This window comes from Mytilus trossulus, chromosome 8 (assembly GCF_036588685.1).
Source record: "Mytilus trossulus isolate FHL-02 chromosome 8, PNRI_Mtr1.1.1.hap1, whole genome shotgun sequence".
In the NCBI taxonomy this organism is placed as follows: Eukaryota; Metazoa; Mollusca; class Bivalvia; order Mytilida; family Mytilidae; genus Mytilus; species Mytilus trossulus.
This window is the reverse complement of record NC_086380.1, coordinates 74,986,027-75,130,205: the sequence shown is the minus strand read 5'-3', so window position 1 is coordinate 75,130,205 and position 144,179 is coordinate 74,986,027. Positions and strand designations below refer to the sequence as shown.

At 33.1% G+C, this 144,179-nt stretch overlaps 5 protein-coding genes across 6 annotated transcripts; 2 read left to right on the top strand and 3 right to left on the bottom strand.

Annotated features, from left to right (window-relative positions):
- Positions 1-54,709: 54,709 nt before the first annotated feature.
- LOC134681407 (histone-lysine N-methyltransferase SETD1B-like) lies at positions 54,710-78,060 on the bottom strand. The gene is made up of 16 exons (XM_063541020.1): positions 77,874-78,060; positions 77,611-77,738; positions 76,845-76,940; positions 75,848-76,018; positions 75,164-75,263; positions 72,105-74,176; positions 70,569-70,784; positions 69,076-69,184; positions 68,115-68,225; positions 67,127-67,328; positions 66,466-66,522; positions 64,952-65,892; positions 58,484-58,587; positions 57,202-57,318; positions 56,105-56,362; positions 54,710-55,099 (listed from the first exon to the last, which is right to left on the bottom strand). Exons 1-16 carry the CDS (start codon positions 77,899-77,901, stop codon positions 54,926-54,928), a joined length of 4,884 nt encoding a protein of 1,627 aa, XP_063397090.1. The 5' UTR covers positions 77,902-78,060; the 3' UTR covers positions 54,710-54,925.
- A 289-nt stretch (positions 78,061-78,349) lies between these two features.
- Positions 78,350-99,590, top strand: LOC134681496 (transcriptional regulator ATRX-like). The gene is made up of 17 exons (XM_063541133.1): positions 78,350-78,458; positions 79,368-79,497; positions 80,048-80,187; positions 81,446-81,504; positions 82,530-82,648; positions 83,621-83,671; positions 85,893-85,965; positions 88,618-88,703; positions 89,579-89,725; positions 90,245-90,359; positions 90,788-90,952; positions 92,730-92,873; positions 93,838-95,127; positions 95,985-96,548; positions 98,004-98,047; positions 98,599-98,675; positions 99,200-99,590. The coding sequence occupies exons 1-17, from the start codon at positions 78,401-78,403 to the stop codon at positions 99,241-99,243; spliced, it is 3,306 nt and encodes a 1,101-aa protein (XP_063397203.1). The 5' UTR covers positions 78,350-78,400; the 3' UTR covers positions 99,244-99,590.
- Positions 99,591-104,666: 5,076 nt separating this feature from the next.
- Positions 104,667-109,746, bottom strand: LOC134681406 (E3 ubiquitin-protein ligase TRIM33-like). Its single transcript, XM_063541019.1, has 2 exons — positions 109,652-109,746; positions 104,667-107,405 (listed from the first exon to the last, which is right to left on the bottom strand). The coding sequence occupies exon 2, from the start codon at positions 107,400-107,402 to the stop codon at positions 104,964-104,966; it is 2,439 nt and encodes an 812-aa protein (XP_063397089.1). The 5' UTR covers positions 107,403-107,405; positions 109,652-109,746; the 3' UTR covers positions 104,667-104,963.
- A 3,978-nt stretch (positions 109,747-113,724) lies between these two features.
- Positions 113,725-119,853, bottom strand: LOC134682128 (BTB/POZ domain-containing protein 6-like). 2 transcript variants are annotated; one of them, XM_063541711.1, is made up of 3 exons: positions 117,478-117,553; positions 116,127-116,385; positions 113,725-114,923 (listed from the first exon to the last, which is right to left on the bottom strand). In XM_063541711.1, exons 2-3 carry the CDS (start codon positions 116,378-116,380, stop codon positions 113,894-113,896), a joined length of 1,284 nt encoding a protein of 427 aa, XP_063397781.1. In that variant the 5' UTR covers positions 116,381-116,385; positions 117,478-117,553; the 3' UTR covers positions 113,725-113,893. The 2 variants fall into 2 exon arrangements, with proteins under 2 accessions (XP_063397781.1, XP_063397780.1); XM_063541710.1 differs by lacking the exon at positions 117,478-117,553 and adding an exon at positions 119,751-119,853 and having other exon boundaries at positions 113,726-114,923.
- A 13,167-nt stretch (positions 119,854-133,020) lies between these two features.
- LOC134681405 (ubiquitin-conjugating enzyme E2 L3-like) lies at positions 133,021-143,821 on the top strand. The gene is made up of 4 exons (XM_063541018.1): positions 133,021-133,125; positions 136,833-136,928; positions 140,232-140,418; positions 142,332-143,821. The coding sequence occupies exons 1-4, from the start codon at positions 133,099-133,101 to the stop codon at positions 142,484-142,486; spliced, it is 465 nt and encodes a 154-aa protein (XP_063397088.1). The 5' UTR covers positions 133,021-133,098; the 3' UTR covers positions 142,487-143,821.
- The last annotated feature ends 358 nt before the right edge of the window (positions 143,822-144,179 follow it).

Genomic DNA, 144,179 nt, shown 5'->3' with positions numbered 1-144,179 from the left:
GATATAATTGACAAACTTTTTTTAATATTTGGCCTTGGTTATACTGACGCAATCAATCGAAACACTCTTACCTCTGCTAGAAAAAGTTTCATAGCTTCATTATTGACAGGTTCTCAAAAATTATTGAAAAATAATAACGAATTTACAAGACTTTTACAGATAGTTTATAATGATACACGTAAAAGATTTTTTAACAAGAAAAATGGGGGTCAATGGACAAATATTGTTTGAGGCATTCAAATTAATAAAACTCAAAGAATCCGAAAATCTGACAAAAAATTCCAACACATCAATCCCAGCCTCGAGAACCACGGTTAATCGGAACTCTTTATGAATTTACATAATGCACCTTATTATCTGTTCGAGAACACAGTTACATGTATGTCGTAGTGTATTTCTTTTAGATAATAAACGAATATAAAAAAATCCAACCTGCCCTTATGCGCTTTCTCAATATATTTTTTTACAGTGTGTAGTACTATTTTTGGACAAATTATATCCAAAATCATAATAACCTTCGTCGGCTCTAACTACAAATATGGTTGAAATCTTTTGACAGCTTCCGATATGTTAATTTTTAACCATTCTTAGCTGGACCAAATCACTTCATAGACATTTAAGATGAAGAAATAAATTTGAAAGTAGTATAAAAAGATTGTCAAGTAACCAGGTAACACATTGTTCACACTATGGTCTATTTTCAAAGGACGATAACTGTGTTCCCAGACCAATAGTCTATGTTCAATTTGCTATTGACTAATTTGTAATGACTGAAATGAGCCCCCCCCCCCTCCCCCCATCTCGAACCCATTACTGGTAGGTTTTATAATCTGGATCCGATTGAGGCCTTCAACCAACTGTCCGAGGTTAGGGCGTACACTTTAAAATAGTCTAGCTACGCCACTGACATGACACGCGAACTTCCTTAAATAAAGCGATGGAAAGTAAGTTTCATTCTGTGAGGTTTGTGCTGATTGACCCACATACGCAAACTCATTAGTAAATCCAAATCGTTTGTTAACGTGTTGTTGTCTTCTTGGATTATAGATTTTTTAAAAGATTTTCTAATTTTTTTTTTAGTTAAATAAATATATGTACTGGAGCTAACAAGAGCTGTGCATTTTGTTAAGATACTTTAATTTTTGTAGACAATGCCTCTAAGATGTATGCTGTTTAAGAGTTCAGGATGGTAGATATCTCATTGACATTAACCCTATTATTAGTGTAATGACTATATAGTCCCTACTGTTTAGAGTGTGTTACTAGTCAATTTTTTTTATACCCCTGTCAAATGTATTTCTCCATGTTTTATGTCTCAAATAGCAAGTCGGAGGATGAAATGACAAATTTGGGTTATAAATTTTAAATAAAGTAGTGATTTGGTCAAGTTGAAAAAGGTTAAAAACTAGCACTTCGGAAGCTTCCAAAAGATTTCAAGACCCCTTAACATAAAATTGTCCATTTTTTTAGTTAGAGCCAACAAAGCTTTCCTTAATTTTGATATAATTTGTCCCGAAAGTAGAACTGATAAAAAAAAATATTTAGATATCGCAGGTGGGATTTTTAATTTTTTTACTGTCTAAAAGAAATGCACTACGAAAGTTTTGTGGTCTCAGACCAACTATATACTTTAACAATCGGTGACCAAAACCAAAAAAATCGTTATGTTGGAATTGACTAATAGATGCACGGCTATGTCAATAAAATAAAATTGAGAATGGAAATGGGGAATGTGTCAAAGAGAAAACAACTTGACCATAGAAAAAAACAACAGCAGAAGGTCACCAACAGGTCTTCAATGTAGCGGGAAATTCCCGCACCCGGAGGCGTCCTTCAGCTTGCCCCTAAACAAATATATACTAGTTCAGTGATAATGAACGCCCATACTAATTTCCAAATTGTATAAACATGTTTTGCAATCAATATACTGGATTCGTTATTATTGATCGGAAGCCAATTTTCGTGGATGTTATGGTTACCTTGGAACCACGAATTTCAACGTCTAATGAATTATTAATGTTATATAGAAATGTACGCACACTGTGGCAAAACCACGAAATCAAATACCGACGTAATTGAAAATGTTATTCAATCTACCAAAAGTGTTACCTATGAAAATAAATGTATCCACTGTGTATAGTATTATGCATATTTCCTGACGCTTCAATGATTTTTTTATACCAGGCATAGATTACCTCAGCCGTATTTGGCACAACTTTTTGGAATTTAGGATCCTCAATGATCTTCAACTTTATAAATATTTTGATATGAGCGTCACTGATGAGTCTTATGTAGACGAAAACGCGCGTATGACGTACTAAATTATAATCCTGGTACCTTTGATAAATATTCAAAGGAAATATCTACCGGTCTTCTTTAAACATATTTAATTGAACATATGCTATGGTACTCTTAACAAACAATCATTAATTGTATAATCCTGTCATGTTATCATCAGCTTTAACAATGTTAAAACATTTCAAAAACAACAACATATTACAATAAATGTCTAAAATACCAAATGCTAAAAACAAAAATCAAAACAGTAAATCTAACAGCCCAATTAATTAAAAAAAACAATAAATAACTGCTAATATCACAAACTAACGGAATGAAAGCTAGTGAGGAGGAATTTATCAAGTCTAAATAATTCAAAGATAAAAGGCTTATACTTTTGTATGCCAGACGCACGTTATGTCTACTATTGTATTCATAAGTGATTCTTGAATAACATGTACTTACATTCAAAAGTCCATATATAAACGGATTATAGCATGCACTGCTCATAGCCAACCAGTAGGAACATAACCAAACGATGTTAATATACTTGAATCTAGAAAAGGAAACGAATAGTTTAATTTTAAGCAATCGAATTACATCAGTAATACGAAACAAATGATGATTTTTAAAAGGCTTAATAAAATAAAGACGTATGTATATTTAGGAATCCGAAACAATATAAAAGCAAAATCTTCGACTTAAAAGGAAATAATAACCGAATATAAAAATTAATTTGAATTGTGATTACGAAATAAATACCGTAGTTTGTTTATAACAGTGATATTATACATTAAAGTGTGTGACAACATTTTGTGAGGTAATTTGATGTTTGCTATACCACTGCTCATTTCAACGCAATTTATGACACGTCCACTGTATCAATCAGAATGAATTTTTGGCAGTGTTTTCAAAAATGAATTTACTTGGAAATCACGTATTATTTGTAAAATATTGAATTTTCTGTATAAAGTCAATAATTGTGTACACTTTTGAAGCCCACACTTTTTTATCGCTTTAAATACGCAAATTAAAGATCCGAAAACTATTCCAATACAGAACGACATTTTTATAAAATTTGAGCAAAACTTTCGGTTGACCAATTTTTATTCGTTATTGCATAAATATTAGTTCAAATATCTTCCACTTTATTCCTATCCAGTTTACCCCTATTACTTATTATTATGATGTGGACTGCGCATTTTTATTGAATCTTACGCAATTTGATTGGTTTAATATTTTATAAGTTTACTTTCAAACTGTTTAGGCTTTTCAAACAAGTATATTTTTCAAATCAGACCGTGCATGAATGTCAACAGTAACTTAAATGACCTTCGAACTGGCCACTGGGCGAGTCCATATTACGTTTTAACAATGAAACTAGTATGAAAGGTAATAATTTCCACATCTTATATTTTCACAAAAATTTCAACATACACATTAGATAAATTATTTCATAATAGCCCATTACCCATTTCCATTCTCAATTTTATTGCGAAAAAAAAAGAAAGTTCACTAATAAGACGTTTTTTTCCATTTAAAAGAAAAAATACGACTTTCATTTAACGCCGGGCTACACAATTTAAAATTATTGTTTATCTTTACAAAAAAATGAAAATGTCAACCTAATTGGAATATTAAAATTATAAGTAATCCCAAACTTATGTAGTCATAAAGTAATGTCAAAATATGTAGGATCTGCCTTTTATTTTTCAACAAATATTTAAAAAGTAAAATCACAAAAATACTGAACTAAGAGGAAAACAATTTGGAAAGTCCATAATCACATGGCAAAATCAAAAAACAAAACGCATCAAAAACGAATGGACAAGAACTGTCATATTCCTGACTTGGTACAGGCATTTTCAAATGTAGAAAATGGTGGATTAAACCTGGTTCTATAGCGCTAACCCTCTCACTTTAATAACAGTCTCATCAAATTCCGTTACATTTACATGATGCCTTAAATAAACAGTCACAATCAATAAAATAGTCAAAATATGGGAACATCAGTCATCATCGTATAACAATTTAACAGGACACAACAACATCTACTATCTACGAACACATGGATTGATTTGAGTGTCTGACGTCAGAAAAATTATATACGTCACATAAATTTGTCGTTCAATGTGCATACAATAGTTATCAAAAGTACCTGGATTATAAACAATTTTAAATTTTACATAGGCAATGAGCGCAGACAGGGTTAAAAAATCAAAAGTATGTAAGAATAAATTACAGAAATCGAACTAGTCCAAAAGTTATACATAGAATTTATGAGAATCCAAAACTTTTAAAAGGAACAATTTAACAGGACACAAAAACCTATCCACGAACACATGGATCTACTTGAGTGTCCGACGTCAGAAAAATTATATACGTCACATAAATTTGTCGTTCAATGTGCATACAAACAATTTTAAAATTTACATAGGCAATGTACGCATACAGGGTTAAAAAATCAAAAGTATGTAAGAATAAATTACAGAAATAGACCGAGATTCAAACTAGTCCAAAAATTATACATAGAATATATGAGAATCCAAAACTTTTTAAAGGGAACAATTTAACAGGACACAATAACATCTACTGTCTAAGAACACATGGATTGATTTGAGTGTCTGACGTTAGCAAAATTATATACGTCACATAAATTTGTTGTTCAATGTGCATACAAACAATTTAAAAAAAAATTCATAGGCAATGTACGTATATAGAGTTAAAAAATCAAAAGTATGTAAGAATAAATTACAGAAATAGACCGAGATTCAAACTAGTTCAAAAGTTATACATAGAATTTATGAGAATCCAAAATTGTCAATTCCACTACGCCATTGATTGATTTTGACGTTTGTGGTTCAACGTATACAAGTAATTCATAATAGAAATATATCATAATGACATATTATAGACAAATATCATACTGACGGGATCTTTTAAAGTACAGAGTCACGTTATAAGCACAAAAGAAATACATTGAGTCACATATACAAAACAAATCACCAAAAAATGAAAGCCAATACAAACACATTGACGAGATGTATAAGTACCGAGCCACGTCAAACGGATATCACATAAAACCATTCAACAGTAAAAGTAATCTTAATAATAGAACAAAAACAAATAAAAGAACAATAAAACATGTTGTTAAGATGATACACAACATCAGTACGCAGAATCTATACATCAAGACCATCGTTTTAGATCGGTTTCGTCTTCCTCAAACAACTTGTTAGACTCTATAAGTAAACCTGTCTTCTTAATTGTTGTTTATTTCATTTGATTACATGTACGTCCGTCTCGATAGTTTATTTATTACATGCATAGTTGGTTTATTTAAGAGGGTACATTACAAAACAGGGAGATAACTCTGTATAATCAGCTAGACGTTTTAGTCACATTGTATTGTTAAGGAAAAATAAAGCTTCTCAATGATCCTAATTAGTGTTGTCAAACTGCTATATTTATATTTAATGCGTTTCCCTCGATTTTAGTTAGTTCCCCCGATTTTGTTTTTTGTCCATGGATTTATGAGTTTTGAACAGCGGTATACTACTGTTGCCTCTCTTAATCTATATATCCAACCAATTTGTTCATAGAAAGTGTTTGGTTCAAGTTTTTTTTAATTTTTTCAAATAATCAAAGTGATAATTTTGTCAAAATTTTATGAAAATTAAAAGAGCCAAATTATTTTAGTCAAGTTATCCGGTATACGAGACAGTTATACAAACTATACATACACTTGTGTATTGTATCTATATCAATGAACAGATATTGATGCCATACGTACCGATTCATCGTGTCAGCCCAGAACACGTACAAAATGTTGTAGGTCTGTAAAGGCAACCAACAAAAGGCAAACAGACAAACAACGATAATTAACATCTTCACAACCTAAAACAGAAAAGCAATTTAACTTTCATTTTTGAATTTAGAAGATTTAAGAAGAAAAATATTTTTAAATAAAAAACAAAAACCTCGTGATGGAGTTTGTAAAATTTACGAAGGGAATGTACAACTTCATCACTGGGAAGTCTTATCCTATGCAAAAAATCGTGCTTTTATAATCACACTGGATATATCATCATGAAGTAACCTTCAAACAAAACCCTGTGTAGGCAAATAATACTATGTTACATATTTGCTTTGTTACGTTTTTGTTTTTGTTCATTATTTGTACATAAATCAGGCCGTTAGTTTTCCAGTTTGAAGTATTTCACATTTGGCATTTATAGCTGACTATGCGGGAATGGCTTTGTCGATTTTTGAAGGCCGTATAGTGACTTATATTTGTTAAATTCTATGTAATTTGGTCTATGTGGATAGTTGTCTCATTGGTAATCATACCTCATCTTCTCATTTATAATAATTATCTAAATACAGGATGAGCAATATTACCAATAGTGGCCCATAAAGTATTACACAATTTATTTAAAGTCAACTCAGCTTGTGTGAGTTAGAACCCTAATTTCTGAGTGGATAAATTATAATGCAAGTACTGTACTGAAACACTAACTAAAAGAAATGAAACACTGATTAAAAATTCCTAAATACTAATATTGATTCCCTCGTGGATTAAGAATCTACATTAAACGAAATAAACATTATTAAGGTTTATTTCGTTAAATGTAGATTCTTAATCAACGAGGGAATCAATATTAGTATTTAGGAATTCTTAGTCAGTGTTTCAAAGTATAAGCTTCAATGGGGTTCTAAAGCTATTCTCGTTAGTCTTGTCTCAATCATGTTCAACTTTAAAAGTTTGTTTCTGGAGCGTAATCTATGATTATAAATTTACAAAAGTGCTTCAGAAACATATAATTTTTGGTTGTTTTTTTTATACAAAAGACATTAAAAGGTATGCAAATGGTTTCGATAATATAAACACAATCGCAACAAGTCGGAAAAAGGTGCTTAAAATCGCAACAAATGTAAAAAAATGTAAAATTGTAAAAACAGTGCTTAAACTTCGAGACTCTCTTACATCATGAAAATTGAAAACAAAGCACATTCAGTTTTGACAATAAACTATCACAAAAGAGGACCCTTACATTGGAAGGATGCGAGCTGCAACATTTTGGAACTGTTTAGCCAATGCATTCCATGCACATAACTCATAAACAGATGTGTTACGAGTGCCAATACTTTCCATCCAAGTAACAATTTATAAAAGTAAACCATTATAGGTCAAGATACGGCCTTCAAGACGGAGCATTGGCTCACACCAAACAGCAAGCTATAAAAGTCACCAAAGATAACAAGTGTAAAACCATTCAAACGGTAAAACCAACGGTCAAATCTACATAAAAACGAGAAATGAGAAACACGTATAAACTATATAAACAGCCTACATCTACTGTACATCCGATACAGCTGATACATACAATTAGTCTTATAAATAGTCCATTGTTAAACAAAAGAAGAAAACATCATATTGTTTACATGAATGCTTTAAGTTAATGGAACAAACTCAGAGTCATTAACGTGAAGGTATGACCTCCCAATCTAATGAAAAATGGATGTGATTGGGCAAAATATTGTATGGAAAACACCAAGGAGTCCGAACATTTGACACAAATGCTAATACTTGACCTAAGTACAGCCTTAAACGATACAGAAATTATCGATAATTACACGATTGTTTACGCAGAACAAAAATAGAATACAAAATATCACTTTAGTTAACTAATCAATATTAATTACTTGATATATATAATGACCCTGAATTAATTATTTAGTTGATAACTTATCTATTTCACTTGTTTCGTTTATATCATGAAGAATTGCGTTCTTATTTCATTAACGCCCATGTATTAACCAAAATGTTTCGCTATTCTATGTAGACGTGAATCATGCGTGTGATTTATAAGACGGTAAGAATTTTGCTTAAGATTTGCATTTCATAAATGTTAAGTAAGAGAATGAGGGATGAAGAGAGCGAATATTTGGCTTACAATCGACAATAATAATCGTTATAATAAGCACATATCAGGTGTTGATTGTGTCAATTCCGCTTATGAAAAAAGTAAAGTACTTCGATGAACATTTACAACAAAAAGTCTATAATCAAATGACAAAATAAAAAGTTCAAACACATCAAACGAATGGATATCAAGACTTTCCTTAGCCCAATTGCGCTAGAGATTTGTTTTACAATTTACTGAATGTTATTTTGTGTCGCAGATACTGCTTGTTAACTTTAATTATTTATGAAAAAAATCACATTCGTCCCAAACATAACTAATGCAACTAAACAACTGCAGGTTCAACCTTTATCAATAACTATAAGAAATAAGAATCAAGGTAGGACAACACCTTAACTGTTAACATCATTTCAATATAATCGTAAAAGGGAGTGCTGCCACTATTTTATATAGTTATCATAGGTACCAGAATTATAATTTAGTACGGCAGACGCGCGTTTCGTCTTCATAAGACTCATCAGTGACGTTCAAATCAAAATATTTATACGGCTACGGTAATCTATACCTGGGATAGGAAAATCCTTAGTTTTTTTGAAAATTCTACGTTTAGTAAACAGGAAATTTATAAAAATGGCCACATTATTGATATTAATGTCAACACAGAAATGTTGACTACTGGGCTGGTGATACCCTCGGGGACGAAACGTCCACCAGCAGTGGCATCGACCCAGTGGTGTAAATAGTTATTAAAAGTACCAGGATTATAATTTATTACGCCAGACGCGTATATACCTGCAGGAGGAATCATAATTCACCAACGGACATGTATATTTGGGGACATTAACATATATCTACAACTGCTGTTAAAATTTTATGTTATTATATATTGGAGTAAAAGACATATGGGAGATGCGTTTGTAGTAAAAATGGAAGATATTCTTCAAACCTACTTATGCAAAAATGAAACCATTGTTTCCTTTCTCATTGTTAATTATTCCTTTTCTAGATTATGATTTTACATAAGATATTTTTTATGCATGGTGCATTTCTTAGTTGTATCTATATACTGTTGTTTGTTATAATCCTGGTACCTTTTAACACTATTGTAGTAGATTCTTATCTTTAAACTCCTACTATAAACACACCTGAAATTTATTTTCTGATAAAAAGTATATAATCAGAGTGTTATCTTTTCAATAAAAAACAAGGTGTGAAAGTTAGCTTACCTTCTTCATATTTTTGCGCCTTCTGTTATCCCTATGAAGTCCGGATTTAATTCCAGGAAATGTGCTTTGCCATAAGCGCTGTGTTATACGAATGTACGAAAATGAAATGACGGATAAAGGGATAACATACTGCATCAAAAGCTGTACAATTGAGTAGGATATATTGAAGTTATGTGTAGGCCAAAATGGCAAGCAAACCTTGCCGTCTGTTAAATCTTCAAGCATAAACCGGTTTTCGATCTCATAATAAATTGCCTCTGGCAACGCAGATCCGATGGAAATTAGCCACACGCTAATTAAAATCAAAATAGCAACCTTTTTTGCAAACCTAGCCTTTAATGGCAACAAAACTGCCACGCACCTGTCAATAGCAATCAGTGTTAATGAACATACACTTACATTTACAGACACACTTTTTACAAATGGCGCGACTTTACACATAAAATCGGCAACAAACCAACGCTGCAACAAAGCTGACTGAAAATGAAATGGCGTCGAAAACATTCCAAGAAGTACATCGGAAAAAGCAAGATTTGCAATAAATATGTTTGTGACAGATTGCATTCGTTTCCTCGATTTAACCACAAACAAAACCAATGAATTGCCAACGACGGCGATGATTGAAACAAGTCCATATGCAACGGCAAATAAAGCAATAACTATAACTGGACATTCATAATGTTGATTTTGTTTATAATATTGCTGTATAACTCTTATCTCTGATGTAGTAATGTTATTTAATTGAACAAATGTTTTAAAACTTTCAGCGTCTTGGAAAAATGCCATTATAAAACATTTGCGTTATATCTTTATGTTGAACATACTGAAAATCTTTCGATAAATGATTCAAATGCTTGCAAAGCGAACTTTATTTCTTAAGTAATTGAAATCAATGCGCAATCAATGCAACGTCATACCATTTCATTATCGATAAATCTTGTTTGTTTTTGTCTTTCATCGCCAGCATTTCTCTTTCTCCTACACTTTTATCTTATTGATGAATTATTTGTCAGGCATAGAAAAATTGTCGTTTAATGACATTTATTTATTATATAATGGTCAAATAGAAAATTATGCATACAAAAAAATGTAACAAATATTACTTCATGTTTTTGTTAAGTCTTTCATTGACAGCATTCCTGTTTCTCCTACACTTTTATCTTATTGATGACTTATTTTTCAGGCATAAGAAAATTGTCTTTTAATGACAATTATATATTATATGAAGGTCAAATAGCAAATTATTACTTGTAATATTTAAAGCTGCATACAAAAATGTAACAAATATTACTTCATGTTTTTGTTAAGTCTTTCATTGACAGCATTCCTATTTCTCCTACACTTTTATCTTATTGATGACTTATTTTTCAGGCATAAAAAAATTGTCTTTTAATGACAATTATATATTATATGAAGGTCAAATAGCAAATTATTACTTGTAATATTTAAAGCTGCATACAAAAATGTAACAAATATTACTTCATGTTTTTGTTAAGTCTTTCATTGACAGCATTCCTGTTTCTCCTACACTTTTATCTTATTGATGACTTATTTTTCAGGCATAAGAAAATTGTCTTTTAATGACAATTATATATTATATGATGGTCAAATAGCAAATAAGTACGTGAGTGATATTTAAAGCTGCATAAAAAAAAATGTAACAAATATTATTTTCTATTCGCTACATGTTTTTGTTAAGTCTTTCATTGACAGCATTCCTGTTTCTCCTACACTTTTATCTTATTGATGACTTATTTTTCAGGCATAAAAAAATGTCTTTTAATGACAATTATATATTATATGATTATATGATGGTCAAATAGCAAATTAGTAGGTAAGTGATATTTAGAGCTGCATACAAAAATGTAACAAATATTATTTTCTATTCGCTGCATGTTTTTGTTAAGTCTGTCATTGACAGCATTCCTGTTTCTCCTACACTTTTATTTTTATTGATGACTAAATGTTCAAGTATAAAAAAATGTCTTTTAATGACAATTATATATTATATTGATGGTCAAATAGTAAACTATTACTTGTAATATTTAAGGCTGCATATAAAAATGTAACAAATATTATTTTCTATTCGCTACATTAATGTTTTCCTTTACCCATATATACATTTTTATTAACAAGATTTTGTCACATTAGGTTATCCTGGGAGTGGGTGGTCATTTACATTTGTATTTTATTTGGCTTTAATAACATATCTTGATTCGAGCGTCACTAATGAGTTTTTTGTAGACGAACCACGTGTCTGACGTAAATATGAAATTTCAATCCTGGTATCTATGATGAGGTCCGTTTCTCTGTGTGTTACATTTCAAAGTTGTGTCGTTGCTCTTCTCTTATATCTAATGCGTTTCCCTCGGTTTTCGTTTGTTACCCCGATTTTGTTTTTTGTCCATGGATTTATGAGTTTTGAACAGCGGTTTACTACTGTTGCCTTAATTTATATAAAATCTCGTATACTTGTGCCGTTGTTATAATTACTGGAAAGGATTTCTGACGTGAAATTTTCTATTGATATTTCGTTGACCTATTCCTTACTGTAACATGGTATTGGTTTATAAAAAAGAAGATGTGGTATGATTGCCAATGAGACAACTATCCAAAAAAGACCAAAATGACACAAAAATTAACAACTATAGGTCACCGGAAGATTGTCATTGCTAAGTCTCGGCAATATGGAAATGCAGCATTTTTTGTTTATACTGATTCAAGTTAATGTAGGGATATTTCAAGAAGATAGAAACTCTTTAGAATAAACTCTTTTTTTTTATTTTTTATTGATCTTTTTGGTGTTCAAGCTACAGTGCATACATACATACATACATTTTTACAATATATAAGTGATTGACATATGGCATAGTCATACTATTGATATTTTACGAATAAGACATAGTAAAAAACAAATACAAGTAAATGATGTGAATAATCGGTATATGATACAAGTAAAAGATACTTTGGAATACATTAAATATACATGATCATATCGAGAATAAAATTTAATTAATTAATAACTTCCATAAATTCCCCCCATCTGTCGACAAATGACTCGTGCTTGTCTTTAGAAAGATATAAATATTCTAATATCTCCAGACGTCTTTTCAAAAATTTGAGAAAAGCTTGCACAGATATAAACAATCTGTCTAATTGTGTGTACTTTACATAATGAATGTAATATTTTGCCTGTAAAATACAATAGTTTAACACTAAGTTATCAGAATTCAATATACCAAAAATGACACTGTCTTTATTTAAAAATATTTTTATTCCAAAAACTAAATGCCACCAATTAGAAAATTCTCTCCAAAATCGTTTTATTTCTATACATTCAAAAAATTTATGCTCTATAGTTTCTATTTCTTTACAACTGGCACACTCATTAGTTAAAGAAAGTTTATATTTTTCAAGGAGATAATTATGTGAGACTATTCTGTGTAACACTTTATATTGAAAAGCTTGTAGTTTGCTTTCAATAGTACATTTAAAAGCTAGTGAATAAATATTGTTCCACTTTTCGTCACTAATTTCTATATTAAAACTTTCTTCCCACCTTTGTTGTGAAATAGGAGAAACACTTACCCGATCGATAAAAAGTGAATATACATCTTTAGTATATAATTTGCTAATAGGCATTTTTTTATTCTCATGCTCAAAAACGAATCCAAAAGAGTTGCTCTTAGGTGACATGTGTTGTTGTAATAACAAATCTTTCCAGTCACGTGGTATAGCAAGTTTAATAGAAAGAATGTCTACAAAAGTAACATTCAAATTATATTTTTTGTTAATAGCGTCATGAGACAAAAAATCGCCTTTATCATCTACAATATCATTAATGAACCTTATGCCTTTCGTGTACCAAGATCTGTAAAAAATACTCGTTCTGTTAACCTTGATAAACGGATTGAACCAAATAAATTCTTTTCTAACATGAAATGCATTTAACGGGATGAAAATACCCTTGAAACGTTTCCAAGCAGATAGTACTTCTATATAAAAAAGAGGTGGTTTTAAATTTAAAAACTCAAATTCACATCTGCTCATAAATAAATCCTCTAAATCAAAAAGGGAGAAGAATGCTTTGGAAACATGTTTCCATTTAGAGTCATGTTCTGACAAAAATCGTTTTACCCACATGATACGAAAGGATAACAGCTGTACTTCAAAATTTGGTGCTTTCAGTCCCCCCTCGCTAGGAGACTTTTGAATAACTTCCGATTTAACTTTCGGAGTACTATCCTTCCATAAAAAGTTATTAATGTCCCTTTGTATTTTAATTACATAAGATCTTGGTACATGTGTAGATGAAATTAGAATTTAGAATAAACTCCTTATAGATAAAAAAAAATAAATAAAAAAGATCAAATAAAGTACATCATGTATACATCATGTTTTTTGTAGATTCTTGCTTGTCTTTACTTAAAATTTGTTAAAAATTTGGCAAACGAGGTATATAAATAAGAACAATATTTATCAAAACAGAAAATAACAGCCAGACATCAAATTATTTGAAAACAAAGACGTTTTGAGAAAGACTTTGTCTGACTTTCATCTGAAAATATTGAGTTTTAAGTATGATATGTATGTTAAGAAAACAAATCTAATATACCCTATGAAGATTAAATCAAATGAAAAGTTCCAAAAATGCATAGATAAACCCTGAATGATAAAATTAGCGTACCGACCCGGAATAAATGTATTTTATCAGTCCTAGCCTCATATTCTAATTACTTATCTGTCGCCAGTTTTGTGTACTTATATTGGATGTGATTTTGCAATAACACTCTGTCTGAACTCCATCTGTTTGGATGCTTTTTAAGATTCTTATTTCGAGTAAATTGAATTGGTAATATACAATCAACACGCATGCTAGTTTCGTTAGTGAAACAACAATACATTATTTCAATGCATCTGAATTTGCAAATCATGTATTGTAGCAAGAATAATACCAGGGAAAAGAAAACAAAGGTCTCATCTGTACTGGGTAGTGATACATTGTAAACAAATATTGGATTTTCAGTGTTGTACTAAACTAGTGTATTGCTGCATTTATTGCGCTTCAAAACATTTGACTTGTTTTATGTAAACGGAATGATATTTCAGATGTTTAGAAAATGCATCATTTCTTTTCTATTTGTTGTTCAAAGACAATTCGTTGCATATGACATTTCCTAATCTTAAGAGTATTTTTGTATGATAAAATCTTAGTGCTATATGTTAGATGAAATTGCATCTAATAAAGAGTTTAGGATTTGTACTAGTTATCTGTCATAACAAGTAAATAAAGGAACCAGACACACAAGGGAAATAATAAAAAGTCAAAGAATGACAGCCACTATAAATAAGAAGATGTGGTATGAGTGTCAATGAGACAAACTCATTGTCATGATATGAAAGCGAAAAAACAAATAAAATAGCAAAGATGATATTATCATGGGAAAACATGAAATTATTGTAATAATATGTAACAGATTATGTTAGAGTCCGTAAAATAGTTAAAACCTTATTAGTAATCTGAAACTCTGTATCTTTGATACCAATAATGCACTGGATTATCGTTTAAGAAAAGTATGAGCCGTACTTATTTAAGATATAAATAGTCATTTCAGCGTTTACTTGTGCAACACAAAGGGAAAAAACAATATATAAGTTTTCCCTCTCAATTATATCATTACTAACTATCCGGGTATTGGCAAAGTTCGGATGGATTTCTAGAGTAGATGGGATTGACATGGTCATATATAACACCGATTATGATTGGATATAGCTTTCCCGCCATTAACACTCGAGAACCTGGGTTGTGGCATGGGCATGGTTCCTAGATATCGACTCGATATCCCGGTTGTTATGACATCGATCATATATAACACATATTATGATTTGATATAGCTTTCCCGCCATAAACACTCGAGAACCTGGGTTGTGGCATGGTTCATAGAGATCGACTCAATATCCCGGATGTTATGACGTCGATCATTTATAACAACGATTATGATTGGATATATTTTTCCCGCCATTAACACTCGAGAACCTTGGTTGTGGCATGGTTCGTAAAGATCCACTCGATATCCCGGATGTAATAACATCGATCCAACCAAATTTGAATGTAAATGTATTTAGAGTAAGGCCTTGTACTCCCGGTAATTTAGAGACCTTACTCTTCAAAATTATTTACCGTTCATATGGAACTCTAGTCAGAACTCGAGTTCCATCCGAACTTGGCCATGGTAAAGTAGGGTGTTCTATAATTTCTTAAAAGGACGGATACACTTAAATCTGCGTGTAAACAAATTTATATACAAAAGTTCAAGTAGACTTATAAAGTTGAAAACTATTTATACTACTATAACAGAATACATCGGAATGCAGATCGTGAAATTATACAGTTAACTTTGATATACTAGTAGAAAAAATGCAAATGTATTTGAATAAACCCATCATAGATACCAGGACTACATTTAGTATATACGCCAGACGCTCGTTTCGTCTACAATAGACTCATCAGTGACGCTCGAATGTAAAAAAAAAAAGAGCATTTATTTGCACCTGTCCTAAGTCAGAAACCTGATGTTCACTGGTTGTCGTTTGTTGGTGTGGTTTATAAGTTTTTCCCCATTTCTCTTTTTTGTATAGATTTGACCGTTGTATTTTATTTGAAAGGTTTAAAACCATTTTGGGTTCCCTGAATAGCTTGATGTTCGTTGTGGGTCAATGGGCCTATGCTTGTTGAAGACCTTACTTTGACCTATAATGGTTTAGCAGTAGTTTGGTACTAACATGATTATCAGTTGTGCATGGTTATTTATTTTTTAATTTGCTGTTTGCAAATTAAAGAATGCATTATTTGAAATACTACATTTTTTTTTTATCCCAGTTATAAATAAACTTAGCCGTATTTGGCACAATGTTTTTGGAATCTTGGGTTCTCAATGCTCCTCAACTTCATATTTATTTATTTTTTTAACTATTTTGAAACGTCACTGATGAGTCTCATATAGACAGAACACGCGTCTGGCATATCAAATTATAAGCCTGGTACCTTTCACAACTATTTCCTTTTATAAATTGTGACTTGGAACTTATACCACATCGTCTGAAATCTATATTTATAGCTATTCAAATCTCATTCATCCAGTACAATCCAAGTAAAAAACAAATAATGATTTATTTTCGATTGATGCGTGTGAGTGTCCCTCTGGTATCTTTCGTCCCTCTTTTACAATTATCTGTGAGAAAAAATAATCTATTTTACATAATATTATTTCAAACATTGAATAAGATAAGATTCTCTATAACCGTTATTACGTTTATTTTGCAGCAGAAAAAGCAAATTGGTCAATTTAATTAAAATTCTATAAAAATCGAGACACAAAATTCAGAAAACTTGGCTATGAAATGAATTAAGATTGAAATTCTTTCCAATTTACATATTTTAAACTAAATGTTCTGGTTTAACATAGTTGGTTAATATAAGGATATTGTTGCAAGCAAAAATAACGTAACCGATATTCATATCTCTTTTATTCCCCTTTAAAAGTGTCCTGTACCAAGTCAGGAAGATGGTCATTGTTATAATATTGTTCGTTTCTGTGTGTGTGTTGCATTTTAACGTTGAGTCGTTTCTGTTTTCTCTTAATTTTGAGATAAGACGTGGCACGGTACTTGTCTATCCCATATTTATGTATTTGGTTTTGATGTTATATTTGTTATTCTCGTGGTGTATTGTCTGTTGCTTGGTCCGTTTCTGTGTGCTGTTGTGTCGTTGTTCTCCTCTTATATTTAATGCGTTTCCCTCGGTTTTGGTTTGTTGCCCCGATTTTGTTTTTTGTCCATGGATTTATGAGTTTTGAACAGCGGTATACTACTGTTGCCTTTATTTTAAACCAATTAATAATACATTTGCAAGATATTGCTTAAACAGGCATGCACAATAGTGAATCGTAAAAATGTTGAATTTGGTAATGATTGTAGAACAATTTGACTGAGAGCACCAAACTTATCCGAAAAAAATAGTTACACAGGATGTCAAGAGAATCTTAAAATGTTAATATATCAGTCTCAATAGTTATCATCAAGGGTACCAGGTTTATAACTTAATACGCCAGACGCGCGTTTCGTAGTTTCGTCTACATAAGATTCATTAGTGACGCTCAGATCAAAATAGATATAAAGCCAAACAAGTACAAAGTTAAAGAGCACTGAGGACCCGAAATTTCAAAAAATTTGTGCCAAATACAGCTAAGGTAATTTATTTCTGCATGTTCTGGGATAAGAAAATCCTTAGTCAAGATTTATAAGTACTTGTTTTAAAATAAGATAGTAGTTGCATTCCAGAAACTAAATATACGCGCAGTAGTTGTAGGTTGTAGAGGGTAAATATTCTATTTTATTTATATTCAAACACCATCTAGTATTGAGTGTATTTATTCAATAACTCTTTTTAATGTAATATATTTTAAAACTTATTTATATTCTTATTTTTTTTCTTATTGTGTCAACAAATTACAAAATAGTAATCAAAGGTACCAGGCTTATATAATTTAATATACAACAAAAGATTCTGCAGTGACGCGCAGATCAAAATAGTTATAAAACCAAACAAGTTCAAAGTGTGAAGAGCATTGAGGAACCAAAATTAAAAAAAAGTTGTACCAAATACGGCTTAGATAATCTATGCCTGGGATGAGAAAACTTTAGTGTTTCGAAAAAACACTACTTTTGTAAAGAGTTTGTAAAATTTATAAAAATGACCATATAATTGATATTCATGTCTAAACCGAAGACAAAACATGGATCACCAGTGACATCGACCAAGTGTTGTAAATAGATATCAAGGTTATCAACTAAATACAAAAATACTCATGATCTTTTCTAATTTAGAAGAAAAATTCATGAAGGTAATATGATGCAGCTACCGAACAAATTTCAATTATTAGTGAATTAACGAGAAACGAGAAACACTGATGTACAACATCAACAAACGACAATTACTGTACATCAGATTTCCGATTTAGGACAGGTGCAAACAATTGCAGTGAATTTAAACGTTTTAATAGGTACCATCATTCGCCCTCTTATCATAGAAATACACACTATTAAATATCAATTAAAATGGCTGAAATCAATCAAAAGACATATTCAAAAGACATACACTGAACAAATAAGTTTGATATATGATACAATGTACATACAGAATTAATAAAATCATGGACGAATTATCAAAGTGATAGCATTATACCTCATTATACCGCTGTGAAATGTTTAACAAACCTTGTACAAAAATACGCCATTTACAATAATATTATACACAAGTAAATAAAAATAGTTTTGTTGTTAGGAATACAGATTGAATGTAGACAGGAAATATTTTCACAAAATAGATAATTAGAATAAAGAATTAATATGACGTATGCTATGTCATGCAATATAACGTTTAGAAGATTCTTTGAAGCTACAATTTATTCTTAAAATTTCTCAAATTCTTAGAGTAACGGAATATCAATTGTCAGATTTAATCATCGTATGGTATTCTTATGTATAATATTAATGAAAAGAAATTTGAGTTATACCTCAAAACGATTGCAACCAAAAGACAAATATGACAACAGAACATCAAGGATCACCACACAGTTTTTTTTAAACATTAGACAAGTGTCCTATATTCCGATATATCAAAATCTAAATCGTCCCTTAATAATAATGTTAAAAATTATATGTGGTTATGATATTTTTTTTCCACACTTTACTTGACAATGAGAAAAGAAGCTTATGAAACATAATATATAGATAATATCATTGTACGACAATTTGATATAAATATTTATCATATGATTAGTAGTAAATACAGTAGTTTTGCATATGTGATAAATAGCCTGCTGTTTAATCCATATCGCGCAACTTTGATGCGCACCCTTTATCGCATACCCTTTATCACACCCCTACCCTTTTATCGCATACCCTTTATTGCACCCCTACCCTTTATCACACCCCTACTTTTTTTTTTTTTTTTTTTTTACATAAAGTCCGTTTTAATTTTTTTTTAGCTCAAGAAAAATTTTCCTCAAAATTTTATTTAATGACGTCATAGTTTGGTGTGTGACGTCACGAACGTTGTTTTCACATTGTATGTGACGTCACGAACGTCAAGTTTTCATAGTTTTGGCACACTAAATGCAACTTTAAAAAACTTACAAAAATAAACAAAATATTTTTAAAACAACAGCACGCAAATTGTAAGGTAACCAAGGTGCTTCGGATTAGTAAATGAGCAGTTCTTTTAAGGCCTTTGAAACAAAACAAAAGTAGAACTGAAGGTAACCCAGTGCTATGGATCAGAAAACAGTTCATATAATACTCTTCTGTTGAAACATATGATAAAGCGTATAATACATGGCAAAATCCGTATCACATGCCGTATCACCCTCGACCAATATCATCCCTCGGGCCTAAAGGCCCTTGGGCTGATATTGATGTCTCGGGATGATACGACATATGATACGGATTTTGCCATGTATTATTCTCTATATAATACAATAAAAACTGTGTGCCTTGCCGATTAACAAAATATATATGTTACATTTAAAAAGAAAGATAATGAAGCCTTACAATTGACTCATTGATTTATATTATCATTAGATGATTAATACTATGCTAGGAAACAGACCAATTAATTGGATTCAATAAATATTCGTATCCTTGTTCTTATTGTGTTTGTCAACTAACTACGAAAAGACGTTATTGATGAAGCTTGTTATCCTTTCTAATTTAGCAGAAAAAAGTCGTGAAGCTACCCACCAGATCTCAAATAAGTAAATGATGGCAATTATAAGTCTGCGTTCGACCTTTAAATAGTTATGAAAAGTACCAGGATTATCATTTAAAACGTCAGACGCGCTTTTACTCTACAGAAGACTCATCAGTGACGCACAAATCGAAATATTTATAATGCCAAACAAGTACAAAGTTGAAGAGCATTGAGGATCCAAAATTCCAAAAAGTTGTGCCATTTACGGTTGAATAACAATGAGTTAAAAATCTCATACCTTATACTAGTAGTTGTATTTAACAGATCAACATGGAAAAGGCGAAACAATTTAAACGAGAGAAATGATGGAGTTATTTATAACAAAACTATGTACAAGGTGATGTAAGAAAAACAAATATTGATGCGTGTGTTTTGGTAAATACGAAATAGACGTCAATTCAATGCTGGACAGTCGGTTATTTCAAATATCAGAATTTTCATAAAAGCCTCCAAGGAAGACATTCAAATGCGCTTAATAACTGTTTCATTGAAATAATGCATTTTTGCCCATGTAAAACCATTTAACCAGAAAAACCAAATGGTATTATCCATATAAATAACGAGAAAGAGAAACACGTATGAACCACACCAACAAACGACACCCACTGAATAACAGGTTCCTGACTACATCCGTACCTGAATCAGTAATATAACATTAATACATAGAAAGACACACCTTAGAATATCATTTGAAACGGCTTAACTCGGTCAAAAAGAATTATTAACAGAATGTAGTCATAATTCAAAAATTCAATTAAAACCACAAGATTTATACGCGTTTTATGATGGAATAACGATTGAGCAGATAATAATTATAATTAACATTGTTCTCAAATTAAATTAAAAATAAAGAATATTAAATATGGAGAACTTTATAAGAAAACTAGCTTTAAAATTCATGTTAACCGATTTTCATCAAATTCTCATATTTGAATTATAACAATGTAATACATTTATCTAAAGTATTAAAAGTCTACAATTAACAATAAAAAGGAACTAGCACGAAAATCCGTAGCTTCGTTTTGTGTATATTTAAGCCTAGAATCCATCTAATTAACCATCGAGTGGACCTCTTTAGTCATCTGATGATGACCATAGAAGCGATGTTAAAATTAATATTATAGATATAAATATATTAAGGTGGTACCTAACACTAAAGGGAGATAATTTTGTAGAAATCGGCTAAACATTTTTATTGGTACTTTTGATAACTATTTACACCACTGGGTCGATGCCTCTGCTGGTGGACGTTTCGTCCCCGAGGGTATCACCAGCCCAGTAGTCAGCACTTCGGTGTTGACATGAATATCAATCATATGGTCATTTTTTAAAAATTTCTGTTTACAAAACTTTGAATTATTCGAAAAACTAAGGATTTTCTTACCCCAGGAGTAGATTACCTTAGCCGTATTTGGCACAACTTTTTGGAATTTTGGGTCCTCAATGCTCTTCAACTTTGTATTTGTTTGGCTTTTTAACTATTTTGATCTGAGCGTCACTGATGAGTCTTATGTAGACGAAACGCGCGTCTGGCGTATAAAATTATAATCCTGGTACTTTTGATAACTATTTACACCACTGGGTCGATGCCACTGCTGGTGGACGTTTCGTCCCCGAGGGTATCACCACCCCAGTAGTCAGCACTTCGGTGTTGACATGAATATCAATCATATGGTCATTTTTAAAAATTTTCTGTTTACAAAACTTTGAATTATTCGAAAAACTAAGGATTTTCTTACCCCAGGAGTAGATTACCTTAGCCGTATTTGGCACAACTTTTTGGAATTTTGGGTCCTCAATGCTCTTCAACTTTGTATTTGTTTGGCTTTTTAACTATTTTGATCTGAGCGTCACTGATGAGTCTTATGTAGACGAAAAAACGCGCGTCTGGCGTATAAAATTATAATCCTGGTACTTTTGATAACTATTTACAACACTGGGTCGATGCCACTGCTGGTGGACGTTTCGTCCCCGAGGGTATCACCAGCCCAGTAGTCAGCACTTCGGTGTTGACATGAATATCAATCATATGGTCATTTTTAAAAAATTTCTGTTTACAAAACTTTGAATTATTCGAAAAACTAAGGATTTTCTTACCCCAGGAGTAGATTACCTTAGCCGTATTTGACACAACTTTTTGGAATTTTGGGTCCTCAATGCTCTTCAACTTTGTATTTGTTTGGCTTTTTAACTATTTTGATCTGAGCGTCACTGATGAGTCTTATGTAGACGAAACGCGCGTCTGGCGTATAAAATTATAATCCTGGTACTTTTGATAACTATTTACACCACTGGGTCGATGCCACTGCTGGTGGACGTTTCGTCCCCGAGGGTATCACCAGCCCAGTAGTCAGCACTTCGGTGTTGACATGAATATCAATCATATGGTCATTTTTAAAAAATTTCTGTTTACAAAACTTTGAATTGTTCGAAAAACTAAGGATTTTCTTACCCCAGGAGTAGATTACCTTAGCCGTATTTGGCACAACTTCTTGGAATTTTGGGTCCTCAATGCTCTTCAACTTTGTATTTGTTTGGCTTTTTAACTATTTTGATCTGAGCGTCACTGATGAGTCTTATGTAGACGAAACGCGCGTCTGGCGTATAAAATTATAATCCTGGTATTTTTGATAACTATTATTACGTTGTATTGTCAAGGAAATATTAAGCTTCTCAATGATCAAAATTAGTCTATGTTAAACTGCTTTATCACCAATGAAATTTTGTAATAAAGTGGTTGGTTCAAATGTTTTGAATATATTTTTGTTTAAGTGTCAAATCAAACATTTTGTCAACATTTTATGAAAATTAAACGAGCCAAATTAATATTAGTCAAGTTTTGAAAATATACACGAAGTAAAGAGGACTATAAAGTCGTGTCTATCGAAAAAACATTTTAAAAGAAAATATCCTAGATACAACGTACACGACTCTGTCCTGATGAGAGATGTCTTCGAAATCAAAATGTGACACTAGCTATACAAATCTTGTGTTAGAGTGTAAACAAGTCAAATATCATTAAATACGATTGATTAACCTCGAGGGCTCCAATTTGCGACGACGTTACTTACTTTGTAGCACGAGACGTATTTTATTAATAGCTCAATGAATAAGCCAGATGCCAAAATATTACATAATAAGAAAAGGTCAAGTCAGTCCAATTCCGGTTATTACGAAGCTCAAAAATATAAATGGCGAAATTTCCTGTTACTAATGAGAACAATTTGATATATTGTTACGACATTTTCCTACTTCAAGGTTAAAAGGGAGACTTACATAAAAAATCATTTTAATGAAACAACGTGTTATGTGTCTTCTTCCTATTCCCACTTTGTTGAAATCACTATTACCAGGTACCAGGATTACAACTAGGCTGGTGATACCCTCGGGGACGAAACATCCACCAGCAGTGGAATCGATCCAGTGGTGTAAATAGTTATCAAAGGCACCAGGATTATAATTTATTACGCCAGATGCGCGTTTCGTCTACATAAGACTCGTCAGTGACGCTCATATCAAAATATTTATAAAGCAAAACAAGGACGAAGTTGAAGAGAATTGAGTACCCCAAATTCCAAAAAGTTGTGCCAAAAACATCTAAGGTAATCTATTCCTTGGATATGAAAATCCTTAGTTTTTTGAAAAATACAAAGTTTAGTAAACAGTAAATTTATAAAAATTATCACATAATTGATATTCATGTCAACACAGAAGTGCTGACTACTGGGCTGGTGATACCCTCGGGGACGAAACGTCCCCTAGCAGTGGAATCGATCCAGTGGTGTAAATAGTTACCAAAGGTACCAGGATTATAATTTAGTACGTCAGACGCGCGTTTAAGGTACGGCCTACAACACAGAGCCTTGGCTCACACCGAACAGCAAGCTATAAAGGGTTCCAAAATTACAAGTGTAAAACCATCCAAACGGAAAAACCAATGGTGTAATCTATATAAAAACGAGCAACGATAAACACTTATGAACCATATAACAGACGACAACAACTGAACATCAGAATCTTGACTAAGTGCAGGTGCAAACAGTTTCAGCGGGATTAAACGTTTTAGTGGTACCAAACTTTCACCCTTTTCTCATTGTAAATATAACGGAATTTGATGAGACTGTCGTACAAAGGGAGAGGTAAAGCGCTATAAAACCAGGTTTATCCACTATCATCTACATTTGAAAATGCCTATACCAAGTGAGGAATATGAAAAAAAATTGTTGTCCATTCGTTTTTTATGTGTTTTGTCATTTGATTTTGCCATGTTATTATGGACTTTCCGATTCGATTTTCCTCTGAGTTCAGTATTTTTGTGATTTTACTTATCTTGAAACAATAGTATAACATCACACAGATACATAGATGTATGATATGGGCGTCAAGTTGGTTACCTATTCCCTATTCCCTATTCGTTACCTATTTCCTATTCCCTATTCGTTGCCTATTCGTTACATATTCCCTATTCCCTATTCGTTACCTATTCCCTATTCCCTATTCGTTACCTATTCGTTACCTATTCCCTATTCCCTACTCGTTACCTATTCGTTACTTATTTGATTTTTAATATCCTTCCCCCTTTTAATTATGGCATTGAAAAGTTTAATATGGCTGCCATGGAAACGGCACAATTGTGAAAAAAAATCTGTTTTTGGTTTATGGTGAACTGTTTGGATATGCTTCAACTCAGAATCATCATATTTTAAAACAATGTAGGTGCCCACTATATACAGGTGTTTGATGACTTTGGCGATCATTGGAACTACAATGTTGCCATGGAAACTACACCAAAATTTTCAAAATTCTCAAAATGCTTAAAACTTCATGAAACTTCACAGTAATGATCAGCAACAATAGTAGATGTGGCATTTGGAGTTGGAATTTCCAAAATAGGCCTTGTTACCATAGAAACAATGCAAAAAGGTCAAAAATTTCAAAAATAAGAATTTTGAGTAAACTGGATGAAACTTTACAGGATGGTAACTGGCATAGATAGGCAGAGTCGGATTTTGAAGTTAGAATTTTCAAAATGGCAGCCGTAACCATGGAAACAGCAAAAATATCAAACATTTCAAAATGTTCAAACTTAATGAAACTTTGCAAAAATGTTACTAGACATCTGTAGATGCTCTCTTTCACTTTGGAATTGTCAAATTCTCACCTGGTAATAGGGGGAAGGGTGCCATCCGTTATTGCTAATCATTACAAATCTAGTTGTTAATACTCTTACATATGGTAATAGTTCTAAATTTGTTGCGGTAAAATGATCTTTTTATGACCTATTTATATGTGTTTGTGCTCAACCGATCCTTTTACACCATGTTCGATACGCATTTGTTCCTTACTTGTTTTTTGTTTATACGTTCTACTTTTTAACTGCTTTATGTCCGTATGTTTGAAGATGGATCTTGGTTCGACGGGATGAAATCACCGTGTTAGCACTTGCATAAAAAAGAAGATGTGGTATGATTGCCAATGAGACAACACTCCACATTAGACCAAAATGACACAGAAATTATCAACTATAGTTTACTGTACGGCCTTCAACAATGAGCATATCCCAAACCGTGTAGTCACCTATAAAAGGCCCAGGCATGACAACCTCATACAATTCAAACAACAAAATTGACCGCCGTATTTCATATACAAAAAAAAAACCGGAAATATGTAACACAAAAACAAACAATAACTACTTAATTTCAGGCTTATAATACGAATATCTTACGTTGCACCTTTTAAAACATCATTTTCAATTGTTTTGTTGACACTGGTGGAAGATATGGGCTCTTAGAGGTGATATAACTCTATAAGTGCATTTGTATCCGTTCCAGCGCTCAAAAAATACCCTGTTACCTTTTCGTTACTTATTCGCTTTTCAAAAGTTTTTTGTACGTTGCACCTTTTAGAAAAGAATTTTCAATTAAGTTCATATCTCTGGTGGTAATAATGTGTTCTTATAGATGAAATACCCCTATTAGCACATATGTACTCGTTCTAGCGCTCGGATAATACCCTGTTACTTATTCGTTCCTTATTTGCTTTTAATGCACGAGGTATACGTTGCACCTTGAAATAAATCGTTTTTTAATTGTGTTCATGTCTCTGGTGGTAACAATGTGTTCTTAGAGATGAGATGACCCTATTAGAGCGCATGAACCCGTTTCAGCGCTAGGTAAATACCCTGTTACATATTCGTTACCTTTTCGTTACCTATTCACTTATAGAACGTTTGTTGTACGTTGCACCTTTTAGCAAAGGATTTTCAATTAAATTCATATCTCTGGTGTTAATAATGTGTTCTTAGAGATGAAAGACCCCTATTGGCGCGTATGTACCCGTTCCAGCGCTCAGTTAATACCCTGTTTCTTATTCGTTCCTTATTTGCTTTTTATGCACGAGGTATACGTTGCACCTTGAAATAAATCGTTTTTTAATTGTGTTCATGTCTCTGGTGGTAACAATGTGTTCTTAGAGATGAAATGACCATATTAGAGCGCATGTACCTGTTCCAGCGCTCGGTAAATAACCTGTTACCTATTCGTTACTAATTCGCTTTTAATGCGCGGGGTATACCGTGCACCTTGAAATGAACCGTTTTTTAATTGTTTTCAAGTCTCTGGTGGTAAGAATGTGTTCTTAGAGATGAAATTACCCTATTAGCGCGCATGTACCCGTTCCAGCGTTCGGTTAATACCCTGTTACCTATTCGTTACCTATTCGTTACCTATTCACTTATAATACGTTTGTTGTACATTGCACCTTTTAGAAAAGGATTTTCAATTGTGCCCATGTCTCTGGTGGTAACAATGTGTTCTTAGAGATGAAATGACTCTATTAAAGCGCATGTACCCGTTCCAGCGCTCGGTAAATACCCTGTTACCTATTCGTTACTTATTCGCTTTTTAATGCGTGGGGTATACGGTGCACCTTGAAATAAATCGTTTTTTAATTGTGTTCATGTCTCTGGTGGTAACAATGTGTTCTTAGAGATGAAATGACCCTATTAGAGCGCATGTAACCGTTCCAGCGCTCGGTAACTAACTTGTTACCTATTCTTTACCTATTCACTGATGATACGTTTGTTGTACGTCGCACCTTTGAGAAAAGGATTTTCTATTAAATTCATATCTCTAGTGGTAATAATGTGTTCTTATAGATGAAATACCCCTATTACCGCGTATGTACCCGTTCCAGCGCTCAGTAAATACCCTGTTACCTATTCGTTACCTATTCACTTATAATACGTTTCATGTACGTTGCATCTTTTAGAAAAGAATTTTCCATTGTGTCCGTGTCTCTGGTGGTAAAAATGTGTACTTAGAGATGAAATGACCCTATTGGCGCGCATGTACCCGTCCCAGCGCTCTGTTAAAAACATGTTTCCTATTCGTTACCTATTCACTTTTAATATATTTGTTGTACGTTGCACCTTTTAGAAAAGGATTTTCAATTGTGCCCATAAGTCTGGTGGTAACAATGTGTTCTTAGAGATGAAATGACCTTATTAGCGCGCATGTACCCGTTCCAGCGTTCGGTTTATACCCTGTTACCTATTCGTTACCTATTCACTTATAATACGTTTGTTGTACATTGCACCTTTTAGAAAAGGATTTTCAATTGTGCCCATGTCTCTGGTGGTAACAATGTGTTCTTAGAGATTAAATGACTCTATTAAAGCGCATGTACCCGTTCCAGTGTTTGGTAAAAACCCTGTTACCTATTCGTTACTTATTCGCTTTTAATGCGCGGGGTATACGGTGCACCTTGAAATAAATCGTTTTTTAATTGTGTTCATGTCTCTGGTGGTAAAAATGTGTTCTTAGAGATGAAATGACCCTATTAGAGCACATGTACCCGTTTCAGCGCTCGGTAAATAACCTGTTACCTATTCGTTACTTATTCGCTTTTAATGCGCGGGGTATACGGTGCACCTTGAAATGAATCTTTTTTTTATTGTTTTCAAGTCTCTGGTGGTAACAATGTGTTCTTAGAGATGAAATGACCCTATTAGCGCGCATGTAACCGTTCCAGCGCTCGGTTAATACCCTGTTACCTATTCGTTACCTATTCACTTATAATAAGTTTGTTGTACATTGCACCTTTTAGAAAAGGATTTTCAATTGTGCCCATGTCTCTGGTGGTAACAATGTGTTCTAAGGGATGAAATGACTCTGATAGAGCGCATGTACCCGTTCCAGCGCTCGGTAAATAACTTGTTACCTATTCGTTACTTATTCGCTTTTAATGCGCGGGGTGTACGGTGCACCTTGAAATGAATCGTTTTTTTAATTGTTTTCAAGTCTCTGGTGGTAACAATGTGTTCTTTGAGATGAAATGACCCTATTAGCGTGCATGTATCCGTTCCAGCGTTCGGTTAATACCCTGTTACCTATTCGTTACCTATTCGCTACCTATTCGTTACCTATTCGTTACCTATTCACTTATAATACGTTTGTTGTACATTGCACCTTTTAGAAAAGGTTTTTTAATTGTCTACATGTCTCTTGTAGTAACAATGTGTTCTTAAAGATGAAATTACCCTATTAGCGTGCATGTACCCGTTCCAGCGCTCAGTAAATACCCTGTTACCTATTCGTTACCTATTCGTGACTTATTCGCCTATCATACGTTTGTTGTACGTTGCACCTTTTAAAAAAGGATTTTCAATTGTGCCCATGTCTCTGGTGGTAACAATGTGTTCTTAGAGATGAAATGACCCTATTAGAGCGCATGTAACCGTTCCAGCGCTTGGTAAATAACCTGTTACCTATTCGTTACCTATTCGCTTTTGATGCGCGGGGTATACGGTGCACCTTCAAATACATCTTTTTGTAATTGTGTTCATGTCTCTAATGGTAACAATGTGTTCTTAGAAATGAAATGACCCTATAAGAGCGCATGAACCCGTTCCAGCGCTCGGTTAATACCCTGTTACCTATTCGTTACCTATTCGTTACCTATTCACTTATAATACGTTTGTTGTACGTTGCACCTTTTAGAAAAGGATTTTCAATTGTGTCCGTGTCTCTGATGGTAACAATGTGTTCTTAGGGGGAGGGTTTAGATCTCACAAACATGTTTAACCCCGCCGCATTTTTGCGCCTGTCCCAAGTCAGGAGCCTCTGGCCTTTGTTAGTCTTGTATTATTTAAATTTTAGTTTCTTGTGTACAATTTGGAAATTAGTATGGCGTTCATTATCACTGAACTAGTATATATTTGTTTAGGGGCCAGCTGAAGGACGCCTCCGGGTGCGGGAATTTCTCGCTACATTGAAGACCTGTTGGTGACCTTCTGCTGTTGTGTTTTTATTATTTTGGTCGGGTTGTTGTCTCTTTGACACATTCCCCATTTCCATTCTCAATTTTATTAGAGATGAAATTACCCTATAAGAGCGCATGAACCCGTTCCAGCGCTCGGTTAATACCCTGTTACCTATTCGTTACCTATTCGTTACCTATTCACTTACAATACGTTTGTTGTACGTTGCACCTTTAAAAAAAGGATTTTTAATTGTCTCCATGTCTCTTGTGGTAACAATGTGTTCTTAGAGATGAAATACCCCTATTAGCGCCCATGTACCCGTTCCAGCGCTCAGTAAATACCCTGTTACCTATTCGTTACCTATTCACTTATAATACGTTTGTTGTACGTTGCACCTTTTAGGAAAGAATTTTCAATTGTGTCCGTGTCTCTGGTGGTAACAATGTGTTCTTAGAGATGACATGACCCTATTAGCCCGCATGTACCCGTTCAAGCGCTCGGTTAATACCCTGTTACCTATTCGTTACCTATTCGTTACTTATTCGCTTTCAATATGTTTGTTGTACGTTGCACCTTTTAAAAAAGGATTTTCAATTGTGCACATGTCTCTGGTGGTAACAATGTGTTCTTAGAGATGAAATGACACCGTTAGAGCAAATGTACCCGTTCCAGCGCTTGGTAAATAACCTGTTACCTATTCGTTACCTATTCGCTTTTCATGCGCGGGGTATACGGTGCACCTTCAAATACATCTTTTTATAATTGTGTTCATGTCTCTAATAGTAACAATGTGTTCTTAGAGATGAAACCCAGAGACATGAACACAATTAAAAAACGATTTATTTCAAGTTGCAACGTATACCTCGTGCATAAAAAGCAAATAAGGAACGAATAAGAAACAGGGTATAAACTGAGCGCTGGAACGGGTATATACGCGCTAATAGGGGTATTTCATCTACAAGAACACATTATTACCACCAGAGATATGAATTTAATTGAAAATCCTTTTCTACAAGGTGCAACGTACAACAAACGTACTATAAGTGAATAGGTAACGAGTAGGTAACAGGGTATTAACCGAGCGCTGGAATGGGTACATGCAATCTTATAGGGGTAATACATCTATAAGAACACATTATTACCACCAGAGATATGAATTTAATTGAAAATCCTTTTCTTAAAGGTGCAACGTACAACAAACGTAATATAAGTGAATAGGTAATGAATAGGTAACGAATAGGTAACAGGGTATTAACAGAGCGCTGGAACGGGTTCATGCGCTCTTATAGGGTCATTTCATCTCTAAGAACACATTGTTACCACCAGAGACACGGACACAACTGAAAATCCTTTTCTAAAAGGTGCAACGTACAACAAACGTATTATAAGTGAATAGGTAACGAATAGGTATCAGGGTATCTACTGAGCGCTAGAACGGGTACATGGGCGCTTATAGGGTAATTTCATCTCTAAGAACACATTGTTACCACAAGAGACATGGAGACAATTAAAAATCCTTTTCTAAAACGTGCAACGTACAACAAACGTATAATAAGTGAATAGGTAACGAATAGGTAACAGGGTATTAACCGAGCGCTGGAACGGGTTCATGCGCTCTTATAGGGTCATTTCATCTCTAAGAACACATTGTTACCATTAGAGACATGAACACAATTATAAAAAGATGTATTTGAAGGTGCACCGTATACCCCGCGCATCAAAAGCGAATAGGTGACGAATAGGTAACAGGTTATTTACCAAGCGCTGGGACGGGTACATGCGCTCTAATAGGGTCATTTCATCTCTAAGAACACATTGTTACCACCAGAGACATGGGCACAATTGAAAATCCTTTTCTAAAAGGTGCAATGTACAACAAACGTATTATAAGTGAATAGGTAACGAATAGGTAACGAATAGGTAACAGGGTATTTACCGAACGCTGGAACGGGTACATGCGCGCTAATAGGGACATTTCATCTCTAAGAACACAATGTTACCACCAGAGACATGGGCACAATTGAAAATCCTTTTCTAAAAGGTGCAACGTACAACACATATATTAAAAGTGAATAGGTAACGAATAGGTAACATGTTATTAACGGAGCGCTGGGACGGGTACATGCGCGCCAATAGGGTATTTTCATCTCTAAGAACACATTTTTACCACCAGAGACACGGACACAATTAAAAATTCTTTTCTAAAAGATGCAACGTACATGAAACGTATTATAAGTGAATAGGTAACGAATAGGTAACGAATAGGTAACAGGGTATTTACTGAGCGCTGGAACGGGTACATACGCGGTAATAGGGGTATTTCATCTATAAGAACACATTATTACCACCAGAGACATGGGCACAATTGAAAATCCTTTTCTAAAAGGTGCAATGTACAACAAACTTATTATAAGTGAATAGGTAACGAATAGGTAGCAGGGTATTAACCGAGCGCTGGAACGGGTACATGCGCGCTAATAGGGTCATTTCATCTCTAAGAACACATTGTTACCACCAGAGACTTGAAAACAATTAAAAAAAGATTCATTTCAAGGTGCACCGTATACCCCGCACATTAAAAGCGAATAAGTAACGAATAGGTAACAGGTTATTTACCGAGCGCTGGAACAGGTACATGCGCTCAAATAGGGTCATTTCATCTCTAAGAACACATTGTTACCACCAGAGACATGAACACAATTAAAAAACGATTTATTTCAAGGTGCACCGTATACCCCGCGCATCAAAAGCGAATAGGTGACGAATAGGTAACAGGGTTTTTACCGAGCGCTGGAACGGGTACATGAGCTTTAATAGAGTCATTTCATCTCTAAGAACACATTGTTACCACCAGAGACATGGGCACAATTAAAAATCCTTTTCTAAAAGGTGCAATGTACAACAAACGTATTATAAGTGAATAGGTAACGAATAGGTAACGAATAGGTAACAGGGTATTAACCGAACGCTGGAACGGGTACATGCGCGCTAATAGGGTCATTTCATCTCTAAGAACACATTGTTACCACCAGAGACATGGGCACAATTGAAAATCCTTTTCTAAAAGGTGCAACGTACAACAAATATATTAAAAGTGAATAGGTAACGAATAGGTAACATGTTATTAACGGAGCGCTGGGACGGGTACATGCGCGTCAATAGGGTATTTTCATCTCTAAGAACACATTTTTACCACCAGAGACACGAACACAATTGAAAATTCTTTTCTAAAAGATGCAACGTACATGAAACGTATTATAAGTGAATAGGTAACGAATAGATAAAGAATAGGTAACAGGGTATTTACTGAGCGCTGGAACGGGTACATACGCGGTAATAGGGATATTTCATCTAGAAGAACACATTATTACCACTAGAGATATGAATTTAATAGAAAATCCTTTTCTCAAAGGTGCAACGTACAACAAACGTATCATAAGTGAATAGGTAACGAATAGGTAACAAGTTATTTACCGAGCGCTGGAACGGGTTCATGCGCTCTAATAGGGTCATCTCATCTCTAAGAACACATTGTTACCACAAGAGACTTGAAAACAATTAAAAAAAGATTCATTTCAAGATGCACCGTATACCCCGCGCATTAAAAGCGAATAAGTAACGAATAGGTAACAGGTTATTTACCGAGCGCTTGATTGGGTACATGCGCTCTAATAGGGTCATTTCATCTCTAAGAACACATTGTTTCCACCAGAGACATGAACACAATTAAAAAAAGATTTATTTCAAGGTGCAACGTATACCTCGTGCATAAAAAGCAAATAAGGAACGAATAAGAAACAGGGTATTAACTGAGCGCTGGAACGGGTACATACGCGCCAATAGGGGTCTTTCATCTCTAATAACACATTATTAACACCAGAGATATGAATTTAATTGAAAATCCTTTGCTAAATGGTGCAACGCACAAAAAACTTTGTAAAAGCGAATAAGTAACGAATAGGTAACGAATAGGTAACAGGGTATTTACCTAGCGCTGAAACGGGTACATGCGCGCTAATAGGATAATTTCATCTCTAAGAACACATTGTTATCACAAGAGACATGGAGGCAATTAAAAATCCTTTTCTAAAAGGTGCAACGTACAACAAACGTATTATAAGTGAATAGGTAACAGGGTATTAATCAAGCGCTCGAACGGGAACATGCGCGGTAATAGGGTAATGTCATCTCTAAGAACACATTGTTATCACAAGAGACATAAAGACAATTAAAAATCCTTTTCTAACAGGTACAACGTACAACAAACGGATTATAAGTGAATAGGTAACGAATAGGTAACGAATAGGTAACAGGGTATTTACCGTGCTCTGGAACGGGTACATGCGCGCTAATAAGGTCATTTCATCTCTAAGAACACATTGTTACCACCAGACTTATGGGCACAATTGAAAATCCTTTTCTAAAAGGTGCAACGTACAACAAATATATTAAAAGTGAATAGGTAACGAATAGGTAACAGGTTATTAACGGAGCGCTGGGACAGGAACATGCGCGCCAATAGGGTATTTTCATCTCTAAGAACACATTTTTACCACCAGAGACACGGACACAATTGAAAATTCTTTTCTAAAAGATGCAACGTACAAGAAACGTATTATAAGTGAAAAGGTAACGAATAGGTAACGAATATGTAACAGGGTATTTACTGAGCGCTGGAACGGGTACATACGCGGTAATAGGGGTATTTCATCTATAAGAACACATTATTACCACTAGAGATATGAATTTAATAGAAAATCATTTTTCTCAAAGGTGCAACGTACAACAAACGTATCATAAGTGAATAGGTAACGAATAGGTAACGAATAGGTAACAAGTTATTTACCGAGCGCTGGAACGGGTTCATGCGCTCTAATAGGGTCATCTCATCTCTTAGAACACATTGTTACCACCAGAGACATGAACACAATTAAAAAACGATTTATTTCAAGGTGCAACGCATACCTCGTGCATTAAAAGCAAATAAGGAACGAATAAGTAACAGGGTATTATCCGAGCGCTAGAACGAGTACATATGTGCTAATAGGGGTATTTTTTTCTAAAAGATGCAACGTACAACAAACGTATTATAAGTGAATAGGTAACAGGGTATTAATCGAGCGCTCGAACGGGTACATGCGCGGTAATAGGGTAATGTCATCTCTAAGAACACATTGTTATCACAAGAGACATAAAGACAATTAAAAATCCTTTTCTAACAGGTACAACGTACAACAAACGGATTATAAGTGAATAGGTAACGAATAGGTAACGAATAGGTAACGAATAGGTAACAGGGTATTTACCGTGCTCTGGAACGGGTACATGCACGCTAATAAGGTCATTTCATCTCTAAGAACACATTGTTACCACCAGACTTATGGGCACAATTGAAAATCCGTTTCTAAAAGGTGCAACGTACAACAAATATATTAAAAGTGAATAGGTAACGAATAGGTAACAGGTTATTAACGGAGCGCTGGGACAGGAACATGCGCGCCAATAGGGTATTTTCATCTCTAAGAACACATTTTTACCACCAGAGACACGGACACAATTGAAAATTCTTTTCTAAAAGATGCAACGTACAAGAAACGTATTATAAGTGAATAGGTAACGAATAGGTAACGAATAGGTAACAGGGTATTTACTGAGCGCTGGAACGGGTACATACGCGGTAATAGGGTCATCTCATCTCTAAGAACACATTGTTACCACCAGAGACATGAACACAATTAAAAAACGATTTATTTCAAGGGGCAACGTATACCTCGTGCATTAAAAGCAAATAAGGAACGAATAAGTAACAGGGTATTATCCGAGCGCTAGAACGAGTACATATGTGCTAATAGGGGTATTTCATCTATAAGAACACATTATTACCACCAGAGATATGAACTTAATTGAAAATTCTTTTCTATAAGGTGCAACGTACAAAAAACTTTTGAAAAGCGAATAAGTAACGAATAGGTAACAGGGTATTTTCCGAGCGCTGGAACGGATACAAATGCACTTATAGAGTTATATCACCTCTAAGAGCCCAAATCTTCCACCAGTGACAACAAAACAATTGAAAATGATGTTTTAAAAGGTGCAACGTAAGATACTCGTATTATAAGCCTGAAATTAAGTAGTTATTGTTTGTTTTTGTGTTACATATTTCCGTTTTTTTTTGTATATGAAAAACGGCGGTCAATTTTGTTGTTTGAATTGTATGAGGTTATCATGCCTGGGCCTTTTATAGGTGACTACACGGTTTGGGCTATGCTCATTGTTGAAGGCCGTACAGTAAACTATAGTTGATAATTTCTGTGTCATTTTGGTCTAATGTGGAGTGTTGTCTCATTGGCAATCATACCACATCTTCTTTTTTATGCAAGTGCTAACACGGTGATTTCATCCCGTCGAACCAAGATCCATCTTCAAACATACGGACATAAAGCAGTTAAAAAGTAGAACGTATAAAAAAAAACAAGTAAGGAACAAATGCGTATCGAACATGAAGTAAAAGGATCGGTTGAGCACAAACACATATAAATAGGTCATAAAAAGATCATTTTACCTCAACAAATTTAGAACTATTACCATATGTAAGAGTATTAACAACTAGATTTGTAATTGCTAGCAATAACGAATGGCACCCTTCCCCCTATTACCAGGTGAGCGGCAGCCATTTTGACAATTCCAAAGTGAAAGAGAGCATCTACAGATGTCTAGTAACATTTTTGCAAAGTTTCATTAAGTTTGAACATTTTGAAATGTTTGATATTTTTGCTGTTTCCATGGTTACGGCTGCCATTTTGAAAATTCTAACTTCAAAATCCGACTCTGCCTATGCCAGTAACCATCCTGTAAAGTTTCATCCAGTTTACTCAAAATTCTTATTTTTGAAATTTTTGACCTTTTTGCATTGTTTCCATGGTAACAAGACCTATTTTGGAAATTCCAACTCCAAATGCCACATCTACCATTGTTGCTCATCATTACTGTGAAGTTTCATGAAGTTTTGAGCATTTTGAGAATTTTGAAAATTTTGGTGTAGTTTCCATGGCAACATTGTAGTTCCAATGATCGCCAAAGTCATCCAACACCTGTATATAGTGGGCACCTACATTGTTTTAAAATATGATGATTCTGAGTTGAAGCATATCCAAACAGTTCACCAAAAACCAAAAACAGATTTTTTTTCACAATTATGCCGTTTCCATGGCAGCCATATTAAACTTTTCAATGCCATAATTGAAAAGGGGGATGGATATTAAAAATCAAATAAGTAACGAATAGGGAATAGGGAATAGGGAATAGGTAACGAATAGGTAACGAATAGGGAATAGGGAAAAGGTAACGAATAGGCAACGAATAGGGAATAGGGAATAGGTAACGAATAGGCAACGAATAGGAAATAGGGAATAGGTAACGAATAGGTAACGAATAGGGAATAGGGAATAGGTAACGAATAGGCAACGAATAGGGAATAGGGAATAGGTAACGAATAGGTAACGAATAGGGAATAGGGAATAGGTAACGAATAGGGAATAGGGAATAGGTAACCAACTTGACGCCCATATGTAAGATTAAAACTCATTGAAATTGTAAAACTAAAAATATGTCATTCAAACATATAAATTGATGATAGATAATATTAAAATAAACTTTCCCATCTTGCAAGATATCCATATACAGTAAGCGCAAGATGAACATGCCAGTTTCACCATACAAAAGGTACAAGAAATTATCAGAGTTTAGACAAGTACTACCAGAGGTGATCAGTTCATGTTAACAGACGACAATACAGTTAGAAGTGTATGTTTATCTTTAGTACTCAATAAACTCATCATAGATACCCGGATTAAATTTTGTATTTACGCCAGACGTGCGTTTCGTCTACAAAAGACTCATCAATGACGCTCGAATAAAAAAATAAACATGAAAAAAGCAAAAAAAAGGCAAAGTTGAAGAGCACTGATGAACAAAATTCAAATAAAGTTTAGCCAAATACAGCTAAGGTCATATAATTCTAAGGTAGAAAGCCTTAGTAAATCAAAAATTCAAAAGTTTTGTTAACAGTTAATTTATAAAATGTGAAAGGATATAACACGATAGCTGCAGCATATATCATATACTATTATGGTAAAACAACATTTTACTACTGTCCATGCATATTTTTAATCTTTACCCATTCCGCAATGGTTGACGGTGTAATGTATCCACGTTAATTTAGTTTAATCCCAGCCGAAAGCGAATTAGTATGCACAAGGTTCCTAAATTTTCTCAAAAATGTATGTCACCAAATACAAACAAATCCAGAATTCCACTATTTTCCTGGACTGACTATGAAGTCGCCATCCGAAATGCAGCATATTATGAATATCCATTATCAACACAAACCACTGTTTTTTTTTCAATACACACATGGACCTAAAGAAAAGCTCAATGAACCAGTGATCTAGTGCTCTCTTTCCACTTGAACTTCGACTGAGGTAGAAGATATGTTGTTTATTTCCTTAAAACCATATTTTAGATTGATACTAACATCAACTACAAGCCCTTGACAGACACTATTTGACAAAATAGTGATGTGACCATTACACAACACAGGGACTTAGGACTACACATTTTCTAGAGGGGTGGCAAAGCAAGCTGTTCGGCACCCACATCAAAATATCTTCACACTTATTAACTACTGACACATGAGGAAGCTAATCCCTGCACATGATTCGTTATATGAGTCGGTGGGAAAAGTCTTTCCATTTCTTTCATATTTATGTGTATCTATATCAAAAACACAACATTCATACACATATCAAATTAACCAAGTACATTTTCAAAAAATAACACTTGTCAATTAAAAGTTGATTTAACAATGTTTGAATAGTATAATCCTTTATTTGCACAAGCTTTTTCCCCTATTCGCACACATAATTTTGGCTTATCTTACCAGATTTATAAAAAGTAACAATAAGCGGAATGAACCATGTGTTAACATAAACTATCATTGAAATGATCATGGCTATACATTAACCTTTTACAAATCTTTTGATATTTAGTCAAACTTAAGAATTTAACTAAGAGTGTATTTGGTAAAACATTACGAAATGTGAGGTCTTATTAACTGTTTTGATTCGATCATCACTGATGAGGGGTTTTTTTTAAACCCATGTCTGGCGTACAAAATTTCAATCCTGGTATCTTCGATGAGTTGTTTTATAATGAGGTAAAAGCAAGCTTCAAATGAAAGTAAAGCTACAAGGGACAAATGTCAAGTGTATTATAATGACAAGGAAGCAATAGGCATGAACAAGACTTGATAAAAATTAGTTTGACCTAAAACGCAGTAATAATTGTTGAAAATATATAAATCATTTACCCGTACTCTGAGTCACATTTTGGTTTGTTAGTTTACAAAAAAATTAAAATCATAAAAATACCGAACAATAGAGAGAAATTTAAAACAGAATGTTCCTCATCATTGGTTTGATGGTTAACAATACATCGTTGTGTTGTCAACGAAAAGTCAACTTTAATAAAATTATCTAAGTAATACACGCGGTATAAAGCTTATCTAGAAATTGTAATATCTAACTCAGAGTGCGTATTGCATATTGCACTAAATAATGGTTTACTTTTATAGATTTTGACCTCGATGGAGAGTTGTCTCACTGGCACTTCTATCACATCTTCCTATATCTATTGCATAACATTTTTGTAGCATGCAACTGCTTTACATTTAATTTAAAAAAAAAAATCATCTTACTTTAAGCGAACAAAACTACAAAGAAAAATAAAAACACGACCGACCGACATATATGGTGAATCTGAATCATCAATAAATAAAATTTCAGAGTATTACGTAAATCGTTTTTAATATAGGTTTAGTATTTCAAATTAGTTTCTACAATATTAAATTGATGTAAATACAAACTTAAAGTAGAATGGGAAAACACAATGTGAAATAAATGTCTTTCTTTGGGCTGCAGTTTGAATACGAGTTATGTAATATCTGATAGTCACCAACACGACAGTATGTTGATTACATTGTGTAGAGAAAGTTCGAATAACAATAATTTGCTGAGTAGACAGATTTTGATTAAAAGACTTTTTAAACTCCGATAAACTACTGGTGCTAAAATTTTTGATTTTTAAACTAAGGATGTTTCTATCTCTTGTGTCAGTAGGACAAGAACGCAGTGCTTCTAAATATTTTAAGTGCTAGGAAGAGAAGTTTAATTATTCAATGTGGGTCATGGGCCTTTTTTTCAGTATGCGTATATTACCTTTATGCAAAATTTCTCAACAACAAAAAATAATTTGTATCTAGAATTTTACAATAAGGTTGATCGAGACAAAAAAGGGAGGCGAAAGAGCACTAAGTGATATTAAATCGCATTAGACGAAACCAAATTGGCAATGCCATGAAAAAACAACAAAACAAGATGAAAATGACAAACAACCGTATACAAAACTTAAAAAAACTATTAAAAAAATTAGCAATATGTTCTTAGGTGTTTGGGGAAGGAAAAAATCCCGCTTCAGATGTGGTACCCTTCTTGTCTCGTGTAAGTTCAAACCCGGTGATTCTTCTTTGATATGTCACATTCAATTAAAGATGACTGGATCATGATATCAACAATTTGAACAAGTTCGTCATCTTTATATATATATAGATGATACATAACGGTCAACAAAATTTGTGAGGGCGTCCGAAAAATTTCGAAAAGTTGATTTCTATTTTAACATTTGGAACTCACACATTTGCAGTCCTCTATCAATGAAATCATTATAGGGAAAACAAGGTCTGGAATATCATATAAACAGAGAAATATACATAGAATTGAGAATGGAAATGGGGAATGCGTCAAAGAGACAACAACCCGACCATACAAAAAAACAACAGCAGAAGGTCACCAACAGGTCTTCAATGTAGCGAGAAATTCCCGCACCCGGAGGCGTCCTTCAGCTGGCCCCTAAATGTTCAAAATACAGTCACTGCTAAAATGTTGCTACGCAAAAATGTGAAGTTAAGCATTGGAAAGCTGAAATTATTTTTACACTGGATCGATATCCCTGTTGGTAAACTTTCATTCCTCAAGGGAAGTATAATCAGTTAATTGGTTAATACTCCGTTACTGAAATGATATATAATTAACCTGTCTTATATTGTCAGTTTATAGATTCATTAATTATTACGTAACTAAGGTTTCAACATAGTCGTACATAGTTGACCTTCGATGGATTTGGCTATTATTTGTATGCCCTTGTTGAGCATATGATTTTCAAATGTTCATTTCTTTCACATCCTTTGCTATAAAATATTCGCCATTGGTCGTTTCTGATGAAGATCAACGTTGAAAATATCATTGGGCATATGAAAGTTGTAAAGTGTTGTGGTTTTATTTTTTTACAGCACTGGATCGACACTGCTGTTGGTGGACTATTAATCTCAAAGATAACATCAGCAGTACTTCCATTCTGACGTGAATTTTTGACAAATCTATCTCAAATTGTCCTTTAATAAATTCATAAATTATTTCAGTTTGAACAGAATTTTAAGAAAATCATTACAAAATAGAGGATGATCCTGAAAGGTCAGTACTTTAAAAGAATCATTAATCTACAGAATGATCAGTTTCAATTCACAGTCTTAAAAATTGTCATTGACAGGATTGAACATATATTTGCATGCCGAGCATGGTTGGCGAATAAAATAATTATCAAATCAAATCAGAATCAATGAAGACGAGATCGACCTTCCATCATTTTCCTTGACATAATGAAAAAGAAAAAAGCGTAGAAAAACGGGCTGAAAATGTATTAGTATAACTGTTATTGATCATGACACTTTGTCACGTTTTTTTTAACCAAAGGAGTGAAAACAAATCAATTAAAACAAATATAAGAATGTAATTTCCCGAGATTAACATTCTAACGATGATGTATTTTTTTTATAGGTATACAAGAACGTTTAAACTGAAACAGTAAGCTTTTGTTTAATCAGTCTTTTGTCACGATAATACAGTACAAAGAAAAGGAAGAAATACGAATGTCGTAACGAACAACAAATCATTACACTTCCAAATGATGATTTCAATAAGTACATGGGAACTATTCCGTCATCACCTTCCTTTGAAACAACAATCCTATAGAAAATAAATGCTCTTAAGTATAATTCCTGCTGTAAACAGACGAATATTTACTATGTAGATATAAGAATATGTGGTATGAGTACTAGAGAGACATTTCTATATCGAAGTCCCAATTTGTAACGTAAACCATAAAAGGTCAAAGTACGGTCTTTAAAACGGGTCCTTGGCTCACACCGGACAGTAAGCTATAAAGGGTCCCAAAAATGACAACTGTAAAACCATTGAAACGGGAAAACAAACGAGAAACCAACGGTCAAATCTATACAAAAAAACGAGGAACACTTATGAACCACATCAATAAATGACAACTACTGAACATTAGATTCCTGACTTAGTACAGGTACAAACAACAGTGGATTTAAACGTTTTAATAGGTACCAATATTTACCTTTATCTGAAACAATAGTGAATCATTACAACATAGAAAGACATACATATGCCGGTTCGTACTGCTGTAATGCATTTTTTTCTTATAAAATAAGGGGTGCCAATTTTCAATGCCTATGTAACAAACGAAAACATATGTGTAACCAGAACAGAGGTAACACGAAATCATATATAGGTGTTAGGGAACCCCAAAGTTGATATACGAATGTGAAAGATATAATTAGTATGGCCAGGGTAGTAATCGCCATAGTAAATATCTTTGTAAGTTTACCAGAATTGATAAAAGTTATGTTACTCGCGCTCATGTGACTAAAATAAAGTAAAATCACAAAATACTGAAGAAAATTCAATTGGAAAGTCCCTAATCACATGGCAAAATCAAATGACAAAACACATCAATGCCATGTGATTATGGACTTTCCAAATTGATTTTCCTCTGAGTTTAGTATTTTTGTGATTTAACTTTTTTCAAACCAATGGACAACAAATGCCATACTCCTGGCTTGGTACAGGCATTTTGAGATCAAGAAAATAGTGGATTGAACCTTGTTTTATAGCCCCAAAACCTCACTTGTACCACCTGTAGGTGTAACCATTGGAATTACATATCTGTGTTTGGTGACCATATGTAACCATTTTCTATATATGTGTGATCAGACCAGTGGTGGTAACTAAAGTCAACATCTTCGTGTTTATGGTGAACACATTTAACCAAAGTAAATACCTGTAGAGGATTAACAGAGTTAACTAACAATAATCTCTTTGTTAGGTTACCACAGAAAACGATTATATATGTGTTAGATCACCAGAGAACACCAGAAGTTAATATTTATGTAAGGGGACCGGGGATTACCAAAGTAAATGTCTGTGTATGTCGACCATAGGTTACCAAAGTAATCATATTAGTGGGGAAATAGTTTGTATGATGCTTATCAATCCCCGAGGGTATCTGACATGATTTATAATTATATTAGTAATGAACTAGTATATAACACGACTTTATTAGTAAGTGATCAGAGATTAACAAAAAAGATAAATGTGTATAGTTATTAGAAGAAATCGAAGTCAATATATACATAGACATAGTAACAACAGATAACCAAGGTTGATATAATATATGTGTGCAGTGACCAGAGGTAGTCATAGTACTTTTTTGACCAGTTGTTACCAAAATATATAAATTTGTAAGTTGACCATAGGTAATCAAAGTCAATATTCGCATAAACATGGTAACCACATGCAAGCTTTAAGTTTAGTGTATAAATGTATAAGGTTATCAAGGGTAACCAAATAAAACAAATGTGAAGAGTGACTAGAGTTCCCAAACAATAATATCTGTAGCTAAAGTAAATATTTGCATATGTATGTTGACCGTAGTTTACCGAAGTTGATATCCATGTAAGGTGCCTAGTGGTAACCAAAGTCAACATCTGCGTCATTAAGATAATCAAAGCTAGCCAGAGTCAGTAAAATGTGTTCAGTGACCACTGGTATCTTCGGTAAACACATATATGTAAGGTGACCATAGATAACAAAAGTCATTTAAACTAGTTTGTGTGTGGTGACCAGAGGTTGTAACCAAAGTCAGTGTGCATCTTTATTAGGTGACATGGAGCCAATAGTGTGTGTTAGCTTAGTCGATATCAAGGTAAAAGAGAGACGAAAGATACCAGAGGGACAATCAAACTCATAAATCGTAAGGTGACTAGATGTAACTGAATATTTGATATTTATGTATCTGTGTATGGTGACTAGGGTTAACCAGATTAATTTTGTGTGATTCTTAAACACAATTTGATATCTATTGCTATCCTTATAAGTCTATCAAACAACATTTTGCACTTTCGTTGATGTGTTTTGAGCTTTTTGGTTTTGCCATTTGATGATGGACTTTCTGTTTTGAATTGTCATTTGAGTTCGATATTTTTGTTATTTTACATTTTGGTATACTAGGCGTTAAAGTAGTTAATGCCATGACAAGCATCTACTTCAACTTGCACATTTGTGGGTAGTTTCTCGTACCAGAACAATTTACCAAATTTTACAGTTCTGATTTTAGAAATATATGAAACGACAAATATATTTCAAACAAACAATTTAGATTTAACAATGTTGAACGTTAACCAAAGATACTTTGTCTTTCATTGATGGTTATTCATATTTTTCCCATCACGTGATTGGCATTCAATCATGCCATAGTTCATATTTAAAATCTACATGTCAACGACCTCGTACCACTTGTTCAAGATGAATTTTTGTTTTGATAATATTGTTCTGAATATAAAAAAAGGTTTCAAAAACATCATGGAAAGTTTTCTTCCGATAGGGTTAGCTATTATGTTTAGGTCCTTTATATTCATAAAGCTCTTCAACTAATTTGGTTCTTAAACATTATTAGCTTTCAAATATCGGTCCAAAGGGAATTTGATAAAGAAAAGCGCTTTGAACGTATGAAATTTATAAAGCGCTGATTGTATACTTTATGCAATCCCATCCATCAACTGTCAATAGCAATTTCGTTTGTACAGCCTCATCAATTATTGATTAAAAGACTTCTACAGTTAAGTAAATATTTGAAGTCTGTATTTGGTAAATCATCATGTCAGCATTTTGATAGTCCAAATAGATGCATCCTCAAGACTGCATCAACTTATGCAATTTCTCTTAATTAATCTTTGAATGTCACCAAAAGGCGTTTATCTACATGTCTTTTTAGTGTGTCAGTATCCAGTTAGAAACAAATACAATTACATTAATTGTTATAAGCAGTGTTTACTTTAGCAACATATTTTGTGAAGTGGATTCTTCTTGTTTTGCTTTTATCATTTTATATTTTCTTATTTATCACATAATCTGTAAATTTGCATTTTTGCATCATATCAGGTTATATTCATACGATAAGCGATGCAGTGTAAAATAAAATGAGAGGATATTTTTATGCAACATTTTCAAAGAGACCATATCAATTTTGTGTATGCTTGTCCGTCTGTGCAACTTCTTGTGAGGTGTAATCTAAAAACAAATACAAGAGTATTTTGTCTACACAAGACAAAAGAGTTATATTTGGCCCTCAAAAGATAACATTTGTAATATCCAATGAATGACGAATATGTTTTGGAGCATTTAAAAGCGACAAAAAAGCAAACAAATGTTTATCAACTGACCTAAAAGAAACCCAAAAAATTGTAAGATATCATACGGATCATTCATCTGATGTTTGATTGAAATTTTGTCAGAAGTTTCAGAGGAGATCTTTGAAAAAGTATACGATGGGCACGAACTTTGTCCTCCAACCTGCCCTTACGGTCACGTTCGTTTAAAAGTCATTTTTAAAATAGATAACTATCAAATTACCGCAAACAGATGAATATGAATTGCTATTTAGATTACATTGTATAAAACATTGCGAAATTGTGCCTACAAACTCAATTGAGTTGGATGTTTAGTTAGTTTAAAAACAAAAAAATACAATACAAATATTTCCATTTTAGAGGTCTGGTAAATTTAACTATGATTTTTTGAAATAGTCAATTGTAAGCTGGAATAAATGGTGATTCATTTTCAATATATTCCCCACAAGCAAAATTATAATAGTGTATTAGTCATCTTAACGCGTATTCTAACTGGCAATAAATGATTGTTCCAAAAAACTTCAAAGTTAATCCTTCACAATGTATTTTGAATAGTCAGACATTGTCTAATTTGGGAACTTCGTTTAGGAATTCGTTTTTGTTATTTCCTATGAATATCTTAATATACTACGAAGAAAGAAACTTCGACTACAGCACGAACATTTATCAGACTGTTTATGGCATCTGTCAAGGCAATTGGATATGTAATCAATAATATTTTAGTCTGGAAAAAATGAATTATTCGATGCAACGGTCTTTAAATTAGCTTTCAGTAATTGTGATAAATCTGAAAATTTACTAAAAGTCTTTTGCTTGTTTCATGTGAATGTTTGAGTCAATCCTTTTCTTACATGATGTTTCAATTAGTTCGCTTAAATGCCTCTTTAACTGACATGTCATATGAGTTGCATGGCTGTACAAAGTCAGGGCATTCAGTAATATGTGTTTTTGGTGTCTGCCATGGATATTTGTCGTATATTGTTTAAGCCTAAATCAGGCCATCAGTTTTCCTGATTAAATTTGTCGTGCGGGGTTGACTATCTTAATATGACTCATTAGCAATCATACTACATATTTTCTCATTTCAGCGAACAAGGGATTAGGGTCACATCGACTTAAAAATTGCACTCTGTAATACGGGTTTCATTTACAAAAATCTACAATTGTGATCTTAAACATTCAAATTCAGAAAACTAAATCCCATTTTTGAATGAAGTTAGTTTTTAACTTTAAATAAAATTCAGAAAGGAAATGGGGAATGTGTCAAAGCGACAACAACCCGACCATAGAACAGACAACAGCCGGAGGCCACCAATGAGTCTTCAATGTAGCGAGAAACTCCCGCACCTGGAGGCGTTCTTCAGCTGGCCCCTTAACAAATATGTATACTAGTTCAGTAATACTTCATACTTCATACTAAACTCCGAATGATACACAAGAAACTCAAATTAAAAATCACAAGACTAACAAAGGCCAAACAGCTTGAAAGGTATGATATGATATAGGATTTGAGCCAGAATGACAGTTTTGATGCATTTTGAAATATTCCCTTTGAAAACATTGGCAACATCCTTTGGTCAAAAATAATGTTATACAAAGATGTCAATGGATCAGACACATATCCTAACAACATATCATGGTGGTCCCTGCTTTTGAACAATGTTGTTTGAAGCAAATACTATCGAAAAAAGGAAAATCACAAAACTTCCGAACGCAGAAGAAAATTCAAAACGAAAAAACTCGAAACAAATGGTAAAATAAATACCTCAATCACATCAAACGAATGGTAAACAAGCGCATATTCCTGACTTGGTATAGGCATTTTATTATGAAGAAAATTGTTGATGAAACCTGCTTTTATAGCTAGCTAAACCTTTCACTTGGATGATGTTTAGCAAAAACTTAGTCCAATTTAACATGTTCTTCACAAGAGCACACACGTATGATCTCATAATAACATAATGGTTGTTCTGATGCGTCCCAACTTGTTCATTATTTATTTGTCAGATATGTTTACTATTATATAAGTGTTGTCAAATCGTACACTGTTGCCTAATAGGTTACTCGTATAATCGTGCGACCGATTAACCGGTTACCCGGTAGTTTCAGTTGATGTTTGAAAGCCTTATCAATAATACCCTACACATCGGTATAAGAAGATGTGATATGAGTGTCAATGTGGCTACCTTCCATATAAGTCATATATTTTCGTTTTTATAATACGATGAATTGAAGTTTGTCCTTTGGTATTATAAGGCTTGTCTGTGAAGATTCCTAGCGAAGTTTGACTTTTAATAATCAAATACACGATACCAGCTATGGCGTTTGTACTTACTTCAGAGTGAAAAAAACCATGTCATGATCTCGTAGAATTGAATATGTCTGAAACCAAGATTTTTTTTTTCATTTTGTCTTGTTGTTTCCGAAAATAATGTGAGGTGTTTCAATTTAAATTGATTAATCCTGATATTCGTACCATCAAGTATACATTGATTACATTCACGTTGGTTTGCTTTTTACAGTGTTTGAGTTATAATTTAGTTTAAAGTATGACAAAGACTTGCACGATGGAGATTGCACGTTCAGATGTAGGTCTAAACAAAATAAGATCAAAAATGAAACAATGAAGTAAATTGTACTGATTAAAAATTACTGTTAAAAAAACATGTTTCCTTAAGATTTTGACTTGAGCTGAAAGACAACTTCTAATTAATTTTATATTTTTGGATAAACAATAGCAATTAATATACTGGACCTTTGATCCGTCAAATTAATTACCACGACGACAATTTTTAAAGAAAGAACTATTTAATGATTTTAATACAAATTCATATCAAATCAAATAGAATTGAAAAAAAGTCAAGTTAACCAGTTAGCATTTTTGGTATTCGGTATTCGGTTGTTCTAACGGTTAACTGTTGACAACACTACTATTATTACTATTTTTAATTTCACGGAATTATGAAGAAAATACTGACTTTAGTGGACCTACCAGACAGATACTAGTACTTAGGATTTATAAGACAAACTTATCAATATAGAAGTAAAGGACGATTGCGGAACAACATATTTCAATAAACATAACATTAACAATGCCTTGAGTGCTATTTTTTCTAAAAGATCATTTAGAAAGTGATTTTTCTTCACTCGAGAAAACTAAAATAGCCCTTTCACACCAACTGGTTTCATTAAATTAGGGTAGCACGAGTTAAATATTTTTTGGTGGTTTGATTTAGCGTATTACTGTAGTGTTATTACCTGGCTGTTTCTGTATTGGCACTGGTATAGATTCAAGGTTTGCTGTATTGGCCTCGAGACCCTATACCGGTGCCAATACAGAAACAGCCAGTTCATAACACTTTTATTAAATGATCATAAGAGAATTAAAAACCGGAAGTGAACGTCCCGTATTAGCCAATGGGCCAATACAGCTTTTTTCCCGCTGTTTTCTGTATTGGCCCTGTTTTTTCCGTTTCAAAACTTTAAGACGTTACAAAACATTGCACATCATTTAACCTGTTTATTTTATGACTTTAATTTAAAAAATATTATACAAATGTTTTTTATGCATAACGATACTTCCAAAGTTAAGTAATGGCGTAAGAAAATTGAAAACCGGAAGTGAACGTCCTGTATTAGCCTACGGCTAATACGGCTTTTTTCCCGCTTTTTTCTGTATTGGCCCTGTTTTTTCTGTATTGGCCCTGTTCGAAGAGCAATATTAAATCTTGATTAATATCGACAGTGGAACGTTTTTAGTATTGCACATGCTGATTTATCCGTATTAGGGCTTATTTGCTCATATCATTTAGTAAATAGAAGTATTGGATTTTTTCTAACTGTATCTGTATCTGTATGTTACACAGTGCAGGATCCGATCGCGGATATATGCGCACTGGAAGGAGAGCGGGTTGGTTAGTCCAACAGTCGTGAAACCCTCAACTGTCTTTTGACATGCAGATACCTCGTTCAGATGGTTCCACTCAACTATTGTTTTTGGGAAAAAAAGAGTTCTTTCGAATGTCTGTTTTACAGTCTATTAATTTATACGATCTGCTATTTCTGGTTTCTTGTCTTTCCACTATGTTTGTATATTGGAAGTGGCTAATATTTTTTGCTTTGACTTGGCGTTTATTTCTTGTCTTTTGTAGATAATCTGTTGGATCAATAGCCAGCACCAATCCCTCAACCACTTTGTAGAACATAGTCAGCCTCTGATGTTTCCTTCGCTCTTGTAGAGGTGGTAGTTTTAGCTTAGAAAGCATATTTGTGACGCATCCGGTGTCTCTGGATTTATAGTCGTGCAGAATGAAACGTGCTCCTCTTTTCTGTATACTTTCTATTTTTCTATTTCCCTGATGGTGAATGGGTCCCAGATGACAGCACCGTATTATAGTCCGGATCTTACCATGGCTAAGTAGGCAAGTTTTTTGCACTCTTGGGGGCACTGACGTAAGTTTCTTCTCAGGAACCCTAGTGTACAGCTTGCCTTGCTTGTTGTTTTCCCTATATGGCTGGTCCATTTTAGTTCATCAGATATGTTAAGACCTAGGTAAGGATTTGTTTGTACCTGTTCTAGTATGTGGTTGTCTAGTTGGTAGAAGTGTGTCGATTTTTGTTTGAAGCTCATTATATAGCATTTTTTTGCGTTGAATTTCATTCCCCAATTTAGTGCCCATACTTCCAGAGCTTTTAGATCTTCTTGGAGAGTTTGGTGGTCTTTTGTGTTTTTAATCTCTCGATAGAGTAGGCAGTCATCTGCAAATAAACGAACTTGAAATTTTACGCTTTCCGGGAGGTCGTTGATGTGGCATAGGAAAAGCAGCGGTCCAAGTACTGTGCCTTGTGGTACGCCAGAGTCTACGTGGGCATAGGAAAAGCAGCGGTCCAAGTACTGTGCCTTGTGGTACGCCAGAGTCTACGTGGGCATATTCTGAGTGCTCACCTTCTACGACAACCCGCATTGATCGTTTTTGCAGAAATGCTGCTAACCATTTGTTCAGATTTCCATCTATTCCGAAGCTGTTTAGTTTTGCCTGAAGTTTGTTATGTGGCACAGTATCAAAAGCCTTTGAAAAGTCGAGTATAGCCATGTCGAGTTGAATGCCACTGTCGAAGCTCTTTGGTAGGTCTTCTGTTGTGACTAAGAGCTGTGTTGTACAAGAGTAACCTGATCTGAATCCATGATTTGTCAGTATTTTGTGCTTTTCCAGATGTTTAAGGATGTGTTTACAGATGATATGTTCCAAAAGCTTACATGAAACACAGGTCAGTGAAACTGGTCTGTAATTTTCAGCTGCGTGGACGTCCCCCTTCTTAAATACTGGAGCTAACTGTGTGTCTATAGCTATATAACATAAACTTGCAGATAAACAAGTATCTATATGATTGATGGTATGTTAACGCTACTTTTTGGCTATTTCATGGCGTCAGTTTTTATAGACGGAGATAACCACAGACCTTTGATAGAAACAGATATTTTCTTCATGCTAAACAATGAACTTATAGTAGGCTACTTTTTAATCATTAGGTAAAGAATTTCATTAACAGATATTACCTTTAGTGAATTTTTCGGCAAATACTAAAATATTGTTTGGAAGTTTGGCTGTACCTAAAAAGTTAATTGCAGGATAGCACATTCTTTTTATCAAGCCTTTTAATTCAGATATGATACGGGTAAACTTATTCTAAAAGATTACCAATTAAATATTGTAATAAGGTCATTGTATATTGTGTTTATCAGTACCTATATTGATTTTATGAACTGTAAATTAACACCAAACAAAATGTGATTGTTATGTATAAATCAATCACGGTCCTAAAATCTGTTGATATCTATATTTTGGTATTATCTGACAGTTAATGATATCTTAAGTCCTTTAAATGTTGAAGTGTTCTGATTGATAACTAAGTCTTATAGCTGTGATTTTTCCAATGATCTAGATAAGGTTTTAACAAAGGATTTTCTAATCCCAGGAATAGATTACCTGAGCGGTATTTTGCACCACTAATTGGAAGTTTGGGCCTCAATGCTCTTCAACTTTGTCTATAAAACGATTTTGATCTGCGTCACTGATGAGTCTTATGTATTAAACTGTCTGAAATTTTGTAACTTTTGAAAAAATGAAAATTTTGGTGCTTTGTTTGTAATGAGTCTCATATTAGCAAACATGTTCAGACACACCCACATTCTGTAAGTGCTAGTCCTAATTCAGGAGCCTCTAGCTTAGTGGTTGTCATTAGTTTCTGTTTATCATATTTGTTTTTACAAATGTGGCTGTTAAATTTTTTCGATATTAATTGTTTTAAATCTGTCATTTCAAAACCCTTTATAGCAAACGATGTAGTATGGGCTTGGCAGATTGTTTTCAAATGATGACCTATAATTGTTGAATTCTACTTCATTTTGATTTCTTGTGGAGAGTAGTCTCATTGGCATCATACCACATCTTTGCATCTGTATATAAAGATTCTATCATTGCATCAATTCTGATTAAATATATTTCTTCATTAGAGATGGTTAACATTTTATAAAAATTAAAAAAAAATGCAAAATATAGAATTTAACCGTTTTTACGTGATCCCTTTCTATTTCTTCCTCTCTGCTTGGCGATCTCAAATCTGGAAGATTAACATGGCAAGTATATAATCCCTGAAATTCTGCTACCAAGAAGCAACTTAAGCTGAATGGTTTAGGTTACGTTCAAAAAAATATCTATAAATAATTCTTCAATTTTTTTATTGATAAATTTCATTTTTGTTTGTACAAAGGACATGAATATTTACCAATTAAATAAGCAACACTAATAGTTGTAGCACTAATACATTTAACTGTACACTAATATATACAAAACTGTACACTGTACACATAACACTAGTACACTTATAAAACACACTTATAGTGTACTAAACATACCCCCTATGAACACTATATACAAAATGATATGATATGTATATTATACACAGCGAGACATAAACAATGTTTACATAATATACAAATATCAACAATGTAACTTTTCATAAAAACTTTCAAAACTTGAACATTAACAAAGCTGTTTTGTATTACTCCAAACTAAAGATAAATGAAATGTAAAGGTCTATAATTGCTCATAAGGACTATTCCATTATAATGGACGAAGGACGGTAGGAAGAGACTTTCAACACCACTCCCCCTACAATTTATTTCCCCCATAATTTGCCTGCATTAAATTATTAACGTACATCCAAAATCAATTATCCTTCCTACCATCTCAGATTCAATTAAAAGGGATAGCCTAAAATGACTTATAGAAATGAAAATTGTAAAATTCCTTAGAAAATACCAATAACCCAACCTTCCCTCAATTTCTATTTCATTAGAATAGCCCACTTATAATTTTAAGAGTTCTTTTCATTTTCATGTTTCTAACTTACTTCTTTGTGACCTTAAATAATAGATAAAATCATGTTTTTTTTCTTTTCTTCGACAGACTACACATTTATCAAGAACATAACAAAATTTCAAATACATTACCAGATAAAAATTTCATACATGATTTATATTAAACATGTAGGTTTCACATCAGGAAGTAATTTAGCAATCATTGAACTTTATTTCATAACTATACCCATAGGAATAGAAATATACATTCTATTAATAACCCTCTTGATTGAAAATAACCATATTACCTTAGTGAGTTATAGATGTCCAATAAAATCAGACCCATAGGTCATTTATCAAATTTCCAATTTGGAAAAATATAATATTTCTCTTAAAAGGTCAGTTTTATTGATTAACAAATTAGTACTTTTTTATTTTTGATTTGGAAATAGCATGATTAAACATAAAAAAATGAGCAAAGTATAAAAATAAAAGAAACCATTTTGTCTATATAACTATTTTACCTTAAAACAGGTACGACTCCATGATTTTATGTAATAAAAAAATACAAGATCATTTAGGAAACATTTTAATACACTGCTCTAAAAAATGAAGATTAGTTATATATGTCAAAATTGTGACAATCAGGACAGAGAATTTTTTAATATTCCATACATATTCCTTTGCATACAAACATACAAAAAAAAACCAACACTTTTTCAGCATACAAAACAAAAACCAACACTTTTTCAAAAAATAATCATAATGGAGAGAACACTTTCCTTTTCTGTCTTCTGTATTTGTAAAAGAGGTAACAAATGAAAAGTTTAAAATTTAGAGGAAAACATAAATAATATCAACAAATTTGTGGATGTGAATGTGTTGCCAAGGTAAAGTCTTTTACTAGAAAATTTTATGAAACACTACGTCTTTTAAGTATTAATCTATTGACCGTAAATTCAGAATTGCATGCATTTGATATTGCGATTTTGTCATTTTAGACTAAAATGCAATTTAATTTTTGTGATATTGAGAAAAATCCTGTTTAATTTCATATAAAAAATTTCAAAATGCAAGTTTAAATTATTGTGGTTATAATTCTATAGCATTTTTTGCAATAATAAAAACGTCGCATTAAATTCTGAATTTATCTGTTGCATGGTTTTTGACATTGGTTTATCATTACAAGAATACATTGCACAGAAAAAACTCATAACAATATTCTGGGGAAATCAAAATAAAATAAATATATATATATGTTCTTGTGAAATTATGATGAGCACCATTCATGCATCATACTTTAGTACTTTTTTTCTGATTAGTCAACTGAAAATATATTTAGAAATGTAGAAAGTTTAGAATAGAAATTGAAGCTCAGACTTAAATTTTTATTTTTTTTAAAAAGTATTTATATTTTTTAAGCTGTATCTAGTCGTTTTTATCCTACAGCACAATCACCACTCCAGGGGTTGGTTCACTTCTAGAATTTCAGTCCCATTTCGAAAGTCTAGAAAACTGAATCTTATTTCATTTCAAACCAGTTTTTGTGTATATATTTTAGTAAATATTGTAAAGCTCTGATGTATGATATGATCCTATTATTTCAAACTAACCTTTTCTACCATGAATGTAATTTATAACAATATATTGCACATAGGAAATTTAAAAATGTACTACAATATAATGATAATAATAATGAAAAAAATCCTTATTTTGACCTAATAGTATTAAAAATTGATTAACATGCAAAACAACTAATGTATGTTATACTGTTCCTAGTACAAAAATGCATTGCCTTTTGGATGGATAAGATCTTGTTTTCATAATCAAAAATGACAAAACAAATAAAAAAAATAACAGCAAGTAGGATTTGAAATTCTTGAAGTAAAATCAAAACATGTCTAAATTTTCAGAATGCTTGGTTCCCCTTTATTATTTTTTCAGAATCCTTTTAAAAAAAGTTCAATCAGCAGACTAAAAAACAATTATCAGAAATATACCAATACAACTATCTAATTTTATATTTTGGTAATTGTTTGACTGTAATACCAATGTGAATTTCCGTATAGTATCATTTTGATCCTTAGCAAACAGCATATATATCCGAATGGCATGGATTTATTAAATTAAAATTATTACAAAAATATTAAATTTCATCTTTTACCCTCTTCTTGAACTTATTTCATATTCATTTCAAAGCAGAGAAACACAAACATTTCAATTAATAAAATGAGCACTGAAGTATCATAGTCTGTATGGATTTCCCCAATAAGTACATTTTTTAGTTGAATTTTTCTTTTCTGATAAAAAAAACCCCGTTAGACCATCAATTCACAACTGAAGATAAATAACTAATTTTCCTACTAACAAAACAGCAGACTTATAAAAAATAAATAATATAACTAATTGAGTGTTCCTCGACAAGCTGCATCCCCACAAAGACATGGAATTTTTTCATCCTCCAACGGAAATTTATAATCGTAGGTTATTTCTTCATTAACGTCAATCTCACGTTTGGAATATATCACAATTTTCTTCTGGTTATCTACATTAATAATTTTGGCATAACAGTTTGGCTGAAAAAGAAGAAAACATAATAATCATAATTTAGATTTACAGTGACTTTTGATATTCAAAATGTCCAGATACACAATAAAAGACTAAAGTACAGAATCCAGATCTGGCAGCATTCAAATTTGCAAACAACTATTCCAAAATTGTTAAAATTTGAAAGAAAAAGTTAAACATGTGTGTCACTGAAACGACTTTAAAGTACCCACTCAAATCAATTATCTAGATCAAAGTTAAAGGATAAAGTTTAAAATCAGAACATTTTTCCCCATTACAGTTTTATTTTCTGGACTTTCATCAAAAGAAGGACAGGAGACGTCAAAACTTTGCCTTAAATATGTGCATCGTAGAGTGGTTAATAAATTCATTATGTGACAATTGACGGACACTATTTTACCGTATCATTTTTTCAAACAATACAATCAGCACCTTTATCAATTAGTCCTTTGTTGTCGATAGCTATAAAATGCAATCAGCTGTTTATTGATTTTTTATAAAAATCTTAACGAGTTCAAGGTGAATTCAGAGTATTGTCTGATCCAGTAAAGTCAGTGAAACCCGAAAAAAAGTAAATAAACAAGATGAATGAAAACAAATTGTTTATATATTTGTCGCCAAATTCTTTCGCCTGAATTTTAATCGCCACAATAATAATTTCTTCGCAAATTGCAAAAATGGCAATTGCCAGCAGAAACCCTGACCTGCATTATGCGTGTTCCAAGTTAGGAATATGACAGTTGGTATCCTTTTGTTTCATGTATTTCAATGTGTATTGGCTTTTGATTCAGCGTTTTCATTTGGGACTTTCCCTTTTGAATTTCCTAGAGTTATTATAGTTTGTAGCTATATTAGTGCCTGCTCCAAAAATATACATTGCCTTGCTTTTTAGTATATTTTATTACAAATACTCTTCGAGCACCAGATTTGACATTTGATTTTTTTCTGATACCTCTTGAGTACTTTTTGGCATAATATAAGTAAGTTAAGATAAATAATAGTAATACACTTACATTGCAACTATGATTTATAAACCTGGCCAGATTTCCACACTTCGTTGCATCAATAATTGTATCACTATCTACTCGGAAGAGATAACTACTGCCGATTCCTGATTTCTCGTATTTCTTCTCCCGCAGGTCAGCGACGGACTGACGAATACTAGCACCTACATACTCTATGACCATCTCATCAGCTGCTATAGGTTCTAGTGCGAACAGTCCCCACGCATGGATACCACTGCGAGCAAACTTCATGTTCTTCTTTCTAAACTGTTGACAGGAAAATTTACATAGCATTACAAAATATAAATATTAGAAGAATTGAACAAAAAATGCTTAAGATGAGATAAATACAATGGCAATGTGAAAGAATATACCAAAGCACGAAAAATGTTTAATGGTGAGATGAGACCAAGGCAATATTGAATCTGAACTCAGAATTGTGTGTTTAGTTGTCCAAGTTTTGAATAAGCAATTAGTTATAATTTAGTTTACTTTAATAAATGAAGATTAATCCATATTTCCTAAATTTTCATTTCGGCTTTCTGTGTCATAATTTTCCATCTGAATTATTTCAGAAAAGTAGAGTGACAGTCTGATGATGTCATACTATCACGTCATAGACATTGTCTAGAAAAAAAGTGTGAAACTGACGATTTGCAGATTATTTCAAACTTGAGGAAGTTACACCTCATAGATAATGTATAAAGAGGGTGGTAAAGGGTTATTTTTTGTGCAACGTGATCGCCGTTTTTTTTTTTTTCACGTTCAATATGTTTTTACTTTTTTATTTGACGTTCAGTCTTGCAAGACGGGTGCCTCGCTCAATGTGTTCTGCTTTTACGTGCATCATGATTTTCAAAGTCTTATTTTGCGTGCTCAGTATTTTTCAAATAAAATTCAAACACTTGGCAAAGATCGTCAAAAAATACTTTTTTTAAAAGCCGTTAACCAATTACATATAAATCATAAATGTATATACTAAATCGGGAATATCAAGTAAAACAAAGAGTTAATATATACAAGAAGACAGTGACTCAGTCACAAAAGGTTCACATAAAAGTATTTTTTTTTCGTACAACGTTCATTACAGAAATTATTTCACTTACTTTAAGTTGATTGAATTTGAGAAGATCTCCTATATCCAGATCAGCAAACGTGGTCTGTAACCGTCGGTTTTCATGTCGAGCTTCTCTAGAGTTGGAGTAGGCTGTCACTTTCTTGTCCTGGAAAAATGAAAATAGAAATAGAAACAGAAACCCTACCATGGCCAGTACAAACAACACAAAAACAAAAGAAAATAAAACAAGAGGCTACTATTTAATGAGTTTGCAGTGGGTCTCGTTGGGGTCTAAGTGTGACATGGGATTGGTCTATTGTAAGCGTGACTTGTGAAAGTTAAAAAATAATGCGTGAAAACAGGAAACAAAGTCCATAAAGACAATGTAAATGACATGCTCTTTTATGGCAAGGAGAAGTGGGATAAGAGACTCTCACTTTAAAAACAATAAGAAGGATCCAGGATCAGACCCCCTATAAATTGCAGACCTGGCAAAAAATATGCTATTTTGATGTTTACTTTCACTTTTATTACGATCAGTTATATTTGCTGATTTGTAAACCTTACATAGGTAACTATTAATGCTGTTTTCTCTCTATCAAGATGTATTATACATGTACATTGTAGTTTTCAAGACAATTTCACAAAATGCCAAAAAATGTAACATTTATCATTCAAGGCTTAAAAACTTATAACTCTACAACACTGTGGATTTATTTATTCTTGTGGGTACCAATTTTCGGTGGATTGAGAAAATTTGTAATACGTTGAACATTTAAATTCATCGATACCTTGTACCCATGAAATCAACGAAAATTGGTATCCAATGAATATTAACAAATCCACAGTACAAGAGGTCAAATGATGTTTTTGTATTTTGGATCATATTTGGCAGATTATTTTTGCTGTGTACAGTTTCTCTTTATATTAGAATTTGGGTGATTATAGAAAAAGTATCTATCAACCAACATATATAATAATTACAATCTGATACATCCTAACAAGCTCTACAGAATGTTAGGTACTGAAAATTCAGAAATTTTTCATATGTTTTCCTATTGTGAAAATTAGAATGAGAGAAAATTTCTAAAAAATTAAAACTTGTATCTTAAAAATAATCTTGCATTTCTGTCCATTGTTCTAATTTAGAAAATGATTGCCTAATATAAAGATATAAGAAGATGTGGTATGAGTGCTAATCTGACATCTCTCCATACAAGTCACAAATACAGTAAAAGTAAATCATTATAGCCATCAACACAGAGCCTTGGCTCACACTGATAAGTTTGTTTATGTACAGTATTTAGCATTACAAAAATTTGTACACCAACCTGAGTTTTATTTGCCTCCTCTAATGCACAAAATGCTGCCTGATGAACTTTGCCCATCTTATCTTCCCTGGATAATTTGTAGAAGCCCTCTGTCCTCGCACACCCTGTAAACAAAATATAAAATAAGTCCAAGGACCATAACTCTGCTCAAAATCATCAGAGCGGATTAAAATTTGAACTTGATCTGTAATTTGTCATGATAAATCAATATTCCAAATATTAAATGAATATCTTCAAGCATGAGGATAAAAGTGTGGAAAACTGATTTGGCAGACTGACAAACGGACAGTCAGACAGATGGAGTCTTTATACTCTCTTAGTTGTATAAATACTGCTATGCTAGCAACAATGTAGTAAAAATATTTTTTTCTTTCTTAATATATTGTTAAAAGTCTTATAAATAAGAGGGTATGGAATTAATACAACTTACATTTTTTAAAGTAACTTATACTTTCTGTTGTTTTTGAAAATACACACCAAAACCTAAGGATGAGCACCAATTAAAACTGCTAATGTTTTAGCATATGATATGAAGGCCTTTTTTTTTGGTATAAAATCGTCTCTACTGAGCAATTGTTTTTGTTTTCACAAAACTAATAAATTTTCAGACAGTGTTAATTGAGCTTATAAAATCATTTAGTTTCAGATTGAGTCCACCCCACACTAAAGCATTCCTTTTTTATAAAAAAAAATATAAAAATATATATAATAACTTATATTGGGCAGTGGATTACCCCTCCAACTCTTTTTTTTTAACGATCAATGCGTTTGAATGGGGACATATAGTTAAAATGCACCCCCCTCTCCCCTTTATTTTTAAATGGCTGGATGCGTAAAACTCTTTCGTAAAAAAATTACAGGAAAAATACTCTGTAAGCCCTAACAGTCCAAAGGCACAACTTACATTAGTTTAGTTTTCATCGTGTAATTTGAAGTGAAAAGAGTGGTCTTTTACAATACATTTGTAGCAGCATTTTACATCTTTTATCAATTTATAAACATACAAATAAAACTAATACACAGTGTACATATTGAAGCATTAATTAAAGTTAGGGCTATTCCATTTAAACATAGATCAACCCCCAGGAAGGCATTTTGAAACCACTTCTAGTGGTGGGTGCCCTTTTCAAAGTTTTGATGAGGACAATCCTTCAAAATTTGTAAAAATGCTTCTCTGGGTGGCTGCCCTATTGTCATAGTGCCTTCCTGGGGGTTGATGTATGTTTAAATGGAATAGCCCTTATATGAAACTGCAAATTAAAAAAAAATTGCCTATGTTTTTTATAAATACACATTGTACATATTGAAGCATTAATTAAAGTCATATGAAACTGCAAATTAAAAAAAAATTGCCTATGTTTTTTATAACTTAATGGATAGTTTTCATTATAAAAATGATATACGTATACTTTTTTTTAAAAGAAAATTCTACAATTTGTTCACATTTAGAAGAAGTTTACTTTTTTATGATTGCTTGCTTCCAGGAAGCAATTCGCCAAAATATATCCATATGCACGTGACCGTAGCGTGACACTTCTCATAAAAATCTAGAAATCGCAATACACATGGATCTGCCATTGGAATAAACTATTATCTGATTGTACATGTTAAACACATGCTCAATATCCATTTTTTGTTGTTCAATTTTTGCAATAAGATGACATTGGTAAACTCTGGCTTCAAAACACAATAATTAATTAGCTGCCATATTTGTTAAATCATAACAGACAGAGAAAAAAAATTTGACAATTATATGATATTTTGGCATATATACATGCATTGGTTTAAGAATTGGAAAAACATTATTTTTCACCAGTCACTCATTTCATATGACTTTAATACAATAGATAAACAATCAATTATAATAAAAAATACTAATTTTATTTATATAAAAGATACAATTAAATCTGATTAAAAATAAAATTATATTATTAACAATATCATGAATATAGCAGGACATACAAACATTCACTCATTGCCAGTTGTTCATAAATAATAAATGGTTGAGGAAAAATTAATATGGTATATAATTTAATTTTTTTTACCAGTATATATTTTGATGAAATTGCAATTGATAAGGCTTCGTAAAAATAATAAAATGCTCCAAGGGCACAGCATAATACAGCCACAGAGGTGGAACCCTAAACAGTGTGGGTAAGTAGATATTGACAAAACAGCTTATTGCAGCTCTGAATTTATGATTTGGCCTAAAATAAAATATTGAGGGTTTCCCCAATCCTGACCGACCCTGAAAAAATGGTGCTACTCTTAAAATTTATTTTCAAATCTAAGTCAAATATTATTTTATTCATTTCTGATTTTCAGGCTTGCCAGATCGTCCGATAATGTTCAAGCTTTTTCGAAAAATGAAATTATTTCCCTACCTACCTACCAATACCTGGCTTGGCAGGGTCGAGATTGGGGAAACAAACAATATATTAATTAAGGCCTTAAATTTTGGCACAGTATAGGTTCTCTAATGAATGTGGTCTCAGAACTTAAAACATTTCAAATTGGAAATTAACTTATATGGGTCTATACCCAAAGAAATGCCAAGATTTCTTTTTTTTATATAAAATCATAGTCTTATTTTGGAGCCTTTGGATCACAAAATGGAATAGTTTGATAATGGGGCCAAAGTTCAGAAATCTAAATACAGGGATACATTCAGCATGTCAATGATATTAGATACCCAATAAACTCAATTTTTTCATTGATTATTGAAATCAGACAAAGTTAAATCTGAACCCCAATTTTGACCAACTTGAAAACTGTGCTCAAAATCATCAATCTATATACATGTTTAGATTTAGCATACCAAAGAACCCAAGTAATTTAAGGTTTGATGAAAATGAAACAAAGTTTAATTAAGGACCCCTTTGACCTCAATGTGGACCAATTGAAAAACCGGGTAAAGGTGGTATCCAACACATTCGCTGAAATTTATTTGGCTCGTTTAATTTTCATAAAAATTTGACAAATGATTTACTTTGACCCGATGACAAAAATATAAAAATTTCCAAAAATTTGAACCAACCATTTTATCAGAAAAATTACACTGGTTTTATAGCAGTTTGACAAACACTAATTTCATTGAATTTTGATCATTGAGAAGCTTAATATTCCTTTAACAACACAACATAATTAAAGCATTTAGCTGATTTTACAGAGTTATCTCCCTGTAGTGTTAAGTATCACCTTAACAATCCTAAAATCTAAAAACATGGTTAGATTCAGGTATATTAAAGAACAACTTTGTAATTTGTCAAGAAATAAGTAATTTACACATAATTAAAAGTATTACAAAAAATTGTTGGTGCCTTTTTTCCTGTACAGTTCAAGCCATAAAACCCAAAATCAATCTCTACCTAAATTTTTGGTATGGAACCTTGTGGATCAATTTCATAGTGATCTTTAGACTTATTCTCAATTTTTGTCGGGAAACCAGAAATCTTTATTTTTTGGACCATAATTACTAAGCAGTTAGCACAAGAACCCCCAAAATCAATCCAAAACCTTCCTTCTGAGGTATTGAACCTTGTGGTACAATTTCATAGAGATACATACTGTAATACACAAGTTGTTGTCCTAAAACAAGAATAAAGAGCTGCGCTGTAAGCACATGATACGCCCATTGCCCTCTTAGCTTGTCTTTATGCCTTAAAATGATTTTTATTGTACATTAATTAGGCTGTTAGTTTTCTCATTTGAATTATTTTACATTTGTCATTTCATGGTCTTTTATAGCTGACTGTGCGGTATAAGCTTTGTTCATTGTTGAAGGCCATACTGTGACCTATAGTTGTTAATTTTCTTTAATTTTTGAAAGGTAGCTTAAGTCAACAGATATAAACAATTCACCAAAGTTTCATTAAATTTTGTGGAAGTTTTATGAGTGATTGTCCGAAAACTGGCAAATCCCCCCTTTAAGCATGAAACTTTATAACATGGAAACAAAAAATCTGAAATTTATAAAAATCAAAAGGGAGCTTATGTCAATAGATATAAACAATTCAACAAAGTTTCATTAAAGTTGATGAAAGCATTTTAGAGTTGTTGTCGAAAACTGGAAAATCACTATTTTTTTTAAGGATAAGACTTCATAACATGGAAACGAATAATCAGAAATTTATAAAAATCTTGGTGAGCCTACATCAATAGATATAAACAATTCAACAAAGTTTCATAAAAGTTTGTGGAAGATTTTTTTAGTAATTGTCTGATCTATAAGTCTTTGTTCCCTTTAAAAAAAAGTTTTATTTTTTACAATATGTTGTATGGGAGATAACTCATACTTCATTAAAGCAGATGAAAAGTTCTGCAAATTTAACTGTCATATTCAGGTCCTTCCCATTTTTAAGATGAATGCACGACTTTTCCTAGATTAAGGTGGTACCTAACACTACAGGGAGATAACTCAGTAAAATCAGCTAAATTTTTTCATTATGTTGTGTTGTTAAGGGAATTTTAGGCGTCGCAATGATCAAAATTAGAATTTGACAAACTGCTATGTAAGTTGTAACCAGGGTAGTTTTTCTGATAAATTGGTCATTTGGTTGGTTCAAATTTTTTGAAATTTTTATATTTTTGTCAAAGATTCAAAGTAAATACTTTGTCAAAATTTTATGAAAATTATACGAGCCAAATTAATTTTAGGCAAGGTTTTGGGTACCACCTTAATGCAAGAATTTGAACATGGTAAAAAATCAGCAAATTGTTATTAAACCAGAGCTGTGACTGTTCTTCTATTGTCAAGAATTGTTAATACTAATGTATGTTGTACAACTGATGATTGGGCTAAGAATTACTTTCACAGTCATGTTTAACCCTGCCACATTATTTATGTATGTGTCTGTCCCAAGTCAGAAGCCTGTAATTCAGTGGTTGTCTTTTGTTTATGTGTTACAAATTTGTTTTTCATTAATTTTTTTCAATAAATAAGGCCGTTAGTTTTCTTGTCTGAATTGTTTTACATTGTCTTATCGGGGCCTTTTATAGCTGACTATGCGGTATGGGCTTTGCTCATTGCTGAAGGCCGTACAGTGACCTATAGTTGTTAATGTTTGTGTCATTTTGGTCTTTTGAGGATAGTTCTCTCATTGCCAATAATATCACACCTCCTTTTTATATGACAGTGTCATTAAACTTAATTTTAATTACAAATGTTAAACCATGGGAAAATGGTTTGTGAAATTGTGTTGCATTAAAAAATTAATTGTCAAATTCATGTTCACCGACTTGATCAAACTTTCCACATTTGATTTATAACTAAAACATATATCCTTATTACAAAAAGTCCAAATAAAACAACATGAACAAAAAATAATGCAAGGACTTATTACAACACATTGATCAGCTTTTGAACATATTTCATACCAGACAATATTGTAAACGTGTTAAATATCTAGATGACCTTCAAATACTCTTAATGATCAAAGATTATACAATGTATATGTTCAATAATGCAATTTACATGACATAAACAAAAATATAGATATAAATTGACAGAAAAGCATCTAGGCAATTGAAAAAAAATTTCAGCTTATTTTTACAAGTTGAACATAAAATAGAGAATGGAAATGGTGAATGTGTCAAAGAGAAAACAACCCGACCATAGAAAAAACAACAGCAGAAGGTCACCAACAGGTCTTCAATGTAGCAAGAAATTCCCACACCCTGAGGCATCCTTCAGCTGGCCCCTAAACAAATATATACTAGTTCAGTGATAATGAACACCATACTAATTTCCAAATTGTACACAAGAAACTAAAATTAAAATAATACAAGACTAACAAATTGTACAGTTTGTACAGTTGAACAAAATTCACTCCCAAAAGCAAAATACTATTCTACTTTTAAAAAGGTTTGAAATATAAAATGTATTTTTTTTAATTTTTGTCTGATTGCTAGCTAATGCCTCTTTCATGTCTTTTAGCCCTGTAAATATGAAAAACTAATACCATGAATACCATACATATCAAATAGTTCAAGAAAATGTGTTTGTGAATGTTGTTTTTCATTTACTTCTCATGAAGTCAACATTTTTTTCTCAACTTTTATATTATCACTGTATCATAACATAAAATATATGTACAACAAAAAATTACAATAAATTCTATATAATAAATTCTGTAAAAAATATTAATTTATACAATACATATATATATATAAATTTGTATAAAAATACCATGCATACAAGCACGAAAAGATGTAAAATGCTGCTAACTTATAATAATATGTAACTATTGTACAATGTTGTATCTGGTGTTTTTCCCCCCCAGTATATAACATGTATAACCCTAGCTAGGTATTTATTTAAAAATGAAAATCCTGAAATAAAATATTCAGACTCAAAAACCTGAAACATGGTGCAAGAAACAACCAACTCATATATTTCACTTTCCAATTTGAAAACATTTAAACACCAGAACCATCTGAATACCAAAAACCATGATAACCGACATATACCTGTTTTGTGCTCATGGTCCTTTTTCCGTCTTTTTGATGGCACTGGGTTGGGAATATTTGTGAACGGATGGTCGACCCATAATATATCATTTATCCAATAACACATAGGTTCTTCAGACTGTAATAAATGGTCGTACGTCCGTTTTAAGTAATTCACATCCTCATTGTCTATGCCCTGATTATAGAGATCAAAGAAAATTTGTCGTTCCTCTTCCAATTTCCTTGGAGTGAATTTTTTCACCTCTTTTGGAGGTGGAAGAAGATTAATTAACTCTCTGCTGCCTTTAGACTTATTCAGTACGTCCGTAATATCCACTAAATGCATGTCTTTTTGTTTTCTTTTGCCTCTTTTTGGAGGCTCTTTTTTCTTTTTGTCCTCGGTTTTTAATAAATTTTCTATATTTTCTAAATTCACAATTGGTTCTAAAGTCTTTGGTTTTGAAGGTTTTTTCTCCTCCAGAATGTCTTTTATTGAGGGTTTAGGAGGTAAGCAATAATTATGGTCTATAAACACTTCCATAGGAGTGGTATTTCCATCCTCATCTGCAGAATCTGTGCCGTCGGAATCAAGATCAACGTCATCTAGTCTTTCTTTTTCAGGTGGTCTTACCAGAGGAGCTGCAAAATAGTCATGTTCCGCCAAAAAGCTTGGGCGTTCTTCCCTTTCAGGTGCTTTTAATGGAACATCTTTCACTGGTGTTAAAACTGGCGGTTTTTGCTCACTATCACGTAAACTAAGAATTTCTGAAGCCTCCAGTAAAGTTTGAAATCCTGATTTAACGGAACTGTCTGTTGAAGTAGACTGAATAGCACTTGTTTTTTCTTCAGCCTCACTTTCAGTTTGTTTACTATCAGAATCTTCTGTTGCTTCACTTAATTCTCTGACAGGCGATAGCTTTCCTGGTGATTTCTTTCTCCCTTTTTCCTTAAGAGTCTCATTTCTAAAAAAAAAAATAAAAAAAAGTTAAAATGCTACAAAATATTTAGTACCAAAACATCTATATATATAAACTTGCTAAGTGAGGTTGATTCATTTCATCTTGTGTATAAAATACAACTTTTTCATATACTTGCCAATACGTTTGTAAAAATCGAACCTGTTGGCGACTTTTATAATTTATCATATGGCATGGGTTGTGGCAATTTTTGAAGGCCATACAATGACCAATAGATGCTTACATTATGCATAACACCATTTGATTTTAGATAGGTAGGTGTCTCATTGGCATTCATCCCACATTTACTTATTCTTATATTGTTTTATATTGAATAACAAATTTTGACATCTAGATATCTAGTTTTATTTTGTTGTATTTTTTGTTTGCTGTCTCTTTATAGTGAAACTCATAATTGTTTTTATTCAATTAGTTACTTCCTATGAGCTGGTTGTTCTTTCTTATTTTAGGTGTAATTCTCTAGTTGATGTGATACAGAAATGTCACATAATATCACACCACATGGTTATTGAACCTAGAACTATTATTGAATTTATGTTTCTATGGTTACTCATCAACCTTTTAGCTTCAACTTTGGCCTCTTCTTGTGCATCTGATGTCATACTTTCATCCTCCCTGAAAATAAATCATCAAATTAGGTTTGAACAATTTACAAAGATTTTAAGGCTCATGTGAGGTGAGAATCGTACAACAATTGAGACAGTAACCTCTCAACATACAGAGTAACACAATTTAACGATTAGCACATAAAACTGAACAAAAAAGTTGTTTCAATTATAACTAGACTGTGTCCATAGATAACCCACTCACACTACCATTTGATATGTTCTTGAAGCTTTTCCAATTGGCTTATAACATGTGGTTTATAAAGCAAAATCAAAAGGTAAGTTGATGTAAAGTGTTGATAGATAAACATTGGATGAAGAATAAGTGTCTAATGTCCAGTGGCAAGTCAAATGCATATTCAGACTAGGAACATGACAATGTGAAATGAAAATTAACCTTTCTTTGTATACTAAAACAACATGCTGTGTCAGATTTTTAATGTGTTAGATCACAAAGTAATAGTCTGCAGGAAAGCAATGTGATCCTACCCGAACACATAGTTCTGACTCCAAGCTGATCAGTCTTTTTTCAAACCCCTAAATGCCACATGATTCATAGAGAAGCAGCAATGATAAAGTAAAAGACCAACAAATGAAAGAAACAGCTATCATACTTCTCATCTTCAGACAAAGCAGATTCAGCAGTATCTTCTGGTTGAGTTTGTAACTTTTCTTCTACTTTAGACTCCGCCTTCTCTTTCTCTGTCTCCGCCTCTTCCTCTGATGACTCCTCCTCCTCATCACTTGACTCCTCATCGTCACTGGAGTCCTCACCATCTCCTTCATCACTGCTCTCGGCACTTCCTGCTTCCTCATCTAAAGGAGAAAAAATAAAATATTTAGCAAGTTTTCCATTAAAAAAGGGGCATAACTCTAGAACAGTAAAAGTGACAGCACCAATTTTCAAACTTGATCTGTATATCATATATTTAGATAATTATCATTGTATATAAGTTTCATAACATTTGGGACAGGCAAACTTAATTAAGAGAACGGAAACAAAATTTAGCAATTTTTCCATAAATTGTAAAGGAGCATAACTCTAGAACGGTAAAAGTGTCGCCACCAGAATTCAAACTTGATCTGTATTTAGTAGTAATTATCATTGTGTATAAGTTTCATAACATTTGGTAGAGGCAAACTTAAGTTAGAGAAAGGAAACCAACTTTGGGACATAGGGACAAACTGATGTACATACAGACAGACAAGGGTAAACTTAATATCAGATATGATTAAATCCTATAATATTTTCCAATCTTTGCAAAATGGGCAGAAATAATTTTCTTTGCACTGATCTATCTGTCCTTCATTTAGCAAAGACAGAATTTCTGTTTCTCACTTAGAGTCTGTGATTTTTAATAACACTTTGTGCTAGTTTTGTTATATGTAACATCTGAAGAGGGTCATAAAGGGTGTGTGTGTGATTAAACAAATGGGCCATTTCATTATTTATCTAAAAATAAAGAAAACATACATGATGCTTTTAAAAAAGCTTGTACAAAATTCAGTGCAAAAAAAGTTTTAAGCACGCAAATGTAGAAAGAATTGTAAACAAATTGCTCCAAAATAACCCTTTATACCCCGTTCTCTAACTCATCTTACCATCCGACTCATCATCATCATCTCCTTCTTCATCTTCACTTTCATCGTCACCTTCCTCCTCACTTTCACTGACCACTGGCTTCCTACGAGGTCTCCTTGGGGATTCCTTGTCTACAAAAACATATATAGCATGTTATTTTATGTCTTTCGTTAAATGACTTTGCATAACTTGGAAGATTAAATCAATAGCAAAATTTGCACAAATGACTATGAAACAAGAATGTGTGCATAGAACATGAATAGCCCTGTCGCACTATCATTTTCTAACTTCAGTAGACCGTGATATTGAGGTAATTCCAAAAACTCTAATTTGACATTAAAGGTTGACCAACACTTTAACTTGAAGCGGGCAAGATCATTTTCTATGTTGAGTGGATCGTGAAATCAGTGTAAAAACTCTAATTTGGTATTAAAATTAGAAAGATCATATCATAGTTATATAGGGAGCATGTGAAATAAGTTTAAAAGTTGATTGGACTTCAACTTCATCATAAAACTATCTTGACCAAAAACTTTATCCTGAAGCAGGACAGACAGACAGAATTTGCAGGTAAAAACACTTTCCCCCAAAATCCATTTAAAATTAGCTTTCAAGAAACATAAGAAAATAAATGAATCTACAGGATGCGATCAAACTAATTTGTTTAAGGTGGTACCTAACACTACAGGGAGATAACTCTGTAAAGTCAGCTAAACGTTCTAATTATGTTGTGTTGTAAAGTGAATATAAAGCTTCTGAAGGATCAAAATTGGTGTTTGTCAAACTGCTTTATAACCAGTGTAAATTTTCTGACAAAACGGTTGGTTCAAATTTTTGAAATTTTTATATTTTTAAAAGTAAATACATTGACAAAATTTTATAAAAATTAAACGAGCCAAATTAATTTTAGTGAAAGTGTGGGGTACCACCTTAAGTTGATTATGCAATGATCACTTAGGATCTTAACTTCATTATCCTTACCAGATATTTCTCCTTCTTCATCCTCCTCATTAAGATCTTTAGACTTTGATTTGTCCTCTTGTTCCTGTACGTCAAACTGGGGAGGTGGAGGTTTGTGAAACGTTTTTCGCTGCAAAAATGATGGATATATATATATATAGTGAGATTGGGAAAGTTCATATAGCTTAAATACTGTTAGGCTTCAGGCCAAAAAAAAATTTATTTCTGTTTCCTGCTGCCAAGGCAAATAAATCGGCATTTTTTATTTTTTGCACTCCCTGCAGTCGGTTCAATGTCAGGTTTGGTTGGGTTGCTGTAATCAAAATTGTGTTAATCTCTTTAAAGAAGCTTTGATTGACTTCTTCTCCCAGTGCCAACATTTTTAAACCTTAATTGTAGCACATTTGTGTTGGGAGTAGCCATTTTTATTGTTTGGGCATTGTATGATACAGATCTGATTCAGACAGGAAACAATTTTTTTCCGGAATTTAAAAAATAAATCTAGGGTCGGGTTTTTGAACCAGTGTCGGTTGGAAGCAGGAAACAGACATATATTTTTTTTGCCTCATGGAACAGCAAGTTTGATAAATTGTTAAATGTAGCAGGATGATATTACTGTAGATTAACTATATGTAGTGGTACTGGTAGTGTTGTTCAATCTGTAAATAAATGGAGAATGTGTCCCATGGGTGATGCCCCTGCTTGTATATAACATATTGAAGGGACAGAACTCAAGAATGGTAAAAGTAATCCTACAAAAATTTGTAGTTGATCTGAGTTTTGTTGTTATAAGCATAGTGTATAAGGTTTATAGTATTTGATTGTGGCAAACTAAAGTTAGAAGACTGAAAAGGAAAATCTTGTGTATTTCCATTCGTTAAGGGGCATAACTCTAGAAGGGTAAAAGTGACACCATCAAAATCCAAACCTGATCTGTGTTTTGAAGTAATAAGCATTGTATAAAAGTTTCACACCATTTGATTATGACAAACTAAAGCTACAGAACACTGGAAAAGTTGTTAAATGGCACAATTCTAGAAAGTGACACCATCAGAATTCCTTCTTGATCTGTCGTTTGTGGCAATAAGCATTATGTATATATATGTTTCATAACATTTGGTTGAGGCAAACTAAAGTAAGAGAATGGAAACCAATTTTGGGATGTACAGGCAAGGGTAAAACTTAATTTTATTTGTATTTGAAAGTTTATGATACCCTATTTTGTACATTATAACATTAATAATTTTTTAGAATAATTCATTTACCAATCAGGCAATAAATAGTTTGCTTCTTACTTAATTCCGATAAAAAAACAAGTTAGTTTCAAGAAAAACCTTCTAATTACAAGTCTTCAATATAGACTTTTCAATCTATAAATTTGTATAGGCACAAAGCTGAGTTAAAAAAAAAATAATATTAGCCTGTGGATGATTTAACAGGTCCTGCAAAATTATTACAATGCTGGGCTGATGGGACTGTGGTTAGGCGTGAAGACTATTTCTACATGACCATACCTTGAATGATGGCAACCTTGGCATTCCACCACGAATTCCGAGGAATCCACCACCCCCACCAAATCCACCAAGGTTCACCTCTCCTTCCTTGGACCATGGATGTTGTGGTTCAAACAGTGTAGCCAATGTAGACATCACCTCACTCTTACCGACTGTCACTGTAGATGGCTTTTTTGATTCTGCTGGTTTTGTTGGCAATAACCTTTGAGGCATGGACTATTAGAGAAAAAAAAACCAATCACTCATCATGTTCATTATTATTATATAAAAATGAAGTTTTCCTAAATTATCATACTTTTTTCTGGTAATATTTTTATTGCTTTTATTTTGTTTGAGTTTTTTTTCAGTTCAACATATTCAAGTGTTTTGCTGAGTACACATGTACATACAATTTACAATGAATTCTAGAAAAAACGAAAATTACAAAGTTACTTTTGTAATAATTTTTCTGGTATTTTTTTTAATACAATACTTGCATGACTATAACATGTATAACACTTGGTGACTTATAATTACTTATCAATTAAAGTGACTTATACATGTTATAATTACTTATCAATAAAAGTGACTTATTTTACTTATCAATCATTTTCAATAAAAGTGACTAATAAATACTTATCAATAAAAGTAAAGTACACATTCATGAATTAATAATTTTTTAAACCCATTAACAATTTTATTTTGGTGTTGTTGTATACAATGTAGGTTTTATATGGCTGCAGTGATTGACTTGTCTTTTTGTCATTCTTGTTATTTGCCGTCCCATGGCATTGGAAGTTTCTCTCAAAGGTCACAATGGTATCTTCCAATCTCTTTTCATCATGACAGTCGTAAATCAATCGTCACGATTATGGTTTCAGTCTAAATTGTTCATAATGTTTTGAATCATGGTTTTCACAGTGAATGGTTTATTTCTCTGTTCATAGTAATAAACGTGTAAAACATTCAAATCCACCAGTAAACCTGAAAATCATGCTTACAGTGAATAGTCTGTGCCGAAAGTGTCTAGCCTTGAGCCTGGTGACTAGTAAAAATTTGTTCAGGTTAGTTATTTCCTTAAAATGAGCTTCTTTGATTGAAGGTTTAATCATTTTTGACACAGACTGAGCTAGCTAGATACAACAATGTAAGAAAATTCACCTTTAATTATAATCAACATGTTTAAGCTATATGAATGTACATCATGTATGATGTTCATGACGTAATATGTTTATTTGTTGATTAATCAATATTAGCACGAGTATGAATGGCCACATAGCAAGTTACTGTGTGCTTAATAACTATTAATGTCACAATATATAATCCTGTAAACTAATTCTTTAACATGTTTAAAGGCATCTATTTGTGGCTGACATTGTTAAGGTTGATTCATTCTTAGATTTGAAATTAAGCTCTTTTTTGTATATATTCCTCAGATATCATACTATATGATGAGGGTAGTAGTTAACATCATTTGACCAGACTTTTGACCATTATTCAGAATGCAGGTACCCCCTTTACCACCCTCTATTATCTGATCATACTATACATCTATACCTTTGTTCTGGTTTCATTCGTGGTCCACCAGCTGTCGAACGACTTAAATGCAGAGCTCTCCACCATTTTCTTACACATGTCTTTCTGCATAATCTCTTTTAATTCTTTCACAAATTTGTCCAGAACAGAAGAAAAAGTTTTATCTAATTGTTCATCATCTACCTTATTCTGAAGTGAGTTTTGGTCATTCATGATATTTTGATATTGATTGAAATAATTTTGGTTATACATTTCTGCTTGATTTGGATAACCCATATAGTTACTATATTGAGAGTATTCTGCACTGAAATTGGGATTTGTCATAAAATTAGCACTAGACTGTGGATTATTGGCTGCTAACATACTTGGATTTATTTCTATATTCTGGTTACCACTTTCTCCTGAAGAAATGCTCATTTTGTCGTCTGCATCTTCGGCCTGATTGGCAACAGGCGTTGACATATAAGGCGTGTCTCCTGGTGTTTGCATGTATGGGGTCTGAACAAAATGATTTTCTCTAAAGTCTATTTCCGTTTGCTTAGGATTCATTTGAGCACTAAAATTGTCTGTAGGTGTGGAATGAAAATTGTTAAATGGAGTTTGGGAAGCACTAATACTGATGTCATTATTTGGAACATTTTCTGGCGGAGAAACTTCCTTTTTACGTGATTCACCTGCTGAATCTGATGAAGGACTTCCAAAATTGTCCACCATACCAGAACTCTGAAGCAAGCTCTGAATTCTAGAATCTAAACTCATCACTCTAGGTTCATCTTCCGACGGTTCAGGATCTGGAGTTCTTGGTTTTTGAGGTGGAGCCTGTTGGGTTGGTGGCTGCTGAATGACAGGGGGTGGGATCATTTGAGAAGGAATTATTGAAGGGGGTGGAGGTTGCATCATCATGTGATCTTGCTGCATTGGAGGGGGTTGACCTTCTTCACCTTGAGAATCAAACCTCTCTCTTGAATCCCTTTCCCAATCCCTTCCTTTGTCTCTGTCTCTATCTCTATCATAACTATAGCGATCCCTATCCCTACTTCCATATCTGTCACGGTCCCTATGTGAATAATCTCGATCGTTTCTATCACCTCTGCCACCATCTCTGCGCCAATCACGACTGCGATCATTTCTATCACGATCGTATCTGTTTCTCCCACTCCCATAACCTCGGTCACCATTTCTGTTGTTCCTATCATTTCTGCGGACATTACGGTCATCATTTCTACTAAATCCACGATCATCATTACGACCATAACTTCGGTCGTCACCCCTATTGAAATTTCTATCCTCCTCCCTATTAAAAGGTCTATTATCACTTCGGTCATAGTTACGATCGTCACTTCTGTCAAAACTGTTGTTTCTATCCCTGTGATTTCTGCTGTTGCGGTAGTTATTGTCAAACTGAGATCGTGGCGGTTCATTATTTTGTGGTGGCATCAATGGGGGTGGTTTGTCAATGACTGAATTGGACATGTTTGGAGGTGGCTGAGTATGATCAATGAATGGTGGTTCAGGTGGATGTAGTGGTGGCTGTTGAGGTGGCAAATGGGGTGGTTGATGAGGTGGTTGATGGGGTGGCGGTTCCAATATTAAAGGTTTTGGCCCATCCATCTTATTAAATGCATGATTATTTCCTCCAAATGATGATGGTGTGCTCATTGAACCGAACGATGATTGTGACATAGGTGTAGACATATTTGGTGTATTGGGGAATGCAAAATTTGTCATATTTCCTTGAGATGAACCGTGAGGAGATGGTGTCAAACCAAACTGATTCGGAAAATTTCCTCCGTGTACATTTGGCGTCATTGCTGGTGTCATTCCAGGTGTCATACCAGAATATTGAATATCAAATGCTGAATTTCTAGGATCACTAATATTATTTAAGAAACCTGTATCATTGAAGGTTGGCATAGGTGTTTGAGCTCCAAATGCATCAAAAGTGTTTTCCTCAAAGCTAGAATTTGACTTAAAACTATCGTTAAAACTTGATGATCTATTGCGTCTTGGGTCTGATGGTGTTGTTGGTTCTCCTGGAATTTTTTTCGGCTTATCAGATAAAACATCATCAACTAACTTTGTTCTTTCTTTACCTACAAAAATACATGCTGTGTAAGATAAAAAGTGCACAAATATACAACCAAATCAAAAATAGCCTATATGATGTACAGTGTCTTAAAGTGACTAACTTCTTAATCATTTGGTCTTAAGTGGACGAGTTGTCTCATTGGCATTTGTACTACATCTTTTTTTCTTGGAGATTGTAACATTTAGGCTAAAACTTTGTCTCCCATACACAAATTTGCTTTTAACTCGTGCAAACCTGCAAAAACTGCCAGTTTCCTTGTTAACTAACAAGAACTAGCTTATACCCATTTTGCCTCTAAAAGAAAAATATACCTATAAAGATGACAATTTGCTAAAAAATATATTTTTGGTATTAGATCTTGGCTCTCATGTATTTTGAAGAAAAAACTATGCGTAAAATGGTAATTGTAGTACAAATATTTAATATATGTCATTCCAACATTTGTATGACATCCAACCTTTCTGTAAGAGTATTATAACATCTAGATTAACCGGATTATCTATCAATTTTACTTTATTTGCGATTTTTTAAATGATGCAATGTCATTCCTGCTTTTAATGGTTACAACTGAATTTTTGTAGTCATGAAAAGGTAAGCTAAGGCCAAATATCAAAGGTTTTATAGTAAAATAAGACCTTCAAGTCTTTATGTCATGGTAACAATTAATACTGTATCATATCAATGACGTTGTTTTTTTATTATTGGTAAAAAAAATGCTAGTCCATGGACATGTCTACACAAATTTTTAGTGACAATCCTGGATAATATATACTGTGGATTCATTTATTTTCGTGGATACCAATTTTCGTGGTATGAGGAAAACTTACCATTTTGTGGCTATTTAATTTTGTTGTTATGCAAAAGTCTGCATACAAGGCAAGGGAAAATTTACAATTCGATGAATATTTAAATTTGTGGTTAATCTGTACCCATGAAATCAACGAAAATTGGTATCCAACGAATATTAATGAATCCACAGTATCCAGCTTACCTCCTGGATCAACATAAACTGTCATTATATTCCCCATCTTAGAAGTCTGATTTAGTTTCTCCGCACATATCTTGGCTGACTTTGATGAAACAAACACAGCCTGAAATAAAATAAAATATAATTTAGTCATTCTTGATTCAGACTTCATGTTTAATTCCGCCACATTCTGTATGTATGTGTCTGTCCCAAGTTAGGAGTTAGGGATTTACTCATTGTTGAAGACTGTACATTGACCTGAAGTTGATAATTTCTGTGTCATTTGGGCTCTTGTAAAGAATTGTCTCATTGTCAATCACACCAACTAATCGAAAATTCAATTGACTGAAAATTAGTCCTTCCTTATGTTCATATGAAATTTGAAAAGAAATCAAGATCTTACATTTTTAACCCTTTTTTTAATCCTGAATCCTGAAGTTAGTTGATCTGATTGCAATGTTTTTCCAGTAAATACACTGTTACTTGTCTTATCGGGGCCTTTTATAGCTGACTATATGCGGTATGGGCTTTGCTCATTGTTGAAGGCCGTACGGTGACCTATAATTGTTAATTTTTGTGTCATTTTTGGTCTTTTGAGGATAGTTGTCTTATTGGCAATCATACCACATCTTCTTTCTTTTTTATACTACCTACATATATATTTTTCTTTTGCCTAATTTTTATCAACATATTTTTCTTATCTCATACCTTCCCAATACCAAGATGTTTTTTATTCTTTGGGTTGTAGAAAATATTCACTTCTTCCAACATTCCAAATGATTTTAACATGTTCTCTAAAAACTTCTTGTCAATATTGTCGTTCAGATTGGTAAATGTCACTTCATTGGTAGGTGGTGGTCCAACATAATAATGGTCATACTAAAAATAGAACAAATGGAAAAATTAACACAATTGTAAAATAAATTGCTCCCCCGAGGGCAGCTGGATGTGACCGCAGAAGTCCAACCATGAAGGGTTGGGACAAAAAGTGACACAATATTTGCACTTGATACAGGTCTGAATTTGGATTGTAATTAAATATTTGACACAAAATATAATAGGTTTCTGACACAGAATAACTGTAGTCAATAGAATTGGTTATATGATTTGAATTTATATTCAATGTATAAAAAAAAAAAAAAATCCCCCTTTTTAAAAAAAAAATAATCTTTTCCTCAACATGATCAAGTTATGGTCATCATCTCAATTCAAATTTCCAAGGGAGTTTACCACCATAATTACCAAATCAAATACATCATTTAAGTATTAAAACAGAAAATGTCATACATTTTTGTACATGGCTTAAATTAATATACCTTAATCAGCAAATTTAACAGTTACTTTTAAAAATAAATAAAATATACTCAAGACAATACATCATTTCTTTATATATAAGGGAGGTAATTCAACTGCTTTTATATAACAAAAAAATGTATGTATTGTATTTAATAATTGTTCATTAACCAAGAAACCCTTGTTTTTCCATCTTTTTTGTCCACATTGCCAATCATACATTGTACCACATCTTCCAATTTTATATTGGAAAGCAGAAAAGTCTGTTAAGACAAAAATGAAAGTGGTTGACTGTGCAGAGATCATAATGAAACAGTCACAAGTTAAATATTTCACACTTAGTAAAAATTATAATAGTTTGGATATTGAATTATTTCTAGAGAGAACTTTGAGACACACTACATAGTTTTACCGTAAATCTTGGAACAGGTAAATCTGCAGGAATTCTTCTTGTCCACATTCGAGTTAACCTTGATCTTGGATCTCTAGTGTGGATTTGATGACTGTCCTATAATAAGAAAAGCTTATGATATAACTATTCTAATAGTCTTTAATACACATGAGATTCAGATTCAGAATTACCAAATCTCTTCTGTGTCTATACTTACACTCAAAATGTCAATCTGAACAAATCATGATCTAAGTATATTTTTCCAGGATAATAAGTATTTTCTACCAGTATCTACAATGTACTATTCATCTATGGCAGGGTTGTTTGATGCTACAATTAAACTATTCAAAATTCTTTGCCAATGAAAGGGATTTAGTAGTTATTCCCTTGTATTAATTTAAAGTCAGCTACATCATCAATATAGATGTTACACAAATTTACATAATACTTTTACAATATGTTTTTGCATAAATGCATTTACCAGTAATAGTTGAAGCTACATGAAAATGTACAGACAGAGAGAAATAATAAGTTCTTTAACAAGCGGTAGGTTTAAAATTTTACAATTAGCATTTTAATAAGACCATGTACAGTGTATCCATATCTTGAAATTATGATACAAATAAATGTAAACACTGCATATTTGTAAAAATGCATGAAGTAAGTATATTTCCTGTTTAAACTGCATACAGTATAGGCATGTATCAACATGAAATGAAAGTAATAACTTATATATCCAACTGTCATAATTGACAGTCTTCTCGTTGCTAAAATCATAACATGTTACCGTTGGATCTATCCCATCAAATCTGTAGATTTTCTGGGAGCCTCCTCTTATCATGGGATCTACAAGCAGTTTGTAATTTCTCCTCAGTTTCTTGTCTCCATCCATCCCTGCCTTCATCCCATTTAAGCCTGAAAATAGAAATTAAATGCATGTAAATGACATGAAACTAAAAAATATCATGACAATCACGAATTTGAATGACAATAATATCTATTCATTGAAATTCAATTAAATTTTCAAATGTAAACATTGTATATCCTCACTGGAGCTTTCCATTCTGTCGAAATCCATGTCTTTTCACGTTGATTGACAATTCTGGCTACTCCTATGCTTCTGTACTGATTCTTGGGTTAAATAAGATACCTAAAAACACATCTACAAACAAAACTATTGTTTGTAAACGTATTTAAGTGAAATAATTTGCTCATTCTTAAAACACAAGCATCAAAGATTCCTTTCTATCCCACAATTCATTGCACCGAAAGGCAGAGTTGTAAAATCTGAAAATCGAGATATTTTCGTATAAATATTATGCTTGGAAATCTTATGGAAAAGATATTTTTATTTGTATATCATTCAATTAAACACGAATTTATTAAATATTTTGAAAAGGTTTATGTAATTGCTTTGATATTGAGGAGAATCCTTCAAAGCTTAGGCGTTTTTATCTGATTGGTTTATTTCGGAAAACCCTGTTTGTATTTTGTCCAATCAAAAATCAGTTAACAAATGCACTCGGCCTATTAATGTGAAAAGTGCACGTGTATTAATTCTTAGTATACAGATAAAAATGAACATCAGTAAAAAAGCCACAAAGTTCACAAAACAAACGGCTATTGAGTTGAAAGGTGAAATTATATTTTCAATACATCAAATAATCATTTCATGAGCAATCAGATCACATAAAATTTGTAGTCAATTTTACCTCTCAAGGCCAGGGTCTCCAATATTTTCTAAGTTATCTTTATAGTATTTGATTTTCTTATTCAGCTTAAATATTGGATATTTGTTTGCATGTATTGCCTATTGGATAAAAACCTCAGCAACAACAGTATATGTTTATTGTCAAATGTGTGAAATTAGAATAGAAGAAGAGGATATTTTGAACTTTATTCACATAATTATACCAATACAAAAATTGATCTGTTCTATATTAACCATGTACAATGACAATGTATAATAACTTCTGATATAATTTGTAAACATTTTTTTGTTTAACAACAGTTGCATTAAAATGGACTTCTTTGGCTTACATGTCTGCGTTAATACTGCAAAATTTCTTAGACCTATGCAAAACAAATTTTGTTTCAAGAGTCTTCTTTTTTTTTAAATCAGCTATTGAGACTGCCTTAAAATATAATTTTCATTGTCAAACACAAATTCCTCTGTATCTTTTTATTGAAATGATTTATCATATATTGTTCATACAAATTGCAAGCTTAAGCTTAAATTTAAACAAGTTTGCAAATGTTTACACCTGTCATAATTCAGGAATCTGATGTACAGTAGTTGTCGTTTGTTTATTTAATATATACATGATTTTCGTTTTTTTTTATGTAGATTAGACCGTTGGTTTTCCACTAGTAATTTTGGGACCCTTTATAGCTTGTTTGTTCGATGTGATCCAAGGCTCCATGTGGAAGGCCGTACATTGACCTAAAATGGTTTACTTTTATAAATTGTAATTTAGCTGGAGAGTTGTCTCATACCACATCTTCTTATATCTATTATTAAAAGTAAGACTATTTTCGTTTTAGCATACAGAGATGATTATGATAAAGAGGAATTAAAGAGAACATTTATAGAGGCAGTAAAAAGTATATCAAAGAAAGATATTAAGACAGAAATTCTACAAAATGTTGACAAATATGTGAAAAAGTTAGACAAGTAAGTATAAGGTTGTGTTTACATTAAAAAAAAAAAGGTAAACAAGGAGCAAAGTTCTAGGGCCTTACAAAGTACCGTTAGTTCAAAGTTTATGGTGGATAATTTTAGGATGTTATTTATTATGGGTGTTATCTATATTAGTAATAAGAAGATAGGGTCTGATTGCCAATGAGACAACCTTTCTAGAGAGACCAAATGACACAGAAATTAACAGCTAAAGGTCACCATAGATAAGACTCCTTCAACAATGAGTAAAACATATACCTCATACTCAGCAGGCCCTGAAATAACAAATGTTAAATAAAAATTAAAACGAGAAATTATTTCCCCTTTTAAAAAACTAAAATTTAAACCAAAAGTAAGTAATCAGAAACTTGACTTTTAAACTTGTGAATGAAAATTACCAGGATTTATGTAACTAATTTACAAACTTCTGTATTTCATTCAACAGGAAAGGCATGTGATTATAAGATGGGTATATAGCATGTATAGTTCGCTCATGGTGAATGGTTTATCAAATATTTATATGTTTTTCATATGTTTTTTGTAGGTTTCTCAGGAAATCTCAAAACAGGCAGCATGTTAGAGAGGAGGGAGATTTGCCAGAATTTGACTATAATTTATATCAACCAGACGGACATCAACTCCAAAACACAGAGGGTAAAACAGAAAAAGAAAGAGAATTATTGGGTAAGGTTATAAACAATGCATTGTTAATCTTACCATAAAATATGGGTAAGATTACAAAAGATGCATTAATAATCTTGTTTAAGATATTGGATAAGGCTACAAAAAAATGCCTTGTTAATCTTGCCCTAATCTCATTGAATACGTATAGTAGTGAAAGCTTTTAAATTATTAGATATAGATATGCCCTTACTTCTGTTGAATACACAGATCTTGAATGCCACAATTTTAGTGAAATCTCAATCCAGATTTTTTCACACACAATTAAGTTAACAGTTTGAAAATATTTATGAATATACTCGATGTATTAATGTGAATTAAAGATGATTTTAAGCATGAATCAGTTTATAGACAGCAAGTCATCAACACAATAAAACAGGGGGGGGGGAGGGGAAACAGAAAATTATTTAATTCAGAAATATTATTTGTTCCTACTCTGTAGTCTGCCAAAAACAATTTGACTTGGAAATGAGAAGAATTTTTTTTTTATGTATTACTGTGAAAGTACTTTTATTCGTGGGGTACCAATTTTCGTGGTTTTCGTGGATGACCTTATCCACGAATTTAAGTGTCCAACGAAATAAAACAACCATTAACAAAATCAATACATGGAAAGATCCCCATCGGTAGATTTGACTACTGATATGATCTAGAGAACATATTGAATAACGATAAACCTGAGTATATTTAATAGCAGCCCCAGAACTACAACCACATGCATGAATGATAATATTCATTTAATCCTTAATAACATAAACTGTACAGCTTTTGTTCTTTTACTTCTCTTAAAAATATTTATATCCTCATAGTTTGCGTACATATGGAAAATTATAATTTCATGCTAGGTTTGATTTTGATAAGAATTATGTGACAATTCTAGATACGTTTATAGCATTTTTTTATGTAACTGTTTTCTTTATGTGACATGTTTATGGCTTAATTAACACCTCCAATGGTGTTTAATTTGTTAATCACTTTATCATGGGTTAATACGTGTTATCACTACGATTTACACGGGTCAATGTTTACTTTGCAATTTTCTCAATCCAGACTATTTGTAACCTTCGTTTCTGAAAAGGCTTTACTAGTAATTTATTTTTTTTATTTTTAGAAAACTAAAATCCACGAATTTAAAAACCCACGAACATGTAAATATTCCTCAAACCACGAAAATTGATACCCACGAATTAAAGTACTTTCACAGTATAACATATAGCATGTGTAGTCTGATAGTCCTGTTTAATTTTTGCTCTCTATTTAGTGAACCAAATTATAGCTGAAAGAATTCATCAGGACCCAGAGGTGTTGAATTTGTTAGATGTAAGTTCTATTACTTAAGAAAAGGGAGATGGTGGGTATGTGTCATAATGAATGCACAGGAGACATCACTTAGAAAGGTTAATTTTGAAGTGCTTAATTTTTTGGATTGTGGAAAATTTACAGACAGTTATGTAGATTTTTAATTTCATGGTTTTGTTGTGAGTCTGCATACATTGCTACAGAGAGTTTTTATGTTTTTTTAACATTTGTTCCTGTAGCTCTATACATAAAATCTATGAAAATTGGTATACAACGAATAATAATGATCCACAGTATACAGTAAATATATAGTAAGTATACAGACCAGTTGTATATATATATATATATATTTACAACTCGTCTAAACATCAACCTAGACAAGTTTTATATATATATTTATATATACAACTCGTCTAAACACCAACCCAACAATGTTAGATCTGTAAATTTGCTTTCGCAAATTTTTGGTTCTTCCCTCCCCGGGATTCGAACCCATGCTACTGTGATATTGTGACACCAAATCGCCTGCACTGCAGCCGTCCCGCTAGACCACACGACCACCTGGGCTCTACAATAATAGAGCTTTCATACATTGTCTCAATTCATGTACATATGAAATTTACTTATACATGGCTTAGAATGTTATATCAGGAGTTGTAGGGAACACACCAATGAGACATCAACCAAACATCACAAACAAAAAACAAAAGATGAACAAGAGGCATACTGTTACATTTCTTCAACAAAAGATATTGCTCAAAATCTAAAAAAAAATGGGAAATAAAAATAAACAGAAAATCAAAGATCAGCCATCAACTCCATGAACTTGAATTGAGGGATTTCAAGTATGATGACACATTAGTATTAATTTACAAACATTAGATAGGACCACATTATCTATTGAATTTGTATTCCCCAAGTATTACTTTCATGCTAATTGCAAGTAACAAATTTTTTTTCTGCCAACAATTTGTTCTACAACAAGTGCTTACTGTAAGATACATGTTCTATCCAAAAACCTTTTAATGCATGAACTATATTTGTAGGACTTCCCACCAGAGGATAAAAGTTTTCCACAGTTGTCAAGTTGTCACAAGTTGTTGAAGTTGACTTCAGGATCAAAACATGCAGAGACATTACGACAAATAATGCTAAAATATTTCAGGTAAGTGCAGTTATGATGTAATCAAAAATTCAGTTAAAGGGGGAAATTAAAAAAAACGAATATTTTACAACTATTAACATGATTAAAGTTAGAATTTCATGAATTTAGTAGTAAGAAGTAGCTGTAATACAATCCTTATGATACCATGCAGGCACATAGCCCGGAATTTCCCAGGGGAGGGGGGGGCTGGGATGGGAGTTCGTTGGACTCACAAACTCGATTGTAACAGTCACAAATCGAACAGAACATTGACTTTAACAGTGCTTATTTGTTTTCAAGGGGGGGGTGGGGGTTCGTCCAAACCCCTGGCTATGGGTATGCCATGTTCATGCAAAATTGATTGCCTTTCAAAAAAGGGTTCAGTTATATCCTCAAAATCCAAGAATTTAACAAAAATCTATCAATATTCCATAAATACAGCAAGCAGTATTTTTTATGTCCCATTTTTGGCATTATGTGTCTTTTTCGGTCTGTGTGATTGTTTCTTCGTTAGTTTGTCACTCTGGTCATTTACAGTCCGAGTTCAGGTAAACGTTTGTTTGGGTCAAGGTAGTTTTGGAAGAAGTTAAAGTCCAATTTACTTGAAACTTAGTACATTTACTCCAAATGATATGATCTTTCAAATTTCAATGTCAAATTAGAGTTTTTACCCTAATTTCACAGTCCACTGAAAATAGAAAATGTGAGGGGGCATCTGTGTACTATGGACACATTCTTGTTTTGATTTTTAAAAGTGTGATTTTATCTTTGATGTCAGCTTGTGAAATAGGATGTTGTTTCTGTGATTACATCTGAGTACTATGGACACATTCTTATTTTGATTTAAGAGTGATTTTATCTTTGATGTCAGCTTGTGAAATAGGATGTTGTTTCTGTGATTACATCTGTGTACTATGGACACATTCTTGTTTTGATTTAAGAGTGATTTTATCTTTGATGTCAGCTTGTGAAATGTTGTTTCTGTGATTTCAGAGTTGTACAGACTCAAGCAGAAGATCTTGTGGCAGGTGAAGAAACAGACAGGTTAGTACAGACATATGTAAAATTGAGAATGGAAATGGGGAATGTGTCAAAGAGACAACAACCCGACCATAGAAAAAACAACAGCGGAAGGTCACCAACAGGTCTTCAATGTAAGGAGAAATTCCCGCACAATGTATCGTCAATGTATGCTGGAAATAAAACAGTATAGATATATTTCAATGTATGCGGAAAACAAATCTTCATGTCACATTGAAAAAAACAAAAAACACATTGTCCTCTGCGGATGTCTTTCAATTGGAAATGTAAATGTCTCCTTCAAAAACCAACCATGCATTGAAAATATAAATGAAAAATAAAAAAAATAAAAAACCATCTTTGGTTACGTGTATAATATGCATCCCCCTCTACCTATTACATTTTTGAGGTAAATAAATGTGCACTTTACATATCTAAAGACAGATAATGACACGAAAACTGCGAAAACTGCATGGGATGTTGTATTTAATCTTAGAAACATATTCATGTATTATGCAATAATGACATGTTCATTAGAATCCACTATTGAAGGCCTGTGGTTTTCTCCGGCCCTCTGGCTTCCTCCACCAAAAAAAAAATGGCTGCCCTGAAATAGCCTAGATGCTGTGCTAAAAAGTGGCGTTATAACACCAAAAATCAAAAAATCAAATCATTAGAATCCAGAATTTTAATTGGCTGACAATAATCATGAGGTACTCCGATATCACATATCATATGACTAATCTTGCTGTCGTGGCAATGTTAAAAGAGAGTAAAAAGCTTGCTATATCTCTTAATTTCATGGTTGTAGCTTATAAAGGAATTGGTAAAATTGACTGATTCCTTTTAAAATAATTTTATAGGGTTGTAAAAAGCAGATATCGACATCATATCGCGCACATATTTTAAAAAATATTCAGCTTTAAAAGTGCTTTAGTGTACACTTTCACACCCTCTTAACCTGAGTTTTGTTCAGGCCTAAATTAAAATATTGTTTGTTTGTCCTTTTCCGACCCTATGTTTTGAAACAGGGTAGGTAGGTAGGTAAAATATTTTATTTTTTTCCCCAAAAAAATAACTTGGCTCGGTATATTATTTGTCATGGGTAGGTAGGTAGGTATAATATTTTATTTTATAGATACAAACTCTGCATAATGTTATTTGTGTCCGTTTTGTTTTTGCAAATAAGTTTTCTGGGACTATTAGTTTTAAAGAAAAGATCACGTAGAATGTGAAGCTAATTCATATGCACAGTACTATTTTGTTTTCAAAATATCAAAATATAGAGCTGTGCCGCATATCTTCAACGTTTATATGCCTGGAACTTTGAAGAGTTTGAACTTGCACTTATATTCTGTACTACGTACCTTGTATGCTTACTTAAGATTTTCTGTAAAAGATAACTTTGTACTGATTAGATCTGTGTCCGGGCAGACATACATTACTAGTAGAAAAAGTCCCTAGAGTGTTAAAAACATCGTGTGTGCCTGTGTTTCCAATTAAAATGCTACAAGACTTTAAACTCTGACAATTGTCACGTATTTTACATCGCATTTATAAATGATCTGTATGGACAACTTGGCGATTTTACTGCCAGATATTCTCCACTTTACAGGGTTTTGTCACTTTTGATTCATATCAGATATAAATAATATAGCGGCATCGTTAACATAATCATCCTGATCTGCGGATCACAAAAGGCCATCCCTACATAGAATAAAACGTCTGTTTACAAATTAGTTTGTACACACGTTGATAATTTTGTATCAAACGAAGTTATTTGTAAATGAACCCTGCTCTTATAAAGGTACATGGTACAGAGTAGCGTACGTGATTTCAGTAAGCGTCCACATGCTGAACATCGATTTCAAACAAATGCTTTAAAACTTCAAATGCACATGTTCATGTCAAACGCTCAGGCGATACCAAACGGACTGGACCTTATACGTTAAAGATAAAACCCGAGAATTCCTGATACAATTGTTTTGAGCGGGAAATACAAATATAAGATTTTTGGTAGGAACGAAAAAATAGAAATAATAAAATCTTGCTGGTAAATACAAATAAAAGATTTTCAGGCGCAACGAATTTATAGGGTCGGTCGTTAAAGGGCAAACAATCAATATTTTAATTTAAGCCCGGCATTTGGACACTAGATTGTATGAGAGAAATGTTGACCTGCTTGCTTATATTTATTGTTAAGAAATTCATGTACCCTATTTTAGAAATTTTCTTTTTTTTGTAGATGCTCTGAGATGGCAACAGAAATAAGAAATTTTGTTAGTGTATGTCATCTGAGGAAACAACACTGTGATCAGGTATGTGTTATACAATAATTTAGTTTTGGATGTAACACGTCTTCTGATGGCTGACGTTATTTTGTTATCAGCCCATAGACATAATTAAGTTATGTGACTGTGACATCATCAACATTTTTTCATGGTTTTCAACAGTTTAAAATGGAATTTAGACTAAAGAAATGACTGTTATGTTTATTCTGTCTATTTGAAATGACATAAAAAATGTGATGCACTGTTAAATAACCCGCCACACACGTTATTCAGTGTGCACCAAATTTTTTATGTTATTTCTTCATAGACAGAAAAAATATTACAGTCATTCCTTAAATGGAATGTAGAAAAGGTTAATATCCAAAATTGTCAAAAAGTAGAAGGTTATTTCACTGAGGGCTCAGCCTAAAATGAAATAATATTTATTAGGGTTGACAATTTTGGATATTCATCACTTTTCAGTGGCCACAATTGTTTTATTATACCAAACTAACAGAAGAATAGCTTTTTATACGACCGCAAATTTTGAAAAAATTTTCGTCGTATATTGCTATCACGTTGGCGTCGGCGTCGTCGTCCGAATACTTTTAGTTTTCGCACTCTAACTTTAGTAAAAGTGAATAGAAATCTATAAAATTTTAACACAAGGTTTATGACCATGAAAGGAAGGCTGGTATTGATTTTGGGAGTTTTGGTCCCAACATTTTAGGAATTAGGGGCCAAAAAGGGCCCAAATAAGCATTTTCTTGGTTTTCGCACTATAACTTAAGTTTAAGTTAATAGAAATCTATGAAATTTTGACACAAGGTTTATGACCACAAAAGAAAGGTTGGGATTGATTTTGGGAGTTTTGGTTTCAACAGTTTAGGAATTAGGGGCCAAAAAAGGGCCCAAATAAGCATTATTCTTGGTTTTCGCACAATAACTTTAGTTAAAGTAAATAGAAATCAATGAAATTTAAACACAATGTTTATGACCACAAAAGGAAGGTTGGTATTGATTTTGGGAGTTTCGGTCCCAACAGTTTAGGAATTAGGGGCCAAAAAGGGACCCAAATAAGCATTTTTCTTGGTTTTCGCACCATAGCGTTAGTATATGTAAATAGAAATCTATGAAATTTAAACACAAGGTTTATGACTATTAAAGGAAGGTTGGTATTGATTTTGGGAGTTTTGGCCCCAACAGTTAAGGAAAAAGGGGCCCAAAGGGTCCAAAATTAAATTTTGTTTGATTTCATCAAAATTGAATAATTGGGGTTCTTTAATATGCCGAATCTAACTGTGTATGTAGATTCTTAATTTTTGGTCCCGTTTTCAAATTGGTCTACATTAAGGTCCAAAGGGTCCAAAATTAAACTTAGTTTGATTTTAACAAAAATTGAAACCTTTGAGTTCTTTGATATGCTGAATCTAAAAATATACTTAGATTTTTGATTATTGGCCCAGTTTTCAAGTTGGTCCAAATTGAGGTCCAAAATTAAACATTGTTTGATTTCATCAAAAATTGAATAATTGGGGTTCTTTGATATGCCAAATCTAACTGTGTATGTAGATTCTTAATTTTTGGTCCAGTTTTAAAATTGGTCTAAATTAAAGTGCAAAGGGTCCAAAATTAAACTAAGTTTGATTTTAACAAAAATTAAATTCTTGGGCCTCTTTGATATGCTGAATCTAAACATGTACTTAGATTTTTGATTATGGGCCCAGTTTTCAAGTTGGTCCAAATCAGGATCTAAAATTATTATATTAAGTATTGTGCAATAGCAAGTCTTTTCAATTGCACAGTATTGTGCAATGGCAAGAAATATCTAATTTCACAATATTGTGAAATAGCAAAAAAAAAAATAATTAAGAGTTATCTTTCTTTGTCCAGTATAGTAAGCAAGAAACATCTGCAAGAATTTTTTTTAATTGGAGTTATCTTTCTTTGTCCAGAATCAACTTAAATCTTTGTTATATACAATATACAATGTATATTCACTTTTTACTACCAACTGATAAATTTAAATAATCTTTACCATTCAGTGATAACAAGCAGTTTTTTTACATCTTAATATTTTATGATGTATTTAAATGAGTAGTAATTGTTGCAAACTCCATTAGAATATTTTAATTGAAATTAGTTTTGGAATAAGGGAAAGGGGGATGTGATTAAAAAATTGGGTTCAATTTTTCTCATTTGAAATTTCATAAATAAAAAGAAAATTTCTTCAAACATTTTTTTGAGAGGATTAATATTCAACAGCATAGTGAATTGCTCTAAGAGAAAACAAAAATTTTAAGTTCATTTGAATACATTCATTCTGTGTCAGAAACCTATGCTGTGTCAACTATTTAATCACAATCCAAATTTAGAGCGGAATCCAGCTTGAATGTTGTGTCCATACTTGCCCCAACCGTTCAGGGTTCAACCTCTGCGGTCGTATAAAGCTACGCCCTGCGGAGCATCTGGTTAAACCATTGAAAAAGCACTTACCTTACTGTATAGTAATGAACACAAGTTAACGTTAAAAAATAAATTTGTGTCTGAATTTCTCATAAATACAATGTATGGGGACCTTTTCACTAAAAATTTTAAATGGTATTGAAGCTTTCATTATTTAAAGCAAATTTTACCCTGATTTTTTTACATTTCATAGAATATGGGTACTAAATAGTTTTGATTATGTTTTTTTGCTAGTGTGAAGATGAGAAAAAGCCATCATATGAAGATATATTAACATCACTTTTATCGCTGTATGTGGAATTGTTCCTACAGTCTAATAGGTGAATATTTTAACATTGATATTTCTCAGAATATAATCATATGTAACACTTATTACAACACCAAAGACTGAGTTGAATAATTACATCAAATTTAGGTACTGTGGATTCATTAATATTCGTTGGATACCAATTATCTTGGATTTCGTGGGTACAGGAGAACCACGAATTCAAATGTTCAACAAATGACAAATTTTCTCATGGCTTGTACACAGACTTCAGCAAAACCATGAAATCAAATATCCACATACATGAAAGTTTTCCTCGATCCACGAAAATAGGTATCCACGAAAATAAATGAATCCACAGTACTTTGGATTCATTTTATAATGTTCATTGATATCACTAATCAGTCCTACTAATTAGTGAAATGAAGAATTTTAGCAACAAGAAGAAAAAAATTGTGACAAGAAGTTAAAATTTATGACAAGTAGATGAAATTATTGAAAAGAAGACAAATTAAGGGGATGAAAAAGTTTATAAACCACTGAATTTATAACAGAAAGGGTCAATAAAGTACAGTTCATAATTTGATGTTCTATAAAGTATATTTAGTACCACTCTGTACATTAACAATACAATCTTGTATAAATGAATTTTCAATGAGAAATATTTTGATAAATTATTATTAAGTATGTATGATCATGATGATTGTTAAAAAAAAAAAAGAGTTAAATTTACTGGAGAATTTGGTTTCTTTTATATGACATTAATTAAAAACCCAGCCATCTGTTAATTTAATTGATTGTTTATTGGTTGTAACAATAATGTCCAGTTTCAAATATTTTATGCATATTTACATTTTTTCTTGCATTATTCCTAGTATTTTGTATATACATTCTAGACACGTATTAAGTTGTACTTTTTAATAAAAAAAGGTCAGGAAATAACAAAAACAAGATGGGGAGACAACTCTGTGGCTTTGTTAAGTATTTGTTACCATGGCAGCAACATCAGCTAGACTTACTTTTACAATTGTCTTCAGTGACAGAAGAAGATGCAGAAGTTATTATTCCTCTGGCAAGGTACTTAATTGATAAATTAGAATGGGTCATGATATAGATATAAGAAAATATGGTATGTGTGCCAATGAAACGACTCTCCATCCAAGTCACAATTTTTTTTATAAGTACAGTCTTTAACATGGAGACTTGGCTCACACCAAACAGCAAGCTATAAAGGGCCCCAAATATTACTAGTGTAAAATTATTCAAATGAGAAAAACAACGGTCTAATCTATATAAACAACAAGAAACACTTATGAACCACATCAACAAAAGACAACATCAAATTCCTGACTTGACAGGTGCAAACATTTGCAGCGGGTTTAAACTTGTTAATGGTACAAAACCTTCACCCTTATCTGAAACAATAGTGTAACATCACAACAAAAAAAGACCCACTTTAAAATATTAATTGAGATGGCTTAACTCAATCAAAAGACAATTAACTTTGCTAAAGAAACAGGTCAGACATGTCAGATATCTGTTTTAAAACATAAAAAGTAAAATAAAAATTTAATTAATGAATCTTGTATTTATCAGGGCTATATTGATAAAGACAGAGGAGTATCCTGAGGAAAAGATTTATCTTAGACAGGTTCTGGCTGTAAGGTCCCTCCATAGTAAAGTAGGGGATGCAGTGGACGACATCAATGAGGTACAGTTAAAAGTTGTTAAGGGCTGTTCCAAAATCTATCAAGAAGGGGTGATGGGACGCTCTCAAATTAACTGAATATAGGTGGTCACATTTTCAGTAGAATTTTGTAAGAATTATATAGCTATTGAATTTTTTTTTATCGGATGGTTCGGGTTGTAAAAAGTGCCTCATGCCCTCATGTATTTTATTCTGGAACAGCTCTTAAATTTGACTCAAAGACTTCAATTGACATTAAAATCATTACAATGTGGATTTATTTATTTTCATTGGTATAGAATTTACAGTCTTTTATATTGAGAAAATCCATTCCAGTCTGTAAACTTGACAGACCATATCACCAAACTCCTCTCAAAAAATGATGAATAAACTAAGATTGCCAATTTTATGAGTTTTGCATTAAAAATAATCATTGCATTCATACTTTTCAGACAATGAAGTCAGTGTCAGCGCCAAGAAAATTGCTGTCATGGTTACGAAACCAAGATGCACCCCTAGTTGAGGAATTTCCAAACGATAAAAAATTTAAAGGGACCATTGTGACAAAGTTTTTGTTAGAGGAAGCTACAGAGGATCAGACTGAAAGACTAACAGATGTAATAATATAAGTTGTTCACCTCCTTCTTAGGAGCACAAAGAGACAAAGGAAAAAAAACATTCTTAAAGTTTTTAAAGTATTTATACCATAAGTCAGTAGCTAGACTTAATTGACTAGGCTGTAAATATAAAAAAAGAAGATGTGTTATGATTGCCAATGAGACAACTATCCACAAAAGACAAAAAAATTACAAACATTAACAACTATAGGTCACCGTACGGCCTTCAACAATGAGCAAAGCCCATACCGCATAGTCAGCTATACAAGGCCCCAATAAGACAATGTAAAACAATTCAAATGAGAAAACTGAAGGCCTTATTTATGTTAAAAAATAAACGAAAAACAAATATATAACACATAAACAAACAAAAACCATTAAATTACAGGCTCCTGACTTGGGACAGGCACATACATAAATAATGTGGCGGGGTTAAACATGTTAGTGGGATCCCATCCCTCCCCCTAACCTGGGACAGTGGTATAACTGTACAACGTAAGAACGAAATATAAAAGTGTTCCTGCTGTAGGTGCTTCTTGTTTGACAATACTACTTCACCCTCTGATGAAAACTAGCTGTCATGATAAAAACATTATAAAAACTTGTCAGGAGATAGATGTGGTATGATTCAATGAGACAGCTATCCATTAAAGTTCAAATAAAGTGAGTTGAAACAATTATAGGCCACAGTACAAAAATGCTAAAATTGGCAATAAACAACCAACATTCAATTGATCTTTTGATTGCTCCTTATCAAGACAACTTGTAATAAGATAAAATATAGCTTAGGAAAGGTACATGGTCTGTCAGTTATCATAGATTTCAGAAAATGCATGGTCTGTCAGTAATCATAGATTTCAGAAAATACATGGTCTATCAGTAATCATAGATTTCAGAAAATAATGGTCTGTCAGTAATCATAGATTATAGAAAATACATGGTCTGTCAGTTATCATAGATTATAGAAAATACATGATTTGTCAGTTATCATAGATTTCAGAAAATACATGATTTGTCAGTTATCATAGATTATAGAAAATACATGATTTGTCAGTTATCAGATTTCAGAAAATACATGGTCTGTCAGTAATCAGATTTAAAAAAATAAATGATCTGTCAGTAATCAGATATAAAAAAATAAATAATCTGTCAGTAATCAGATTTAAAAAAATAAATGATCTGTCAGTAATCAGATTTAAAAAAATAAATGATCTGTCAGTAATCAGATTTAAAAAAATACATGACCTGTCAGTAATCAGATTTAAAAAAATAAATGATCTGTCAGTAATCAGATTTTAAAAAATAAATGATCTGTCAGTAATCAGATTTAAAAAAATACATGATCTGTCAGTAATCAGATTTTAAAAAATACATGATCTGTCAGTAATCAGATTTAAAAAAATACATGATCTGTCAGTAATCAGATTTCAGAAAATAACTGGTCTGTCAGTAATCAGATTTAAAAAAATAAATGATCTGTCAGTAATCAGATTATAAAAAATAAATGATCTGTCAGTAATCAGATTTAAAAAAATACATGATCTGTCAGTAATCAGATTTCAGAAAATAACTGGTCTGTCAGTAAGTATAGATTATGGAAGATACATGGTCTGACTGTCAGTAATTATAGACTATAAAGATACGTGGTCTGTCAGTAATTTTAGATTTTAAAGCCGCATGGCCTGTCCGTAATCAGTGAATTCAATTTGAATCCACAATACAAGGGCTTGTAAAATGTATGCCTTGCTTAATTATATGTTTGTTTTATATTTTTCAGATATTTTCTTATAATGAAGCAGATGATGAAGAGGAATCGCAAATGGATAAAACTCCTTCTAAGGGAGCACCATCTACCAAACAGAAAGAAGATTTAGAACAGCTCAATTTCTTTATCGATACTGGTGTGAAACAGGACAAGTTGGTAGGATTTTATAAAGTGCTTGTATATTGGAAGTAACGTTTTATCTACCCAAGCATGCATTGCCTTCAAAGGATTTCGATGGCCCGAGGATAATATGATATGGGTTTATGTTGTGATTCTGTCACTGAGTCAGCATGACAGATATTACTTAATTGAATCTTAACTTAAGAAGAATGTTTGGATTGTAAAATAAGATTGGCCAGTAAAGAGTTACAACTAAGAAATATTTTGTTGGAGAATAGATATTTAGTATAAAGGTTGTTAAAATGTTCATGAGACCCAAGGAAGACATTCTGAAATCTCAATTTATGTATAGGTGTCAAATAAAGGGAAAACTAGCCCATTTATAAAGTTTCTTTCCTGGGTACCATGTATGTTGAAATGTAAAAAAAAACCAGCCCTTAAAGATAAATGTATTACACAATTTGACATCTTCTTCAATATTAACTGAACAGTGATATTAAGAAAACACAAAACTAGAATGGGCGGTGTGTGATGTAGAAAAGTGACATTATCATACTATACAATTTGTATGCCCCACCTACGATAGTAGAGGGGCATTATGTTTTCTGGCCTGTGCGTCCATTCGTTCATCTGTCCGTCTGTTACACTTCAGGTTAAAGTTTTTGGTCAAGGTAGTTTTTGATGAAGTTGAAGTCCAATCAACTTGAAACTTAGTATACATGTTCCCTTTGATAAGATCATTCTAATTTTAATGCCAAATTAGAGAATTTATTCCAATTTCACGGTCCAGTAAACATAGAAAATGATAGTGTGAGTGGGGCATCCGTGTACTGAGGACACATTCTTGTTTCAAAGCATTTCACCAAATAGCTGGAAATTCAAAATATAATTCCATTTTCAACTATCCTATGCAAAGTATAATGTTGGCCTTATTTTATGCTTATATTATTTATCACCTTTCTCAAAAAAGAAAGTGTAAAGTTACATTTTATTTTTATAGGAATCTGCTGCCAGTGAAGACTTATTCTACATTGATAAGGGAGGATTAGCTTTAGGACAGAACAAAGCAAAAGACATGAAGGACCAATCAGAGGATGAGAATGAGGCTGATGTTGCCATGGATACAGATCTAAATGACAATGTAGAAAAGATGGACGTAGAAATATTTCATATTGATACCTCTTTAACTATGACACTGAAAAAAGATGAAAACAAACATTTGGAAGAAAAAGAGAATGAAATAATTACTAGCGATGACCAAACATTGGAAGCAGATAAACATGAAAGTCTTGAGGTAAAAAATGTCGATATACTTGATGACAATGATCAAAGTCCAAAAAATCACATTAGAAAAAACCTTGATCCTGTTCCAGATTCAATTAAAAAAAACAGCAGACGGTCAAGAAAAAGTTCAGCATCCCTTGATAACCTGACTGATTCAGAAAATAATTGTAAAAGTTTGGGAATTAGTTCAAGCAAAAAAAAGTCACATTTACAAATTGATAGAGTTAATAAAGTAATGTATTTGAGAAAAAGTCCTATAAAATCTTCTGTCAGTTCTGATGTTGAGGACTTGTTAGAGGTGATGGACAAAGACATGCACAATAAGTCTGCGAAGAAGAGTTCAAAAAAATTAGCCTCTGTTGAAGTTTATGACGGAAATTGTATTGAAGATAACAACAAAAGAGAAAGGAAAAGTTCTTTGACATCAAATGAGAAAGACCTGAAACAAGAAAGCTACGAACAGAAGAGTAATACATCTTTGTCAGAAAAAATAGGAAATCATGGTGATAATATGGATTTTTCACTTGTAATAGAATATCAAGGTGCAGTAAAACATTCAGATGATAGTGGAAAAGGGAATGTTAATCGTTTGAAGATAAGAGCTCAAATTGGTGAGGGAGATTCTGGAATTGAAAATATAGAAGACAAAAATGAGGAAACTGCGAGAAATCAAGATAAATTGAGGAGGAATAAAAGTTTGTCAGAAAGTTCAGTGGCATCTGATTTAAGCACTAAAGGAAAACAAAGTAAAGAACAGGTGAAAACCATCTTTCAGTCTCGGAATACTAGACGATCCACACGTTTATCAGAATGTTCTGTTAGCTCAGATTTAAATGATGAAAAACCTGAATCGGTCAAAGATATGAACGATAACAGTAAATTAAAAGAAAGTCAGAAGAAACAAACACAAATTGAAAAATTTATGGTACCAAGATACAAGATAAAGAGTTGGCAGGATAAATTTGGTGGTCAGGAGTTTCAGGCTAATGGAGCTGACCACATAAATGTATTTTAATCACTTTTGTTTTAGCCATACCCTATCATAAAAATAAAAGGGAGCCTAAAAATACTTAACTTTCATGGTTCTATCTGTTTAATGGAGGTTTGATTTGCAGTGTTATAGAAAGATGAAAAAGTTTCAAACTAAAATGATTTATTTGTTTGATGAATTAGATAGATAACATACAGTTGCTTAAGGTGGTACCTAACATTACAGGGAGATAACTCTGATAAGTCAGCTAAATGTTTTATTACATTGTGTTGTAAAAGGAATATTAAGCTTCTCAATGATCAAAATTCATGTTTGTCAAACTGCTATATAACCAGTGTAATTTTTCTGACAAAATGGTTCAAAATTTTAGAATTTTTTATATTTTTGTTAAAAGGTCAAGTAAAAACTTTGACAAAATTTTATGAAAATTAAACGAGCCAAATTAATTTTAGTGAAAGTGTTGGGTACCACCTTAAATCCACATCATTTGTAATTTGATGGTAGTTATCTCATTGGCACATCTCCTTACTTTTAGATAGTCTTAATTTCCAAGATTCTGTATATTGAAATACAAGCAGTGTGGTTTTGAATCAATTTATATTGGCAGGGGACTGGGGTTTCCTTAAATTTGTAAGTCAAATTAAGCAAATTGTTTTAAATTGTTGTGTAAGAACTTCTGAGTTAATGAAGATGGATGAAGGGTTGGAAAAAAAGGGAAGCGTAATATTCGTAATGGTATGAATAGCATAAATATTTTTAAAGATTCTATGCCAAAATGATATTGTTTTCGATCAAGGGGTATATGGCTTCTACGACGGGACCTTAATTTACTACTGGAAATATTTACAGCATTTAAAAATTTGTTATTGCAGAGTAAGGAATTATCACCAGCTGTAAGGAAAACAAGATCAGGTAGAAGAATAAGTTCCAGAGTGAGTCCAGAGAAACACAGTTCTAAAGCAAGTACAACAGAAACATCAATGGACGATTCTCTTCTAAGTCTAGATATGACTGTGGCAGATGACTATGATTCAAGTTCATCAAATAAGAGGGAAAGACAGAAAAAAAAACAAATAAATGCAGATGATCTGGTTGTGCCAGATTCTAACGATGAGGAATTTGAAGATTCACCAATTTTACCTAATATAACCCAATTCATGGCAAAAACTGATACAGAATTAAGTTTATCAGGGGAGGTAATCAATAGTGGCAGGAAAAGGGAAAATGACCTTGGAACACCTAGATCACTTAGGAAAAGAAAAAGGTCATGTGAATCATCAACACCGATCAGTACTAAGAAGATTTCAGAAGAATCTGAGTCAAAGGAGTGTTTAGAGATAAACGATTCAACGAAAAAGAATCTTCCAAGGATCATAGAAACTGAAGAATACATTGTAATGTCAGAACCCAGCAGTGAGGGTCAACAGGGAGAATCAGTAGGTTTTCTGACAGGGGTACAACTGAAAACGGTTACTTCTAAAAACCACTTCAACTGTTTATTTGTTTTATCCCATTGAGTGACATAACTGAAAAAAGTTATCATTAAAGTATAAAACCAAATCATGAAATGCACTAATAAACCATCTTTCAAGGGACAAAACTTTCAAGAAATTTTGGAAATAATTTATTTTAATTATGTCTATACTATACACTATCTCAGAATTAAGTAAAACTATAGGTCAACCCCCAACAGAGTTTTCTTTAGTATATCTGCTTTTGTTTCTGTGGACAGACTCTGCTGAAAAAACTGCATGACAGATCCAATATATAAAACTAAAATAAATATGAATAATTTAAAGTTTCTTTATTGGACATCAACAGTTTTCTGGTTCAGATCATTTCAAGTGAATGATATAGATGGTTTTGTCCATGGCATTGAAACAGCTATATGCATATCCAACCTTTAATATAACATGTATAAAAAGTTCAGAAAATGTCAATGTCACAACTATCCACCTGACAATGAGCTATGTGGGCCATTCCAGTTAATATTTGCTAAAGGGGGTTGGATGGTCCTTTCTGAGGGGTGTAAAATTTATACATCTTGGGGGTGAACATTTTGTTTTTTTCATCTGACACGTAAACTTATACGCAGGTAAGATAGGTAGTTTTTCACGATGTTTTTTTCTGATAGGTATAAACAAAATTCTCCCCAACCATCTCCACCTGTCAGAAATTAACTGGAATGACCCAGTTCCATTGAAGTGGATGAAAACAATTATAGGCTAGATACACGATTAAAAATAAAAACATATGTTGTGATTGGATAGGAGGTAACTCTCCAAATGACAGAGAAATTAACAGCTATAGGTGATGTCACTGTGTGGCCTTCAACAATAAGTAAAACCCAGTCTGTATCGAAGATGAAAAGACTTCGTAATCAGCTCAACTCGGGGATTAAATTGATTTTATTTGGAGATATGTGTATATGTTAAATCTGATCAATACAAAATCTATTTCTAATGAATCACCAGCTTATACATGTTAACGGTTTATGCCCCAAAAATTGCTGGTTTATTGACACAACACTTGGTACACTACTGTTAATTTTGATTATTGTATATACTGTAAATGTAGAAATTATTGCATGCATTATAACTGCAATTTATAAAAAATGGACAAAAATGTGAGATTGATTATTGCTATTTCTTGAAAATCTCCATACAGAAATATCTATACAAACTCTTCATAGATACCAGGACTAAATTTTGCATATGCGCCAGACGCGCGTTTCGTCTACAAAAGACTCATCAGTGAAGCTCGAATCCAAAAATCTGATATCAGAATGCTGGTACTCATTATTGCCATACTCACCCATTCAAACTTTTTCACAATAATAAAAACCTCGCTATCATTTCTGAAATTTACAATTTTCTTTTTTCTTTTGACAGGAATCAAGTGAGAAAATTGAGAAATCAAAGCAATCTAAGAGAAGGTAAGTGTTAGGAATTTTAAGGGAAAATATTTTGTTTTTGTTTGATATAGAAATCAATCTTTATTTTTTTGTTATGGAAAAGAGCAATATGGATTATTATAACATTCCCTATTTGTGGTTTGTGAAAACATTCCCCATCGCGCATGTGGCAGGCGAACTCTACTCCAGTCTTAATTAACCAGTATTGCCAGTTTTCCTGCTTAGGGTCAATGGTTCTCTTTGATTAATCCAGCTTCCTCAACCAAAAAAATTGACTGCTTTGAAAAAGCATAAGTGTTGAAAGTAGTGTAAAAAAAAACAATCAATCAATCAGTTGATATTTATCCAGTATAATGTCTTGGGTGCATCATGATCTTAATGAGATGTTTTAGAAAACATTTCTACGAAAAAGAATTAGTGCATTATTTAGAAGTATTATATATGCATTACAATAAAAGTCCTGTCAAATTTTTTTTTTACCAACACATGAAATGTTTTATAATGAATTTCAATAGAAATACCTTTAATCTTTAAATATATGATTAATGAGTCATATTATAATTGTTTTTCAGACAGTCAGAGCCATTGAGTAAGATGAATACACCAAACAAAACAAGACGGAAAAGTGAAGCATACAGTTTAAAGAAAGGTATATACAATGACTTATTTCAAATAGATTTCATTTATTCACCACAAAGGAAAATTATCTCTTATTTATTTGGTGATGTTTAGCCAGGATTGGCTACCAAACAGTGTTTGTGAAACTACTTGAAAACATTTGAAGAAATCTTGTCAAATTTTAATACTATATTTTGTCGTGTTTAGTACGCATTTGTGTAAATCTGACAGTCTCTTGTTTCACATGTTTATAAAGATTGAAGATTTTGGCTCCATTCACTGTACTGCATATACTGTGGATTCATTATTATTTTTTGGATACCTATTTTCGTGGTTACAGGTAAACCACAAAATTTAATGTTCAACAAATGACAAATTTTCTATAGACTTGTGTGCAGACCTCTGCAAAATCACAAAATGACATATCCAGGAACATACAAGTTTTCCTTTATCAACGAAAATTGGTACCCATGAAAATAAATGAATCTGCAGTTACGTTTTTTACCTTTATAAAATAGAAATAACAAATACTATTTGAAATTTTCTTTCTTTCAGGTATGACATTACGTACAAGAAAAAGTAGTGCATCACATGATTAGCAGAATTGAGTTGATTGGTGCAAAACTTTTTAAACTACTCACAAGAAGAACTTTACAAAATCCGAAAGAATTTTTATTTTCAAATGAAAAGATTCTATAAATGAGTTTTAGCAGATTCTGTGCTTTGGTTGAAAATCTTAAATATCTAGTAAGGATAAATGTTATGCTTGCATTGTTAATATCAAAGAATGATAAATATATGAATTTATGTTAATGATATGTAAATTTTTATAGAAATGATGGCATAAAAGTTCATTTCCAATGACAATGTCTTATTTTGATTAACCACTGAAAATTCAGAAATTATTGCGATCTTATAATTTTAAACTGAAACCATAAAATTAATGCAAGTTTAAATTATTGTGTTTATAACCCTGTCACATTTTTCGCATTAATAAAAACATCTCAATAATTTCTGAATTTACAGTATGTAATTTCTATGCCATGCAGGGGCGGATTCAGCCATTTTTAAAAGGGGGGTTACTAACCCAGGACAAAGGCGGGGTTCAAACTACATGTCCCAATTGAAATGCATTGATTGTCCATAAAAAAGGGGGGTTCCAACTACATGTCCCCATTAAAATGCATTGATCGTCCGAAAAAAGGGAGGGTCCAACCACTGCCATGGATGACTAATGACATGATTCATGTATTGTTGATGAAATGTCTTTGTTAAGGATATACACATGAAATGATTGGAATGTAAGAAATAAAACTATCTTGAAATAAAAATGATTGACAGACTAAATTGGACTGGATCAAAAGGGAATAAATTTGTACTGCAAAAAAAATGTATATAATATGAAAGTTGTTAGATATAGCAAGATGTGGTATGAGTGCCAATGAGACAACGCGATCTCCATCCAAGTAACAACTTATAAAAGTAAACCACAAAAAAGAGTAACACCTTCACCCCTAATCTGCTTTTAAATTGTAACATCTAATTTATAATCACTGATGTTATGATGGAGGTTAGAATATCGGAGGCGGATTTAGGTGGAGGGCCCGGGTCCCCCTGCCCCTTTATGGGGAAACATTTGGTTGCTTATAGAATCCCAGAATCATGACTGGAACGGGCCGCATCTGAGGCAGTCAGTGGACCCCACTTATGAAAATTTCTGGATCCACCAATGACACCTCATATTGATAATTATGCTGGAGAATTGTATGGTAGAGTTATCAAGAAAAAGATGAATTTATCTTCCAGTTTACAAAAAAATACCAGATACAATGTATAAAAAAAAGATGGAAAATGCTGTAAGTATACATGGTATAGTTTGAGGAGACACATTGTTACCAGTATTAAAATACTATGCATGGGTTTGCTTTAAAATAATACATTTGTACAAGACTGCAATGGAAGTTCTGTGCCACTGGTTACCTCAGACATTTTCTGTTTATTGTAGACACATGTTTGTTCTCTCTGGTATAAGTATATAGTTATCAAAGGTACCAGGATTATAATTTAGTACGCCAGACGCACGTTTCGTCTACATAAGACTCGTCAGTGACGCTTATATCAAAATATTCATAAAGCATAATGGGCTTACCGTGAAAGGCCCAGGCCTCAAACATTTGAGGGCAAAATTTGGTTGATTATAAAAAAATTTGGAAATCACTATAGCATGACTTAATTGGGCCGGTCAGTTGGCCTCACTTATATTTCTGGATCTGACGCTAAGTATCATATCTATTGTATCACAACCATGTCAATACTGATGTTATCAGTTGGAACCCCACACATGTCAGATTTGGTCAACTTCAATGGACTAGAAATGTTGGTCTTCCTTTCAAAAGCTGGTTGATGGTTAAATCTGGCTTGCTCCTATCAAAAATTGACCACCACTTCTAGTTCTGAAAGTGGTATTTAAACACCAACTGTTAATAATTCAATCTATATTTCCATTATTTTGTTGTCCGTCGTCTTTAACTTTTACAAAAATCTTCTCTGAAACTACTGGGCCTAATTTAACCAAACTTGACCACAATAATCATTGGGTATCTAGTTTTAAAAATGTGTCCGATGACCCGGTCAACTAACCAAGATGGCTGCCACAGCTAAAAATAGAACATAGGGGTAAAATGCAGTTTTTGGCTTATAACTCAAAAACCAAAACATTTAGAGCAAATCTGACATGGGGACAATTGTTCATCAGGTCAACATCTATCTGCCCTGAAATTTTCAGATGAATTGGACAACCCGTTGTTGGCTTGCTGCCCCTGAATTGGTAATTTTAAGGAAATTTTGCTGTTTTGGGTTATTATCTTGAATATTATTATAGATAGAGATAAACTGTAAAAAAGCAATAAATGTCGACAAGGTAAGATTTACAAATAAGTCAACATGACCAAAATTGTCAGTTGACCCATTTAGAAGTTATTGCCCTTTATAGTCAATTTTTAACCATTTTTTCGTAAATCAAAGTAATCTTTTACAAAAATCTTCTCCTCTGAAAGGTACTGGGCCAAGTTAATTATAGAAAGAGATAATTGTAAGCAGCAAGCATGTTCAGTAAATTAAGATGTACTTGTAAACACATCACCATCACCAAAACACAATTTTGTCATGAATCCATCTGCGTCCTTTGTTTAATATTCACATAGACCAAAGTGAGCGACACAGGCTCTTTAGAGCCTCTAGTTTTATTTTGTTGTCTCAAATTGAGAGGATCTGGATGGTGGGACTACAGAAAAACGGACTAAAAAATAAAGAAAAGATGCTCATAGGTTAAAGAATCTTGAATAATGGGCAAATATATACAGAACAGAGAAAAATTGCTTGAAAGAAATGAAAGACCCACTTCCCCCTTACAGACCCTCCTTAGTATCTTCTCTTCATTACCTTCGCTTGTCTCTCAAATATTAAATTCCTCATAAGAAATTTAGAAATGAGGTATGATAACCAGTGAGACAACTGTCTTCAACAAACAAAAAATAAGGATATAAACAGCTATAAATCACATACCCACTTACTGTATAAATAGGTATAGGCGACCTCTGAAAATCAGCGAAACAGTTCCAACAATACGACTCATGATAAATAATCTGTACAAGTAGAAGTAAAATCATATAATATGGGGGAGGGGGGTCTTTTTAAAATCTAATTGATTAAATAATTACTGGAATTCAATTCTGAAACAGTTCAACCAACTTGGTTGTTAATTGCTGTATCATTTTGGTCTCTTGGTGAGAGTTGTCTCATTGGCAATCATACCACATCTTCTATTTTGATATTAAAATGGGAGACGTTTCAGTGTGTGCACTGTTGTTTTAGATGGACTCAGAGTATTTAAAAAAAAAAAAGTCTAGCCTTGTAAGAAATATTCAATGAGTCGAGGAACATGTATAATTAATACCCCCATTTGAAAATCAAATGGTCATCTCGTTATATATAACAAAAATCTTAGTATTTCTCGACTTGATGAGATTGCACATCCAATTCCTTAATACTTGAAAACTAACATGTTTTGCTTCTTTTTTAAGCATGTGGCATTGCGAACTGGTATGCTCATAATAAGGAACAATTTGTCAAAAGCAGATCGTATTAATATTAATTTATGCATGTTCTTTTCCAAATTTTCATGTAATATTTGCCATTGACTGGTTATCTCCCAGTTCATCAATTAAATCAAACTGTTATCCGTAAAAAACAAACCTTTCTTCTGTAATTACATGATATAATACAGATGTGATGCAGCAATCGAATAAATATAAACATGATAAACCAGTAAAATGTCAAAATGAGACTGCAGAACCATCGACAAAGTAACTGAAGACAAATTTGAAATAATCATATGAAAATTTCGACAACTACTATAGGATAATAATATCATTTTGAAAATCCGGAATCGGAAAAAAAAACGTGGTAAAACTGAAACCATCGAGTACAATTTACTAACGAATCCAAGAATCCGATTTATGAAATAACGAAATGATGAGTATTAGGGCAATAAATAAACTCATAGATAACAGGACTAAATTTTGTATGTACGGCAGACGCGCGTTTCGTCTACAAAAGACTCACCAGTGACGCTCGAATCCAAAAAAAGATAAAAAGGCCAAATAAAGTACAAAGTTGAAGAGCATTGATCGGACCAAAATTCCTAAAAGTTTTGCCAAATACAGCTAAGGTAATCTATGCCTGAGGTAGGAAAGCCTTAGTATTTCAAAAAATTTGAAAATTTTTAAACAGTGAATTTATAAATATAACCATATCAATGACAATTCATGTCAGCACAACAAGTGCTGACTACTAGGCTTGTGATACCCTCGGGGAAATAAATCTCCACCAGCAGTGGCATCGACCCAGTGCCGGGTTGTGAATGTATATTTGTCGAGACATTCATGCATGAGTGCTCGGATTTTTTTTGTATCGACATGTTATCTAGCCTTGTGTATGTAGTTGTCAAGTTGACTTCTCCTGTCTGGCAGCATATCCCGTGACGAAGTTCGGCGTCCTTTCGGCGATGCGGGATGTATAAATACCTATCCACGTCTGGTCGGAAAAGGACCGCTAAATCTAGTGTCCTTAGCCTCCTTTTACGAAAATGAACTCTTACAATAACTCTCGAAGTTGAACGTAGGTGGTCTGTTGCAGATCAAGATTTCTGCGTCTATCGAACATACCCTCAGATTCATGTGGTAACACATGTTTCCCACCCTTCATTTGAAAAATTGCATAAACAACTAGGGATTGGAACCGGACGGTCATTAATTTTGTTACATCTAAAGTGTTTCAATCTTCACTTTGATATATTCGGAGTATCACGGTCCAATGTGTTTTCTTTATATTTAAACAAAACTATTGTTTATTTCTAAACAGTTCAATATTTATCCTACCAAAAGGTAGAATTAAACCGAAAATTTGACGAACTTGGGGAAATTTAAAGTTTTTAATTTAAAAAATACATTAGCCAGGTTTTGAACAAGTCCTTGGTCCCTCTCATGTCGGTATGAAACGGTATGTGCGTTTCGTCGTTTAATTGTACTTGTTGGGTTTTTAATTTTAGTGCATCGTTTTGAATGATGAGTAAAGCAATTTCCATATGTTTATTCTTATGATGCCCTAATATACCACCGTCAAAGAAAATGGAAAGGCTGAGAGCTAACGTTTAACCCTGGCACATTCTATAAATGCATGTCCTAAGCCGGGAATATTATGTATCATTGTTTTCTTATCCTAAACATGCATGAAATATTCTTCGCTGGAGAAAAATTAAACAATTATCATAACTCAGTCGAAGAAAAATATTTGCATCTTCTATGTACCGCGTCGTTCGGCTCTTGTCTGTTGGCTAATACGCTATGTCTGATAGTTGTCCAATTATTATTGTGTTCCAATACATCAAGTTGAGACTTTATGAATAAAAACATTTAATTGTAAGATATATTTAATATCACAGCAAACGTAAACTATAATCACAGAAAAATAGGAAACTTTATAAAACCCAGTCTGTACCTACAAATACACATTCTATAAAGTTAGCCAGGAAATATAAATTTGTCATTTGATATTTTATGATATTCTAGTCCCAATCAGTTCTAAAATATAAACAATACATTAGAACTAATAATTTAAATTCAAAGATGACCAGCTACGGGAAAGAAGGAAACAACTATTGTATTGCTTCCAACATTTCAAAATTGTTCATGCTAATTTATCTGTTTAGTTTGTTTCATCGTCATGGCTTTTTGGGTTCAATAAATGTCATTTATTAATGTCACTGATTATTCAAGCTAAAGATTTTCACCATATTCTTCTCTACATCGATTAGGGTGGCTTGGTGTTGTGTTACGAGGATGTTTTCTCCGTTCGGGTGAACTACTATTTTGGTTGGATAGCTAATGCCTTCCGAAATGATGTCCCCAAGAATATCACCATCTATATTGAGCTGGACGATGGTGTGAGATCGACATCCGGCTACAAAAACTTTACTTCCGTACACGGCTATCCCACGTGGTACTTTCAGGTTGTCGTAACGAATCTCCCACCGTTTTTCGCCTAGTGCAGTTATACAAGATATACTTTTACGATATCTGTCTGTCACGTAGATGTTCCTTGTATTCTTGTCCATGGCTACATAATCTGGAAAATTGAAATAGTCATTTCCGGCCATATCTCGTGCAATGGTTTTTAACTCCCGACCATCCCGAGACATCAATTTAACAGAGGGCGGTGCCGAGAAACAGCATACTGCAAATTTCTTTTGAGCATATGCAATTCCATAACATTTTGCACCGGTCTGGATGTTTGCAATGCATATGAAATCGCTATCGCGTACAGTATACAGTTGCATTTTCTTCTCAGTCGGAAGCGTAACTGCAATATCAGAACCTCCGATACAACACACATCGTACGGTTTAGCAGACAACACCTTTTCCCCACACCACTGGTAGTTGTGATTAAACACTTTCACTTTTCTATGGGTTTGGTCGCATAGAATAATTCTGCCGTCCTGAATTATATCCGCTCCAGTAAAACAGCAATTTTCACGATCATTGCTAGTTCGACCCTTGAAAAATGTTTCTAATGTTGCTGGCCTCGGTATAATCCGATTGTATGGAAATGGTGAAACCGATTTCGGAAGCATTAATGGTGGAAGTGGGCTTGGACTTCGTTTCCTAAGTTTACGGGGTGTTACTACTGGTGATCTTGCAATTTCATAAGGAGGTGTTAATGCCTTTCTCTGGTGTGCTGCTGGTGGCATAGCAACAGGTGATTTTCGTGCAGTACTAATTGGAGACAACGGCAGGCTACGAACAGATTCAATCTCTATTTCTCTGCGTTTATCATCACGGTGTGTATGGGTATGCCGAGTTTCGTGATGCTGATGTTCACGATGTGTGCGGTCATTGTGGTCGTGTTCCCGGTGTGTGTGTTCGTGGTGAATATGATCTCGATGTGTGTGTTCGTGATGAATATGATCCCGATGTGTGTGTTCATGATGAATATGATCCCGATGTGTGTGATCGCTGCGATAAGTCATCGGTTCTACGTTGTATGGTGCGGTAAGATTGACATTTGCTTGAGTTGTGGTCAGTCTACCTAGATCATCTAACCCGTTAACGACTGCTTGCAAGGTGCTATCTGCGCTGAAATTGATGAACAGATCTTTTAACCTGGTTGTTAAATCTGCCAACTTGTTCTCACAGGACTGAGATTCATTTTTTACATTATCTATGGCAAGAATGACATCCGTATCGGAACCATGGCGCATTGAATTTTGAATTAAAGCGATTGCGTTTTCCGTCGTGCTCACCAGACCATCACATGTTTCTATAACTTTGTCGTATTGTTCTTTTTCTTCAGCGTGTGCAGTTTTCAGTTCCTCTAGTATCTTTACCTCTTTTTGGACAAGTAGGTCATTTATTTGTTGTCGTATGCTTGTTATCTGGTGCCGAATTTGATTGGTTGAATCCTCGAGAACACGTGCGCTGTGTCTTCTGTTTTCAGCAATACGACGTGACCAATCACGCTGAAGCTTCAACTTTTCTGACAAAGTTTCTGCATCTACGTATTGCTTTTCGGCTGCTTCTGCAGTTGTCGTGACGTGTTTGCATTTTCGATGATCAATAGTTACGCATGACGAGCAGACGACCTGGTTATGATCTTCACAAAAGAAACCGAGAAGAGTTCCCTCGTGATCTGGACATGGTGGTCTTGATACGGTGTTTTTGATTGGTTGAGTTTTTAGTTCCTCCATACTAACCAAATGGTGGTGCTGTGAATATTTCATTGACCTATGGAACCCTTCGCATTGCTGACATAATGCTTCACCACATTCTTTGCACCACCTTATAGCAATGACTTTCTCATTTCTCCTTGAACATGGGTCGCATTTTTGAGAATCACTTCTTATTTTTACACCCTCCATTAAACTTAGTACAAAATGGTTGGGTGGAAATAAATCGGCCCATGAATGAGGCGGTTGATGTGGATCTGGTGAATCTACATGCCGTTTGCATTTCGGACAGGTAAAGGCTTTCGGATTCTTCTGTGCTTTCGTTGTTGACAATATATGTTTAGTCAGGCATTCTTTGCAAAAGGAATGAAGACATGGAAGTCCAACGGGATTCTTAAAAGGTTCTTCACAGACTGAACATGTCAAAAAGGTATCTGCCACATCCGGGTCTATAACATCAGCAGCAAGCGAAGACATTATCTGAAGAATAAAACTCCATTTATTATCATGCGACTTTTCATGTTTCTGATATTTATATTTTGAATGGCATAGATTTATAAAAGGATAGTTACTATATATACACAAGTCCATTACAACCCACCCCAGTTTTGTTTGTGGGGTTATTCGCAACAATGTGGTATCAATAGTATATAAGACACTTTTTTCGGAAATGTACAAAATGTGAAATTATACAAAAAAGGACCAAAACGAGAATAGATCTCTCCATCCCCCAGTTTCCTAAGTAGAACATGAGGTACTGTTGGTCCGAACTTACTGGTATATACAAACTTTTGCACATTGATTTTGTTCGTTCACTAATCGAGATAATAGTAGTTTGAATACCCAGTGAAACGTGTTTAATGCGGGGTTCACACATTGCCGATCATTGTTCCCGTTTGAGATCAGACAGCGATACGACACGAAAAGTGAAAAAGTCGGATTAGTATCCTCAATTATCTGGAATGTCCTATTATTGTCTGAACGCAGTCGTTTTAGTTCGTAACAGATTCCTACTGGTCGGGAAGGGTCCGAATAGTTCGACAAAGCACCCCGACAGTTAGGTGCGTCCCGTAACATTCGGGGAAACTCAGCCGTTTTTGTCGGATTACAATCGTGTCTATGTCGTGACAGATTCTGCTGTATCGGATCGAGTTCCTAACAATGTTCTGTGAATTCGGGACGGTGTCCTGTGGAACGGGAATGATCTGGAGAAATTTTTCATTGTTGTTTTTCTGCCGATTGAGTCCAGATTGCATCCAGATCTTGTCGATTGCGAACCGTTTTTGCCGAAACCGTTCCGAAACAGTCCCGTTATTAATTCTAAATTCGTCAATGATACCCACGTCAGAGTTCCGACAATTACAGAATACAATACGACTGAGACCAGACAAAGCCGTTTGCAATGCGATAGAGCGGACCGTGATAGGATTACGTTCCGACAGTACCTGATCATCCCGAGTATGCCGACAGTTTTCGAACGGATAACTTCCGTCAGCGTCGGTTCACTGTCTTGTCACTATCTGATCTCTGTCGGATTACATTCGGTTGAATCGGGACGCAGTCGTGACAGACTCGGTCGAATTTTACCTGGCGAAAATTACAAATCAGGATTAGAAGCGGATTTAGAACGGGATTATCGGGATAAATTCGCTTGGAAACGGTTGAATATCGACGCTTCCTGAACAATATCTGATTGTTGTCGTGATGAAAATTTTTTTTTTTACAAATTTTAATTAAAGTTTGAATTTCCATCCACGATTCATAGGGCCTTGATCAGACTTTTGATAAATTTAAATCGGGAATGGTCCTGTCAAGGACGGCAGTAAAAATCGTGAATGTGTGACCCCACCTTAAGCCAGCCATTTGGTTTGGTGTCTGTCGTAAGTCAAAAAACTAGCTTGTGGTTTAAATGACCTGTAATAGCACTTAAGTATTTTCCTCAATTTAGTCATTTTATATTGATGACATTTAAGTTGTCTCTGATTAAATGCGTTTAAAACTTGTTTAAATTCGAGGCGATATATACAGCTATGATCAGCTATCCATGCGTAAGCTTTTGAAATAACAGTATACCTGCAACGCATTTTCATATGTATATGCGTTCGTCCAGAGAACTTGGAAGTTTTATTTCTTTTTTTTCTTCTTTTTTTCGTCGTTTGGAGTATTTGGTTTAACTTTAAAACATAGCTTTATATATTTTAACGAATTAGAGCTTGACAAATTGCAGAGCCAACTTTCAATTTTTGAAGACTATTTTGCCACCTAGCTTTAAGTATTAGATTTATTTTTTTGTTAGATAGCTGTATTGGTGACGCATATCCCACACCTTCTTTCCATCATATAGAAATATACCGTCTAGTGACATATATATAGGTATCTATTTTTGGTTATCTTTAGGGGTTTTCTTGCTTTCTAATTGACGCATATATAAATTTGCACTTTCCACATGAAACATTAAAATCTACCAAAAACGTTTTTCAACAATGTGCCTAAATTCAATTCAAGTTCGACTTCTTCCTACTGATTGACAAAAACAGATGGCACCACACTCTAGTGATACCAATCTTTGGAATAGTTAGGCCACAAACATACATTCATTATTTTAGATTCCATTGTTGATTTTAGATTGTGTTTGTTCGATATGTTTGCATGTGTGTTGTGATTGAAATATACAGAAAAAATATATAATAAAATTGTTATTGTTTAAATTAATTATTCTTACTTACCTGATATAAATATTAGCTGTAAACTTGCTAGAATAAAGTTGAAATTAAAATTTGTTTGTTGGCCATTTTAAGGTGCCATGACGTCGAGTTCGAATTAAAACAAAAGAAATTTAATTTTAAATGATTGTATATTGTCAATTTAATTTCGTTTTATTCTGACAAAGTTTTAACCTAACGTATAGTGTTTCCATATCTTTTGTAAATTTATTAAATGGAACACTTATTTTTTTTAATAAGACTTGTACTGGTGTTAGATTTCAATTGTAAATAGATTTATTTATAGTTTATTTTCGAGATAAAAATAACGCTTTCAAAATTTGGTGCGTGCTATATTTATACACGCACCTTTTACGTTTTCCAAACAACACTATTGAACATCAGAGAAGGGTGTATAGATACTTGAGGATTCTGTATTCAATGAATAGCCAAAAAACACCCTAAGTCAATTTTGTCTGAGATAGTTGACATCTCAAATTTGAATATTTAAAAAAAAGATAAATATTTCAGCTTTATAAATCTAAGTCAAACGCCTACTGGGCTTGTGGTACCCTCGAGTTCTAACTAACATAGAAAGAAAAGGGAAAGGGGGGGAGGGGTCATATCGAATTCTACAAGTGGCTTAACTATTAGGAATACTGTCCATCTAGTGTATATATCGATGTCCTATGTCTCTTTATATGAAAATAAGAAGATGTGGAATGATTGTCACTGTGACAACTTCACATCAGAGGCCAAAATGACATGGAGGTTAGCAACTATATATTATAGACGAGTTGTATATATATATATATATAGGTCACCGTACGGTGTGCAACAAAGAACAAAACCCATACCGCATAGAAAGATATACTATTTTAGTTATTTCTGCAACCAACGTTAAAAATGACGCCGCCTGCCAACCAAAATGACCGAAATGGCTCAAAATAGAATGAAGGGATAAAATTTTATGTGTTTTAAATGCCAAAATAGATGGAGAGAAATTTCAAAAGCAAAATGCATCATCAAGACAAGATCTTACTACACATAAGTCATCATTATAGCTTGCGTGTATGCCTATTGTCTTGAAAACTATAAAATTTAAACACTTTTAAAAATGATATGCAAAAGACAAGAATTACAAATAAGTACTTACAGTGGCGAATCCAAGGGGGTGGGGTGGGTGCGGGGGTTGTAACTCCCCTTTTTCAACGATCAATGCATTTGAATGGGGACATGTGGTTGGTGTACCCTTTGTGTGCTGGGTTGAAGTAAAGCTTACGGTGGGCATGTGTAACCTTTCCACGTCAGTTTTAATCTAGCGGCGTACTACAGTACATGTATATATATAAGTGATTCCGCTTGAAATACGGTTATTTTGCCATTATTGTGTGTGTTTGGCAAATACTTTAAAAGACTTAAAAGAAACTGCATGTAAACCATAAAATTAATCATCAAAACAAGATCAACAAGAAATAAAAACGCCGGAGAGTGCCCATTGTTGCAGATACACATATACTCAGGCGAGCGACTCATGCTCTGTAGAGCCCATAGTGAACTCAACATTGCATTTATTTGTTTCCAATTCAATTAGTTAATATATACTATTTGTTTTCTTCGTTATTTACTAGTTATTGTTTTATCAATTGTGTTGAACCTGATGTTCACTTCTTAAATATGGTTAATTATTTTCCACTTAGAAAACAAGCATCTAATAAAATTTATGAATAAATGATGCACACATCAACAGATTAACCATGTGAGACCACCTTCTAATATATTTGCTGACTTCCATATGCATGATGCCAATGTTTCACCAACTGAACGAGTCTTTATTTTTCTAAAAAAAAATATATGTTGGTTTGATATCGGCGTAGCTTCATCTTAATATATTCCAAGACTTGAGACAATGACTTACTGGTGTTGTTTATGTTGTTCATAGACTTACTGGTGTTGTTTATGTTGTTCATAGACTTACTGGTGTTAACACAATGACTTACTGGTGTTGTTTATGTTGTTCATAGACTTACTGGTGTTGTTTATGTTGTTCATAGACTTACTGGTGTTAACACAATGACTTACTGGTGTTGAGACAATGACTTACTGGTGTTGTTTATAGACTTACTGGTGTTGAGACAATGACCTACTGGTGTAGTTCATATAATTACTGGTGTTGTTCATAGACTTACTTGTGTTTTTCATACTTACTGGTTTTGTTCATAGACTTACTGGGGTTGTTCATAGACTTAATGGTGTTGTTCATAGACTCAATGTTGTTGAGACAATGACTTACTGGTTTTGTTCATAGACTTACTGGTATTAAGACAATGACTTACTGGTGTTGTTCATTGACTTAATGGTGTTGAGACAATGACTTACTCGTGTTGTTCATAGACTAACTGTTGTTGTTCATAGACTTACTGCTGTTGTTCATATACTTACTGGTGCTGAGACAATGACTCACTCGTGTTGTTCATAGACTAACTTGTTGTTCATGGAATGACTTTTGTTGTTTATAGACTTACTGGTGTTGTTCATATACTTACTGGTGTTTAGACAATGACCTACTGGTGTTGTTCATGGACTAACTGTTGTTGTTCATAGACTAACTGGTGTCGAGACAATGACTTACTGGTGTTGTTCATAGACTTACTGGTGTTGATACAATGACTTACTGGTGTTTAGACAATGACTTACTGGTGTTGTTCATAGATCAACTGTTGTTCATAGACTTGCTGGTGTTGTTCATAGACTTACTGGTGTTGTGACAATGACTTATACTGGAGTTGTTCATAGACCAACTGTTGTTCATAGACTTACTGGTGTTGTTCATAGACTTACTGGTGTTGTTCATAGACCAACTGTTGTTCATAGACTTGCTGGTGTTGTTCATAGACTTACTGGTGTTCTTCATAGACTTACTGGTGTTGTGACAATGACTTATACTGGAGTTGTTCATAGACCAACTGTTGTTCATAGACTTACTGGTGTTGTTCATAGACTTACTGGTGTTGTTCATAGACCAACTGTTGTTCTTCATAGACTTACTGGTGTTGTGACAATGACTTATACTGGAGTTGTTCATAGACTTACTGGTGTTGTTCATAGACTTACTGGTGGTGTTCATGGACTTACTGGTGTTGAGACAATGACTTACTGGTGTTGTGCATAGACTGCAATGTGTCTTGGTAATAGATGATTCAATTTGCTAATTGTTCTTGGGCGAAACCGGCATCGCTAACGGGGTTTCTTCACTGTGGTTTTCTTATTAGAATACAGTCGTAATTTTATACGGGATTGATAAATTACATCGAAGTCTATTGAAATTTTACAAGTATAGCATGCATATTCAAGATGCACTAAAGTGTAACGACTTTAATGGAGAGCAAGGAACGCAGAACCATCATGAACATTACTGTAACTTACAAATCAATAATAAATCAATTAATCATACATACAGAGCCTAGATTCGGAATGACGGACGGGGAAGTTTGACGGTCATTTGAAAAGAGGGTATTTTTGATAAGAAATAAAAAGGCTGCCCTGTCATTAATCCACGTTCGACCATCAAAAGGTTTTTGCTATTATTCATTAATATAACATGCAGAAAGTGTGTAAATCTCTCTACACCTGCATAGGATGAATTGTCTCCATTCTGACAGGACGTGTCTGTGTATAGAATACGTACATCTGGCATAGACCAACGAACGCCATCGTCGTGCATGTGTTTTACTGCCAGAGGCATGATATATATAATATCCAAATTATAAGATATTAGATGGTATGATTGCCAGTGAAAAAAAATGACACAGAAGTTAACAACTAAATTCAGTTGGTCATACATCTGTACCCAAGTCCATACTTTGTTTATTTTTTTGCGTGCAGGATAAAAAAAAGTAAGTAGGTTTTCATCACAATCATGAAAGATTACATGTTGTGTAGTCATTATTTATTTACATGAGGAGTTCTATGACATTGACATAAATTTCAATATACGTGTAGTTGAAATAATGGTTTCTTTTTAAAATATTAAATACTGTGTCGTTTCTCTCTTTCTCAATCTCTCGCTCTTGTTGCCCGTTGTAATCTTTTCTCTGGTTTTTTTTTTCCAGCGAATATAGAGCACCGTTCGCTCCCATTTGCATCTCCGTACTGCATACAATGGAATGTTGTATAATTTAACCCTATTTATCCTTCTCTGATTTGTTATTGGTCATAAAATTGGTGAGATTATTTCCTCGCTGTCTCAATGAAAACCATACCACTTCAGCTGCGTATAACAGGTTTTACAAGAATTGCTGGCACTTGATCTTTACGCATGATGACTTTTGTAAAGTCCCCTTCAGGATTTACACACGTGGGAACGGAACCATGTAATTGTAAATTTGACCTTCCGCTTGCTCCATAGTAACCATGTGACCCCTGAACTTTCAAAATGATAGTATGCTTGTAACCCTTGTCAATTTTAGGAGCAGCGTGAAACGTAACGTTAATTAATGACGATTTGTTGCGGACATCAATTCTTCTTTTAGTTCTTGCCATTTCTTTATTGTTTACATCAAATAATGCGAGATCTGCGTCGTAAAATTCATCCTCAAAAATACTGCAGTCAACGCGAACACCTTCAACTAATATTTCAATGGACGATGAAAATGATATTGCAGTTTCTTCGTTGTGAATACAACTGACCGGTCCAAAACGCCAGTGAAGAACTAAGTTTTCGCCTGTTACTCGTTTTGTGGTCATAAAATGTTTTGAATGTATTTCCTTTCCTGTAAAGAAATTTCGAAGATGTATAATTTCATCTCTTGTTAATAAGTCTGAATGTATAACTGTTTTATTGAAAAACGCTTCGTTCATAAGTGGGAATCGAACTTGATACAGTATTCTTCCAAGAACTTTTCTTTGGTTTTTAGATGAATTCAACATTTCCTGACGTAAGCATTCGATTTCAGACCACCGCATTACCGCTTCGAATATTGCATCTTCCTCGGCATCCAGTTCGTTCGAACTAATGATTTCATACACGCATTGATGTGCAAGATCACAGAAGCTTGATGATTTCAGGACTATCTTTGGTTGGTGGAAAATGAAATCCAGGCATTTCTTTTTTAGTTCGTCATTGTCAAATTTGTAAGCTTGGTCTAAAATAAAACAAACATTGTCACCAAGGATACCATGCTCAAGAGCTCTTGTACACTTATCTTCTAAACCATTCAAGCCGTACTTCCTTGCTGCATATAACAGCGGAGCCGCTGTCTTTGTGTCGATCTTTACATCATCGCTATAAATAAACCTGAAAGAAAAAATACACAATGTTTGGAACAAAAGTAGAACTGTATGTTAAAAATACTACGTATAACTTTTACGGTCACCTTCAAGAAGTGGTTATCTGATACCGTGTGTTGGTGTCTCAACGCACCGAGGACGTGTTTTTGAAACCAGAATAGTCGTCTGATTTTTTTCAATTGTATATTTGTTTTCTCTTGCAATGAAAAATATCTACTATCTCTTTTTTCCCCAGTGAATTAGGAGTGGGCACAGATGACTTCCATTTGCATCTCCACACTATACAATGGAACATTGCATACGTAAACCCTCGTTTATCCTTATCTAATTTTCAATGTGCACTGCTTTTAAAACAGTTTGTGTATTATATTTTTGTGCTACTGCGGCTTAAAGCAACCAACAATCAATCAATATAATTAATGAATAAATTAAAGAATGTTTCACAAGAGATGTGAAAGATGCCAAATGGATATTATTGATTGTTGGTTGCTTTACGCCGCATCAGCACAAAAATAAAATTGAGAATGGAAATGGGGAATGTGTCAAAGAGACAACAACCCGACCAAATAAAAAAAACATCAACAGAAGGTCACCAACAGGTCTTCAATGTAGCGAGAAATTCGCTCACCCGGATGCGTCCTTCAGCTGGCCCCTAAACAAATATATACTTGTTTAGTGATAATGAACGCCATACTAATTTCAAAATTGTAAAATTAAAATAATACAAGATTAACAAAGGCCAGAGGCTCCTGACTTGGGACAGGCGCAAAAATGCGGCGGGGTTAACCATGTTTGTGAGATCTCAACCCTCCCCCTATACCCCTAACCAATGTAGAAAAGTAAACGCATAGCAATACGCACATTAAAATTCAGTTCAAGAGAAGTCCGAGTCTGATGTCAGAAGATGTAACCAAAGAAAATAAACAAAATGACAAAAAGGCTATATCGCGACGAGGATGTCAAATGGATATTCAAACTCATAAAATTGACAACGCAAAAGAAAAACAAAAAACTGAGACCAAAAGACAAACAACAGTGTTAAATAAAATAACACCGAGAACTAAACTTTTAACTTAAATGATGAATTGGTACATGTCTCTTTCATATAAGCTTCCTTTTCGTGCTCATTATAACAGGGTTTTGTTCACAGAATAGTATACATTATCAATACATTGCCATTTGTTTTTATATAAAACGTGACCAGACTTACTCTAACATTTGTTTAAATGTCTCCTTTTCTATGTCTGGTATAGATATGTATTCATCAGCATTTTCAGCCATAAGTCCGTGAAGCATGGCATAAAATACGCAACTTCGGCTAATCATCACATACTTATGTGCCATAACAAGTTCTTGTTCGTCCCCAACTAGAAATCCAACATCACAGGCAATTTGATTGGCTAACATGTGCTTGTTGCACTCCGATAGGCATTTGGTCGCCTGCCAGTCATACGGAGGAGACATGGTCTCTAAAATAGAAAAAGGTTCAACAAAACTTATGAATGAGTATGAAAAATGTATTGACTTAGAAAATATATTGACAAAATGGAATGCTGAAATATAAGCCAGTACATTCAATAAAAAGTAAGAATATGAATTATTAAGCAGCAACCGCCTTCTTAATAATGAATTATAACAAGATACCTTTAGTGTATATATTGATAGCAACAATATCGATACGTTCACTATGAAAGTTTTATGTAGATTTACATCCCTTGGACAATAAAATGCTTAAGGACAATAAAATGCTTAAGGACAATAAAATGCGGACAATAAAATGATTAAGGACAATAAAAGATTTTATCTAGACAAACATACTTTCCTTAAACACGCGTACACTATAGACTTCGATATATTATTAAAAGAAAAAAAACCAGATTCAACATCCAAAGTCGAAAATATTCGGTTGCTTGCACGCAGAACAACACTATTTTTCTTTATCAAATTAAGGTCGCCAGTACAATGAACGAGCTGGTGTATATCTTCGTATGCTATAGACATGATAGAGTTTCCGTATCATTGCAATTTATGTCACAGGGTTAGGGGAAAGGTTTGCGCTCATAAACAGGTTTAAAGCTACATTCTCATTGTGCCTATATATGCGTGTGATAGTATAAAGGCAGTAGTTTGTCTATAAATGATTGCCGTTGGTTGCTCTTTATTTTATCTTTATTTTACTTTATTTCGTTTGTTGTGTTTACTATAAGGTCGTTAATTTTCTGTATCGGGTTGTTTCACATTTTTATGTTTTTTTGTTATGCCGTTGCTTTATTTTTCAATAATACGATAAGAGTTTTGTTCTTTTTTGAAAACAGGACTGTGACATAGTGTTGCGTGTTTATATAGACGTCATTGTTTCCGTGAGGAATATAAATTTAGTGTACACAAGCCACACTTCCATTATATGAGTGGAATGATAGACCTCAACCTTTTAGAATTAAAACACCATTAACTATTTATAATTGTGTGATGAAAAATCCAATCCTTCTTCAACAACATCGCCCCCACTTAATATACCAAATTTGTCTCTTTTTTCTTACAGATCTTCAATAATTTCTTACCGTTTATATATATATATTTATCTAACACAAAGAAATATGTCCACACTTAAACAGTGTATATAGTCGAAGTTAAAGAGTTCAGTACGGTATGATGTATTTATATATACTAAATTTGTATCTCAATTGTTTAAATTTGTTCAACAAATATACAACCTATTGACTTAACCATATTAGTACTTCTTACAGATACTATCAATACATTAAGAACGGACTGTTGTATGCGCTCCGAGTCTCAAATACAAAACGTTAGATTTGTCTCGTGATGAAAATAACAATACGCATGACCCGACACTCCTTGGGACAAAAGAATAGTCAATGGAGCGAACTTATAGGAACAACATGTACAAACGGGATACAGTTTTTATCTTCAAAGTCGGCTTTAAAAAATAATGTCTATCGTATGGATCAAAAGTAAACAAATAAGACGCAAGCCAATACACATGAATTCTATCTAAATCATCTGCTTTTGAGTTTACAAAAATACCCTAATCTGTTACCATTCTAAATAGAAGCATTCGCGTGTGTGTATTTATATATATATATTTGAAATCATTTCATCATATTTTTTTTCTTTGAGTTTTTGAAAATATATACTGGAACAAAGGATTGTTTACATATTCTTATTAGTGAACCATATAGGGTATGTGCTTAAGTCCAAAGAAATCCAATAAGAGTCTGAGAGAAAAAAAAGTATGGGATCGCCAACACTGCATGCTAAAAAGGGAAGACATTTGGTGTGGATTTTCCTAGTTTCGATAGAAAAATGTATATATAGCTCTGACTGATTCCTGGTCCAGGGTTCGGCAATTCTGTTCTTTAAGATGTCAAAATATTTATATGTATACACCATCATAAGAAAAAACATAAGAATTTCACACTGAAAACCATGCATCATATTTCCTAGTTTATTTGATATTTTCCTATCACACCAGTTTCAAATGCTTTTTGTTACATATACAACATGTATTACAGATCATACATAATCAGTTTACACTTGAATTTGTAAGAGCATAAAATATTACTGACCATGCTGAACACGGATTTGTAACTTTTTTTTTCTTCATCTAATTATTATTATCTTTCAATTTTCTTACTAGTTTTATTTACTAGTTTCATTCACTAATTATTTATCTAGATCATTTTGAAAAGGGGGCCCGGGGGACGATGTCAAAACAAAAATTATTTTACCTTCAATAAAAAAAGACGGAAAATCAATCAATATACTTGTCATAAAAATCTATATAAACTTATTTACTTGTTCAATGAAAGTATATAAAGACTACATAATACAAATGTCAATAAATCGACCAAAAATTAGATTAAAAAGCCCTTTACTTTATAAAATAATGTCTATCTTGAGGTTCAAAAGAAAACAAACAAGACGCAAGCAAATAGACTTGACGAAAACTGTCATATCTATATCTATATCTATATAATACATATTCTTAGACTAATCCGATTATTTTAAAAAAATAAATAAAAAAAATGCAGGTCGGTTTAACTTTGAGTCTTCTTAATTCTATTTGTAATACCTTTTCTCTACAGATTTTCATTGTTTGTTACGTTTTATAATATTTGTCTATTCTTCGTTTGACGTTTTGTTTATTATTATCTGTTCTTTTCTTGATATTTACGTACCCAAAGGTTTTGTCTTTTTCGCCCATTATCTGTATTCTTGGTACGTTATATTCTCTATTCTATAAAACCTGTATCATAGCCGGATCCAGGGGTGGGGTCTGTGGGCCCGGGTCCCCCCCTTTCGTGGTAAAAATTTGGTTGAATGTATAGGAAATCCCTGAAGCATTACTGGAGCGGGCCCCCCTTATGAACAGTTCTAGATCCGCCACTGCGCATGCATCAAAGTCAGGGAGGGATCTCGTCAGGTCGTTTTTTTTTGTATGCCGGGTTGAAGAATTTCATATTAATGGCATGCATGTTGATATTTAATTTATTCACATCTTTTATAATTTCAACTATTTAGACTAGGAGCTTTTCTTATTGTTTGGACACCTGTTTATGGTCGTATGTGTTGCATACTTGTTAGATGTTTTTGTTTTTTGCCGTTGCGGATAACTGTCTCATTGACGCATACCTCCCCCTTTTATGTGCTGGACTGAAAATCGTGTAAAGTGTACACGTGTGCTTTTTTTTTAAATTTCTTTAGCATTTACAGTTATTGATAGTGCATAATTCTAGGTTAAAAGCTAATGTTAATCTTTCTAATAATCTAACCAGATTTTAAATTTTAAATAGGCCCCAAAGGGGGTCCTTACCTTCCTTTTTGGGGGATTCGGTCGCCATTATAAACTCCTAAGCCATTAGTTCTTAGTGTATTTATATGATAAAGTAACATGTTGCTCTTACATCGAGGTCAACTTTTTATACAAGGTAGATTTTATAAATAGGCTTTTGAGTCCATGATTTAATCCGCAAGAACAAAGATACTTCAATTGAACATTCTTTAAATGTCTTAAAGTATAAATCTTTCAATATTATTACCCTATTTTTCTATCAGTTGACATACAGTAGGTATTCATTTCTGATTTGAATTGAAATTGTCCTTATGTATGATCAACTGCAATACACCAATTAGAAGAAAAATAGTTGATCGCGTTTCTTTAGCCTTTGTTTACTTTACAACATTTTTCCAACAATTATCGATGTGTGGACATTTAAATATAGTTTGATCGGTACTAAGAGTGTGTTTATGGGGGGTCCTTTATTTTTGTTTTCATTTCCTCTTTTTGTCATATTCAAGCAACAAGTATTCTCCTTTCTTTATTTGTTTACCAATTTTTTATTCTTTTTTTTGGGGGGACCATTATTCTGCACTTTTTGCCCACTATCCTATATTGTATAAACCCCATACAAACCCTCTCTATTATTTTGATGGTTTAAGTCGGTTAAGGACACCATTGTTTATTAAATATTAAGGATCATTCATAAGGTGAAAACGGTGAATAAAAAAAAAAACAAACAATGAAAACAGAGAAAAGTCAAGTTTAGGTCGAAATTTCAAAAACCTGCCATAATAGAATAGAGTCTTCACCGGATTTTGTTATTGTTTGTTTTTTTAAATAGGGCACAAGCCTTCAAATTCATTAGATAAGTTTCAGCGATAAGACTTAATTCTCATATTCGATTATAAAACATACTAAAACGATATCGAGATAACAAAAATTCCCAAAAGAAACAATCTTCGCTTCACCATTGGAGAGCATGAGTACGTTCATGTCAAAATAGCGATGGTTTCATCTAAATGGTATTTTAAATATAGATACGTCTAACAAGCATCTAGATAATAAAAATGATTTTTATAAGTATCTTGATGGGTGTAAGATACATTTAGATACTTTAGCGAACTATCTAGATACCTTTTTTGCATTTAGATATTTTCAACAACCATCCAGTACTTCTTAAAAGCATAAAGTTACTTTCAATTAGTATCTAGATGCTTCACACAAGTATCTAGATGCTTCCTACAAGTATCTAGAAGCTGTGCACAAGTATACAAATGCTTCCTACATGTATCTAGATGCTTCTTACAATAATCTAGATGTTTCTCACAAGTATTTAGATACTTTCTATCAGTATTTAAATGCTTCGCATAAGAATCTAGATGCTTCCTACACGTATCTAGATGCTTCCTACAAGTATCTAGATGTTTCACACAAGTATCTAGATGCTTCCTACAAATATCTATCTAGATGCGTCCTACAAGTATCTAGATGTTTCACACAAGTATCTAGATGCTTCGCACATTTTTTAAATGCTTCCTACAAGTATCTAGATGCTTCTCACAAGTATCTAGATGCTTCTCACAAGTATCGAGATGCTTCCCACAAGTATCTAGATGCTTCTCACAAGTATCGAGATGCTTCCTACAAGTATCGAGATGCTTCGCACAAGTATCTAGATGCTTCTCACAAGTATCTAGATGCTTCTCACAAGTATCTAGATGCTTCGCACAAGTATCTAGATGCTTCGCAAAAGTATCTAGATGCTTCTCACGAGTATCTAGATGCTTCGCACAAGTATCTAGATGCTTCCTACAAGTTTCTATATGCTTCTCACAAGTATCTAGATGCTTCCTACAAGTATCGAGATGCTTCTCACAAGTATCTTAATGCTTCCTACAAGTATCGAGATGCTTCTCACAAGTATCAAGATGCTTCTCACAAGTATCTAGAGGCTTCTCACAAGTATCTAGATGCTTCTCACAAGTATCTAGATGCTTCTCACAAGTATCTAGATGCTTCTCACAAGTATCTAGATGCTTCCTACAAGTATCTAGATGCTTCTCACGAGTATCTAGATGCTTCTCACAAGTATCTTAATGCTTCCTACAAGTAACTAGATGCTTCCTACAAGTATCTAGATGCTTCTCACAAGTATCTAAATGCTTCCTACAAGTATCTAGATGCTTCGCACAAGTATGTATATATGCTTCCTACAAGTATCTGGATGCTTCCTACAAGTATCCAGATGCTTCGCACAAGTATGTATCTATGCTTCCTACAAGTATCTAGATGCTTCCTACAAGTATCTAGATGCTTCCTACAAGTATCTAGATGCTTCTCACAAGTATCTAGATGCTTCTCACAAGTATCCAGATGCTTCTCACAAGTATCTAGATGCTTCTCACAAGTATCTAGATGCTTCCCACAAGTATCTAGATGCTTCTCACAAGTATCTAGATGCTTCCTACAAGTATCGAGATGCTTCGCACAAGTATCTAGATGCTTCTCACAAGTATATAGATGCTTCTCACAAGTATCTAGATGCTTCTCACAAGTATCTAGATGCTTCCTACAAGTATCGAGATGCTTCGCACAAGTATCTAGATGCTTCTCACAAGTATCTAAATGCTTCTCACAAGTATCTAGCTGCTTCCTACAAGTATCGAGATGCTTCTCACAAGTATCTAAATGCTTCTCACAAGTATCTAGATGCTTCTCACAAGTATCTAGATGCTTCTCACAAGTATCTAGATGCTTCTCACAAGTATCTAGATGCTTCTCACAAGTATCTAGATGCTTCCTACAAGTATCTAGATGCTTCTCACAAGTATCTTGATGCTTCCTACAAGTATCTAGATGCTTCCTACAAGTATCTAGATGCTACTCACAAGTATCTAAATGCTTCCTACAAGTATCTAGATGCTTCGCACAAGTATGTATCTATGCTTCCTACAAGTATCTAGATGCTTCCTACATGTATCTAGATGATTCCTACAAGTATCTAGATGCTTCTCACAAGTATCTAGATGCTTCTCACAAGTATCTAGATGCTTCTCACAAGTATCTAGATGCTTCTCACAAGTATCTAGATGCTTCTCACAAGTATCTAGATGCTTCTCACAAGTATCTAGATGCTTCCCACAAGTATCTAGATGCTTCTCACAAGTATCTAGATGCTTCCTACACGTATCGAGATGCTTCGCACAAGTATCGAGATGCTTCGCACAAGTATCTAGATGCTTCTCACAAGTATCTAGATGCTTCCTACAAGTATCGAGATGCTTCTCACAAGTATCTAAATGCTTCTCACAAGTATCTAGATGCTTCTCACAAGTATCTAGATGCTTCTCACAAGTATCTAGATGCTTCCTACACGTATCTAGATGCTTCCTACAAGTATCTAGATGCTTCTCACGAGTATCTAGATGCTTCTCACAAGTATGTTGATGCTTCCTACAAGTAACTAGATGCTTCTCACAAGTATCTAAATGCTTCTCACAAGTATCTAGATGCTTCTCACAAGTATCTAGATGCTTCTCACAAGTATCTAGATGTTTCCTACAAGTATCTAGATGCTTCCTACAAGTATCTAGATGCTTCTCACGAGTATCTAGATGCTTCGCACAAGTATCTAGATGCTTCTCACAAGTATCTAGATGCTTCTCATAAGTATCTAGATGCTTCTCACAAGTATCTAGATGCTTCTCACAAGTATCTAGATGCTTCCTACAAGTTTCTAGATGCTTCTCACAAGTATCTAGATGCTTCTCACAAGTATCGAGATGCTTCTCACAAGTATCTTAATGCTTCCTACAAGTATCGAGATGCTTCTCACAAGTATCAAGATGCTTCTCACAAGTATCTAGAGGCTTCTCACAAGTATCTAGATGCTTCTCACAAGTATCTAGATGCTTCCTACAAGTATCTAGATGCTTCTCACGAGTATCTAGATGCTTCTCACAAGTATCTTGATGCTTCCTACAAGTAACTAGATGCTTCCTACAAGTATCTAGATGCTTCTCACAAGTATCTAAATGCTTCCTACAAGTATCTAGATGCTTCGCCCAAGTATGTATCTATGCTTCCTACAAGTATCTAGATGCTTCCTACAAGTATCCAGATGCTTCGCACAAGTATGTATCTATGCTTCCTACAAGTATCTAGATGCTTCCTACAAGTATCTAGATGCTTCTCACAAGTATGTAGATGCTTCTCACAAGTATCTAGATGCTTCTCACAAGTATCTAGATGCTTCCCACAAGTATCTAGATGCTTCTCACAAGTATCTAGATGCTTCCTACAAGTATCAAGATGCTTCGCACAAGTATCTAGATGCTTCTCACAAGTATCTAGATGCTTCTCACAAGTATCTAGATGCTTCTCACAAGTATCTAGATGCTTCCTACAAGTATCAAGATGCTTCGCACAAGTATCTAGATGCTTCTCACAAGTATCTAGATGCTTCTCACAAGTATCTAGATGCTTCCTACAAGTATCTAGATGCTTCTCACAAGTATCTAGATGCTTCTCACAAGTATCGAGATGCTTCTCACAAGTATCTAGATGCTTCCTACAAGTATCTAGATGCTTCTCACAAGTATCTAGATGCTTCTCACAAGTATCTAGATGCTTCCTACAAGTATCGAGATGCTTCTCACAAGTATCGAGATGCTTCTCACAAGTATCTAGATGCTTCTCACAAGTATCTAGATGCTTCCTACAAGTATCTAGATGCTTCTCACAAGTATCTAGATGCTTCTCACAAGTATCTTGATGCTTCCTACAAGCACTAGATGCTTCCTACAAATATCTAGATGCTTCTCACAAGTATCTAAATGCTTCTCACAAGTATCTAGATGCTTCTCACAAGTATCTAGATGCTTCTCACAAGTATCTAGATGCTTCTCACAAGTATCTAGATGCTTCTCACAAGTATCTAGATTCTAGATGCTTCTCACAAGTATCTAGATGCTTCCTACAAGTATCGAGATGCTTCTCACAAGTATCTAAATGCTTCCTACAAGTATCGAGATGCTTCTCACAAGTATCTAGATGCTTCCTACAAGTATCTAGATGCTTCTCACAAGTATCTAGATGCTTCTCACAAGTATCTTGATGCTTCCTACAAGTATCTAGATGCTTCTCACAAGTATCTAGATGCTTCTCACAAGTATCTAGATGCTTCCTACAAGTTTCTAGATGCTTCTCACAAGTATCTAGATGCTTCCTACAAGTATCGAGATGCTTCTCACAAGTATCGAGATGCTTCTCACAAGTATCTTAATGCTTCTCACAAGTATCAAGATGCTTCTCACAAGTATCTAGAGGCTTCTCACAAGTATCTAGATGCTTCTCACAAGTATCTAGATGCTTCTCACAAGTATCTAGATGCTTCCTACAAGTATCTAGATGCTTCTCACGAGTATCTAGATGCTTCTCACAAGTATCTTGATGCTTCCTACAAGTAACTAGATGCTTCCTACAAGTATCTAGATGCTTCTCACAAGTATCTAAATGCTTCCTACAAGTATCTAGATGCTTCGCCCAAGTATGTATCTATGCTTCCTACAAGTATCTAGATGCTTCCTACAAGTATCTAGATGCTTCTCACAAGTATCTAGATGCTTCTCACAAGTATCTAGATGCTTCTCACAAGTATCTAGATGCTTCCCACAAGTATCTAGATGCTTCTCACAAGTATCTAGATGCTTCCTACAAGTATCAAGATGCTTCGCACAAGTATCTAGATGCTTCTCACAAGTATCTAGATGCTTCTCACAAGTATCTAGATGCTTCCTACAAGTATCGAGATGCTTCTCACAAGTATCTAGATGCTTCTCACAAGTATCGAGATGCTTCTCACAAGTATCGAGATGCTTCCTACAAGTATCTAGATGCTTCTCACAAGTATCTAGATGCTTCCTACAAGTATCGAGATGCTTCTCACAAGTATCGAGATGCTTCTCACAAGTATCTAGATGCTTCTCACAAGTATCTAGATGCTTCTCACAAGTATCTAGATGCTTCTCACAAGTATCTAGATGCTTCTCACAAGTATCTAGATGCTTCTCACAAGTATCTTGATGCTTCCTACAAGTATCTAGATGCTTCCTACAAGTATCTAGATGCTTCTCACAAGTATCTAAATGCTTCCTACAGGTATCTAGATGCTTCGCACAAGTATGTATCTATGCTTCCTACAAGTATCTAGATGCTTCCTACAAGTATCGAGATGCTTCTCGCAAGTATCTAAATGCTTCCTACAAGTATCGAGATGCTTCTCACAAGTATCTAGATGCTTCTTACAAGTATCTAGATGCTTCTCACAAGTATCTAGATGCTTCCTACAAGTATCTAGATGCTTCCTACAAGTATCTAGATGCTTCTCACAAGTATCTAGATGCTTCCTACAAGTATCGAGATGCTTCTCACAAGTATCTAAAAAGTAAAATCACAAAAATACTGAACTCAGAGGAAAATCAATTTGGAAAGTCCATAATCACATGGCAAAATCAAAAAACAAAACGCATCAAAAACGAATGGACAAGAACTGTCATATTCCTGACTTGGTACAGACATTTTCAAATGTAGAAAATGGTGGATTAAACCTGGTTCTATAGCGCTAACCCTCTCACTTTAATAACAGTCTCATCAAATTCCGTTACATTTACATGATGCGTTAAATAAACAGTCACAATCAATAAAATAGTCAAAATATGGGAACATCAGTCATCATCGTATAACAATTTAACAGGACACAACAACATCTACTATCTACGAACACATGGATTGATTTGAGTGTCTGACGTCAGAAAAATTATACACGTCACATAAATTTGTCGTTCAATGTGCATACAATAGTTATCAAAAGTACCTGGATTATAAACAATTTTAAATTTTACATAGGCAATGAGCGCAGACAGGGTTAAAAAATCAAAAGTATGTAAGAATAAATTACAGAAATCAAACTAGTCTAAAAGTTATACATAGAATTTATGAGAATCCAAAAACTTTTAAAAGGAACAATTTAACAGGACACAAAAACCTATCCACGAACACATGGATCTACTTAAGGATGTACACCTCTGAGGAGCCAAAAATTTCTAGAATTAAACTTTTTTTCTTAACCTGATTTTTAGGTTTATAAGACTGTAACAAAACAATTGGTGAAGAAAAAATCATATGGTGGTGTGCTTCTTTTTTTGCTACGGCCCTTTGAAAATGCCCAATTTTGATGATTTTCTCACTTTTCATCGATTTTTACCTATTTTTGGGCTATTATCGTGAAAAAAATCACAGTTCCACAATTAAACTTTTTTTTATACTTTCCATAAAGATGAAGTGGACCAATCTGAATAAATTTAACTTACAAAAACTATAGGTAGGTGTTAATATAAGAAAGTTTTATCATATTTTGATGCTTTTTTGTGTAAAATTTACCATACTGCCAATTTTGTATTTTTATGATTTTTCTCATTTTAAAGAACAAAATGCATATTAATTCAACTTTTTTGTTATAAATGATTGACAAAATACATATCTAAGAAATAAGAAAAGACCAAAATGAGATGGGATGTATATTATTCTTGTAAAATATGTTTTTGTATCCCTCACCCATTTTCTCAAAATTTTGACTAAAAATACTGACTTGAATGGTCGTAAAATTTGAAAACTGGATTATTCAAAAACCGTTCATGGTAAATACACAATTTTTTCACAGAGTTATGTTTGATTATAATATTTTTAAAGTTCATTGATATTTTCCACTTCTATCATATGTTTTGGAAATAATTTAAGAACGAGATTTCAACGAGACTGAACGAGACTGAAAAGTCAGAAGAATACATCCTTAAGTGTCCGACGTCAGAAAAATTATATACGTCACATAAATTTGTCGTTCAATGTGCATACAAACAATTTTAAAATTTACATAGGCAATGTACGCATACAGGGTTAAAAAATCAAAAGTATGTAAGAATAAATTACAGAAATAGACCGAGATTCAAACTAGTCCAAAAATTATACATAGAATATATGAGAATCCAAAACTTTTTAAAGGGAACAATTTAACAGGACACAATAACATCTACTGTCTAAGAACACATGGATTGATTTGAGTGTCTGACGTTAGAAAAATTATATACGTCACATAAATTTGTTGTTCAATGTGCATACAAACAATTTTAAAAAATTTTCATAGGCAATGTACGCATACAGAGTTAAAAAATCAAAAGTATGTAAGAATAAATTACAGAAATAGACCGAGATTCAAACTAGTTCAAAAGTTATACATAGAATTTATGAGAATCCAAAAATTGTCAATTCCACTACGCCATTGATTGATTTTGCTTCTCACAAGTATCTAGATGCTTCTCACAAGTATCTACATGCTTCTCACAAGTATCTAGATGCTTCCTACAAGTATCGAGATGCTTCTCACAAGTATCTAAATGCTTCCTACAAGTATCGAGATGCTTCTCACAAGTATCTAAATGCTTTCTACAAGTATCGAGATGCTTCTCACAAGTATCTAGCTGCTTCTCACAAGCTTCCTACAAGTATCTAGATGCTTCTCACAAGTATCTAGATGCTTCTCACAAGTATCTAGATGCTTCTCACAAGTATCTAGATGCTTCTCACAAGTATCTAGATGCTTCCCACAAGTATCTAGATGCTTCTCACAAGTATCTAGATGCTTCCTACAAGTATCGAGATGCTTCTCACAAGTATCTAAATGCTTCTCACAAGTATCTAGATGCTTCTCACAAGTATCTACATGCTTCTCACAAGTATCTAGATGCTTCCTACAAGTATCGAGATGCTTCTCACAAGTATCTAAATGCTTCCTACAAGTATCGAGATGCTTCTCACAAGTATCTAAATGCTTTCTACAAGTATCGAGATGCTTCTCACAAGTATCTAGCTGCTTCTCACAAGTATCTAGATGCTCCTACAAGTACCTAGATGCTTCTCACAAGTATCTAGATGCTTCTCACAAGTATCTTGATGCTTCCTACAAGTATCTAGATGCTTCCTACAAGTATCTAGATGCTTCTCACAAGTATCTAAATGCTTCCTACAAGTATCTAGATGCTTCGCACAAGTATGTATCTATGCTTCCTACAAGTATCTAGATGCTTCCTACAAGTATCTAGATGCTTCTCACAAGTATATAAATGCTTCCTACAAGTATCTAGATGCTTCGCACAAGTATGTATCTATGCTTCCTACAAGTATCTAGATGCTTCCTACAATTATCTAGATGCTTCTCACAAGTATCTAGATGCTTCCTACAAGTATCTAGATCCTTCGCACAAGTTTTTAGATGCTTCCTACAAGTATCTACATGCTTCCTACAAGTATCTAGATGCTTCACACAAGTTTTTAGATGCTTCCTTCAAATATCTATATAGATGCTTCCTACAAGTATCTAGATGCTTCCTTCAAATATCTATATAGATGCTTCCTACAAGTATCTAGATGCTTCCCACAAGTATCTAGATGCTTCTCACAAGTATCTAGATGCTTCTCACAAGTATCTTGATGCTTCCTACAAGTATCTAGATGCTTCGCACAAGTATGTATCTATGCTTCCTACAAGTATCTAGATGCTTCCTACAAGTATCTAGATGCTTCTCACAAGTATCTAGATGCTTCCTACAAGTATCTACATGCTACCTTCAAGTATCTACATGCTTCCTACAAGTATCAAGATGCTTTCTACAAATATCTATATAGATGCTTCCTACAAGTATCTAGATGCTTCCTACAAGTATCTAGATGCTTCGCACAAGTATGTATATATGCTTCCTACAAGTATCTAGATGCTTCCTACAAGTATCAAGATGCTTCTCACAAGTATCTAAATGCTTCCTACAAGTATCTAGATGCTTCGCACAAGTCTCTAGATGCTTCCTACAAGTATCTAGATGCTTCGCACAAGTCTCTAGATGCTTCCTACAATTATCTAGATGCTTCGCACAAGTCTCTAGATGCTTCCTACAAGTATCTAGATGCTCCGCACAAGTTTTTAGATGCTTCCTATAAGTATCTAGATGATTCGCACAAGTATCTAGATGCTTAGCACAAGTATCTAGATGCTTAGCACAAGTATCTAGATGCTTCTCACAAGTATCTAGATGCTTCGCTCAAGTATCTAGATGCTTCCTTCAAGTATCTAGATGCTTCGCACAAGTCTCTAGATGCTTCCTACAAGTATGTAGATGCTTCGCACAAGTTTTTAGATGCTTCCTACAAGTATCTAGATGATTCGCACAAGTATCGAGATGCTTCTCACAAGTATCTAGATGATTCGCACAAGTATCTAGATGCTTAGCACAAGTATATAGATGCTTCGCACAAGTATCTATATGTTTCGCACAAGTATCTAGGTGCTTCGCACAAGTTTTTATATGCTTCCTACAAGTATCTATAGTTACCTCCTACAAGTATGTAGATGCTTCCTACAAGTATCTAGATTCTCCCTACAAATATCTAGGTGATTTCACATGCAGGCCGCGCATGAGTGCCATCTTTCTTTTTTTTTCTTCTCTCAAATCTTGATATTTTACAGGGCGAGCATGAGGGCTGTTTTCTTTCTTTCTCAAATATATTTTACAGGACGCGCATGAGTGCCGTTTTCTTTCTTTCTCAAATATATTTTACAGGACGGCCATGAGTGCCGTTTACTTTATTTCTCAAATACATATTACAGGACGCGCATGAGTGCCGTTTACTCTCTTCTCAAATATATTTTACAGGACGCGCATGAGTGCCGTTTTCATTATTTATCAAATATATTTCACAGGACGCGCATGGGTGCCGTTTACTTTCTTTTTCAAATATATTTTACAGGACGCGCATGAGGGCCGTTTTCTTTCTTTCTCAAATATATTTTACAGGGCGCACATGAGTGAAAATGAGTGCCGTTTTTTTTCTTTCTCAAATATATTTTACAGGGCACGTACGAGTGAACATGATTGCCGTTTTCTTTCTTTCTCAAATATTTTACAGGGCGCGCATGAGTGTTTTTTTCTTTCTCAAATATATTTTACAGGACGCACATGAGTGCCGTTATTTTTTCTTTCTCAAATATATGTTAGAGCGCGCATGAGTGTCGTTTTCTTTATTTCTCAAATATCTTTTACAGTTCACGCATGAGTGAACATAATTGCCGTTTTCTTTCGTTCTCAAATATTTTACAGGGCGCGCATGAGTGCTGTTTTCTTTCTTTCTCAAATATATTTTACAGGACGGCCATGAGTGCCGTTTACTTTATTTCTCAAATATATTTTACAGAACGCGCATGAGTGCCGTTTACTCTCTTCTCAAATATATTTTACAGGACGCGCATGAGTGCCGTTTTCATTCTTTCTCAAATATATTTCACAGGACGTGCATGGGTGCCGTTGACTTTCTTTTTCAAATATATTTTACAGGACGCGCATGAGGGCCGTTTTCTTTCTTTCTCAAATATATTTTACAGGGCGCACATGAGTGAAAATGAGTGCCGTTTTTTTCTTTCTCAAATATATTTTACAGGGCACGTACGAGTGAACATGATTGCCGTTTTCTTTCTTTCTCAAATATTTTATAGGGCGCGCATGAGTGTTTTTTTCTTTCTCAAATATATTTTACAGGACGCACATGAGTGCCGTTATTTTTTCTTTCTCAAATATATGTTAGAGCGCGCATGAGTGTCGTTTTCTTTATTTCTCAAATATATTTTACAGTTCACGCATGAGTGAACATGATTGCCGTTTTCTTTCGTTCTCAAATATTTTACAGGGCGCGCATGAGTGCCGTTTTGTTTTCTTTCTGAATATATGTTAGAGGGCGCACATGAGTGTCGTTTTCTTTATTTCCCAAATATATTTTACAGGGCGCGCATGAGTGCCGTTTTCTTTCTCGAATATATTTTACAGGGCGCACATGGGTGAACATGAGTGTTGTTTTCTTTCTTTCTCAAATATATTTTACAGGGCGCGTACTAGTGCCACTCAAATATATTTACAGGGCGCACATGAGTGAACATGACTGCCGTTTTATTTCTTTCTCAAATATATTTTACAGGGCGCGCATGAGTGCCGTTTTCTTTCTTTTTTCAAATATATTTAAGAGGGTGCTTGAGGGTTCCCTTTTCTTTTATTTTATTTCCAGGAATTTATATAGAAATTATTGTAACTAGAAAACTTTAAAAGTTATCAACATTCATGCACAGCTTTCATATATTTTTAAAAAGCGTATCATACTGTTAGTAGAAAATTATTATTTACTAAATTGGATGATTTAGGAATTAGTACACCTTTTTTTATGTACATTGAAAGCTATATATTCACATGTAGAATGTTGTATTTAACTTAATGGCAATATGACAAATTGGTTTAGCGTTAGGTACCCTTGCTAAAACCTGCTATAATATTTTACGTAGAAGAACATTTTTTTTTATTTGTATATAGCTGATGATGTATTTAAAGATCGTAGATATATGTAGTTTTAAAATTGTGTCAAATATAGTATATAATTAATCCTTTAATATTAGTCTCTCATAATTCCTAGTAGAATGGCACTTGTATATGTTTCTGTAGTATTTAAGCTAAGGATATTTTACTGTTAGTTTTAATATATAATATGTTTTATAAATGTTATCCAATATTTCATGTTACATGTATACGCAATGTTTAATATGTATATGAACTGTATAATGTTATACTAGTGGTTAGACCTTTAATAAAATATTGAATCTAGAAAGAAAAGAGTAATTATATAAGGGTCGCTATGATATTTTATTTTATTTTATATAAGTCAGGTATCTGTGGGCAATACTGTTCACAAATTAGCAATGGTCACACCATAATTAATTAGATATTAGGAAGTAATTATTAATTTGTATCTATTTTTTTTTTTTTTACTCAAACTGATTGTTTTAATATTGAAATTTGGGAGACATATTGATATATACCGTGAGAGACTGGCCAATTCAACAGATAATTAAAGAGATTTTACGCTGCTGAAAATTGAATCTGATGAAATATAATTTCAGTCGGTTGATTTAAAGAATTGTAATGAAATTAATTTTCCTCTGAATTGTGTGATACATACATGACATACATGTGCGTTATGAGAATGGCAGTTTATAGATCCTTCAGTCGGCACGACAGGGTCTACTCGGTTGGTCATCGGCTTTATCGTGAGGTATTTCACTTTACCATTTCTTGGAATCAAATTTAGGAGTATAGATCTGAGGCGATATGAGTTTTTAAACGGAAGAGAAGACCGAAGAAGAATAAGTTATAACTTTAACTCACTTTAGTTGAGAAAAAATATGGCGCGAAATATTACCTCCTCATGACGATTATTCAAGTCACGTGATCAATTCAATATGGCAGCGACCAGGCGGCTTCAGAAGGTAAACAATCCAAAAAACGCTGTAGTAATTCCTATATAAAAATATATTAGTCAATAAAGAGATATAACAAAACAAAGACACATGGGTCATTCCATTTCGTTGAAACCCTGCCATGTTCTACTTACATTTATTCATAAAAACGAATTTACGAACTTGTGTCTGACTAACCCAGCAACAACAAAAATAAATTCCAGAAACGACAATCGATATATGTTTTTTGTACATTCGATAGAAACATCGTATCTGTATTTTTTTTTTTATATACAGTATTAATCCCATACAGTATATTGCTGTGTTTTTATTGTTTACTCAAATGGGAATAAGAATATTCCAGAAAATATTGTTCCTGGTTTTCCTTTTTTTTAATGAAATTATGTATTAACAATAACTTCATGTAAAACGTAAAGAAAAGAAGCAAACTTGAATGGTAGAGAAATTAATCATGTAAAGATGAGACATTTTAAAGTCAAGATTATTTTGAAGAAAGTTTTTGTTAAAGACATTGTTGTGTAATAGACCTTATCATATGGACCCTAATTTGCTATTGGGCTCCGTTTCCTATAACTATAGAAAAGTGATAAAATGTGAATTACTGTAAGAAAAGTTGCAACTACATCTAAAGATGCCATTATTTTTATCAGCATACAAGTGTATGCTACACTTCCCTAGAAAAAAATTTAAAATATACGAATTTCAAAGATTCTACAACCGTATTTTTGTGTCGTTTCTCGCGTTATTTATTGCTTCCGAAGCGCATAAAGCTGACTGATTTATAGATAATCGTCACTGGCAAATTCGTAACTTTTGCTTTCAAATAACAAAGAACATCGACCAATAAGAATAGTCAGAAGAAAATGCCGAGAACTATAAGTATTTATGTAGCAGATGTAAGAACAGTGGCGTGATTTTTGCGTCCGATTTCATAACGCAATTTTTAGATGATGTAATCTGCTTTGTTGTAATAGAATTCTTAAAAACAATATGCAAATATGAACTCTCGCGAGATGTTCAAACAGGTAAATCCGAGATGATTTACATTCTTGTTTTGATCTTCGTAATAGTTAAGTAAGAAAATTACGTTGCCGTTATGCGTTACATTTCACACTAAACAGAAGTCCAATTATTTATTAAAATTGTTTTTGTCCTTAAGTTCTAACCATTTCCGGTCATACGTGAAACATGTGACTAGCATGTGATCACGCCATTACGGCCGGATGTACGAAATACTAGGTCTAAACATTGTTTTTGTTTCCAAGGGGATGTTAGCAAACATAATCTGTAGACTTGTTTAAAAGAGGAAAATACAATTGTCAAAGAGATTGCGCCGGTGGTCTGTAATTTTTCCTATGTGCATAATGTTACATACGATCCTGTGTGAAAATAAATGCCCAATGACTTGACAAAATCGATTTCATATTTGACAGACGTTAGAACACACTTCGTTTCCCGATAATGACGTGAAGAATCCTTGGAAAAATCAATCGAAATTACGTCTCTTATCATTGTACCAATGCTCGTTGGATTGATTTAACTTCAGCAGTAAATATTACTGGATTTTTTAGGTGAATAAATATAATTTAATAAAAAATACATGTTAATATACCGTTACACTTGGAATGTACAAAGTTGGAATCCTGTCACAGTTTTTAATTAATATTTTTTATTCATGTTCTGCAAACACTTATCAGAAACGCAATAAATTTGTCAAAGGAGAAGTAAACTTTTAGCATGCATGACTTGAAAGGAAGTACTTTATTGATTTTAGCCCACTAAAGTAGGTTAAAATGTGGAAACCCTGTAGATGGTGTACATGTCACAAGTATCACATTGTGTCTATTTTAAAGATTTTAATTCCAAGTTAAAGGATTTTTCTTTACTGGATTTAAAGAATGTTACATTACCAATGATTTGGAATAAATTGTATATATTAACTGGAAAATCAAAACCAAATATAAATACATTTTTTTTGCTTAAACATCATGATTCAACGATTATGGTATCCTGTATCAATGGAGAAAATATGGAAAATTCTGAATAAAATGTACTAATTGTTTTCAAAACAAGCACATATTTAGGAGTTTTATAATACTGTTACATTTAAGATGGATTTTAAGAAAAAGTATACTGTTCAGATTAATTTAAGCAGATTTTGCAATAAAATAAAACTAAAAAAATGCTTTCGGTTTCTTATGGTTTCCTGTCAGGTTTAAAAAAAACTTTAATATAACATTGAAAATAGATTTTAAATATTAACATGAAGCAAGTAACACTAGTAATGGTGTTTATTTATGCCTTTTGAATTATATTGTGCAAAATAAAGAAAATAAAGATTGGTTTCCTGTTTGGTTTCATGTCACGTAAACGGTGAATCAAAATGTATTTATTTTTTCTCGAAAAACTCAATTGTTCCATTCATACTATTCTAACACCAACACAACCCACTAAATAAAAGTTTAAATTTTAGAACTTATAAAAAAGGATACAAAAAGAAACCAAAGGCCGAATACCAAATTATGGTCCATATACAAAAACTGTGACGCTTGAACCAAGAATTTGTGACTGACTTATGAACTTTGGATGCGATTCAAAGATCACGCTTCTTTTGTGGCTTAAGACATCTTCTAAAGTGACATCTTAATTTGAGGGAAATCTCAAATTTCCAGTACAAGTAATGGCAGATAATTAAGGAATGACTGTAATATTTTTTTCTGTCTACGTGCGTTATTCAGTGTGCACCAAATTTTTTATGTTATTTCTTCATAGATAGTAAAAATATTACAGTCATTTCTTATAATTTTATCTCAAATTCAATTTTAAACAGTAGAAAACCATGAAAAAGCATTGATGACGTCATGGTCACATGACTAAATTATTTCGATGGGCTCATAACAAAAAAACGTCAGCCAATCAAAAGATGAGTCATTTCCAAAATTAAACTATAAAGTCTTGTGACAAACTGTTTTCGGGTTTGTCTGACTGAAAGAGAAAATTGTACTTTTCTACTATGTACATGTATTAAAACAAAAATCTTAAAAGTTCTTGCTAACCGAATGATTTTTGTTTAACATTTTGTCGGTTAGAAATAAAGAGTTTGGGGTACAGTGGACAAATAGGATACAACCCCACTTTAATGAATCTGGGTTTGTTAGCCCAAAAATATGTTTGCGCCCATATTGTCCTACTTGTACTTCCGCAACCTACACATTCCCAAACATTTAATGTTTGGAACAACTGTTTTAAAAGAGTTAAAGAGAGGTCCACTTGTTTCATGTAATTTAATAATTCAGAAGACAATAAGTCAAGGAATATTACAACATATTTGAACATGTTTTGACCATGTAATACCTGATAGATGTATAGTTCTTTCGGAAATGTTGCATGTACAGTCATTGACAGTCTGCAGTTAAAGTTTTTAAAACATTTATTGGCTTCACAAACTTGGACAAAAGCTTCTTACAATCAAAAGATACATTGTAGTATCTAGAGAAAAAATAATAATTTTTTCCCCATTTTTGTTGAGCCTGGGACTAACAGCAAAAGGAGGGAAGACACTGGGTTCTGCAGAACCCTTTCACATTTTTTTCTAGTATATAAAGAAATCGTATGTTCATGGTGTTTGGAAGTTAGTAAAAACAAATTTACACATACATGTAGAATGCATGTTAAAAAAATTTGTATAAAGAATAAGATTTGACTTTCTTTTGCAGGAATTGGGAGATTTAAGAAAGGCTGATTTAAAAACGTTTAGAAATATTATTGTAGATGAATCGAATATACTGAAATGGGAAGGATTAATAGTTCCAGTAAGTATCAGCAATATTAACAGGATTTAACATTTAACTTCACATACACATTGTGCCAATTGTTTACAAACATAAACTCAAGTTTTTAATGCAATTCAAACACTTGTCCTGACAAAAAATTATGAAAATTCCCATGATGTCTGCAGTATTAAATATTAGATAGTGAAGACATAATTTTGTTTACATTTTCATGTATTTACAATAGATTAGCTTAAGTAGAGATTCAACTTAAACAAAACTCAAGACCAGTCATTGCCAGTGGTCTTAGCCACTAACATTTTCTATAGATATAGGAAGATGTGGTGTGAGTGCCAATGAGACAACTTTCCATTCAAATAACAAATATATTTGAAAACCATAAAACCTATTGTTTCAAGTATTTTACAGCAAAATTTGAAAAGTATCTAATGAAATTTTTGAATGACAAGATAATATGAAATGCTGCAGTATTTAGTAAAAAAATATTATTACTCCTGCTCATATTCCCACAGGGCCACTTGGCTATCAGTTAAACCATAAGAAATCAGATTAACCAGTCTTCTCCCTACAAGTTTCATATACAGCAAATTATGAAATACATTTGTACCATCTGTATGTAAAATGTAGCTTGTGTCTAGAAATTATAGCATCACACCTCATACACTCAGTGATATTGTTTGCCTTAAATTACACGAGAATGAAGTTTTTTCCCCCTGGAGAAGAATCACAATTTTAAAAAAAATGGCTTAAATTATTCTCAAAATAAATCAATTTTTCATGCCCCAAATGACATTAAATGCAGATTTGAGGGTCTATTTACAGGCGTGTAATACGTAGCTCTCTATAGGCTAACACACAGATGCGTGCACATCGATTTGGTATTCACAAAAAAGACAATAAAAATTCATAAATTGAATGTTAAAGGAAACACCTATGTTGTCACTTTTTAATTGATGAAATATCATTAAATAACGGTATTTGATTTCAAAATAAAAGTTTTATTGGAGATTATGACAAAATCGGACAGTAACTTGTATCTTTCACAAGATTTGAATTTGTAATAGCTCTAAGGTAGCAATACACAGTTACAAGTTTAGTTTCGCATTATGGCCCCTGTGAAATTTTTAAATATGAAAGTTTTTGTACAATAAAATTGATTTTTAGATAATTGAAGATTAATATAGCCTTCTTAATGGGTTTATATGAACATTTAGATTGATTTTAACATGTTTTATAGGCCATTTCTATGATAGGCAGTCCGTATTTTCCTATCCGTACCCTTCATAGGTCCATAGATTATTGTAGTGTTTATCAACAAAGATTTTGCGCTCGATCTTTTCAATTCAATTTTATGGAAAAACGAGCAGGAAGGCATATGATTTTTTTGGAACAACTTAATAGATATAAACCTATGGATTCTGGAAAGGTATCACTGTTATTCATTGAAATTTTCCTTTAGACCAAATTTTGGAGACTTTTGTGACATGTTCACCCCCCTTTTTTGCTATATTTTGTATCTAAGAAATGCAGATTGTTGCCATGGTTACACCCAAAAGGGATTGTATTTCACACTTATGACCATTAAAAATCGAATCTATGGAAGATTTTCTTTCTACAAGTATATGCATGCATACCACACATATAAAGCCTTCTTTGTTAGACAGGAGGGGAAAGAGGGTGTTTAAAAATTATGAGTGTCAATTTTAAGTTTTTTTCCTAACTGTGTATTGCTACCTAAATGCTTTGGTTTTTTGAGTTATAAACCAAACACTGCATTTTACCCCTATGTTCTATTTTTAGCCATGGGGGCCATCTTGGTTGGTTGGCCGAGTCACTGTACACACTTTAAACTAGATACCCCAATTATGATTGTGGCCAAGTTTGTTTTAATTTGGCCCAGTAGTTTCAGAAGGGAAGATTTTTCTAAAAGATAACTAAGATTTACAAAAATGGTTAAAAATTGACCAGGGTTGGCAAAAACCCGGGTTTTATGAGTATTGCCCAGCCCAGTGGGAAATACTGGGAAAACCCGGGTTTTACTGGGTTTTAGTGGGTAATACTGGGCAATACTGGGTTATATCAAATACTTGTCTGAATTTTAAAGAGGATTCAGTGATAAACACAAATTCAATACATTTAATAAGATATTTACACCCTATTTTTTTTGTTTAGCATTTGTCTATATTGGCAAACTGCAAATATAAAGCAAAATTATTTTTTTTTCAAATAAATATAACTCCTATTAAGAATTAACAATTACATGTAAGAAAAATTACATTTAAATAATGTCACTAATTAATTAGGAATTATTCAGATTAGAACACAGATTTGTTTATGTAACAATAATCAGCCCTTATAATTCTATAAGTTTTATTGGCATGACCCCTTAGGGTGTTTATTTAGCAATATGAGTGTATGACAAATAAAATTAACAAGTCACTTAAACACTGCAATAAAATTTAAATGCATGTTTCAAGGTTTGGATTATTAAAACAATGCTTGGTAATTAAAAAGGTATCTTTAAATGTACAGTACAAACTTCTTTTCTGCCTACATATAGAATTAATAGAGAAGAGAATGAAATTGACATTTCAATCTTCTAGAAATAACTGTCAATGGTTATCTGTATAAAACGTATATATTTAGCTGTTATACTATGAACTGTACCAAGTCTTTAATATTTAGTGTTAAAATAAGCATAGAAAATCATATTGCCCAGTATTGCCCACTATTACCAATTACTGGGAGTATTGCCCAGCCCGGGAAAACCCGGGTTTTCCCACCCGGGAATTCCCGGGCGGGTAATATTTTGCCAACCCTGAAATTGACTATAAAGGGCAATTACTCCTAAAGGGGTCAATTAATCATTTTGGTCATGTTGACTTATTTGTAAATCTTACTTTGCTGAACATTATTGCTGCTTACAGTTTATCTCTTTTATAATAATATTCAAGATATTAACAAAAAACAGCAAAATTTCCTTAAAATTACCAATTCAGGGGCAGCAACCTAACAACAGGTTGTCCGATTCATCTGAAAGTTTCCGGACAGATAGATCTACAAATACATGTAGTTCTAAAAGAAATTAATCAGGAATAATGGACATGTGTTTTATTGTTATCATCATTGTCCTTCCCCCTCCCTACATGTATAATAAATCTGATGTTTGGAAATTACTAATGTACATGTAGATAAGATTCATTAGGTTACAATAATGAAAAAAAGAACTATCCAGAAGATACCCAAATTTATTTTTAGATACAATGGCCATTTTGTTTGATTGTACATTGTATATTAACAATGTTTTGTTTTGTAATATTTCAGGATCAGGTTCCCTTCAATAAAGGGGCGTTTAAAGTAGAGATTAACTTTCCTGCAGAGTATCCATTTAAACCACCAAAAGTTACGTTCAAAACAAAAATATACCACCCTAATATTGATGAGAAGGGTCAGGTGTGTCTACCTATCATTAGTCCAGAACACTGGAAACCAGCTACAAAAACAGATCAAGGTAATGTGTACATAGATAGATACAATGTAGAAGTTAGGCAAGCAACAATTAATCTGTCATTCAAATTAACAAGCATTTGAATAGATTGTTATAAATTGATAGTAATTATAATATATTTTGAAAAATCTAAAAAAGCAGAAAAAATAGATGGTCCGTTTGCTTGTTTTTTGAGATATAAGCCATCGAAAATGTTGTAGGATATAATTCTCTCTAGACTTTTCCATATATTTAACATCATGAACATTAACACTTTTTTTCTTTCAAAAAATGTGAAAAAAAATAACAAGGGATTTATAGAATTTTTAAAAATGGATTTTTCAACTGTATGTAATAAAATCATGAATAGTAAAGATGGGGTTAGTTGGGATATTTTTTTTATGGCACTACATAAACAAAACCAGAGGATTCTGAATATTTGGCAAAAATATTAAAACAAGAGGAACGAACATCTTTAACCGTGGGTTGGAACCCAGAGTGGGTCAATCTATTGTAAGACTTTAAAATTTGTGTTGGCTGCATGGGGTATTTAAGAGTTAAAGCAAATAGTGAGCTGTTTGAGTCAGAATAACTCGTCTTGGTAGGATGACATGTCTTCCTGTGGAATGTTACTTTGTAAACTAGCACGGAAAAAATCAAACTCATCAGGGGTGTCATTAAGATATTCATATCCTTGCATTGAGCTTTACTTCTGGAATTTAGGCAGCTTATCACATCATTATCAATAAAAGACTATTTTGATATATTTTCTGAATTGTTTTCAGTAATTATCATGCTAAATGTTATGAATAGACAGAAATTGTAAATGGTAAAAGTCATCTTCTTTGCTAGACATATTTTACGGATTACTTTCATATTTCCATTGTGGGTTTGGATATTATCTTGTTAATACATGTAATTATATAGATATAGGAAGATGTGGTGTGAGTGCCAATGAGACAACTCTCCATCCAAATAACAATTTAAAAAGTAAACCATTATAGGTTAAAGTACGGCCTTCAAGTTGAAGTTCAACACGGAGCCTTGGCTCACACCGAACAACAAGCTATAAAGGGCCCCAAAATTACTAGTGTAAAACCATTCAAACTGGAAAACCAACGGTCTTATCTATATAAACAAAACGAGAAACAAGTATATATTACATAAACAAACGACAACTACTGTACATCAGATTCCTGACTTAGGACAGGTGCAAACATTTGCAGCAGGATTAAATGTTTTAATGGATCCAAACCTTCTCCCTTTTTCTGAAACAATAGCATAACATCACAACATAGAAAAACACATGATAAAATATCAATTGGCAGACTTAACTCAATCAAAAAACGTATGATTACACAATGAACGAATAAATTTGATCTGCGATATCTGAATACAAATGCACAGTTAATTAAATATGAGGGACAAACATTCATGACCAAAAAGCTAACAAACAAATTCAAACAAAGCCATGGCAGGACATCACTGAGAAATATTTAACCAATCAATGTTCACTTTAAAAAAATAATTATAATCTTGAAGTTTATACAAAACTGAAAAATTGAAGATATTACAAATAATCAAAGCTAGTGTACAGACAAGATCCATATAAATAAAAAATAACAAAAAAGTATTATAAACAGTATCAACAGGTCGAATTAACAAGAAAATACGATTTGAGAGTACTCGCAGTTACTGACAGCTAGTTAAAAGCCAAAACCAATTAATAATAAAAAATCATGCATCAGAGACTAAAATCAACTAAAACACATCCCAGGGATTTAGTATTTTAACGTCATTAATTATACATGTATATTTACATGTAGAAACTTTGACAGCTTAATTGTAAAAATATATTTCAGGGAGATGGTTAATCTCCAACAAATATGATTTACTTCACCACTTCACTTGTTCATAATTATCTTTTATATTTTCAGTAATACAATCACTAATAGCCTTAGTTCAGGAGCCTGAACCTGGCCACCCACTCAGACCTGACTTAGCTGAAGAATTTACTAGAGATAAGAAGAAATTTTTTAAAAATGCAGATGAATACACAAAAAAGCACAGCGAAAAAAGACCAACAGATTAAATGTGATAAATACATATATTGACAAGGCAGTGATTAATTAATTCCGTGGTTTTTAGTGCTTTCAACTTAATTTATGTTCTAGGAGAAACATTTCTTATAGTATTGGAAACAGTTTTCAGTTGAAGCAATATTTTCAAAATAAAGGGACTGAGATTTAAAAGCTTAAGACTTACACATATCTAATGACTTTTTGAATCTTCACCACAAAATGTACAATGTAATTAATGATATTTATATAGGTTTGATTTATCTCCTGATACAAAGGGGAACAATTCAGTTCACCTTTGATATGAAGGAGTATAGTTAAGTTCTCCTATGACTCAAAGGGGAATAATTCAGTTTATTTCAATGCAAAATTACATGTATCATTTGCAAAGAATGCAATAATAGATTTTGGCAAAATAAATGAGTTTTTCTCTGAAAACCTGCAATAGAAAATGAAAATGTATGTATACACACAAAGTTTCATGTAAGCAACTATATAAGTGATCTTAATTGGTCTCACAAGATACAAGGTCAAGGGGAAACAATTCAGGTCTGTTCAATTGCAAAAACATTTAAATTTTGCAAAGAATGCCATAATAAATTTTGGCAAAAGATAGTAGTGGTCTCTTAAAAATGAAAAGAAAATGATTTATTGTGAATTTTATTTGCTGGAAAATAATGAAATCTAGGAATTAATTGTCAAACTGTGGCAGTCTTTGTGTGATTATTTCATAGCATTGTGATATTTACCAATTGTGTTCGTGAATTATCAGCAAGATTATTTAATTTGAATTTGATTGAAGATGTATTTTAAGAAAATGGATGCTTCTGAATTGTTAGTTTAATGTACCATTTGATAGAATAAAAAGAACTGTATGGATTAAGCCAATTTTAGGTCAAAAAGTTCTTCAGGCATTCAAATAAATCATTCTTGGAATTTGATTTTTTCCATAGTGAAGGCGTCCCTGATGAAGGTTGATCCAGAAGAGGGCTTCAAGACACCAAATTTATAATGTATTGTTTAATTTTGCAATGTATCACTTTGCTATGGTATTAATCCACATTGACTGCACCATAGCCTATTGTCGTTTGTCTTTCTAATTGGCAATGTTTTACATTTATATACATATGAAGATGTCTTAGTAATTGACTTGATTTATTGGTATAAAAGAACATTTTTTTTGTTTTGTTTGTTTTTATCTTTTTTGTCAGGAATTTTTCTGATTTATGTTTTTTTTCCTAAGGAAAAGACCAGCAGTTAATAACACCTGTTTTGTGACATATTTACTTTCCGTATAACGGGCTAGAGAAATTATTCGAAGCTATGTCCATTTATGTCTAAAATATTGAGATTTTTTTTTAGAAGTAAAATTTACATGAAGTTAATGTGTAATGATAAAGCCCAAGTTTCGTATACTGTACTCCATTAAGAGGTCTAACAAACAATTTTGTGTATTATAAAGAAAGGAAATTATAGATTTCAACAAAAACAGTGAATATATATAAGCTTTTCTGGAAAATTGTTAATTGATCATATCTATGCTATTGCTTGTAAAGCTGGTTTAATTTGTTTGGTGTCAACAGTTATCTAATCTGCTTGGTCCAAACTTGCATCAAATTTCAAATCTTTAGACCTTATTGAGGTGAGCTTGCTTTGATAATTCTCCGCATCCATTTCATTAAATGACAAATAAGTACAGTAGAAGTA

Bases quoted from the DNA above. Each gene is read 5' to 3' on its own strand.
- LOC134681407 (XM_063541020.1), bottom strand. From the start codon at position 77,901: ATGGATTTCGACAGAATGGAAAGCTCCA. The intron at 66,523-67,126 runs GTATGATAGCTG...ATTTATTTTCAG, and splicing joins GCTTTGTCTGAAGATGAGAA to GGAGGATGAAAGTATGACAT. The intron at 55,100-56,104 runs GTAAGTGTATTA...CTTCTTTTTCAG, and splicing joins TTATAAATCATAGTTGCAAT to CCAAACTGTTATGCCAAAAT.
- LOC134681496 (XM_063541133.1), top strand. From the start codon at position 78,401: ATGAACATCAGTAAAAAAGCCACAAAGTTCACAAAACAAACGGCTATT. The intron at 85,966-88,617 runs GTATGTGTTATA...TTTTTTTGCTAG, and splicing joins GGAAACAACACTGTGATCAG to TGTGAAGATGAGAAAAAGCC. The intron at 90,360-90,787 runs GTACAGTTAAAA...CATACTTTTCAG, and splicing joins CAGTGGACGACATCAATGAG to ACAATGAAGTCAGTGTCAGC.
- LOC134681406 (XM_063541019.1), bottom strand. From the start codon at position 107,402: ATGTCTTCGCTTGCTGCTGATGTTATAGACCCGGATGTGGCAGATACC.
- LOC134682128 (XM_063541710.1), bottom strand. From the start codon at position 119,778: ATGGCGACCGAATCCCCCAAAAAGGAAG. The intron at 116,386-119,750 runs GTAAGGACCCCC...TTTCTATTTTAG, and splicing joins CGAATCCCCCAAAAAGGAAG to AGACCATGTCTCCTCCGTAT. The intron at 114,924-116,126 runs GTAAGTCTGGTC...TTTTTCTTTCAG, and splicing joins ACATTTAAACAAATGTTAGA to GTTTATTTATAGCGATGATG.
- LOC134681405 (XM_063541018.1), top strand. From the start codon at position 133,099: ATGGCAGCGACCAGGCGGCTTCAGAAG. The intron at 133,126-136,832 runs GTAAACAATCCA...TTTCTTTTGCAG, and splicing joins CGACCAGGCGGCTTCAGAAG to GAATTGGGAGATTTAAGAAA. The intron at 136,929-140,231 runs GTAAGTATCAGC...GTAATATTTCAG, and splicing joins GGGAAGGATTAATAGTTCCA to GATCAGGTTCCCTTCAATAA.